General features: G+C 45.8%; 1 protein-coding gene across 2 annotated transcripts; it reads right to left on the bottom strand.

The window, feature by feature from the left end:
- Positions 1-52,293: 52,293 nt before the first annotated feature.
- On the bottom strand, positions 52,294-118,028 carry OCRL (OCRL inositol polyphosphate-5-phosphatase). Of its 2 annotated transcripts, XM_083160329.1 has the most exons (24): positions 117,874-118,028; positions 113,564-113,646; positions 109,559-109,638; positions 106,955-106,993; positions 99,541-99,654; positions 92,792-92,905; positions 91,580-91,712; positions 87,226-87,387; positions 86,391-86,492; positions 84,211-84,325; positions 82,804-82,920; positions 82,455-82,642; positions 82,028-82,139; positions 81,787-81,896; positions 69,041-69,176; positions 67,628-67,738; positions 67,066-67,231; positions 65,148-65,383; positions 61,217-61,240; positions 58,540-58,659; positions 58,269-58,353; positions 57,600-57,727; positions 56,948-57,059; positions 52,294-56,636 (listed from the first exon to the last, which is right to left on the bottom strand). In XM_083160329.1, the coding sequence occupies exons 1-24, from the start codon at positions 117,907-117,909 to the stop codon at positions 56,512-56,514; spliced, it is 2,748 nt and encodes a 915-aa protein (XP_083016455.1). In that variant the 5' UTR covers positions 117,910-118,028; the 3' UTR covers positions 52,294-56,511. The 2 variants fall into 2 exon arrangements, with proteins under 2 accessions (XP_083016455.1, XP_083016456.1); XM_083160330.1 differs by lacking the exon at positions 61,217-61,240.
- Between the last annotated feature and the right edge of the window lie 26,151 nt (positions 118,029-144,179).

Below are 144,179 nucleotides of genomic sequence, written 5' to 3'. Positions count from 1 at the left end.
AGCGTCACAAGCTACTGAACTGGCCAACACAACAACTTGTGCCATGGGATGGTAATATAACATCAGCATACATTTACCTTATTACAGGACTGTCGCCAATAAACCTCTAAAAAAGAACGAAAAGTATCTTGCTGCTAATTGATTCACATTTATGAGATATTTTTTTATTTTTTTATTTTTTATTTTTATTTTATATGTGTAATTGTATACATTGCATTTTGTTATATATATATTTTTATATTCTAATTAAATTTATACATTTTTTAAGAGAACCGTGTTAATAATTATTCAAACAGCAGGCGCTGACACAAACCCCTTTTCTCTTCATATTCAATTGTTTTGGGTCTGTGACTAAACCCTGTGTCAGCTGCCTTTAATTGCGCAACACACACCATATTAATTCACCCATTTCAATGATAGCTCTGCCCACTCCAAGGTCATTGAATGGGGTCTCCTTGCATAAACTATGACAGTTGGGAGGTATGCCCAGGGGCGTAGCTATATATATGCAGGCCCCATAGCAAAGGTTTTTAAGGGCCCCCTTATTTTGCAGTTGATGATGACGGATGTATGTGAAACATATTACTTATACAGTAAAGATGGGCCCCCTTCAGCTCTGGGCCCCATATCAGCTGCATCCCTGTTAGGAGCTGCACGGGCAGCGCCTCCGCTCGCCCGGCAGTCTCCTCTAATGCCGTCCCGGCGGTTGCCGGGTTACCTCGACGCCGTCGCGTCACCAGCCGGGAGCTTCCGGCGGACGCTGACGGACGTCAGGCTGCCTGCGTACAACCCCTTCCTCCCCTGCCGCAGCGGTTGCCAAGGCGACGGGGGACGCCTGGCGGCCGCAGGGAGGAAAGGGTGTACATGACGCCGCACGCAGCGTCGGGGCAGCGCTTGGCGCGCTATTTAAACTGAATGGCCGGGACACTCAGACGCCGGCTATAGCTCTTGATCTGGTGTCCAGAGTGTTCCCGGTTCCAGGCTCCTCTCAGCATTTGGCTCCTGTTTCCAGTGACCTGTTCCTGGCTGCCTCCAGGATCCTTGTCTGTTTCTGCCTGCTGATCCCTCTGTTGTCAGATAAGTTGGGAGATTCCCACTCTTTGTCTCCTTACTCATCAAGTTCTTATTGTGTCAGCACACTGTGTATTGTTACACCCGTCAGCAGTACTTATTGTGTCAGCATACTGTGTATTGTTACACCCGTCAGCAAGTTCTTATTGTGTCAGCATACTGTGTATTGTTACACCCGTCAGCAGTACTTATTGTGTCAGCATACTGTGTATTGTTACACCCGTCAGCAAGTTCTTAGTGTGTCAGCATATTGTGTATTGTTACACCTGTTAGCATTATCTTATTGGGTCTACCTTGTGTATTGTTACACCTGTCAGTTTGGCTACTGTGTATTGTCTTACCCGTTGCCAGCAGCATTGGCATAGCGGGTTCCAGCTTAGAGTGCTATCCGCTGGCACCCTCCTCCGTAGGGCAGGGTAGTTCTCGCCTCTTGGTTGTTAGGTAGCTTTCCCCTTGTTTACCTCTGGCCTTGGCGGCTGCGTTGTCACTAGTAAGACCAGGTGGCATCGGGGTGGGAGCCTGACTAACGGGCTCCCACGAACGCGGCTATTATTGGTGAAGGTAAGCTTAGCACGCATCCGCCAATTACAATAGGAGACAACGGAGTTAGGGTTGGCGAGATCTCCCGTGTCCCTAACAATCCCTTGCACCTACGGTAGTTTCGCCCATGCATATGACGTTATGACATCACCACATTCCACAAATTATTTAACTTTCACAGAAGTGACATCACTACCCTTCGGATATAAGTGATGCCATGTTCACCAAGTAACTATATTCATGTTGCTTGTGCAATATAATGGGAACAACGTGCCACTGGTGTAACACCGAAGGACATTAGAGAAGTACATGACTGTATACCACTCATGGTATAGCATTGTATATATACACCCGGGCCAGATGAAGGTAGTATGTAATCAGACAGATATACAAGGGATATGGGCTGACCCCTAACCCACCGTTTGGCTGTGGTCCATATCTCGCTGTTCTATACGCTTGGCCTCTCTCCCAGGATATCCCATGGGCTTCCGTCCATCACTCACATCTTCCAATACAAATGTCTGCAGTGAGGAGAAAGCACAAAAGGCCGAATAAATCAAATGATCTGGAATCTCCTCAGACCGATGTTGATCCTGATTTGGTGTCATGGAGCCTGCTCCGCACTTATCACAAGCAATGTGTATTTCCCAGGTGGCTTTGGGTCATTAGGTCGACAGTAAAAGATGGACAGTGTCCAGGGTGATCCCAAGAGGCAGGCTTTCATGAGGTCGATGAGAAAAATGTTGACAAAAACAAAAGATGGACAGGAAAATTGTCGGCATAGGAAAAGGTCGACTTAAGGTTTTTTTTTTTTTTTTTTTTTTGGGGTGTCAATTTTTACGTTTTAGCACATGGACCCCCCAATTATAGTACAGCTTCGCTCACCATGCTATGGGGGGAGATCACCGCTCCAAATTGTAGTCCACATGGAAGTATGAAATAGTTAATAGAAATAATAAAAATTGGTCGATCATATGCTGTGATGACTGCGGTCATGTCAACATTTTGACAATGCCGACTTAATGCCTGTTGCCCAATAGTGGTCAACCTATTGTCGGGATACCCCTCGGGTAACAGTCACCTCTATCAGCACACGTCCTATGTAATCTATGAAGAATGAATGCTTAGTAAAAGCGCGTATCTCACAAGGGACAGTGGTCCCAGGCACAGGATCCCGGTGGCCCTGATAGGTGGGGGCATGTTACCGGATAAGCCTATCGGTTGTAGAGATTGGCAGGTGGGTGATAGAATATGGAAATCAAAGTTGAGTGAGGGTGCATGGCCTGTGTAAACCTAGGGCCAATGGTAGTTGTAACCCAACAATGACATCATTGTGCCGACACAGGGCATGATTCAGAGATGGTTGCAAATGCTGACGCAGTTGCAATCCTGTATACAGTGGTTCAGGATATCTACTGAGACGTGCACTGGAGGCACCTCAGATCCGCCATTTTTGGATGCACATTGGTCGATAATTGACCAACTGAATGACCCTATGATCACGCAGCATTGTCGACCAAAGTAAAACGCCATTTACCTGTGTAAGGGATCGGGTCACAATTGCTGACACATCCCTGACATGGTCATAACACACCTGTGTTTGTCAATGTGCAGCTTAGACACATGTGCGGTGACAAAAAATGGGGTCACTGCGCACTACATCGGTCCCCGAAACAGATCCACCGCTTAACTCACACGATGATCCTTTCAAAGTATAGATATTTGGAAGACACCCCCTCCCCCGTTCCCCGTCCCCCGTGTGTGCCTGGAGCATAATGAAAGACAGACATGTTACCGTATTAAGCCTTAGAATATTATTCCACTTGCCAGATAAAACTTTCTCAGGGCTCAGTCGTTATGATGGATCGGTGAGATAACGATGGACAATAAGGAGCATATGGGATATTAATTGCATGTCATAACTGATTAGGTGCTCCTACAACTTCATGGATATGAAATGAGCCTACCTGGGTCGGGTACACGCAGAGCTGTATCTACCCAGCGACCCACAATGCATCTCCTCGCACAACAAAGAATCAGGAACCGAAGACATAAAAATGGAACAAAGTTATTTTTTTATTCAATCTTTTATTTTCAATCAAGGTTTTTTTTTTTTTTTTACCATGTTATTCCCCAAAGAAACGAGAAACATTTGTTCCTAGACATTTATTAGCTGCAGTTTTCTACTGATGCCATAAAAGTTTATGAGTTGATGTTTTATCAGAGGCTCGCAGAGCGACCTTGCCCAGGTCCCTTCCTAATTTATTATGTTTGCTGTTGTAGCCCTGGGGAGCCTTCTCTGCAGCGGTTCAGTAATTAAGCAGCACATAGCAGTCATTAGGCCACTGTACCTTGTAAACAGTATTGCTGCTAATCACACAAAATATAACACACATTGTCGTTAGCAGGTATATACACATAATGTCGACACCGCAATCTAGTTATGGTGTCGACGGTGAACATTTTGGCAGACTGACAATGGGAGGGTTCGGCTATGAGAGGGGAGGGATAGTCTGTGGGAGATGTTATGGCTAGGCAGGGGGCAGGAGGGTCAGGGATAGACATGGGTGAAGAGTTGGGGTTACCCTACCAGAGGGAAGGTTAGAATTAGACAATAGGGGGAGGGTTAGGAACTAGGGATAGGGTTAGGCACTAGGGGGAGGGTTAGGTACTTGGGGGGAGGGTTAGGCACTAGGGGGAGGGTTAGGTACTTGGGGGGAGGGTTAGGTACTAGGGGGGAGGGTTAGACACTAGGGGAGGGTTCAGCACTAGGGGCAGGGTTAGGTACTAGGGGGAGGGTTAGGCACTAGGGGGAGGGTTAGGCACTAGGGGGAGGGTAAGGCACTAGGGGGAGGGTTAGGCACTAGGGGGAGGGTAAGGCACTAGGGGCAGGGTTAGGCACTAGGGGGAGGTTTAGTGACTAGGGACAGGGTTAGGCACTAGGGGGAGGGTTAGGTACTTGGGGGAGGGTTAGGTACTTGGGGGAGGGTTAGGCACTATGGGAGGGTTCAGCACTAGGGGGAGGGTTAGGTACTAGAGGGTGGGTTAGGTACTAGGGGGAGGGTAAGGCACTAGGGGAGGGTAAGGCACTAGGGACAGGGTTAGGTACTAGGGGGAGGGTTAGGTACTAGGCGGAGGGTTAGGCATTAGGGGGAGGGTAAGGCACTAGGGGAGGGTTCAGCACTAGGGGCAGGGTTAGGTACTAGGGGCAGGGTTAAGTACTAGGGGGAGGGTTAGGTACTAGGGGGAGGGTAAGGCACTAGGGGGAAGGTAAGGTACGAGGGGGAGGGTAAGGAAATTGGGGGAGGGTTAGGTACTTGGGGGAGGGTTAGGCACTAGGGGAGGGTTCAGCACTAGGGGGAGGGTTAGATACTAGGGGGAGGTTTAGGTACTAGAGGGTGGGTTAAGTACTAGGGGGAGGGTTAGGCACTAGGGGGAGGGTAAGGCATTAGGGGAGGGTTCAGCACTAGGGGGTGGGTTAGGTACTAGGGGGAGGGTTAGGCACTAGGGGGAGGGTAAGGCACTAGGGGCAGGGTTAGGCACTAGGGGGAGGGTTAGGTACTAGGGAGTGGGTTAGGTACATGGGGCAGGGTTAGGCACTAGGGGGAGGGTAAGGCACTAGGGGGAGGGTTAGGCACTAGGGGGAGGGTTAGGCACAAGGGGGAGGGTTCAGCACTAGGGGGAGGGTTAGGTACTTTGGGGAGGGTTAGATACTAGAGGCTGGGTTAGGTACTAGGGGGAGGGTTAGGTACTAGGGGGTGGGTAAGGCACTAGGGGAGGGTTCAGCACTAGGGGCAGGGTTAGGAACTAGGGGCAGGGTGAATTACTAGGTGGAGGGTTAGGCACTAGGGGGAGGGTTAGGCACTAGGAGAGGGTTAGGTACTAGGGAGAGGGTTAGGCACTAGGGGGAGGGTTAGGCACTAGGGGAGGGTTAGGTACTAGGGGCAGGGTTAGGCACTAGGGGGAGGGTAAGGCACTAGGGGGAGGGTTAGGCACTAGGGGGAGGGTTCAGCACTAGGGGGAGGGTTAGGTACTTTGGGGAGGGTTAGGCACTAGGGGAGGGTTCAGCACTAGGGGGAGGGTTAGATACTAGGGGGGGGTTAGGTACTAGAGGCTGGGTTAGGTACTAGGGGGAGGGTTAGGTACTAGGGGGAGGGTAAGGCACTAGGGGAGGGTTCAGAACTAGGGGCAGGGTTAGGCACTAGGGGCAGGGTGAAGTACTAGGGGGAGGGTTAGGCACTAGGGGGAGGGTTAGGCACTATTGGAGGGTTAGGTACTAGGGAGAGGGTTAGGCACTGGGGGAGGGTAAGGCACTAGGGGGAGGTTTCAGCACTAGGGGGAGGGTTAGTTACTTCGGGGAGGGTTAGGTACTTGGGGGAGGGTTAGATACTAGGGGGAGGGTTAGGTACTAGAGGGTGGGTTAGGTACTAGGGGGAGGGTAAGGCACTGGGGGAGGGTAAGGCACTAGGGGAGGGTAAGGCACTAGGGGCAGGGTTAGGCACTAGGGGCAGGGTGAAGTACTAGGGGGAGGGTTAGGCACTAGGGGGAGGGTTAGGCACTAGGGGGAGGGTTAGGTACTTAGGGGAAGGTTAGGCACTAGAGGAGGTTTCAGCACTAGGGGGGGGGGTTAGGCTCTAGGGGAGGGTTCGGCACTAGGGGCAGGGTTAGGCACTAGGGGGAGGGTTCAGCACTAGGGGGAGGGTTCAGCACTAGGGGGAGGGTTAGGCACTAGTGGGAGGGTTAGGCACTAGGGGAGGGTAAGGCACTAGGGGGAGGGTTAGGCACTAGGGGAAAGGTTAGGCACTAGGGGGAGGGTTAGGCACTAGGGGGAGGTTTAGGCACTAGGGGAGGGTTAGGTACTAGGGGGAGGGTTAGGCACTAGGGGGAGGGTTAGGCACTAGGGGAGGGTTCAGCACTAGGGAGTGGGTTAGGTACTTGGGGGAGGGTTAGGCACTAGGGCAGGGTTAGGTACTAGGGGGAGGGTTAGGCACTAGGGGGAGGGTTAGGCACTAGGGGAGGGTTCAGCACTAGGGAGTGGGTTAGGTACTTGGGGGAGGGTTAGGCACTAGGGGAGGGTTCAGCACTAGGGGGAGGGTTAGGCTCTAGGGAAGGGTTCGGCACTAGGGGGAGGGTTAGGTACAAGGGGGAGGGTTCAGCACTAGGGGGAGGGTTAGGCACTACGGGAGGGTAAGGCACTAGGGGGAGGGTTCAGCACTAGGGGGAGGGTTAGGTACTTGGGGGAGGGTTAGGCACTAGGGGAGGGTTAGGTACTAAGGGGAGGGTTAGGTACTAGAGGGTGGGTTAGGTACTAGGGGGAGGGTAAGGCACTAGGGGAGGGTACGGCACTAAGGGCAGGGTTAGGCACTAGTGGCAGGGTGAAGTACTAGGGGGAGGGTTAGGCACTAGGGGGAGGGTTAGGCACTAGGGGGAGGGTTCAGCACCAGGGGGAGGGTTAGGTACTTGGGGGAGGGTTAGGCACTGAGGAGGGTTCAGCACTAGGGGGAGGGTTAGGCTCTAGGGGAGGGTTCGGCACTAGGGGGAGGGTTAGGCACTAGGGGGAGGGTTCAGCACTAGGGGGAGGGTTCAGCACTAGGGGGAGGGTTAGGCACTAGGGGGAGGGTTAGGCACTAGGGCAGGGTAAGGCACTAGGGGGAGGGTTAGGCACTAGGGGGAGGGTTAGGCACTAGGGAGAGGGTTCAGCACTAGGGGAGTGTTCAGCACTAGGGGGAGCGTTAGGCACTAAGGGAAATGTTAGGCACTAAGGGAAATGTTAGGCACTAGGGGCAGGGTTAGGCACTAGGGGGAGGGTTAGGCACTAGGGGAGGGTTAGGTACTAGGGGGAGGGTTAGGCACTAGGGGGAGGGTTAGGCACTAGGGGGAGGTTTCAGCACTAGGGGGAGGGTTAGGTACTTGGGGGAGGGTTAGGCACTAGGGGAGGGTTCAGCACTAGGGGGAGGGTTAGGCTCTAGGGGAGGGTTCGGCACTAGGGGTAGGGTTAGGTACTAGGGGGAGGGTTCAGCACTAGGGGGAGGGTTAGGCACTAGGGGGAGGGTTAGGCACTAGTGGGAGGGTTCAGCGCTAGGGGGAGGGTTAGGCACTAGGGGGAGGGTTAGGCACTAGGGGAGGGTAAGGCACTAGGGGGAGGGTTAGGCACTAGGGGGAGGGTTAGGCACTAGGGAGAGGGTTCAGCACTAGGGGAGTGTTCAGCACTAGGGGGAGTGTTAGGCACTAAGGGAAAGGTTAGGCACTAGGGGCAGGGTTAGGCACTAGGGGGAGGGTTAGGCACTAGGGGAGGGTTAGGTACTAGGGGGAGGGTTAGGCACTAGGGGGAGGGTTAGGCACTAGGGGGAGGTTTCAGCACTAGGGGGAGGGTTAGGTACTTGGGGGAGGGTTAGGCACTAGGGAAGGGTTCAGCACTAGGGGGAGGGTTAGGCTCTAGGGGAGGGTTCGGCACTAGGGGGAGGGTTAGGCACTAGGGGGAGGGTTCAGCACTAAGGGGAGGGTTAGGCACTAGGGGGAGGGTTAGGCACTAGGGGGAGGGTTAGGCACTAGGGGGAGGGTTAGGTACTTGGGGGAGGGTTAGGCACTAGGGGAGGGTTAGGTACTAGGGGGAGGGTAAGGCACTAGGGGAGGGTAAGGCACTAGGGGCAGGGTTAGGCACTAGGGGCAGGGTGAAGTACTAGGTGGAGGATTAGGCACTAGGGGGAGGGTTCAGCACCACAGGGAGGGTTAGGTACTTGGGGGAGGGTTAGGCACTAGGGGAGGGTTCAGCACTAGGGGGAGGGTTAGGCACTAGGGGAGGGTAAGGCACTAGGAGGAGGGTTAGGCACTAAGGGGAGGGTTAGGCACTAGGGGAAGGTTCAGCACTAGGGAAGGGTTCAGCACTAGGGGGAGGGTTCAGCACTAGGGGGAGGGTTCAGCACTAGGGGGAGGGTTAGGCACTAGGGGGAGGGTTAGGCACTAGGGGGAGGGTTAGGTTGTGCGGTAGGAGCATAGGGTAAGTATTAGTCATACTCACTGCTGGCAGAGCTGGAAGTAGTGCAGGATCTGGCAGAAGTCCTCTGGATGCTTTGTAGCAGATAAGTCATCTCAACGCCAACAGGGTAATTTTGTCGACATTCTTATCATGTGTCTCCATGAATGTAGACGAGGGTGGTATGACTTTCCGATTGTCAGGAATCTGGCAGTCATTAGACCGCTGTTGGAATTCCAACTGCGGGTACTCTGACACGGGCCGAGCGCTACGAAGCCCCTTGCGGGCTCAGTGGCACGCTGCGCTTGCCACAGGTTCTATTCTCCCTCTATGGAAATCGTGGACCCCCACAAGGGAGAAAAGCCTGACACTCGGGATCCACGACCCCCATAGAGGGAGTAAAGAACCTGTGGTGAGCGTAGTGAGCCACCGAGCCCGCAGCGTGGCGAGCCCGCAAGGGGCCTCTTTGTGCTCACCCCCCTGTCGGAGCACCGGCTGTCGGGATTCCGACATTGGGATACTGACCGTGGGGAACCCCCCTGTCAGAGCCCCATACAACACCCATGGGTACAGTCTGGATTCCGACTCCAGTTTACTCACCATCTGAATCCCTACTCTCGGGAGGCCATCCGGTACCCATGTAGACATGGCCAATGTCGACATCCTGCATGTCAACAAAATACATGGCAGTGGATTGCCACATGCTCCTCTGTAGTCATAAGCATAAGGAGTAGCCATGTTTTAATTTCTTCATTTTACATCCAGAAGTGCAAGAAATATATTTTATTTTCCATTTTTGCTACATAATAGAAACCTTGACATGTTGATATTGGCTTGAACGTGTTTCAGACAATAATTTGGGAATTCCAGAAACAATTAGTTTGATTTTGTTTGATTTCCCCCTGAACGACCTATAATATCTCACTTGATTAAATAATTGTCCCATCAGCTTCAAAAGATAATGTTCTGTATGTAAGCCGGCTGGCTCTGATGAGAACGGGGGGAAGAGAATGATTTTTGGGATCTGGCATCTGTCACGACCCATCCTCATGGGGCGGACGTTCCGGTCGGACGCCATAAAGCATCTGCAAATTACGGTTTGTCTTGATACAGGCGGCCATATTAGGGAGGTCCGGGAAGGTCTGTAAACGTGGGAACATTCGGACAGATGCTATTTTCTCTATCAGGTAAACACTTACAGACATGGAAGATAAAGCTGAATATAATCAATGTGCAGAAATTGCTTGCAGGCCGCGCAACATGAAATACAATGTCATTTTATAATAAAAATTGACTTTTGAGATTGGTCGGCGGAGGCTGCCTCTATCCAGGGCAGCCGAGAGGAATGCCGGGCCCAGGTAAAAATTTTGGGGGCGTGGCCTAAGTGTGGGAGGTGTGGGCACCTCCCGCACTTAGGCCACGCCCCCAAAATGTTTAAAGGAGGGTGAAAGAAAACTCTAAAAACTGTAATCTCAGCAGCACACACCTACAGCATGTGCTGTGCTGACAGCAGGCTCAGCATGACCTCTCACGCTGTCAGTGAGACACTCATGCTGAGCCTGCTGTCAGCACAGCACATGCTGTAGAAGTGTGTGCTACTGTTGCTACCCGGGAGGGATGGAGGGGGAAGGGAGGGGTCGGACCAGGGCCCCCCCCAGCAAGCCTGGGCCCGGGTAATTTGTACCCGCTCCCCCCCTCTCTCGGCTGCCCTGCCTCTATCTGTAGGGTGAACAAATCAGCGCCGCGGAAGTTATATATGCACAGATCTTATTGCCAATTAGGCTTACATTGGCATGCAAAATATTCAATCCATCATATACAACACAGATTGCCATCTGAAATGTTAGACGTGAATACAAAAAACATGAAAAACGCACTTCATCCTTGTATAACTCACCCTTTTTGAGGAATAGCATTTTTATTCCTCAGAAAGGGGCCTATTCAGACCTGCCTGTAGCAGGCCGAATTTGTATTACTAAATGTATTAGTCTACTTTTTTATAGCTATTGATTAGCGTGATTACTACAATGTCCATTTGCTGTAAAGGGCATTAGCAGTTCTTTTGCGGTCGATTTAATAATGACATTGACACGAATTGTGTTTTAGGTGGTAATTTATGGTGCAAGGAGACTGCTGGGCACCGATCCAGGTCCGACAATGAGCAGTGTAGTAATTAAGCCCACTGGACTTAGGGCCTTATTTTGGTTCATTCTTTCTGACAAAATCCTTCTTAGATGGGCAAAACCATGTGCACTGCAGGTGGGGCAGGTGTTACTTGTGCAGAGAGAATTAGATTTGGGTGGGGTTTTACTTCAAAGTGAGATCTATATTGCAGTGTAAAAATAAAGCAGTCAGTATTTTCCCTGCACAGAAAGATCATGGAGTGCACCTTGTGTGCATGAAGTGACATAAGTTTTATGACCTATGCATGAAATGTATTCCAGAAGCCCTCGGCAACAAGGGATGGGGTGTTTTGTTTTTCTGAAGGTCGGATTGGTTGTTATGTATCAAGCTGTTATTGGTCAGGAATTGTTATGGGTGTGGTTAAGGTTAGGATTAGGGGAGATTCTAGAATATTCTGCCTCTTTGATTTCAAACGTTGCCCGCCCGCCCGCCCTAAATGGTAGGTAGTAGTTCAGTTTCATTTTATTTGTCGTCTTTTATTGAGAGGCCGGTCTCAGAACGGTGGCTAGGTTAATTTGTACATTAACACCTTTTGAGATTTATTTCCCTTGAGGGGCAACTCCTTTGGAGAAAGTGACTTTAGCATGGCAACAGTTTTTCCTTCAGGGGCATCACCGATCCAGGTGGGCCCCTTATGTCGCTTTAGTTGAGTTGTGACCTGATGGGGAATATTTAGATCGTTCAGGTAGGTGGCCTGAACTTTATTTTAAGGACAGGGATGTGGCAGGAGGCCAGTTCTTGTTCTTTTGGGCAGTCGGCCCAAGAAATCTTTATTTAAAGCTGTTCTGACCTCGCCACCATAGATAGTTAAATTTAAATATTAAATTTAAATATTATAATTAGATCAAATAGGCCGCCCTCTTTCAGAAAAATAAAAAGACGACCCCATTCACCACATTTCAGTTGTCCGAGTCGTTATTTTAGATAAGAAGATTTGAATGGTGCATGAATGCAGTGGGTCATGAAAGACTTAACAAAATTACTCACCCAAATCTAATTCTCTCTGCACATGTTACATCTGCCCCCCCTGCAATGCACATGGTTTTGTCCATCTAAGAAGGATTTTGTCAGAAAGAATGAACCAAAATAAGGCCCTTAGAGACATGCAGCTATCATGGGTATTTGGTGGGAACAGAGCAAGTGTTTGGTTTGGCAAATATTCATAATGGGCCAGCAAAGACAGTGTATTGGTTAGCATTACTGCCTCACAGCGCTGAAGTCATGGGTCCGATTCCCACCATGGCTCTAACTGTGCGGAGTTTGTCTCCCCGTGCTTGCGTTGGTTTCCTCCGGGTACTCCGGTTTCCTTCCACATTCCAAAATTATACTGGTAGGTTAATTGGCTTCCAACTAAATTAACCCTAGAATGTCTGTGTGCGTGTACATGTGGTAGGGAATATAGATTGTAAGCTCCACTGGGGCAGGGACTGATGTGAGTGTTCAACTATTCTCTGTACAGCGCTGCGGAATATGTGTGCGCTATATAAGAAACTGTTAAAAAAAATGAATGTATGGAAAGATTTAATCCTGCAAATTGGTTCCAATCGATTGCACCTGTGAAATTCCCTTATAATCTGTTGTAATCCCTAATTGCATCTATGAATCTATGCAATTATCTCGATAACCCTGTATTCAGGGTCTAATTCAGACCTGATTGCAAATTTGTTTTCATAATGGGCAAAACCATGCTGCACTGCAAGTGGGGCAGAAGTAACAGGTGCAGAGAGAGTTAGATTTGGGGGAGTTATTTTGTTTCTGTGCAGGGTAAATACTGGCTGCATTATTCTTACACTGCAATTTAATTACAGTTTCAATACACCCTCTCTTTGAACATGTTACATCTGTCCCACCTGCAGTGCAAATAAGGGCCGATTCATCCCTGCTTGCACAGGTCTGAATTCGGCCCCTGTCCGATGGTGAGGCCACGTTCTAAACGTATTTTCCGTGTAGGGCCAGGCCTTCAGAAAACTTCTGTGTTGGCAAGACGCTCGCAGCCTGATTAAATGGCTGTGTGTGAGCTTGGTTGTACCCCAGGCGTTTTATGAGTTTGCCAACAAAAACGTTGGGCGTGCCCATAGAAACACTGGGAGCAGTGGCGTAACTACAGCACCGCAGCCCCGGCGGTCGCGGGGAGGCGCTGGGTAAGTGCGGGCGCCGGGGGGCTGCGGTGCTATCGTAATGCCCCATCCCCCGCAGCGTTACCTATATTCGCTGCGGCGGTCCCGGCTCCCCTGGCTTCATTCTGCTATTGCGACGGGCTACCATAAAATGTCCGCCCCCATATAGCAGCCAGTTCTTTGAAACTGTCTGCTGTATGGGGGCGGCCATTTTGTGATGGTCCGTGTTTCATATCAGAATGAAGCCAGGATGGGAGCCGGGACCAGCGCAGCGAATACAGGTAAGTATGGGAGGGGGATGGGGGGTTGGGGGGGCATCGGCGTCCGGAGTGGTGGTGGGAGGGGGGGGGGGGGGGGCGCGTGTTTTATTATCGGCGGGGGGGGCGCCAAAATTATAGTTACGCTGCTGACTGGGAGTGCCCGACATAACGGAGACATTCCTTCACCTACTAGGTTCGGACGCATGACATCAGAGCCTGCCCAGAAATAGCTAAAATCCATGCAGCCGCCGAGGGACTTCTGGATTTCATGGCGGCAGGGAGTAGAGGTGGGTCGTTCGCGAACTAACCGGATCTTTTTAACGGATCCCGTTCAAGAACGAATGAGCCGCCGATCCCAAAAAGGTGATCCGTTTCAGTTTACAATGCATTTTCCTGATCTCAGTGCTGCCACCTGTGGCAGCTGAGATGTACTACCTCTGTTGACTGAGTACAGTGCTGTGACTACAAGTGATAGAAAGATTAGCTGCTGCTGCCAGTGATGGCCATTGTTTTCCTGCTCGCTGGGCTTTATCAGGTTTGAATTAGGCCCATTGTATGTTAACATGAGGATCAGAGCATGCCGTTATTTTGGCACAGAAAATAAAATAGATTCCATAGCGGCTGTCACCAGGGAGGACATCTGGATGCTGAATGAGGCTCCGGCGTGTGTCTTATATCGTATTAAGGTTTCTGAGACGTCACAGCCAGTGCAGAAAATCCCATTTATCTGTGAGTAAGTGGTGTCCCCTGTCCTTACACAGCAAACCTGTCAGCGGAGCCAAGTTACAGTCATGATGGCAACAAGACCGCAAAGATCTCTGCAATGCATTAGGAACAGTGGTAATCTGACAATTCCCCTCCACCCCACCTCCCACCGTGTTACTAGCAATATCTTGGACAGTGACATAAACTGAGACCTACACATTACATGGAACCATCTGTGCAGCGAACCTGTTCTGTTACTAAACGGACAATTGCTGCTTTAGCTGGGGTAAGGGGTTAATGTCCTACAGACACATAGGGCCTTATTCTAGTTCACTCTTTCTGACAAAATCCTTCTTGGATGGATAAAACCATGTGCACTGCAGGTGGGGCAGATGTTACTTGTGCAGAGAGAATTAGATTTGGGTGAGTCATTTTGTTTCTGTGCAGGGTAAATACTGGCTGATTTATTTTTACACTGCAATATAGATCTCACTTTGAAGTAAAACCCCACCAAAATCTAACTCTCTCTGCACAAGTAACATCTACCCCACCTGCAGTGCACATGGTTTTGTCCATCTAAGAAGGATTTTGTCAAAAAGAGTGAACTAGAATAAGGCCCATTGGGCCCAGTGCGTTTAGTCTGCTGTACTCAGGGGATTTTCACTGTAGGAACATATTGGGTAGGGTAAGGCATTATATATTACCTTCTTATTAACAATTATCCTCCTCTTACCAAGGGGTGTATTTGTAAAAGCCGAGAGAGAGAGAGAGAGAGAGAGAGAGAGAGAGAGAGAGATAAAGCACTCACTGGTTCCACTTCAGACTTTGATAAATACTCCTACATACTTGAGAACAATAACAACTGGACTAAACAATGTAGAGACTAATTACTGTATGTCACCTTTCCGCATCTCCCTGCACCCATGCACAGTGAGGCTCAAAGCAATTAGCTTACTAGGACTTCTTGGTGGCTTGCAAGGGTGTAACTGCCATTCCTACAAGTGCAAGGGGTGCAGCTGCTGTGGGGCCCAGAGCTCAAGGGGGCCCATACTTACTGTGTAAATTATATGTGCTATATACATTTATAACCATAAATGTATATAGAGTAGCACATTTAGTACATAGGGGCCATTGCAATGTAGGCTATGTGGACTACGAACATCTAGTTACAGCCCTGGTGGCTGGTATAGGCCTGGGAGTCTTGCTCCAGCCTGTGATGACCGCTCCCCCCCCCCCCCCCCGCCATAAATTGCTAAGTTCCATGTCTGGTTCACACTGATAGAGGGTGCCGGACGGCTCCCCGACAGTCGGGATTCCGACAGTCATTACTCCGACGTCGGAATCCCAAGTGCTCCCTCGTGGGGGTCCACGATCCCCATAGAGGGAGAATAAAATAGGTGGCGAGCGCAGCTCGGCACCGTGCCCGCAGCGTGGCGAGCGCAGCGTGGCGAGCGCAGCGAGCCCGCAAGGGGCTTCATTGCGCTCCCCACTCTGTGCAGTCGGGATTCCGATGTCTGAGTAATGACTGTCGGAATCCCGACTGTCGGCCAAATATACCACACCCCTGATAGAAGGGTGCTCAGTCTTTCTGTCAGGCCAGAGGCCAGGTCTGGTCCATGCCACCTCCAAGATCTCCGGCTTACTCACCACCTCCTTACCTCTCCTATAGTGCCTCTCCTTGCCACACTCCCTCTTGCTTCTCCCACTCGCCACATGGATCATCCCGTACAGGGTGTTTAGCCAACGTCACAAAGAACACGATTAAGGCTAATAATTTATTGCCTTGACAAAAAGTAGACATATTTAGTTAAATGTTGGTGTTATTGATGTTGAGGTTGATTTGAAGGAAGGGAAGCCATATGGGTGTTATTGATGTAATGTGGAGGTTGGTTTAAGGGAAGGGAAGCCATATGGGTGTTATTAATGTAATGTGGAGGTTGGTTTAAGAGAAGGGAAGCCATGTGGGTGTTATTGATGTAATGTGGAGGTTGGTTTGAGGGAATGGAAGCCATGTGGGTGTTATTGATGTAATGTGGAGGTTGGTTTGAGGGAATGGAAGCCATATGGGTGTTATTGATGTAATGTTGATGTTGGTTTGAGGGGAGGGAAGCCATATGGGTGTTATTGATGTAATGTTGATGTTGGTTTGAGGGGAGGGAAGCCATGTGGGTGTTGATGCAATGTGGAGGTTGGTTTGAGGGAAGGGAAGCCATGTGGGTGTTATTGAGGCAATGTTGAGGTTGATTTGAGGGAAGGGAAGCCATGTGGCTGTTATTGATGTAATGTTGACGTTGGTTTGAGGGAAGGGAAGCCATGTGGGTGTTATTGATGTAATGTGGAGGTTGGTTTGAGGGAATGGAAGCCATATGGGTGTTATTGATGTAATGTTGATGTTGGTTTGAGGGGAGGGAAGCCATATGGGTGTTATTGATGTAATGTTGATGTTGGTTTGAGGGGAGGGAAGCCATGTGGGTGTTGATGCAATGTGGAGGTTGGTTTGAGGGAAGGGAAGCCATGTGGGTGTTATTGAGGCAATGTTGAGGTTGATTTGAGGGAAGGGAAGCCATGTGGCTGTTATTGATGTAATGTTGACGTTGGTTTGAGGGAAGGGAAGCCATGTCTTTGTTATTGATGTAATGTTGAGGTAGGTATGAGAATGGAGTTCTAGTTTGACCTTCCAGAAAGTGAATAGTAACTATCTCATTTCCAGACGAGATTCTAAAATTCCCAGGGCCTGCTGCAAGGAATCAGGGCTGCAGGAACATATGGGCGAGAGCAGACAGGTAAATGTAAGCATAGATTTCCTGGTTAACTCTTTTAGACAACATGCTAAACAGTTGCATCTCTAACAAGACACTAGATATTATTATGATTCATTTTGAATAATATGTCACCAGAGAAGACCAGGACATAAGACACGGTCAGTGCACGTGTACATAGCGTAGTCTGTAATTTACGGGAGATCCTGCAATAAATCACCATTGTCACAAGGCATGCTATAATTGGCTCACCAGGGATAGAATATCATTTTTAATGTTATCCAAATAAATAAATGACAGTCCGCGGTCTCGTTAGGTCACTGAGTACAGGGGAAGCTTTGTTGTGTAGATTTGTTCCCGACAAGCTGTCTCACAGATAATGCTTATTGTACGCATGTGCGCAATTTACTATAACTAAGGAGGGTGCAATGTCGTGTCAAAGGTGGCGATATGTTTTCCTATGCTTTGAGTAGAACCGTATGAGGGAAGTGTGACCGGGCAGGATGCTGGCGTCTCAGCGCAGCCCCTCTCTCAACTCACCAATATCAATATACAGTTGTGCTCATACGTTTACATACCCTAGCAGAATTGGTGACTTTCTGGCCATTTGTCAGAGAAAATGAATGATAACTCACAAATTTTTCTTTCACTCATGGGGCGGGATGTTATAACATCCACGGCCCCCCTTCGCCGGACATCGCATTTTTAATAACGGCATATGCTGTAACATATGCCGTTATTAACGCAAGGGACAGCTCTTGCGGTAAGAGCTGTCCCTTGCGATGCGGTGCCGGTGCTGGACTTCCGGGTCTGTGACCCGGGAGTCCATCTGCGCATGCGCAGACCCCGGCGCCGGCCGCAGGGCACGCTGGGAGGGATCCGTGACGGATCCCTCAAACAGCGCTGCGGTAAGAAGCCCATAGGCTTCTGCAGGGATTCGCCAGCTTTTGCTGGCGATTCCCTCCGCAGCGCTGACACTGCGGAGGCACAATATAGCATATAGAGATGCGGTAGAAACCCCGAAAACGGGGTTTTTACCGCATCTCTGCTATATAGAATCTCGCCCATGGTCAGTGGTTGGGTGAAGTAATTTATTGCCAAACAACTGTGCTTATTTTTTTTAAATCATAATGACAACAGAAAACTGCCCAAATGACCCTGATCAAAAGTTTACATACCCCAGTTTTTAATAACGTATATTGGCACCTTCAACATCAATGACCGCTTGAAGTCTTTTGTGGTAGTTGTGGATGAGGCTCTTTATTTTCTTGGATGGTAAAGCTGCCCATTCTTCTTGGCAAAAAGCCCCCAGTTCCTGTAAATTCTTGGGCTGTCTGGCATGAACTGCACGTTTGAGATCTCCTCAGAGTGGCTCAATGATATTGAGGTCAGGAGACTGAGATGGCCACTCCAGAACCTTCACTTTATTCTGCTGTAGCCAATGACAGGTCGACTTGGCCTTGTGTTTGGATCATTGTTATGTTGGAATGTCCATGTACGTCCCATGCGCAGCTTCCGGGCTGATGAGTGCAAATTTTCCTCCAGTATTTTCTGATAACATGCTGCATTCATCTTGCCATCAATGTTGACCAAGTATCCAGTGCCTTTGTAGCTCACACATCCCCAAAACATCAGCGATCCACCTCCATGTTTCACAGTAGGAATGGTGTCAATAGGCCTTGTTGACTCCTCTCCAAATGTAATGTTTATGGTTGTGGTCAAAAAGTAAAATTTTGTTGGTCTCCTGATAGATCTGTATCCACCTCTGATATATATCCTTGCTCCCGACCTTTACTTAATATCGATAATGGATCAGTGGTTCTTCTGAAGTGGTCAACAGTGGTTCTTCTGAAGTAGTCCCTGCATTATCCATGATATCGAAACTGAAATCTATACTAAAGGCATATCAAGCTTTAAACAAACAATTAGTCTCCATGCCTTACTTTGAGATACATCACAAAATATTACACAGATCCTATTTCACCCCAAAACTCAAATTCTTTATTGGAGAGGCTCCCACTTTGGATTGCTATAAGTGTGATGGAGGTGAGGCGCATGTTGTACATTGTCTATGGTCCTGCCCACATGTACACAAATTGTGGCTTAATCTCCAGGCCTACATTTCAAATCATTTAAAGTTTTACAATAGACAAAAAATGGGCATGTTGGGGTCTTCACTCCAAAGAAGACACTGTTAAGATACCTAAGGGCACCCGTACTTTGCTTATGAAGTTGGCAGCAGCCACAAAAAAGACAATACTGTCACAATGGGTAACCCCAGACCCAATCCCGTTGAACTTAGTACATCCTGGAATCACCTTCTTATTTTCTATGGACTGGGCAGAAGCTTCTATAACCCAAGAAACGCATACAGGGAATTTTTTGAGATCTGGCTACCATAATTGGCTCCCAACAAAATGAACCCTAGAATGTTTGTGTGTACATGTGGTAGGATATATTTTGGTTGCCTTGCAAGGCTGCGAATTTCCACCAAGGGCTGCCCCCCCCCAAACTCCCGCAGGCATGCCAATGTATCCGCTATGTCGACCTTTTTTTGCGGTATTAACAAATGACGTCAACATTTTGCTTGTGTCAACCTTTTGTCAATGTTGCACAGATGCAAAACAAAATGGTCCCGATTCAATATTCGCGCTGGGAACCGAATACGCATGCACATTCCCAAGAAAACGCTAGGCGTGCCTATGGTAAATCGCTGGGTGACGTGGGCATCACCGAATGTCAGCTGCCCGCCCATTTCAGCCTGAAAGTGCACGCATATATCATTTGGCAACTGTTGGCCCAAGAGAGGGACATCAGTACAGCAAGGGGACACATTGCCACCCGCTCCAGCAATAACCGCAAGCTATGAGCAGAAGCCGGAGAATCGGGTGACGTCACCCCAAGCCGCCCGCAGCACACGGAAGACGCTGAACAGCAGAACGCTGCCGTCTTCTTCTGTAAACAGGTTAGAAAGCTAGAGCAAGCTAGAGCCATCACAAACTGGACTCCCTCTAACACTGCAAAAAAGAGTGTAAACATTTTATGCACGATTTTATTTTATTTTCATTATTTATTTTATTTATTTTTATTTATATCCTTATTTTTATTCTTATTATTCATTCATCTCTAATCATTTTATTTATTTATTTATTATTCTTGTCAATTTTTTTTTCATTTTTTTTTCATTTTTTTTTCATCTTTATTTATTTAATTCCATTTCCACTCTCTTCTTTCTCTTTATTATTATCCTCACCCCTCCAACCCTATTCCCAACCCCCCCCCCCCCACACACACACACACACCCCGACAAGCGCCTGATAAACCTTTGCTTTCAGCAAAAAACACCCCGCAATATATGTAATTCATTGGGCTGCTCCAACACGAAGCGCAATATCGTTTGGGAAACCCCCAAAATCTCCACATTTGGCAACCATCGATGGCAATGACGATCATCCTACCTTCCACTAGGGTGTGGAGAGAGAATAGTGTGCCTGAAGCATAGAGAGCGCAGTGAACCATGCGAGGGGACGCGGTGCACTGATACGGACACCGTGTCGACCATGTTGACGTTCGGGACAAAAAAAGGTGAAAAACCCAGGTCGACCTTAAAACCATGTAGACATTAATCATGTCGACGCCACTGCAGTCAGCTGGTTAATATTGCTGGAACTCTGCACTATGCAACATTCAATTCAGTTCATCTCCACTATGCACCCTAGGGCTCTCCCGGGGGCTGTGGGACTACTAATCTCAGCATGCTTTGCCAGCCAGAGGTTGCTTCAGGCCACTTCAAGACATAATACATTTTCATAGCGGGAAATGTCAGACATTATCCACAATATACCTGCTGCCAATTTACAAGAGACCAAACAAAACAGGATGAAGTGTTACACGTTCCAAAGAGACACAATAGAATCAGACTCATTGGTCTTATAACAGGTTGGGAGCTGACTCATTAGGAAGTCATTAGGTAACTTAATATGAAAGCTAATTACTTTCTTCCCTTCTGAATACAATGTAGACAAAACTCCAAATGACTTGATTTTTCTCAGCTGTCTGACTACAGGTGCAGCGTGGTAATGCCAAACGCTGGAACGTAAACACATCTCCCATACCCCGAGGCTGACAAGGAGCCCCTCCCGGTGCCAGGAACAGGGAACAAATATGGGTATTCATGGAACATAGAACCTGCTGCAGTGAGGACAACTGTTTGTATTCTAAATGGAAATGACCTATGAATATTCCTCCCTAGTTAAACCAGGGACAGGGTCACTGGTATAGTGATGGAAGGCAGGTATATTTCCCCCAGGTTTCTGACATATGTGCTGGAGATGTGCTGGTTCGGTTATTTATAAGAACCGGTATAGGGTCCTGGGGTTGGATGGTTGAAGAGATGGAGGGTTCACCATATATTAGGCCCAGTTCGGTCTTTGGACTGTTAGCTTCACAGAAGACTAATCAGTACCTACAGCTGTGGGGTTTTGTGAAAAGACTGCCAGACTGGGGTTAGGGGTCTCTCTGCCTGGGGAAAGGTGAGACTTAAGCTGTGTACAAACGGTGCAATATATTGCTCAGTGTCCAGTTTTCATCAGCGACCAGAGATGGTCTCTGATGAACAGGAGAATCTACTGGAGGAGCCGCAGGGGGAAACAGCTTCTCCTGCGACAAGCAACCATTAGGAGGCCATATTGCCAGCGATATTGCACCGTGTGTACACAGCTTAAGTGGTTCTCTAAGAGGGTCCCGCTCATTAGATATGCAGGGGACAGGGACCCGCTCATTAAATATTCACTGCACTAGCTGGTCCCACTCATTAGATATGCACAGAGCGGGACCAGCTTGTGCTCACTATTGTCTGGGTCTTAAATACCGTTTCAGACCCGTTCAGACTGCAAAAAAGGGTCTGAAACGGGTTGGACCCTGCTTTTTTACCGTTTCCAAATACCATTTTTTTGGAAACGGTAAATTCACTGTGGACATTTCAGACCGCACATATTACCGCTTTGAAACTGTAAACAAAGACAGCAAAATACCCAGTAATATGTGCGGTCTGAAAGGGGCATAATTCTCACAGAAAAGCATTCTAGTTTGCAGGGTGGTGCCAAAAACCCTAACCTGTCTCTGCCTAATGGGGTAGAGTTGTTCTGCACCATCACACATATACTGTACATACATTGGGAACGCTCTGATGCTCCTCACAGACCTGTTGCTAAGTAGTAGGCTGTAAATCAGCTTTAACATTCCAAACTACAGTATATCAAACTGCAGGAGACAAAATGCGTTAATAAAATCTCTCCATTAGATCATTCACAGCAGAGGAAATGTACCTGCAATATAAATGAAGTGACGATTCCACAGCTGGGTTTCATGGTGTAACATTGTTTTTACAGCTGAAGATAATTTCATAATTGTAATCCGTTTAACACGGTTCAGTATCTGTATGTGAGTTATGTGCTCTGGTGCGGTGACCCGTCTCTAAATAGGAACAAGTGCAGACCCATTGGCATGTGCAACCGAGAAAAGGAAATTACATGTATTCTTAATATTCTTCTAATCAGATGTTTAGACCGGCCAGGAAAATACTAAATTGTGTTTGATTTTTTTTTTAATTGTGTACTTTGGCAGATTAATGGACATTTATGTAAATTATGGAATTATGTAAATTAATGATTATGGGTTGAGTATATTTGTCTACAGTCATAATGTTCAAAGTAATGCAATGTCAACCTGATTAGAATATCAACAACGTGTTCAAGGTTGTCTAGTGGTGGCCGCTCTGGTGTCTTCTGGGTCTGGCAGTGATGTGATCAGGGTGGGATGCGGTGATTCTGCTAGTGGTTAATGCCCCCCCGCCCCCCCCCCCCCCACACACACACAGCAAAATCCTACTACCCCACAGCTTAATTCTAACCCTCCCATCCCACAGCCTAACCATAACCCACCCCATAGTGCCTAACCCTCCCGTCCCGCATCATAGCCCACCCCATTGTGCCTAACCCTCCAGTCCTGCAGCCTAACCCACCCCATTGTGCCTAACCCTAACCCTCCAGTCCCCCAGCCTAATCATAACCAAACTCATATTGCCTAACTCTCCTGTTTCGCAGCCTAACCCTAACCCTCCCATCCCCCAGCCTAATCCTAACCCACCCCATAGTGCCTAACCCTCCCATTCCACAACCTAACCAACCCCATAGTGTCTAACCCCCCCATCCCACCCCATAGTGCCTAACCCTCCAGTCTCCCAGCCTAATACTAACCCACCCCATAGTGCCTAACCCATCCCTCCCATCCCACAGCCTAACCCACCCCATAATGTCTAACCCATGGGTCTTCAACCTGTTGTGAAACTACATGTCCCAGCATACATTGCCACATTTTTTCCTATAAGAGCATGCCAAAACTGTCAGGGCATGCTGGGACATGTAGTTCCACAACATCTGGAGGGCCACAGGTTGTAGACCTGTGGTCTAACCCTCCCGCCCCCCCCATCCCTAACCCACCCCATAATGCCTAACTATCCCATCCCCCAGCCTAACCCTCCCATCCCCCGGCCTAATCCTAACCCACCCCATAGTGCCTAACCCTAACCCTCCCATCCCCCAGCCTAATACTAACCCACCCCATAGTTCCTAACCCTCCCATCCCACAGCCTAGCCCTAACCCTCCCATCCTGCAGCCTAATCCACACTACATCCTAACCCTACCCCACTCTATAGTGCCTACCTTCCTGTCCCACAGCCTAATCCTAACCCTCGCTTCCCGCAGCCTAACCTTCGCATCCTGCATGCTAACCCTAACCTTCTTGTCTCACAGCCTAACCCTAACCCACCCAATAGTGCCTAAGCCTCCCGTTACACAGTTTAACCTAAAATCTCCCATCCCAAAGCGTAACCCACCCCATAGAATTTAACCCTCCTATCCCACAGCCTAACTCTAGCTCCCCATCCCACAGCCTACGTCTCCTGTGCAACAGCCTTACCCTCCTGTCCCACAGCTTAATAGTAGCCCTCCTTCAGCAAAATGAAGCAAATATTGAACCTACTCCCCCCTTAAGGAGTCAATATGATTTGCCCTCGTATGATGACATAAGGTACATTTCAAAAATTGTCAACCCACCCATCATCCAATACCAGTGGATAAATGTGATTAGGGTTTTATATAATGGAGAAATATCTGCAGATCTTATCCTGTGGTAGAGAACAGAAGTTTGGCATATAGATCATACTATTTATTCTGTAGAACGTGACATTGAAGAAATAAAGATGGTCTAAGGCCATGTATCTTTCTGTCTGGCTTTGGTTTATAAAAAGTCTATAATCTATGGTAAGTAATGGATGAAGGGACCATAGAGATTGATGCTACATAATCCTAGGAGTTACAGAATGTTAGAATCAGTAACTCTCTAAAGAGATAATTACTTTATTCATCCATCTTGTGCTCAATGTTATTTAAATGATTCAATCCAGAAATTCTTGTATTTGTACATCAGGAGAGAATAATGATGGCTTTTATCCAACAACCTAGCACTGTTATCAGTGATAGACATCTAATGCTTAATAAATCCTAGGAACGCCCAGATATTATACTGAAAGAACAAAATCCAACTTACAGTATGTGATCTTCTCCCTAATCTAATTTAGTAGATGCTGGTCCAAAAACAGTTGGATTCCAGTATTTCTTGTGTCTACTGATGTTCAAACTACCCCTGAACATGTGTGGTGTACCTAGCCAGCATGCTACGGATGGGACATTGTAGCCCAAATATTGACGTTACAATCAGTACCTGATGGGGAAACATCAACCCAAAAACATTAAGATTTTGCTGAACATCAAAATTCTATTCTAGCTGTCTTCGTGGAGCGACTGGCCAATCAGAATGCAGCAGGAACCAGGACATAGAATACATTTAGAAATAAATTAATAAATTAACAAAAGTCCAAGAGTATTGATGGTGGAAGAGCATTGATCTCTCACCACTGATGCGAAAACCATTAAACAGCAAACTCCAAACCTTGACGTTGGTGTCCCATCTCCACAGCATGCTGTCTACCAAGTACGCTGAAGGCTAGGAGAATTCAGGATCCATAGGAACAGCTACAGAATAGTTGTACAGAAGAAATTGTATAAATGTTCATAGAGCCTGTAGGCCAGATGTGAAGAGTAGCCCACCGGCAATTTGTTTTATTTTGAGAAAATGAGTCCCAAACAGAATTACCCATTTGGGTGGAATTATCCTTTAATAGCCATTTGTGAGTATTTCGGGGCAACTTTTTTCAGAACACAAAACTATGAAACCACTTTGGAGATCAGTTTTCTCTTTCTCCTGCAGGGAGAGTCCCCTGCTTCCCACGTGTTCTGTTCTCCTCCATCATTTAGAAGACCACACTTGAACTCAACTCTCTCTATGAGCCTATGCCTCCAAGCAAGGGTCATGGAGAGAGTTCAGTTGAGTGTCTATCTCCATCTTCCACACTTCTTCTCCTAGTCCTCATTTTTTGAGTATGGTTCCCATTCCATCCACTTCACAGAAACGTCCCTCACAAAGGTGGCCAATGACCTTTTCACTAACGCAATGGTCATTTTCCTTTTCATAGATCTGTCTGCTAAATTTTACATGTTAACCACCATCTGCAACATCCCAGCTCTCTTTTTTCCAGTTATCACTGAGCGTTGGTCTCTCCCCCCTACTACCTACTTTCAACCATCATAACTACCTATCCACCAGAGTCCTCCCTCTTGCATAAAAAGCTTTTCATACCTCCTCCTATATTACTACATATCTGACCTGATATCTGTCCACACACAATACCACTTCTACTGCTATCCCCTGATTGCTGCCTCTCCTTGACCCTAAAATGTATCTTGTTATTACGTAAGCAGCCCATACACGCTGCGATGTGGTTGTCCCGATGTGTGCTTTGAGGTGCGCGCTCTCGCGGCACCTCATCGCACAGTACAAAAAGTATGTGCTTGTACTTAGTTTTCATCACATTGCATCGCATTGCATGCACAACGTGTGCACAGGCAATGCAATGCAATGTGATCTGTGCTAATTAAGCACGGAAAGAACGCCCGTATCGCAGCGTGTATTGCCTAGTCCCTCAGTAAACTTTCTACACCTTATGGGTGAAATTTAATAGGATGAGAGATTAAGAAAGTGAGAGATTTGGTAAGAAATCTTCAGGTTTTTTTAAAGAGGCAATCATTTACACTGTAAAATCACACTGGTTTTGCAGTGTAACTGATTGCCACTTTAAAAAAACCTGAAGATTTCTTACCAAATCTCTCACTTTCTGAATCTCTCATCCTATTAAATCTCACCCTATGTATTTAACACATAAAGCCAGCCAGTCCTTCTTTTAAATCTCTACTTACCTCCCCACTTTTGACCTACTTTTCTTTCAAATTGACCCTCCAATTGTTCTCCTTTCCCCTTAGTATGTTAGTTTTCGCAGGCAGGGCCCTCCTTGCAAGCTGTTGTGGGTACTTTGAGGTGCCTTATAAATAAAAGCTGCAATAGAGTAGGTTTAATAACCAGGAGATAATTCATACCCCCTACTGCTGTATTGCCCTTGCTCCACCACACCAGCCTTAGCATATGGTGATGATGTGGTCACTGTGGAACAAGGTTCTTTTACCTTCTTGGATTTAGCCAGAATGCTCAACAAACCTCTTCTACACCTTACATATCTAATATATATGTGTATTGAAATATTCTTAAAAGCAAGCCCAGCATTTTCCATTGTTCTACAAACAAGATGCACCAGAGACTCTAGAGTCCCAACGTGGACATTGACCTCGTGGCATCTCCTAGGGATTGAGCATTATCTGTGGATCCACAAGTGTCATGGAACTTGGCCTTAGTATTCGCAGGCTGTTCTGCTGGTACGGTAAGAGCAATTTGACTCCTCACCTGACAATTCCCAACAGCTCAGCCTGAATGCCTCAATTATCTTCAGATAACGTAATAGACTCAATAAACTAATTCTTGTATTCAGAAAGTTGATTGTAGAAGGGTCCATAGGATGCGATGTACAGTATAATATCTACATTAGAGACTTATATAATGTGATAAGCTTGCCTTAGAGCTCAGCAGTGTAGTTACATAGTATAAAGTCACTGTTATGTGGAATAGAGAAAACCTATTTTATCTGTCGCTCCAACCATTCACTGGCGAAGGTCTATTCCAGGTCTTCTGCTTATGATCTCATAGTCCTAATTATTCAGTCTCCGTGTTGGAGAAGACCACATCTGCTGTCTTTGTCCTGCAATAAGTTTAGAAGCAAATTAATAGAATGTTACAAGATAGCAATATGAAGTATGAAATCATCAATATAAGTGTTATTCCGAAGTATGACATCATGGCTACATCTTACGTCACACACTTTTCTGCACAAGGAATAAGATAACATTTAATGTAAATTATGTATCAAGTAAAAAATCCGCTCACTTTTCATTTAAGCTGGGAACAAACAGGGCCTGCTTCTAAACCGGACAATATGACGACGTGCAACAATTGGTGTGTGTGTTTGTGTGCGCAAAGTCACAGTATCCATTGCGATGCACAGATACAAAAATGCATGGCAAATGTACTGGCTGGGTGTCTCTGGGCAGTGATGGGTGGTGGCCCAATGCTGCTTCCAGCGCTGGGCAAGCAGTGTAATCACAGAGCAACGCGGCCACTGTCTCAGACAGTGTTCCATGCGGTCTAACCAGGCATTTTTTGGTGTTCGCACTGGGAGTCAAATTGTCTAGAAAGAGCCCTGGATGGGCCATAATGTGGGCGTGCAATAGAAGTGTTAAATGATTGCCCCTGAAGATAGCTGTGTACAAAATCTCACACTGAAGGACGCACTCAGATGGCAAATTTACACCTAGCATTGGCTGGCTTCAGGTTTCAGTGGTGCGACCAATGGCGGCTAAGAGTCAGGAGCAATACTATGCCTTAATCGTCATTTGCCCATTCCTGGTCTCTCACTGAAGTCACTGCAGATGCATTGGAGCTATGATTGGTGATAGGAGCGTTATATACTGATGTGAATATACAAGGTTGCTGATTCTAGCTGTACTCCTGGCTGCCAACCTCAGTATTCACGGTTATTCTAATGTCCTGGGAGACTGGGACTGTTCATTATTATTCTGTCTTCCCCCACCGGATTATTTATGAACTACTCTATATTATTACCAGCCATTAACCTCCCTATTGCACTATTTTGACCTTTAACCGCTTGCCCTAAACCTTTGCTTCTGTCACCTTGCAGTTAGCCGACTGCAATGACCAAATGTTTATTTCACCTTAATGTTATCCACCTGCCCTGACCAATTGCTTTCATTACCTTGCTGTTAACCACCTGCTGTACTTGCTTATTACACTGTGCTGTTATCTGCCTGCTCTAACCATTTGCTTATTTCACCTTACTGTTATCTGCCTGCCCTGACCATTTAGCTTGTTGTTAGCTGCCTGCCTTGGCCATTTGCTTATTTCATCTTGCTGTTATTCACTTTTCCTGAACATTTGATTTCTTTACCTTGCTGTTATCCATGTGCTCTGATCATATGCTTATTTTAACTTGCTGTTATCATCCCGCATTAAACATATACTACCCATCTTAAGTCCTGGGAACATGAAATCGGATGAGCACAGCACAATGTACAGGAAAATAAATGCTATAGGCGAAAACAGAAAACTGGTTCTACAATATATGTTTACACTATCCATGATTGATAAAATGCCCCAACAGTTCCAAATTAAGGATATCCAAGCAGGCATAGACAGTATATGAGCAAAGAGACTGATTATGTCACCTGCACAGACCCCGAGAAGGCAGGGTGTGTACTTTTGCCAGAGACCTGTTCCCCCATCCCAGGCAGGCTGAAGCAGTCTCTTCATCCCTGCACGTGCTGCACAGTGCTGTGTGGGGGAGAGAGGCAGCGCCAGCCTGTCCTCTCCATCTCCCTGCATGTGGGACCATGTGCGCCTACTCTCACCAGCGTCTGTAAAGTAATTTTTTATTTTTGGTAGGAGCCCTGGCCATGCCTCCTCTGTTGGCCATGCCTCCTTCATTGGCCACGCCCCCATATTTTACCAGGGTCCGGCTGACCTGTCAGCATCCCTGGTGACCTGTTGTCAAACTACAAATCCCATCATGCCTTGCCACAATTTTGCTATAAGGGAGTGTTAAAACTCTGGCAAGGCATGCTGGGATTTGCAGTTTCACAACACCTGGAGAGCCACAGGTTGGCCTGTCCTGGTATAGACGATAGACAATGTCTAGGTCAGCAGTCACTAGGTTGACCAGTAATGGTCAGCAGTGATTAGGTCGACACCGAAAAGGGTCCAGATACTTTATGTCGACACTGACAAAAGGTTGACACAACTTAAGGTCGACATAGGCAAGGTCAACTGTCAAAAGGTCAAGTGGACGCCTCTGAATCAGGACATATTATGGGAGAACATCACTTTAGTTTGCTTTGTGTTGGCACTCTTTTGGGACATAAGGAATAAAAGAGCTTTACCTGGGCTTCACTGCCCAGACAACCCGTGTAGTGTTAGCTGGCTCTAGACTCCTACGAGACTTCGTGTCTATGTCCATTGTCAATAATACATCATCAATTACTGTGTAGTGTTACATCCTGTGGAGATTCCTCTGTGATAGCTGCAATTTGCACAGTGCACAGCATTTACTGTCTGAGCCATTAGCCAAGATAATGCTGATTATACCAATAACAGGCACTTTAGGCCGCAGTCAGGAGAAATATCTGGAATGCAAACGGCTTCCCAAATGGGAGGATGAACAGAGGACGGGATTGCTCAATCAGAAGAGATCACAGCACATGTACTTTGTACAGAGATCACGGGCATTGCTCCAGCCCAAGCAAAGAACAGCACCAAACTGTACTACACACTAATGCATACATAGAGAGAGAGAGAGAGAGAAATTAATTTGCTATTTAATTAAATAACGCCATATTTCTACTAATTAGGAGTTCCCCTTACAGTCGATTACACAGATGCCCAATCTGATACTGTGTGACGTGTGTAATAAAATATGCATTATTCATGAGTGGAACGTACGAGCCATCTGGGCCCTGCATAGGAGATGTGTACACTGAGTGAGTTTTACAGAAATAACATGGGGGTGGGGGTTTGGGGGGGGGGGGGCGGGGCGGGGGCAAGTGCCATGTGGTGTGTGATTTAGATAGCTGTAAGAAGAGCTGATTTCTGGAGCCCTGGACACTGTTCAACCCCCCTCACCTGCACCCAAGCGCAGTGTAAATGGGGCTGACTCAGGGATAACCAGAATGCATAGCAGTTGGAGATAAAGTGGCCACAAGTATGACTGCAGCAGGCAGATTTACAGTACTACCTTATACCAGTGCATGTATACTAATGCATGTGACCACAACGTTCTGGGTACAAATGATCCATCTGAAGCAGACGTCTCATCTCTGCCAACATGCCCAATATATGGGTCTTTCTATGTAACAATCCAGCTGACACCCAGAAAGGCAGATTTCATGGACAGAGGGAACCGCTTGCTCTACTATGTCCATGAAGGCAGGGGACGCACGGTGCAACACAGTGTAGTAGTAGTACGTTTATTTATAAGGCACCACAAAGTGTCCGCAGCGCCGTACATAGCAAACAAAAAACAAATTACAAGGTAACGTACAGGGTGTGTTGATAAAATACAGCATAAATAGGGGTATAGCTGGTAGAACTAGAATCAGCATCAGTTCCTAAGTAGGTGTCAAAATTGTCGAGGAGACTGAAGATGAAGTAGAGGAAGGGAAGAACAGGGCAGGAGCACTGGGGAGGTAAAGAGGTAGGGTGAGTACATGAGGAAGGAGGGCACTACTCATAAGAGTTAACATACTAAAAGGAGGTGGGTGGACGAACGAAAAACAATAGTATAAGTAGGAACAGATGGGAACAGATGGAGGGGTAGGGGAGGCAGGATAGGAGGAGCAAAAGAGGTTAGGAGGAGGAGGGATAGGCTAGTCAGAAGAAGTGGGTTTTGAGGGAGCGCTTGAAGGAGGTAAGGGAATCAGAAAGCCTGATGGGTGGCGGGAGGTTGTTCTAGTGCAGGGGGGCAGCGCGAGAGAAGTCTTGGACACGGGAGTGGGACGAGGTGATTAGGTGAGAGGTCAGTCGGAGGTCGGCGGTGGAGCGAAGAGGACGGGAGGGAGTGTGGATAGAGATCAGTGAAGAGAAGTGAGGGGTGGAGGAGGAGAGAGCCTTGTAGGTGGTGGTGAGGAGTTTAAAGAGAACTCGGAAAGGAATGGGGAGCCAGTGAAGAGATAGAGCAGCAACGTAAGATTGCTAGCAGCAGTGTAAGATTGCTTTCTTTAGAGCATGCCCAGTCTGCTGATATCTGTGGAATACAAGCGCTTCTGGAAACAAAGACAGGACATAGTATGGGTCAGTCACACAGTGTAATGTTACCAGGGCCGTAGGTGACCTGGTGTTTGGCTGCGGGATCCATCCGCCTGCTGCGAGGGTCTCGCAGACTACGAGCCTGGACTGAGATCATCTGCGCGGTTCTCATAGTCACTTCCGCAGTCTCCTGCTCCTCCTCTATGGACTGGACCTGAAAACAGGGAAAACATTTACTACATGGCAACAGCTGCAAGGGCAGAGGAGAACCTAATTCATCAGCATGTGGCAATCTCGGTAGGTGCTGGGGGGGGGGGATCTGATCAGATCCCTCTACAGCACAGATGCAGAGAGAAGCCCATAGGTTCCTATAGGGTATTGCCAGCTTCTGTAACTATACTTATACTTCATTTGAGCTCACAGATGAAGAAGTATCAAAAATTGTCTCATCCTCCTACTCTACTACCTCTCCTCTTGTACCCTCAAAAGTCAGTAAAATGCTTTCTCCTGTGCTCATCCCAACCTTAACTAAACTCTGCGATCTCTCTCTTGCTACTGGTACTTTTCCTTCTCTGTTCAAACATGCAGTGATTACTCCCATTTTGAAAAAAAAAAACACAATTTTGACCCTAACTCTCTCTCTAACTATCGTCCTATCTCTCAGCTCCCATGCCTCCCCAAGCTGCTGAGAGACTTGCTTACTCTCGCCTCACACACTTTCTTAACTCCCACAACTTATTGGACCCACTTCAGTCAGGTTTGCGTTCCTAACACTCCACTGAGACAGCACTGACTAAAGTGGTGAATGATCTGGTAACCACCAAGTCTAAAGGCCATTACACACTACTTATTCTTCTAGATCTTTCTGCTGCATTTGACACTGTTGACCACTCTCTCCTCATGCAAACATTACAATGCCTACGTCTAAATGATACAGTTTTTTCCTGGTTCTCATCCTACCTATCTGATCGCTCTTTCAGTGTTCACTTCTCTGATACCACCTCCTCTTCACTACCTCTGTCAGTCGGAGTACCGCAGGGCTCAGTTTTAGGTCCTCTGCTCTTCTCAATCTATACCTCATCTCTTGGCAAACTAATCAGTTCTTTCGGATTCCACTTTCACTTGTAGGCGGATGACACTCAAATCTATCTATCAAACCCAGAGTTGTCACCAGTGGATTTGGCTGTGTCTCTGAATGCCTTCATTGGTTACCTGTATTCTACTGTATTCTACTCACATACAAAGCTCTTAACCAAACCACACCAACCTATATCTCTTCACTTATCACAAAATATCTCTCAACTCACTCTCTCCACTCTGCACAAGATCCCATTCACTATTACTGGACTTTCATTGGGCTGCTCCCATCCTATGGAATGCCCTTTCGCTGCACAATAAGATTCTCTACTAGCCTCCAAACTTTCTAGCGTTCCCTGAAAACTCACCTCTTCAGGCAAGCCTATCATATTTAAGTTCCATACACATAACCCTCTGAGGCACAGATATTTGTCATAAGGTCAACAAGCTCATTGTGTCAGCATGTCAACATTTTACCTGTGTCCACCTTTTGAATAGTATTTATATGTCGATATGCTGACTTGTGACATGACTGTCTGCATTTTATCTCATCTACATTATTTGTGTACTGCTGACAGTATGAGTGTGACTGTCTACTATGTGTACTGCCGACAGTATGACTGTGACTGTCTACTTTGTGTACTGCTGACATTTGTTTCACCCCCTTGTTGATAAGCTTAACCATTTGACTGCCAAGAGAATTTGTCAAAATTGGTGTGAAAATTGCCAAGCAAATATTTTTATGACCTGTAATGTTACCTTACATAGGAAATATAATCTATTTTACACAACATCTGTTATTTGAATTTATATAACAAATGTGAGCGGCATTTTTAGTGGATATCTTGAACTTCTCTCCCAGAGACATTGGCACTCACATGGTTAAACATAATTTAATAGACATGTTTAGGTATTGCTTCCCATTATCTAATAAGTGCAGCGTAGAGTGGAGTAAATCACCTCAATAAACCAGATGGCGGGGGGCAAATTGGGAACTGAAAGTAGCCCTGGAAAGTTGTGTAGATGTTATATGACATTTTCCCTGTGAGCCCTGTGCTCAATCCACCCCATTACTGTTGTACAGAGAGTTAAACATCAGCAATATTCTCTTGGCGAGCCTAGCGCTGAATACGGGGAAGACAAACATCTGTGCAATAAATAAACATGGACCGCATGCCACCAATCTGCATTGGCAAAATAAGCTGTTTATTAACTTTCCAGTGGAGCATCTCTATCAATAAGTCTCCTGTCAGTGTGGGACCTTGGTATGCAAACGGAATATCTGCAATGCTGCAAGAGAGACCTTTACTGCTCCCCCAACTGCTGGGGCAGACGCAGGATTTGTAAGGGGGGATTTCCAGTTATGCAAAGTGCCGATTTGAACAACATATTTGTCGGACCTAGTGCCGGGTGTCTTGCTGATGAACTGGTTTCTTTGGACTGGCAGATCTGACCATCAAACAGTATGCATATATATATATATATATATATATATATATATATATATATATATATATATATATACATACATATGTGTGTGTATACACCGTGATGCCACTTACACGTTACGTCACACACCATAATGCCCATTACACATTATGACATGCACTGTGATGCCCATTACAGATTATGCCACATGCCGTGATGCCCATTATATATTATACCACACATTTTAATGGCTGTTACATATTATGCCCAATAAGTGCCGCTTACCCACATGTTAATTGCTTGGGGCTTCATGCTCGATTCCATGGGGGATTACATACTCTTAGCGGAGGGCTCATTGCCCAGGCAGGGACACTAGGACTGGGATCTGGTGTCAACCTGCCTTGTGGAGAACAGGCAGTAGGAGGGCCTTGCTAGGACAGGGACAGGGGCTCCTCAGCTGACAAAGCTGGAGCACTGCACTGGGGCAGCAGAGCCTAGGGCTCAGGACACTGGAACTAGGACACGCTGGCAGCCAGCCTGATGTGGTGTCAGAGGCAGCCAAGCCCAGAATGATCATACCATGGGGTGCCTCCCCCCCACTTCCAATACCTGGATCTAAGCTAAGCAGCAGCACCCAGAGGCAGCTCCAATGCAGCAGCTGCAAGACCTGCCTCCCCCCCGCATTATCTTTAGCAAACACTTCGCTAAAAACACTTGCTCCTTACCTCCCTTCTCCCTCCAAGCATTGGAGCGGCTGCCTGTCAATCACACGCTGCCCCCTGCCTGGCTCAGCAGCAGCACCACAGACACAGCGGCAGCGACAACAAGACCAGCAGCAGAGGAGGGAAGGGTAGCTAGTGAGAGATGGAGGAAGAAATGCAGCTACAAGCATAGAAGCCCCTATAATGTCTTAAAGGCCTTTTCCAGTCAGAGGTCCCTTGGCTGCGAGCAGGAGCCATGAGAGGCGCTGATTTGACATACCCACGCCCCGGCTTTCTCTCTCTGCATGGTCAGCGCTGCTGGGTGGTAACGTGCGCTCGGCAGAGGAGGATGACACTAGGTGAGCGCAGCTGATGTGCATTGTTCTTGGACATTTTATAGTCCACCTCCCGGGAATGCCACCTGTTGCTCCCGCTGCTGCTGAGCGCAGTTTAAGTGCCCGTCTCGTTTCTCCTGCCGCTGCTCCATTCCTGAGCCCCTGCATTGGAAATCAGAGCTTCGTCACTAGCAGAGGTCTGTACGGAACTGCTGTTGCCGCGAATGTACAGCAGCAGCTCTGATCGGGGCCGCAGCAAATACTGTAACCTAGAGGTATTGTCTCTGCAGGTAAATGGAACAGGAAACCTATCCACTGCAACAGAAGATAATGATGATCAAAACCAAATAGATATAGGCAGAAAGATTAACATAGCTAGCACCAGGAGAAGCACAAACACAACTTTAAGAGCTATGTGAGCAAATGCTAGGAGCTTAGGAAATAAAATCCCAGAACTATTTGCAATAATGACAAGGGATGAACTGGATATTGTGGCTATTACAGAGACATGGTGCAATGAAAATCATGACTGGGACATAGCTATACCAGGATATACTTTATTTAGGAAGGACAGAATGGGAAGAATCGGAGGAGTGGTTGCAATATATGTGAAAAAAGCATAAAGACTACCTTAATACAAAGTATTGAAGAAAAAACAGAGGCCCTTTGGGTGACCATAGAAACAGGGGAGAAGGCGATTCTTAGGGGTGATGTACAGACCACCAGGTCAGGAAGAGGAACTAGACAAGAGCCTATTGCAGGACATCAATAAAATGGCATTAAAACGAGAGGTGATAATCATGGGAGACTTTAATCTACCTGATGTAAACTGGGAGGTGTCTGTTTCAAGTTCCACCAGAAGTCGAGACATTCTGAATTCCTTGCAAGGAGCATCCCTCCAGCAATTAGTGAGGGAGCCCACTCGTAAGGACGCAATATTTGACTTAATACTTACAAATGGTGACACAAATACTTACACTGGGATCCAGTGACCACCAAGCAGTATGGTTCAGAAAAAAGACAGAGACCGACTCATTGCACACAAAAAAAAGTGTTACATTTTAGGAAGGCTGATTTTGTAGAGATGGGAAACTCTGTAAGGTATTCTTTGGCAGAGTGGAGGAACTTGGAAGCAGTGCAGGAGAAGTGGGAAAAATGAAAACGTGCAATACTAAAAGCAACAGAACTTTGTGTCAAAAGAGTTAGGAAAAACACAAGGAAAGGGAAGCCAGTGTGGTTTGCGAAAGAAGTAGCAAGTATTGTGAAAGCAAAAAAGTTGGCCTTTAAGAAATTTAAGCAGACGCAGAATAATGAGGACAAAGAGGTGTATCTTGTTAGACAGAAGGAGGATAAGAAGTTAATCAGATGTGCAAAACCTCAGGCTGAAGAGAAAATGGCCCAGTCAGTGGGTAAGGGGGGACAGGACTTTTTTTTTAGGTATATAAGTAAAAGGAGAAAAACAAAAATTGGAGTAATAAGACTAAAGACAGAGAGTGGTCTGAGTGGGACAATGTAATAGCAGATCATATTAATAATTATTTCTGCTGAGTATTCACTGCTGAAAGAGAGGGGAAGGGGCCACAGTTAAGTTGCAAGTATAGTCAGAAAAATGAGGGAGAAACAAGTACATGTACAGAGAAGAAAGTCCTCACAGAACTCTCAAAACTGTAAGTGGATAAATCAATGGGGCCAGATGGGATACATCCAAGGATACTAAAAGAGCTTAAAGGGGAGCTGGTGAACAGAATTATTTAACCAGTCACTAGCTACTGGAGTAATCACAGAGGACTGGAAAACAGTGAATGTAGTCCCACTGCACAAAAGTGGAAGCAAGGAAGAGGTAAGCAACTATTGACTAGTGAGCCTTACATCAGTAGTATGGAAATTTATGGAAACACTCTTAAAACAAAGAGTTGTAGAATATCTCAAAACCAGCAATTTACAGGATCCGAAACAGAATGGGTTTACTAGGGGAAGATCGTGTCAAACAAATCTTATTGACTTTTTTGACTGGGTGACTAAAGTAATAGATCAAGGTGGGGCTGTAGATGTAGCTTATCTAGACTTTAGTAAAGCTTTTGACACTGACCCACATTGCAGACTGTTAACTAACCTTGAAAGCTTGGGATTGGATTCTAAGATGGTTGAATGGATAAGATTCAGGTTGCAGGACAGAAAACAGAGAGTTGTAGTAAATGGAGTACAGTCAAAGGAGGGAAAGCGGAGTACCCCAGGGATCTGTACTTGGACCAGTGCGTTTTAATATCTTTATTGGTGATATTGCAAATGGAATTGAGGATAAAATGGTGTGTCTACCCTGTTGCATACAAAGGTATGCAACAGGGTAGACACACCAGGAGGGGTAAAACAAATGATTGAGGATCTAGGTAGATTAGAGGAATGGTCAAGAGAATGGCAACTACAGTTTAATGCCAAAAAATGCACTTGGGTCTCAAAAATCCAAAGACTAAATATAGTATAAATGGCACTATAATGGAAACTACTGAGGAAGAGAGGGATCTAGGTGTCACTATTTCAGGGGACTTAAAGGCAGGTAGGCAATGTAACAAAGCAATGAAGAAGGCAAGTCAGATGCTTGGTTGCATAGGGAGAGGTATCAGCAGTAGAAAGAAAGAAGTAATAATGCCACTGTATAGATCATTGGTACGACCCCATCTGGAATACTGGCTTCAGTTCTGAAGGCCATATCTCCAGAAGGAGATAAATACATTAGAGGCTGTACAAAGAAGGGTAACTAAAATGGTGCATGGCCTACATCACAAAACTTACCAGGAAAGACTAAAAGATCTTAATATGTATACTTTGGAGCAGAGAAGGGAAAGGGGGGACATGATAGAAACTTTCACATATATCAAGGGTTTCAACAAGGTACCGGTGGGAGACATTCTTCACAGGAAGAGGAGCAGCAGAACACGTGGACATGCACTGACACTAGAGGGAGGAAGATTCAGGGGAAATGTGAGGAAGAATTACTTCACAGAAAGAGTAGTAGATAAGTGGAATAGCCTCCCATCAGAGGTGGTAGAGGTAAATACAGTAGTACAAATTAAACATGCTTGGGATAGGCATATTGATATCCTTACACAAAAATAAATATCAAATATGGTTTGAGGTAACATGTTTAAAAAAGGGGCAGACTAGATGGGCCAAGTGGTTCTTGGTGTGTATGTTATTGTATGTACAATATATATATACAGGATACGGTCAGTTGGTCAACAGTCATTAGGTTGACATACTGAAAGGTCGACATGGGTCTAGGTCGACATGGAACAAGGTCAACAGGTCATGAGGTCGACATGGAGTTTTTCGCTTTTCTTGAGCCAACTTGTGCTGACAGGCGGTATTTCATGCCCTACCATCCACTAAGGTGTGGTGGGAGAATAAAATAGTGTGCCAAGCGCCGCGATGCACCGCGCCCAACATTCGGGTAAACATTTTAGTGTCCATGTCGACATTCGGGTAAAAAAATTGTGAAAAACCCCATGTCGACATTTTGACTGTCGACCTTGCCATATTGACCTAATGATTGTGTTGACCTAACGACATTGTTCCATGTCGACCTAGACCCATGTCGACCTTTCAGTATGTTGACCAACTTATGGTTGACAATATGATCCCTTATATACTGTATAATATCTATACTAAGGCGTCTCTGTAAGAGAGACAGCACTGTCCCCTACTGGGGAAAACGTTTTCTGTTTTCTAGTTTTCTGTTCAGACACTTCCTTTGCTTTACTCCAGTGAGGATGAATTCACAGATGGTACAGATTTAATTCTTGTATATGAAATGTATTTAAATGTAAAAATAACTGGATACAATTCAGCTGTGTCACACTGATACATTATTGCCCAGAGGGATGGTTCTTTTCCAAAGCAATCACTGTGAAGACCTAAAGCAAATACACGTTGTACAAATAGAAGATAACAAATTTGGTTTTCCAGAAACTCAACAACTTCTGCACTGAGAGATCTGGGGCAGCACGGACGGTGTAATGGTTAGCATTACTGCCTCACAGCGTTGAGGTCATGGGTTCTATCCCCACCATGTGTTATATATACGGGGCAGTACGGACGGTGTAATGGTTAGCATTACTGCCTCACAGCGTTGAGGTCATGGGTTCGATCCCCACCATGGCTCTAAATGTGCAGAGTTTGTATATTCTCCCCGTACTTGCGTGGGTTTTCTCTGGATACTCCCGTTTCCTCCCACAATCCAAAAATATAAATTAACCCTGTCTGTGTGTGCATGTACATGTGGTAGGGAATATAGATTGTAAGCTCTGGGGCAGGGACTGATGTGAGTGTTCAACTATTCTCTGTACAGCGCTGCAGAATATGTACTATATAAGAAACTGTTAATAAATAATAATAAATAAATAAATCTGGTCTTACGCTGGGCGTGAAAACTGCTGCTGGTTAGTGGTGTGGAAAATTTAGGGGATATGTCGCCCCCTAGGCACAACATGATTGAGCCTCCTCCGAATCACGTCAGTGTCCCCTTCATGTCAGGGCAGCTCCTGATGCCTTCTGTCTGCCATAGCAACACCAATCTCAACACCCCCTTCCATTACCCCAATTTACTGACCATTGCTGCACCCCATTACAAAATACGTTGTAATGACAAAAAACAAATAAATAAAAATCTGCCCAGCGGCCTGATAGGACTCTCATGCAATGGGGCATGCTGTATTGCCCCCCCTGTGGTTGGCATGTATTTATTTATTTTTTTTTAGCTGAAGGTTTTGTGCAGCACCATGACCACCTCCATTTTCATTATTTTGGGGATGTGAGCAAACTGGGCATCCCCAGGCTGCCTCCCCGCACAGAAGAGATCATTGACCAGTGAACAATGGCTCCCCCAACTGTGTCCTGTTGGAGTGACAGCGAGATAGTCTCTAATTAGTGGGACTGACCCACTGTAATTGGAACAGTTGGGAGGTATGACTGTCACACTCGCCACACTATATAAAATCAACTCCACGCCGACGTGGATAGTGGGGTAATGAAAAAGTCGGAGGACGCGTTCCGCCGCCGCTCGCCATGCTTCGGGGTGGCGTGGATAGTGGGGGGGGGGGTTGCGTTAAACCTATTTTTGGAACATACAATCATATTATTGTATACCTAATGTAATGGCATCGCACACCCTATAAAATCGCATTTTCGGGCCATGCCATGCCTTGCGATATACTGGGGTACAATGCCCATAGAAAAAAAACATCAAAAAAAAATCGCATGCGATGCGATTTCCCTACGATGCCATACGTAGAAAATGTGGGCGCCGTGCTAGGAAACAAGTACCAAATAATAAAACCTAATTGAAGAGCTACTACAATGATTATTGTTTAAGTACAAAATTAAATAAAAAATAATGTTTTAAAGAACAGGTTTGTTGTAGAGAGCAACACTGCCACCTGCTGCCAGTAACTGGTAATACTTGAAACCCACATGTGTGAGCTAATCAATGTAATAGGGCCACCTAGTGAATTTACACAGAAAAATAGAGCTTCCCAAGTAATGACATACATACTGCACACAGACTAGAGACATATATGATTCTACTAGTTAAAAGCCCATCAAAATGACGGCTTCTACAATGTACTTTCACCTTGAGCTGTGATAGTTTTTAGCCTACAAACTCTCCCCCCCCCCCAACCCCAATCTTTTCCTACCTCCAATTTCTGTCTTTACAGCTCCCTCTCTCTATATCCAGCAAGTTGGAAACAGATCAGTGTCCCTGCAAAAAATGCTTTCACTTTCGGTTATGACAAAGGAGTAATTTGGTCCATCGAGTGGCCTCTTGTGGTCACTGGCGGTACTATATATATGTATATGTATATATATATATATATATATATATATATATATATATATATATATATATATATATATATATAAAATACTGCGCAAGTCCTTATCTCCTTGTGTCAGGATCCAGCAAGTCCCAATTTCACTTTAAATGCACTTAGATCACCCTTCTGACCAGCAGCTCCAAAAATTCACCCGTCGGCCACCTGGATTCTTAGGTGAAACAATCTAGAAAGATATATGAATGGAGCGCTCCATAGTGCGTGTATCAGTTGATAATGTTTTATTTCTTTAAAAGTCCATTCAGGAAGAGACTTACAGTTCCGGTTGCATGACACTAGCAGCTTAACAAGCGCTGCTCTGTCCAGTGACCCAAACATCGCTGCCAGCAGCGGTAAATTGCCGATCCGCTCACCCGCTCACAGCCACCCACTACTGCCGTCCTGATGGACAAGTTTCTTTCAGCCGGAGGTCCTCAGCAGCCGCAGCCGCCCCGAGAAACGCCACTCTGAAACAAATATGGAGCCGGGACCAGGCTCTGCACCTCAATCCCCGGCCTCCAAGAAAGCAGCTGCAGCAGCCCAGGACACCTCGGAGAGACCTCAGGAACACCGCAGCCCCTACTCCCCTGTCACATATAGGCCCTTATTCTGATTGAGTTGGACAGCCGCGTGTTCGGTCAGACAGCCGATGTTTTGTGTTTGCGCATGTGCAGAGGCGTTTCTGCACATGTGTGAACGACGCGCATGTCCGAATACGGTCGGAACAATCTGAGCAGGGGGTGGAGAGGGGCGTGAAGGGCTGTTTGGGCTCATTACCATTACATGAAAACGCTGGGCTTACGTATGGTAATCCGGCCACGACGCACCTGTGGGGGCGGACTGCTGACATAGCCAGATGCCAGCTGCCCGCCCATATCCTTGCTTTCGCATGGAGAAATGTCCAAGTGGTCTGGAGCACTTGGAGCTGTCGGACCGCTCAGTCCATCATTCGATGGTTGGTGACCATCGGAGGATGGGGGAGGTTCCCACAGATGGGGGAGGTGTTCACATGAAACATCCACTCGCGGTCCATTCGTTTAGCTTCTAACCGCATTCGGACGGTGTGAGCGATCCGTATGGTAGGCAGGGCTAAGAACACTTGGTGGCCATCCCAAAATACGCATCCTTACGAGTCAACTAGAATAAGGGCCATAGAGACATAGTGGAGGCTATTACATCCATTATGCCCCCCATGCTTACTAAAGCTGTAGCTGACATAACACAGCAACTTGAACATCTCACAGTAAGGGTCACTGATAATGAACACAAGATTGGTGCTGTTCACCATTATGTGCATTTAGCACAAAGGGAAATTATTGAGCTCCAGAAAGAAAATCAACAATTATGGAACAAATTAGATGAAATGGAGAATCGTTCCAGAAGAAACAACATTAGGGTTGTAGGTCTTCCCGAATCAATTAAAGGGCCAGCGCTGGAAACCTTTGTAAATGTATCCTTCCCCCAGCTTTTAGGGATTCAGGAGGAATGCAAGGATATGATTATTTAAAGGGTCCATCGGGTGGGACCTCCCCCCAGACCAAATAACTCTCGCCCTCGTGTGGTTCTTTTCCGATGCTTAAATTACCTGCATAAATTTGCACTCTGGAAAGCCTCCCGTAAAATTCGGAATCTGCTATGGGAGGAGAAAAGTATCCATCTGTTTCAAGACTTTTCAGTAGAATTGTCCAGAGCCCGAACATCCTTTTCCCCAATCTGCACGCACTAGTCATGGAAAAGCAGAAATTTGCCCTTATATATCCGGCGAAATTGCGGATTTTCACTGCAGACACCCATTACGACTTTCACACTTCTGATGATGCCCGTGAGTTCCTCAAGGACAGACAAGCAGCAGCATCAGCCGACATTGCAGACCCCCCAGATTGAACATCCCTCCTACCCATGCCATAACGCATATAGGATGATTCTCTGAAATTCATGATGAAGCTCAGAGATAGTTATCTCTCATTTAATACCTTTTGACTGATTTAGATTAGTAGACATGTGACGTATTCTACTCAACCTCAGTGCCTCTGTTCTCTTTTTCTTCCCTCCTTTCCATTTTTCATCCTTTAATTTTTATAAACAGTTGGAAGTGGCTGGGTCCAATACAGTTGTTACAACAGGGTCCTCGGATATAGGTGATGCCCTGGTTATCTAGAAAATATTTTCTTACCACCTTGTGGTTGTTACAATTTATAGCTTCTTTAAATGTTTATTATACCCCTTTTAAACCACCTCAAAACCCCGGGTCTTCGGCGGGTCAGAGGCGGTGTAAATGTGTCAGGCTGTGTCCCTTTACAGGGGACTTCTACCCAGGTCCTGACCTGGGTAGAACACGGCTAGGACCTGGGTAGAGGGCAGAGTAAATGGGTACACCGAGTCGGATTTTAAAACTTAAAAATGCTTAAATGGCAGCTCTTAGCCTCAGCCCCTACAATAGTAAAGCTAGAGGTATAGTTATCCTAGCTTCTAAATCCCTCCCTCTGTGCAAGCTGATATCGAAGGTAGATACTTACTTATACACTTATTAATCTATAATGCCCCAAACGTACTATGATCAATATATGCTCCAAATGTATATTCAAAATCCTTTTTCAAAAATATTATCCATCTCCTCTTACCCTCATATTTCTACCCCTATAATAGTATGTGGAGACTTTAATTTGGCATCTCATCCCACTTTAGATCGATCCTCATCCCCTAAACACCCTCGTCATACCCTGAAATTAGGAATACAATTTCTCTGCGAATCACTTCAGCTAGTAGATGTGTGGAGAGCTCACAGGTACACAGGCCTCTCCGCTGCTCACCACACCTTCTCCCGCATCGACTATCTACGCGTATCCACTTCACTTTTCCCTGTAGTGAAGACAGACAATATTTCCCCAAATCTACTATGAGACCACGCACTAATCATGGTGATTGGTCTATTCAAACATCTACAGAAAAATCCACATACCGCTCTTGGCGTTTTCCTGCCCACCTGATCCACTCCTCTGCATTTCTGCAATATCTAGAGGAAACATGGGAAGACCACCATACCCATATGTCGACCAGTTTCTCCAACCGCTTGTTCAAGGTGTTAGCAGTTACCTGAAGGATACGGGTGACTTTCTTGCCAAAATTGGTGAGATTGATGTGCTTCCTGCCGGTGTGTGGTTGTGCACTATGGATGTACAATCACTATACACCATAATCCCACACCGACAGGGCATTGATTCCTTAAGGGATAGTCTTGTTAAGAGTGGCCACAAACAGCCACCAATTGAATTTTTACTTGATCTGGTAGATCTAATACTCACAAAAAATTACTTCATGTATGGGGCGGAGTTTTATGAGCAAAAAAATGGTACCGCCATGGGTTCAAATATAGCGCCATCATACGCTAACCTGTATTTGGCTACGTATGAACAAAATCATATTTACCCCATGTTTGGTCATCAGATACTCCGCTACTACCGTTATATTGACGATGTTTTTATTTTATGGTCTGGCACTGAGAACAACTTTAAATTGATGATTGAACATCTTAATTGTCTTGACGAGCCAGTTAAATTTACATCAAATATCCAGTTTGCTACAATTGAGTTTTTGGATGTGAGACTGTTCAAAGATGGGTCAGGTCTTGGGTCGACGCTATACAGAAAGGACACTGACCGTAATACGTTCTTACACCCTAGCAGTCAACATCCTACTTCATTGAAAGAGAGCCTGCCCATATCGCAATTTCTTAGGGTACTAAGAATTAATTCTAACACCGAAAATACGGAATTACAGCTTGATGAAATGCGGGCACGATTCCTGGACAGGGGGTACTCACCAGTGGTCATTAATCGATGTCTGAAAAAAGCGCGGACAAAGTTCCGTAATAATGTACAGACCAAGACGAATAAAGCCGCCAACAGATTGGTCCATGTTAGCACGTATGACCATGCTTCTGGGCAGAGTAAAGTTATCTACAAAAAGTTTTGGCCGATTGTAGGCACCGATCCTGCACTCAAGTTGGATACAAGGACACCACCGATGAGTGCCTACCGGTGAGGTCCCAATATTCGCCAACTACTGATGCGACCAACCATGCATCCCTCACCAAAAGCCACTACTTGGCTATCAGGTGGCAAACCTGGATGCTTCAGGTGCACGTCCTGTACCACTTGTCACTCAATGATCGCTGGGACAACTTTCTCTCACCCGCACAGCGGCGAAAAGATCAAGATAAAGAAAAAACTTCTATGTAGCATGGACTTCGTTATCTATATTTTGATGTGCCCATGTGGGCTGTACTACACGGGGTTAACAACCCGATGCTTCAAGGAACGTATGGCCAACCACCGTACATCTATACGTGCTGCCTATGCTACGGGTAGTTCTGATAAACCGGTGGCAAGGCACTTCTTAAAATTGGGCCATCAGATATCTACCCTACGGTGTATGCTCATCGACCACGTCCCAAAGGACCCACGTGGTGGGAATAGAGAATTAAAACTCAAGAAACTGGAAGCAAGGTGGATAGCCCGATTGAACACTATCGACCCGAAAGGGTTAAATGAATATAACCACCTTAGTATATTCCTACAATAGGCTCCTACCAGACACAGTGTTAAAAACTTTTTCTTTTTCTTTTTGACACATATACTGCCGGGATTTTTTTATTCATTTTTTCTATCGCCACTGGTGTTAGCAGTGACTATGGGACTTTGTCCCAATAGTCACCTTATTGCTGTCTTCTGTCTCAATCCATTACATGTTACTTGTGTGTTATTTGTCTTTTGTTTTTTTGATGTATGCGTCATCATTATATATGTTTTTATCTTAAAGTGCATCCTATAGACTCCTCCCTCCTGAATGCTGCAGGCAACTTTGCTTAAATTTATAACTGTTACTTCCATATAGCCCTTCTTTATTTGCTAGTATGGGCGTTAATGCACATAGCCTCTGTGCGTTCCATTTTCTATCTATTTGGAACGCACACGCACTTCCGCTATCGGAGGCGCACCCTGGTTACCAGTTGTCTTCCTGGTAACAGGCGCCTGCTTGTGACGCGCATCGGCGCGTCTTTCTGACGCTCACTCCACTTCGGGACCTCACCAGTAATGCTAGCCTGTATGCGTTTCACCGCTATGTTAGGTGACACGCACGCGCACTTCCGGCTTCGGAGGCGCACCGATGTGGCTACTTATCAGCTTTTTCTTTATAGCAGCGTTACTGCTACAACGTCCTTAGTAAGTATTAGCTTTACTGCCACCTTACTCAACTATAGTGTCTACCTTTTACTGCTTTTCTCATTGCCCAATAGCTTAATTAAGGGTTTACTTGGTACTTATGTAGTATCTGGGCGTCCGATTTAGAAATCGGATCGCATCGCATGCGACCAAATCATATGCGATGCAATGGTCAAGATTTTTCCATAGGATTCAATGTTAAAATGGTCTGAGTCCATTTTAACATAGAATTCAATGGGAAAAAGGGGTCCTTTTTCCTTTCCCCACTATCCAAGTGGGCATGGAGTTGGATATAAACCTGTGGCGAGCGTAGCGAGCCCCGCGAGGGGACACAGAATACTTTTTAAGAAATATGCGTCCGCTCGCCACGCTTCGGGCTCGGTGGCTCGCTGCGCTCGCCACGCTATATAAAATCAACTCTGTGCCCACTTGGATAGTGGGGAAATGAACAGGACCTTCTTAACATTGAATCCTATGCAAAATCGCATCGAATCGCATCGCATCTGATTGTATGCCTTAAGGTAAGGCATACAATCTCAAAATCGGACGCCCAGATACTACATAAGTACCGTTTACTTTTATTGACCTATCAGCACGTTTTCTGCACAGCTGATGTGCTGCAGCATTAATGATGGGAGGATGTGTGTATATATAGATGCTTTGCCATGTGTGTCAGTATTACTGCCTCTCTCTTGGTGTACCCATGGATCTTATGTTCTCTGTCTTGACAAAGGCCCTATATGGGTCGAAACGTCGACTTATGATATGACCACTGAATAAAAGTGACTGACTTTTCTGCAATTGGCGAGTGCCTCCGCTTTTCATTAAGCACCTACATTTATTATTTGGCCATCTGGCTTGGATGACCCTTGTTGTGCACCCCTATCTTCAATACATTTGGATGTGAGTGCTGAACTCCCTGGATATATATATATATATATATATATATATATATATATATATATATATATATATATATATATATTATGGGGGAAATTTACTAAAGGAAATTTGTAAAAAATAGGTGTATTTGTATCCAGAAATACACCTATTTTTGACATTTACTATCCCGAAAATACGGCAATTCATATTCGTATTGATAGCACATCAATTCGACTATGAATTGCCGTATTTTCGGGATAGCAAATGTCAAAAATAAGTGTATTTCTGGATACAAATACACCTATTTTTTTACAAATTTCCTTTAGTAAATTTCCCCCATAGTGTCTGTAACACTGCCATTGTTTGGCAGCGAGTGACACTACCTCTCCTCACACATGCACAAATTCAGAGGCAATCACAAGGTACATTGAAGCATTTGCCTTGTGCGGGATTACAGATAGATAGATAGATAGATAGATAGATAGATAGATAGATAGATAGATAGATAGATAGATAGATAGATAGTGAACACATTAAATAATCTACAGCAAAAAAAATATATATTTTTAAATTCTTCTGCTATATAATTATAAATCAGTCAGTATAAAATCTTCCTGTGTATCATTCGTAAAGAAACACAATTTACATCTGCACAGATTTTGAGGTTTGACGCACCGTAACCACATTTCCCAGATAAATACCAACTTTGTATCAGTCAGAGTCACATTGTTGCCCGGTGTCAGTGGATTACATGTTAACACAGTAAAATTTAATTGCAACACAAATATATTTATTCCCGTACTCGGAGACCCTCTATGTGTGATTAGGGAATGGATTTATTTAATATAAAAAAAAAAAATCAATAATAACTCTCTCACAGTGTCTATGATGTAGACGAAGGGCTGCCGACTCCACAGGACTGCTGGGCGTCCGACGCGCGCCTCCAGGTGACAGCGTAGATCTCGTCTGTAAAGCAAACACTCACTGACAACCAGGCGGTTCTGTCATCTCACAAATAACAGGACAAAAACACACAGGGACAAGAACTGGGCATCCGGATAATAGATGCACAGTGTCTAGATAGATGGTTAATAAGGGGCGATGATTGACCTTTGACTGTTTATCTAGACACTGTTGACCCTTTGACCCAGAACCCAATTACCGAGAATTCAGCGTATGGATTATTTGATAGCCTGCGTCTAAATAGGCAATCAATAGGTTGGCCACTATTGGTCGACAGTCAAAAAGGTCAACATAAGCAAAGGGTCCGCATGATTTTTCGTAACATAATTGTTGGCAATACCGACATCAGTCGACACAGACCCCAAATTAGTGTAACACCTAATTTCTTAAATCCACCAAGGTGATTTGCCTTTCCTAAAATTCTGCGTCTAAAATCCCTATGGATACAATACATTCTTCCCTCCAGTTCCCATTCCCAGGAGTCACACACACTGTACCTGTAAGATGAGGTGAGCGCATGATACAGGTGTCCCCTCTCTCGTGGCTGGAAGACCCGTTTATAGGAGGAGATCCTGCTGAGACTCATGCTTCCTGTGAGATGTGCCGGATACCGGTGACTTGTGCAGGGATAATACAGACTTCCATGGCAGGCGGAGAATGTAACGCACAGGTGAGACAATCCTCACCCTGGTAATGGGAGGCACGGACGGCTCCTCTGCACTGCACTGTCCCATGCTACAGACCAACTACATAAGTAAACAGTAATGTCAGCACCAGCGGCTGTGTGCGCCCGAACAGAGCAACACCTGAAATCTTCTATCAGGAGCCAGCTAGTGACTGCTGGAATGCACAACACTTTAATTCCCCCTGTAGAGGTGAGGAGCAATGACAGCCTTTTATTGTATAGAATGATGAATTATGGTTAATTGGCGACCGATTATTGCATCTGCCCATCTATCGGGCATTACCCTAACTATAGCAAGGGTTTGTTACCGTGATAATTGCATATTTGTGACATTTACAGGACGTTAGAAAACAAGTCTCTGTTGTGATTTGGAACTACAAGTGCCAGCAGGGTTTGCAAGCCTTAGTTATTACTATTATAAACCAGCCACTATACAGATAGAGCGACGCTCATCCATTGCGACAGCGCGCCTAGGCGAGGGTTCTGGCGAGCCACTTTTGAAGCGCACCACAGTGCGTTGAGGCACGCCATACAATATCCATACAATACACATCACCACAGCTGGGTGGATAATGCTCCACTAATGCAGCAGTGGATATACAGATGGAACTGCGCCATTCGCCGAGAATGGGACTCGCTTGCGTGTGAAACGCTCGTATGTCTCATTCTCGGCGAACATCGCTGCAGCTCCAACTGTACAGTACAGTACAAGCTCAGGCAAACGGGCCATGTAATGTCCGGGCCCCCTAGACCAGTGGTTCCCAACCATGGTCCTCAAGTACCCCCAACAGTGCACGTTTTCCAAGTCACCCGGCAGGTGCACTCTTTATTCAGTCACATTTTAAAAGATCCACAGGTGGAGCTAATTATGTCACTTGTGATTCTGTGAGGAGACCTGCAATACGTGCACTGTTGGGGTACTTGAGGACCAGGGTTGGGAACCACTGCCCTAGACAAATGATTCCATAAACATAGTGTCCTGCAATTCCTGTATCCGCTGCTGAATACTGTGGGCTGAATACTGTGAACACAAATCCAGAATTGGACGCTCTTGCATCTCATTGTCGGCGAATGGTGCAACAGCTTCAACTGCACGGGATCACTCTTTACATACACTCATAAGCACAGGTTGCGATCACCATGTATCATAGGCTGGTCGACTCCATGCTGGAGACCGGGGTTCGAGTCTTAGGGCTATTTCACACACTCTGGCTCCTGCCGGGCGGCAAAACCCCGCACGGCCAGGAAGCTGTGCCTCACACAGAAGTTAATAATGGACACAAATGTGTCCATTCACATGGGACAGCCACGGCCCGGCCACGAGGCATGCATGCTGCGGCGGATGACGTACTCAGTATGCTGGTGTCATGGCTTCCATTAGGGATCACCCGTACAGCTCCAGCGAGTTAAGAATCCTGGTTTGCCGGTGAGATAGAATTAACGCATACATGGTGTGCCAGCAGGGAGATCCAGCAGATGCTGGGGAGGACCCCCACTGTCCGGTCACTCCCGAGAAGGTGGAGTGACCTGATTTGGAGGAACCCCTGCACACACTTGACAAATGAAAAAGTAGAAGATACGGTCACCTCCAGTCAGCGTGATGGCATCCTCATCTGAAGAAGACTAATGGTGCCCATACACGTTACAATTATTGTATACAATATTGTATACAATATCGCATCTCATCCGATCTCGGTTTTGCGATAACATCAGATGAGATGAGATCTAGTACAAAAAGTATGTGCTGCACATACTTTTTGTACTAGATCTCATCTCATCTGATGTCATCGCAAAACCGAGATCGGATGAGATGCGATATTGTATACAATATTGTATACAATAATTGTAACGTGTATGGGCACCTTTAGACGCAGAAAAATGTTATGAGGATGGCATCATGCTGACGGGTGATACAATCTACTTTTTCATTTATCAAGCCTGTGTGGTGGTACTCGAGATTTACCATGAGCACCAAGCCGACCGCACCTCCCTAATATGGTAACAGACACCCCCGTTTTGTGAACCACCTTGTTCATTGCTTGTTTTAAACTGCACTTGTACTTTTCATGTGTGTGTTTAATGTTTTCATCTGGTTCATTTTCCCCTAATTCCAAAGGGTCCAGATTATTATTTGCATACATTTGTCTATCATATCACCTGTGAATTATAGCACCACTGTGCTGGATCAATTAAGGTAGTGCTACTATTAACTGAGAGTGGACAAATTTTGTCATAACTCTTATACAACAAAATATATTTAATTACAAGTTCAGACACAAGTAGTCAAAGGTCTTAGCTACAAAACATAATTCTCCATTGCCTTCTTTACTCCTTTGTTGGCCACAGCCCTGACTTTTATTCTTAACCCCTCCATAAAGCGTTTTTCCATGAGAAGCCGCAACTTCAAAACTCATTTTTTTCACAATTCTCTCGAATCCAATCCAACTTTTGGGTTTTCTGGGATGTCTGAATATCTTTTTTTACATAGAGCCCAAAATCGTTCAATAGGTCTACACGGGGGCAAATTTGAAGCGTTTGCTTCTCGACGTACAAATTCAAGCTGAATGTCCTGAAGATGGTTAACGACAGCATTTGCAAAATGGCATGTTGCCATGTCTGGCCAGAAGAGTACCGATTCTAGAGAATGATGTTGGTGGATGAAGGGTACTAATATACCTTTAATACAATTTTCAAGGTGCACCCGTTGGTCCATGGAGGTGTTACTAACAAAGGGTTTTGAAACATTTCCATCAGAGTCAAGAGCTTGCCAAACAAGGAATTTCTTAGGAAATTTACTTTTGGTCTTAAATTTGTGTTGATATTCAACTTCCGCACCCTTTTCTGAATGATAAAATGCCCTTTTTGGGATCTCTGATGGGTCCACAGGGACGTACTGTATGTCTCACCATCAATGATGAGGATTTTTCGTTGGATTTTTCGTTGCATTTTTCAATAAAGTGTTTTGCATGCTGCTTGGATGCGTGGTTCTTGAAATTGGGTGTATTTGGGAAAGGAGGTTTTTTTGTTATGGCCTTAATGCCCAACTTCTCAAACTTTAATTCTTCCTACCCAAGATCTTTTCATTTTAATTTTTCTTTGCCGCTGCAGCCACAGTACTGGAGGGGTACTTCCTGTAAAGCTTCTTGATCTCCTCCATGTTTCTTTGGGTCGCTAGCTTCGGTGTACGACCTGGATTCTTTTTAAAACTTATTTCATTGGAAAGCTGGATCTTTTTGATATACCTGTGGATAGTTGCTTTTTTGAAATTCTGCCAGGTCACATTCGAGTCTTTGTTTGCCACGGTATAATAAAACTGTAAAACACATTCCGCAAGTCCTTCACTTTGACGTTGGTTCATTTGAGAAAGCTGCATTCTCAGAATAAAATATAAATAATAAATACTAAGTAGATAGTGGAGAATTCAATTAATGAAAACACATTTGTTTAAACGTACACTGGAAACGTGATATATGACATTTTACACCAGTCCCACTTAATAGTAGCACTACCTTATCTATTTTAAATGGAGAAAAATTTCTACTAGTGCATTTCAATGGCCACTTCACAAACGCACAATGCGGATTCTTTCATAGCTGTGCATTAGAAATCCAACGCAGTGGTTATTTTAAAAAGACATCTGGTGGATGATCACTGGTATTGCAGTCATTCGGAAACGCCATTCGCCACACTGAGCAACTTATTTACTGAGGCGACAAGCCAAACGCCATAGGCAGGCTAGACAAGCATGGCTCAAATCTGCATGCCGGCCATGGCCCAGCTCATAGGACACCCTGTAGGTGGTATGGATACATCGGTTGGGTAAGGCTTATAGTACACTCTGTAGGTGGTATGGTTACATCAGTGTGGTAAGGCTCAGGGGACATACTGCAGGTGGTATGGATACATCAGTTGGGTAAGGCTGACAGGACATCCTGTAGGTGGTATGGGTACATTGGTTGGGTAAGGCTCAGCAGACATCCTGCAGGTGGTATGGACACATCAGTTGGGTAAGGCTCACAGTACACACAGCCCACATACACAAATTGCCGGCTGTATGCTACTTATCAAGTTTAGACACACACACACACAGGCAACATTCCAAGTGAAGCGCCACGCAATGCCCTAAGGAATAAATTACCTACAGCAATGACATAAAAGTACTTTATTCGTTACACAAGACTATTCATTTTGTCCATACATTTTATGTACCAAATAAATTAACTACATATAAAAATAAATTGGTGACCAAAAGATACACAAAGTTCCACTAGCCTGTACAGTGGAGGAGACAGGCATAAATATCAGGTACTGGGGAACCTCGTGTCCAGGGTGATGCAGGGAAACCTCACATATAGAAACAGTACAAATCGCCCTACGCAGCGTTGGAAACGTAGTACCAAACACGTGCTAATAACATCACACCGACACGGAGTACAGGACGCCAAGGGTGACATGAGATAAGCCCCACATAGGAGTAATAGAACACTTAGGATACAACTCAGAGAGGCTATTACTGTGACGCTGCAGCTGTTTGTACTGTAGGTGCCCGTATTCCGTAACACACGGTGACAAAAAAACCTGGTAGTTGTACTAACACTAAGTAACATTTGTCTATAACCATGGCAACCACAGTCAGGTTAACTCAGTGGTAGCCAACCCTAGCCCTCGAAAGCTACCAACAGTTCACATTTTCCAGATAACCTAGCTGCTGCACAGCTGCACTCATTAATCACTGACACATTTTAACAGATACACAGATGGAGCTAATTAGCTCACTTGTGATTCTGTGGGGAGACCTGCAAAACATGCACTGTTGGTAGCTCTCGAGGACTAGGGTTGGCTACCCCAGGGTTAACTGAATGGAGGAAGAGATATCTGCTGTGTGACATAAGGGTCTTCAAGATATACTATATACTGCTCTATACCAATAACACAGAAAGCCAAAAACATCCCCGTTTAAGTGTACTGCCTTGATAGCCATGCTTTCTACAGCCTTTGGTTTGGCTAGCTTTAAAAGGAACATTCCACATGTAGCAGTACCTTGAGAGGAGGGGAAACGTACATAGACTATGACAATGGTTCCCAACCCTGGTCCTCAAGTACCCCCAACAGTGTACGTTTTCCAAGTCACCCAGCAGGTGCACTCATTATTCAGTCACATTTTAAAAGATCCACAGGTGGAGCTAATTATTTTGCCTGTGATTCTGTGTGGAGACCTGGAAAATATGCACTGTTGGGGGTATTTGAGGACCAGGGTTGGGAACCATTGATGTAGACTATGTAAATGGACTATAACGCCTATCCCCCACCTCCCCAGCTGTGTTTCTCCTCCTATATCAGTGGAAGACACATCTGTATGTGGAGTGCTTGTTTGCCTTCCACCCTGACGACGGAGAAGTTCACAAACCAGATACGGTTAGATACAGCTTTCCAAAGATCAGACGGAGGAAAAAGGTTCCATTTGGAAGAGGTTTATATATGAAGTTATTTTAGTAACTCAATAGGAAGGCTTCCCACCCCTATAACATAACTAATATGGGTATTCGGGTTCTGCATTACTGAGGCTTCGCAAATCTCTGCAAGAGAACGCAGGACTTAAGTTTCCCATTGTGATTATTTAGGCGGGTGACACTGTAACTAACGTATAGAGATGAAGACTGAAAGCAGCCTGTGTCACTCACTGCCAGAACCGACACAGTACTAATAATCTATGGATACAGGTAGCTCTGACATTCTCCATGTGTATGGCACATGTATCATTGTGTAAATTGTATACTTGAGCATTAGGACAATTGTTGTGCTTTGTGGAATATTGGTTAGACCACAAAAACATGGCTGTCCCATACCTACTTAGCGTAGCCTATATACGGACCATCATAGAAAATTGCTCCATTCCACAGGGTCACCATATACAGGGGGAACATTTATAAACACTTGGAAAGAAATACAATGGAGAGAGGCAAAGTACAGTACCAACCAATCACCATCTCTTAAATGTACCATGGCTGAAATTCCTGCCATTACTACTGTCTGACTCTGCGGAAGCCATCTCCACTGGTAGGGCTGGGGGTGTACTTGGTGGCAATGGCAGGGAGTGCAATAGGACATCATGAGTTCCGATCAGGATAGTACTAATGATGCAGCTGGCCGGACAGTCACTGCTGCATATGGCGTATTGCACTGGAACCCATATGGTCTTATGGGACGAGCAGCGTTCCCTTACCCAAAGCTCAGTTCCTGGGCATTAATGCTTGGTGTGCCCTAATCCCAATCTCCTATCATCTTATCCTTATAGAGACCATGGGGAAGAGATTTCAAACCTTCTGAAGAAAGTAGTAAGTATTGCTCATAGCAACCAGATTCTAATTATAACGTTACATAATGTGCTAGAAGCCCATTGGTTGATTTGGGCAGCACCTACACTTGTTGGCTAATTATAACGTTACACAATGTGCTAGAAGCCCATTGGTTGATTTGGGCAGCACCTACACTTGTCGGCTAATTATAACGTTCCAGAATGTGCCAGAAGCCCATTGGTTGATTTGGGCAGCGCCTATACTTGTCTTCTTTAGAAGGATTGATACGTCATCGCACCAGTTAGTCATAAAACGCGTGGTTGCGTACAAGTAACTGAACCCTCTGCAATCATCCGGGTAGCATGATTAATGGGAAATGAAAAATCCCAGTAACAAGTAAGGGATCTATCCGGGCTGGGGCCCACCGTTGTACATACACATTAACTTTGCGGACGTGAGATTAACTATAATGAAGATCAGCCAGTAAACATCATAATATACATTTAAACAGTGACCATATCTAGGCATCTGCAGGTAAAAGGATAGCGGAATATGGCTGCAGGGTATATACCCGGCTCTGCCCTTTATTGATTAGTAACAAGCACATAAGTTGGATGCAAATTTCCCTTAAAGCGTAAGCAAATTTTTCAATTGGAAGTATTAAATAACATTATTTGCATTTCTCATTCCATATGAAATTACGGAGAAACGCGTTGAAATGTTTTTTTTTTTTAATTCTTTAACCTACAAAAATAAATAACCTAAATAAAACACCTTTAAAAAGCATCAGGCGTGTGACCGGCAAAAGTACTGCTACAAGCACCATTCCTTCGCTACAGTGACAACGCATTCTGCTTCCACCAAATTAGCCAGAATGACTCGTTACTAGAAGTTATGTGAGATTTTGCCAACACACAGTGGGAAGCAGACCTATAGTATGCTGAACCGAAAACACCTGATAAATAAGGTTAACCAGCTCACTAGAAACGGCTGCCATCACTGAGGTATGAGGCACTTTGGTGCCTCAGTGAGGTCACTGAATTCGAGCGCAAGGACAGACTGCATCGTAGGAAAAGCCAGTTTAGCCCACTACGAGGCTTCTCCCACTGAGAGTAGTTTGCAGATCCACTGGAAAAGGATACAAATAAAATAAAATATAACCATACAACATCCATTTGATACACTGTATATATACTGTATTCTCCCATGTAGCTTTAGAAGTAAGGTCTTGTAGTGTTTTTAACACCGCCCGATTTTTTTTCAGAGATAAAAGAAATAAGATGCCACAAATAATAGATTTTTTGTACATAAATCAGCAGTACAGACAAATTAGACATTACTGGAGTTAATGTTGCCCATAATGATAAAAGTGAAATGTATTTAACTATATTCTAGTCCCATGGTATAAGCAGCACATTATGACGTATGGGGCAATCACATCATTGCTGGGGTCCAATAGTTACAGTACATCCAATCGAGACCGGCTGACAGTGATTCTGCATCCCGCTTCCACAACAAAGGCTGTCCTAACGCGCACGGAGCATGGAAGGGGCGTTGAGAAGATTGCTAGTGTTCTAAGTGGACGTGTCCACCCGTACAGCTGAAAGGGAAGGACTGTGTGTACAATGTGAACAGACATCCAACAATTATATATAGTCTTCATCAGGTCTCCAAACCAGAAACAAACGCAGAATCAATGAAACGCGTCGGGTCACAGAGTGACTTCAAATGTCTGCAGAATGGAGCAAAGGGCACTTAAATAGAACTGGGTCGCACACAAAATGAACAAGACTATGGCACCAGTGTTAAGGGCGAACAAAGGGCGAGGACCATAATGTTCAAGGTATAGAAAGAGGCGCCCCTTTTTTCCCCCATGGACCGGAGAAGGCCGTGCCCCCGTTTACAGTTAAAGTTTCCCATGGAGAGGTCCTTGTGTGGCGGCTGCTCCTACGGCGCAAGCAGGAAACGGTACCATGAGCGTCTTCTTCCAACTCGTCCTCTCTGCAGCAGACAGGTCACACCCTTATACAGAGCTCAGTCTTGTGCAGCACGCGTTACTGTTACCGTCCTCATTCCTCGTCCCCCGCCAGCAGGAACCCCAGGATAAAGGTGCTCCCCCGCTGCCTTTCGCTCGCAGTCTGTTTCCCCACGAGATTTGGTGGCGGACGGAGGAGGAGACTGGTGAAAACCGTCGCTGTGTACAAACAAAATATACTTATTAAATGGGAATAAAACCCAGACAAATGCAGTGATGGAAAGCAACTTGCTGATGTGAATCTATACGTCCCAGCATGCCCTGGCAGAGCATGCTGGGACTTGTAGTTTTAGGACAGCTGGGGTTTGTCAGCTGCTAATACACACATTGGTAATGATTACATAAAGGAACCGGAGACACCAGGAGAAAATAACATTTTCCCTGTCCGCCTTGTACTAAGCATGAGGACAGGGCTCTTGGGGGTAACTTGGGGCCAGTAATGGGTACATCATAATTTGGGCAGTCCTTACCAATCAGACTGGCGCTCAGGTTGTTGTCGCTCGTGTACTTCAGCAGCTCTCGCAGAAACGCCATCAGATAGCGGAACACGTTCCGGTGACATCGCGGAAGCTGGGAAATCACCTGGATATAGAGAGAACACACACAGCTATTCCATGCACACGGGCAATAGGGGGGGGTGGGGGCACATAACAGACTCACATAACTGCAACAAGTGAACCGTTTCCTCGGCAACCTAGCGCAAGCGGAACATTGGCTGGGAAAAGCTGTAACCGTTGAAATATTTAAGTTGTGAGATATTGTATAGAAGAAAAGGCTAACGCTGCTCCTCACCCCCTTTGCATCTTTCCGGGTAAGTTCCATAGGACAGGCACCATTTAGTTGCCCTTCTTTGCACCGTCTCTAATGTATTCATATATATATCTCGGGATATGGCCCAGTATTCTAGAGGAAGTCATACCAATGACCAGAGGGAGAGGGGGGGTATAATGTCATATTAGGGAGGCCACCCTTGTCCAATTCAAAACCCAATTTTAATTAACACTACTACTCTCCCCTACCCTCCTCAGGGTCATGTATCACATCTGCATAACCCTAATAGTAATGGTCATCTCTCCGTAACAAGAGCAGCAACAGAAGCTTTGTGGTGGCTGGGATACAAACCTGCCGGCAGAGCCGCGTGTCGTGCGAGCAGTCGATGCACCGCTGGTACAACTCGTAGCAGATGACTGGCTCAGGCAGTGCTTCCAGGAAGATCAGTAATGCTTCCGCCACAGAATGGTTACTGCCAGCTGGGGGAGGGCGTTAGGGAAATGTGTAACGGTCCGGTATAAGGCAAGCGGTTTGTATATAATAATAATAATGGTGGCTTCAGAAGCTTAAACACTGATACCCTGGCAACTATGAAGGGTCGCACGTAATGCGCTAGGCTTGGCTATTTCACACACATCCGCGCCCATTAACGACTATAAAACTGGCCTCTTACCTTTTGTCACTGGCAGGATATGGGTAGGGGGCAGTCCAATATCATGTAATAAAAACTTTGTAATGGGAAGGGAGATTCAACCTTAAACAGAACTAAGAAGAGTAAAGTATATTTTTCAGGATGCATAAAATGTAGTCAACTCTCAAACCTCTTTCTTATAATGTTCTAGTTTGAGCCCAAGAAATGACAAGAGACTGGGCCTGGGAAACACTTACAATATGCACCTTTAATTCCCTAAATGCTGTAACACATTATCTTCTGCTTACGCGCTTAGATAACCAATCAGGGTGCTAGTGTATTGTCATTGCTGCGTTAAAGCTCAGCGCAGCCAGTAGAACGAAGGATACGGATGGTGTCCGGAATGCTGGTGTCTAAGCAGTCAATGATCTGCTGCAGCTCTTCCTGCTTCCCAGGTGTTTGGAAAAGATCCTCCTGTAAGAGAGGTCAAACACTTTTACAAGATGCAGTATAGGCGGTCAGACAGATGTACTGCACACTGCCATATATGTGACAGAGGTCAGTGTGTTACGTGCCCATGTGCTCAGTGTACAGTCACAATTTAAACGTGAATAACGTGTTGTGAAACAAGACATGAACAGAGCGTGACCACGCACAGACCTGGTGGCAGGCGTTCTTATACAGGTGATCCACTAACAACCAGATCTCTTTAGGGATCTTCAGAGGTTTGTCATTGGTCCCGTCAACATCTTCCGGCAACATCTGCATAACCGCTTTCTCCTGGGGAAGAAATCAACCGAAAAACCTGTAGTGAGGACAACGTGGAGCTTCTGCGATAACATTAACATGGTGGAGAGGACGATATCAGCCATAGAACAATCACATCAACACAGGTAATAAAGCACAAACTGTATGTATTGGAAATAGATTCGCAAACCTCAGTTACACCGAAAGGGAGTCTAGAAGAATTTAGATATCTGATTACGAGGATGCGACTAGTTTTTATTAGCTCGCCTGCGGATGGACACGTGCACAGTCGCACTTGCGGTCTGTAGCAAAAGCATTGGATGCAATTATTCGCACCCGACCACGGAACTTTGTGGCCGTGACGCTTGGGACCGCATTGCGGCAAAGATAACCGAGGATTCATCTGTTCTGTACGTGTGTGTTTTTACTTATACAAATGTGATTGACAAGAAGTTAAATGGAGAGTTGCTAAAAAATGTTGAGAGGTAATTAAAGCTGCCCTGAATTATGGGCGATGTATCCAAAGAAGCCTGATATAAATATTCAGGGACTGATCAATCCGTGCTCTGGTACCACAGAACAGTCAACACTGTCCAGCAGCGCACAAACCTGCATGTGGCGCTGGTCTCAGGGATGTGATGAAGTGGCAGCCATGTTTCTGGCAGTACCGGATGGCAGGTCGCGGCCAAGCTATAGAGGAGACCTTTACCATCTTTTTTTTTGTTTTGGGGGGGGGGGGGGGGGGGGGTGCATATGTTCACACCTCATGAACCATAAGCATAGTATAGTAAAACTGAGGGTAGAAATGTGCGCAGCCTAGCATTACCATGGTGTGTGCGCCCGTGCATACACACTGCAGCAAAGAGGGACACATATGTACTAATTTAATTGCCCCTCGAGAGTCAAAATGGCTTGTTACAGATGGGTGGATCTACGTCCACCCATCTTTAATTTCCAAGGTGAATCTCGTACACCCAACTACATCCGAAAAGTCATAGTCCACTATCAAGCGCCAAGCTAGAGACAGAACAACAGAGTAAGAGAAACATAACCCACCACTGCTACATAGCCCTAGTATGTTAGATACAGACAAAGCATACGGTAAAAGCACCAGTGCTGGCATACAAGTCTCATGGCAGCGAGCCGGGGGCATCACATGACTAGCGTGGATTTTGCTGTTCCATCCGTTTATATAAGACCAGTATCACCTAGATTTGGAGTATGCAGACAGCCCCCCACACGTGGTTCAAATCACGTCTTATGCCGGTAATTCACCGGGACTTTAATGCCAGATGGCAGCAAGCACTCACTAGAGGGCAGATGCATTGTGGAGCGTAGCCTTGCACATGTGTACACAAGTTGTAAGCGTGCATAGTTAGGTATTGTGCCTCTGGCACAGGGCTGACACCAGTGTGCACGAATAAGGACCCTTAGCAGACCTGGCGTACGGACAGCGCCAGCACCGCTGCAGAGACCGATACAGATCGGCACACGGGTGAATACCAATAATCACGTCTCACTCGCCTTCTACTGCACACCAGGTGCTTTGTGCATCCCGTCCCCTAAGCCCTTTGCACATATACTTTAATATGACACAAAACAACTTTTATATGAACGTATCGGAGCTTACAAAAATAACATTAAAATACAACAGAAAAAGCTTTTCTTAATGCAGCAGTGACATAAAATACAAGCAACACGCACCAAGTGAATCGCTGAAGGGCACTGGTGTGTCGTGCAGTGACAGGGATGGCTGAATACCCTTCTGTTACTCTGGGGTTTATGGAACAGAATGTTACGGAGGGTATGCTGTCAAAATTAAAGCGCCAATCAGTTTACAGCTTGCTGCTTTTAGATTTGAATGCAAAATCCAGATGATTGTGTAATCCCCCTTTTCGGTGCGTCAGACATGTTTTCTATCAGTATTTTACATCATTGGCATTACACGCAGTACATTTAACTGCCTTTGACTGAAGGACTTTAACGTCCCATTCCTTTCCTGAAAGATGTCACCGCCATATAAAAAGCAGTACATGGTCGGAATTATACTGACAGAAGAGTTTGCAGCCTCCTATAGCAATCATTCTAGCACCCTGCATCTTTTAAAACCTGTGTAATCCCCAAACCCCCCCCCCCCCCCAAGTTCTCTCCTCAGGTCCAACACCCCCCCCCAGGGTGTCGCTCTCTGCTGTGTTTCTAGCACAGTCTAGTCTATATATTAGCTGAAATACAGACTACACTGTGCTAGAAGCGTAACAGCAGAGACCGACACCCCAGGTAAGGAAAATGAACTGTTCTGACATACAGAATGCAGGGTGTTAGAGTGAACACTTTTTATCTTCCATGTTAGAGACTTCTTAGCCATTAATACAGAGACGAAGGGCGTATTGTTTTCCCAGACTGATACACAGTTGTGTATGTTACATACAATAATGCGGTCACTTCAGTCAAAGCGGCTTATGAAATGTAGACAAGCAGCATTGAGAGATACTGAATTAGCCAAGAAGGAATTATGGCAGCCGGGCGATAGAGAACATTATCCCAATGCTGCAACGGGAGAGACTGATCCCAAGTCTGCAGGCTGGGTTACCTTCTCTGAGAAGCTGTCTTCTCCCTAGGAGCAGAGCGGATGCAGGGGAGGAAAGGGGAAAAAAACAGATGAATGAGATGTTAGCAGACAGAGAGCAGAAGACCAAGCAGTTCCCTCATCTCTACCTAAGGTTAATGGACAGTTCAACAAATGTAGCTGTTCTGTAACAATTTGCAGAACTTTGTTTGACTAATGGTGTGTACACACGGTCAGATGTGCCTTAAGATCCTATCCACGATCCGATCAGCACATCCGATTTTCATCCAATCTTGACTATATAGTGCAGATCTGCACTATATAGACAAGGCAGCCAAGACTTTCTGGCTTCCGATACGTGAACGCGCATCGGGATCGCAAGGGTTAAAACCCTTGCGATCTGCATCTGATTCCGATCCGATATTGACTATATCGTCAACATCTGAAAGGAAATCGGACCGTGTGTACACACTATAAGGCAATAGTGACATCTTGGCAGACACTACCTGGTGGTGTAGACACTTGCTGATGCTGACAGTGACAGAGCGCCGGCGGCAGCAATGCTGCATACTGCGGCATAGCCCTTGCTAGCGATGTCACCCATAGACCCTGCAGGATGTCACTGGCGAAGCGGGCATTGTCAGCGACATCGCAGGTACAGAGTAGATGACATGGCCCATATCTTGGTCCAATCCCCCAGATCAGACAACATATAATCTAGTGTGTACCCAGCCTTACATTTTACTCAACTTCAACTCTATAAAATGATCTGAAAATTGTATAAGATTATTTACGATTAAGAAGAAAATGGCCAGGCAATTACAGAGCTGACACAAAGGGGCAGAATTCATTTTGATAATGTACAGGAGGATATATTAATGTGAACATTTGTCATCATATTCAGAATGGTTATTTCAGCAGCACCTGGAAAATGCCCAGCTTCAACCAAGGAGACATACAATGGTCAGGATCCCGGCATTCGATATACCGATGCCGGCGTTCCAGACTAGCGCAGAGAGGTCGACACCGGAATCCAACAGCAATTGCGATGCCGTAATCCGGACTGCCAGGATGCTGAATGGTGAGTAACTGGGGTAGGTAACGGTATGCTGGGATATTGGGAGGGGTTACATTTAAGCACTAGCGGGGGAAACTTCAGGTTAGGCTATGGGTAGGGAAGATGAGGCGGTGGGTAGGCTAATGGCAGGGTAGGTTGGGTGGGCAGAGGGGGTATGGGTCATTGGATCGACAGTAAGGAGGTCCACAGTCAATAGGTTGAACACTATCGGTCAACACATGAAAGGTTGAAATTGTGAATGTGAAAACTCATGTCTACCTTTCCCATATCGACCTATTGTATGTGCTGACTTTTTGACCACATCAACTTAAGATGTGTCGACCCATGGCCTGTCAACTGTATCTTGCAGGGGGAGGGTAAGCATACTTATCAGGGCAGTCGGGATTCCCTCCTATGGGATTTGCCAGCATTGGTATTCCGACGCCAGTCATGTGTACGTACCCCCATACAACATACACTGTAATAAGGGGGTGGGATTAATAATAAAACCTTTGGGAGTGACCTCTGCAGACTTTCTGTACCATACAGAGGAGAGTAGACTTTCTCCGGTACAGCTGAGATGTTCATAAATGATTACATTTTACATATAAATGGTTGCGGACTGACGCTATAACGGCCGACACTGCTGGCGCAAATCTAGCGCTGACAGCAATAATGTCAGACAATGACCGCATATCACCATGTTCTCTACATCCAAAATGCTGAATAACGGGACACAGATCTGCCAGCAACATATCTTGTTCTGCTATATAAATACCCAAAGCATTATATACGGCCCAATTCAGCTTTGCAAAAGCAAAAAAAAAAAGCACACAATTTGGCCATAAACATGCTGCACTGCATATGGGGCAAATGTAACACGTGCAGAGATTTAGATGTGGGAGCATGGGACAGAGACATAATCTACAGTACAATGTGTACAATGCCAACTCGTGACGTAATGCCTGGTATAGGACACAGTACAAACTACAATTTGAGAATGTCTTAAAAACAAATTTCGGTACTTATCACGGCGCCCACGATATTAAGTCGTATGATATATAATCGCATCGCATGCCATACACCCGATGCGATTTTAAATTGTATAAGCCCTTCTATATGATTTTTGGTACTTGTTTCCTAGCACGGCCACAACGATTTAGATCGTTGTGGTCGTAAGATAAAAAATCGGATCGATCGCATCGCATGCGATTTGGTCGCATACGATGCGACCGATCCGACCGACCGATTTTTCACCCGATTTTTTTTTTTTTTTCACCAGATTTGTTTCAATTGCCCCCCCAAATGTTACTAAGTGGGCTAGACCCCACGATAGACGTCAACCCGAAGCGTGGCGAGCGCAGCGAGCCCGCGAGGGGCGGCGGTACGCGTCCTCCGACCTTTTCATTCCCCTACTATCCACGTCGGCGTGGAGTTGAGAATATATAGTGTGGCGAGCGCAGCGAGCCACCGAGCCCGAAGCGTGGCGAGCGCAGCGAGCCCCGCGAGGGGACGCGTATAACTTCACAGGTATACGCGTCCCCTCGCGGGGCTCGCTGCGCTCGCCACGCTTCGGGCTCGGTGGCTCGCTGCGCTCGCCACACTATATATTCTCAACTCCACGCCGACGTGGATAGTAGGGGAATGAAAAGGTCGGAGGACGCGTACCGCCGCCCCTCGCGGGCTCGCTGCGCTCGCCACGCTTCGGGTTGACGTCTATCGTGGGGTCATGGCGGGCACATAAAAAATGTGAAATGGGTCATATTGGCCCATTTCACCTTTTTTATCATTTTTCCCTATGTGAGATGGACTTAATGAAGTCCATCTAATCTTGTGCCATTATAATGGCACAAGACCGACGCGATCCTCCCGATTTCAATGTTAAAAGATTTTTTAACATTGAAGTCTATGGAAAAATCGGGTGAATCGGTCGGTCGCATCGCGGCCGATTTTAATTGGTCGCGACCGACCGATTGACCCGATTTCTGTCATTCAAAGGGAAAAAAATTGTAAAAAATCGGCCACATCGTGAGGATCGTGTCCCTTAATTAAGAGCCACGATCACTCACGATTGTGGCCGTTCTAGGAAACAAGTACCTGATTTTTAATTGTATAAGCACCCTAATGGGGGCTTACAATGTTAAATGCACCCCCACTATCAACGCCAACCCGAAGCGTGGCGGGCGCAGCGAGCCCGCGAGGGGCGGCGGTACGCGTCCTCCGACCTTTTCATACCCCACTATCCACGTCGGCGTGGAGTTGATTTTATATAGTGTGGCAAGCATAACGAGCCACCGAGACCGAAGCGTGGCGAGCGCACGCGCAATACATGTAAAGTAATACGCGTCCCCTCGCGGTGCTCGCCACGCTTCGGGCTCGGTGGCTTGCTGCGCTCGACACACTATATAAAATCAACTCCACGCCGGCGTGTATAGTGGGGGTATGAAAAGGTCGGAGGATGCGTACCGCCGCCCCTCGCGGGCTCGCCACGCTTCGTGTTGCCGTTGGGGGTGCTTTTAACATACTAAGCAACCATCACGGTTAATTATCTTATAGGGGGCACTTTTAACATTGAAAAATCCATTAGGGTGCTTATACAATTTTAAATCGCATACCATTGTATCATACAATGCGATGGTATACAATTTAAAATTGTATAACATCGCATGCCATCGCATCACATACCATCGTATGCTTATGGTCTGCGATGGGCGCCGTGCTAGTACTCAAGTACCCAAATTTCTGATATTAAACCAGTTTAGTTATGCAGATCTAGCTTATTACTAAAGTAATGGGATAGTTTAATTGGTTTCACATAATTTACTAAGCTCATATGTAAGGAAGGGGGGGTTGTTTAATCTGTCCGACCCTTTACCGTAAGCGGCCCACAATTCTCACCAGGTCAATGAGTTTGGTAACGGGGATTTCCCGGATTGGCCTCTTCATTCGGCACAAGGCTTCCAGCGAGGTGCCAAAAGAACTAGCCAGGTAGCTCCCACTGATGGTTAGGAAGTAGTCCTTGCCACGGTCCAGGTGCAGAACTAATATATCTTCAATGCTGTCCTGGCCGGAGTTGAGCAGGGTAACGGAGTCCTTACTGACGTACACATCCAGGCTGATCTCCACACATTCGTCTGGGAGGGGAAGAAAAGTACCAGGCATGAAGAGTCAACGTTTTTGCTAAATAAGTTTTTCCCCTTGACACCATGTACAGGGACAGAGTTATGTTGGGGTGCCTTAACGGAAGCGGGCATCAGAAAGCGTTCTACTAGTTTTAATGGTGTTATTTTTAACTGTTTCATTTAATGGAGATACTATTGGCTGATTAGTTTCGGTTGGATGTAGAGTTTATTACAAAAACATTTATGCACCTCAAGATAGCAGTGTGTTCCCAGCAATGTTGAAAAAGAAACAATTTGAATACACTTTAGGGATATTCTAAAGCTGTACACCCACCTATACATACACTGAAATGGTAAACCTGATGATGACTAGGTTGTGCCCCTCAGACGGCTGAGGAAGCAGCAGACACGAAGTACTGGATTCAGTATGAAATTCCAACATTTAAAATCCCGACATGGTCAAAGTCCCGACATGGTCAAAATGCAGACATATAGAATGTAGAGAGGTGAAAAAGTCAACATGACTTTTGGTCGACATGGGTTTTTTCACTATTTTTGGACCCGACATGTGCCGAAACAGTCGACATGGACACAGTTGGAAGTCAACTCGCTGCGCTCGGCACACTATTTTATTCTCCCACCTCGCCCTAGTGGATGGTAGGGCATGAAATACCGCCTGTCGGTCAAAAAAAACCAGTGAAAACACCCATGTCGACCATGCGACCTGTCGAACGAAAGTCATGTTGACTTTCACCTGTCTACATTCTATATGTCGGCATTTTTACCTTGTCTGGATTTTAAATGTCGGTATTTTGACCGTTGATCAATGGTTGGCAGTATTTTGACTGCATCCCGAAGTACTGGGGTCTTACTAATTAGCTGTGCAGGAGAGAAGTAATGTAACACTTAAAACAAGATAGGGACACCAGAGGGGAACTCAATTGAGGATATAGGATGTGAATTGCCATTGCTGCATCTATTAAATGCCCGACTCGCACTCCTCGCCAAGACAATTTGCACCTAATTCTCTCAAAAGTGCCTGTTATACAATGGGGTAGAGAACACTTAAAGTAGATTTCGCTGCTGCAAAACGCAGACCCTGCCAGGCATATTCGTCCAGGCGAATCCGTTCACCCTCAATTGAATTCCCCCCAACGTAACTCTAGCTAATAACACTCACACTTTCTGCACCCATGTATATATATGGCTGAGGAACCCATAACAGGCAGTGTACTCCAAGCTGGTGTCACACAGGCAGTATGGTGGGGAAGCACCCAGGCACCTTACTGCATGTTTGAGTAGAAAGCTGCTGCTTGCAATTAGCCTCAATGATTTATAACCAGAAAATCTCTTAGATAAAATCATTACGCTTACAAGAGAACACAATCCAATGGTCCCCATTAATAGAACTGCATTGATATGAACCAATTGAAAAGCACTCAAAAGGCCCCCATACACTTGTGCAATTTTTACCCGATTCCGACGGATCGGGCTGAGAAATTGGATAAAATTGGGCCAAATTGCATTTGTTTGACATCCAAACCGACCAGATGCGTGGTCCCGTGCGCATTAAGTCGGAGGTCAGACATGCTGCATAGAAGATAAATCATGCAGCTGCCAGTGAGGTTAGTGTGATTCTGTACAGCACCCAACCTTCTATAACCAGAACAATAAACCGTTCACAGGACACGTACTTGGCTCCAGGAATCCTTCGCACGGCTCAGCGCGCAGCCAGGTCTTGCAGTACTGCGTGTCATTCAGCTTGGGAATGAAGGAGAAGTGACACGGGACCTGTCCATCGTTCTGAATGACAAATTTCTCTTTATGTAGCTGACGGAATCTCACCCGCTCAAACTTGAACTGTGGCGCAAGACAGAATGCAGCGGTGATCAGGGCAATGATACATATGGGAGAGACGTTACCGTTACACAGTACTTTATCAGGTGCTTCTTCATAATCCACCCAACATTACTAAATGTAGCAACAAAGAGGGTGACCAAAATATACAAAATACATAGGACTAGGACAGAGGGCCCTACTTCTCACAGCTTACAGTCTTCCTTAACCAGCTATTACTATGCTGTGGGAACCTGCTGTGGAAGGGTTACGATTGTCTAGTAAAACACTCTTATATAAATGACTTGTCACTATGAGTACAGTACTGTGACAGCAGGTGTAGGAACACCAGCAAATATAATACACTTAACGCATCATTACAATCTCTGCATTTGTAGAATGAATCAGTCTGAAACTCACATCTCTCCTGCTGAGGTTTAAGGAAGGAAGGAAATCATTCTCCATTCTGTCCATCATCCTCACAATGTCTTCAAAGGCTTTTCTGTACCTGCGCTCCACCACTACTTTCACCTGGGAAGGCAACAGTCTGGTTACGTAGGAAATTAGATAGATAGATAGATAAATCTGCAAGGTGAAGATCACTGTGTGACACTTTAAACGCACCTTATTAGAAATACATAGATTGATAATTATGAAGATCGCTACGTCTAATGGTCCATACACACTGGGCGACTATGGCCAGCAAGTATGGACAGCGATGATATCGTTCATCGCTGCGGGAAAAGCCGCTCAGTGCATACACACTGAGCGGCTTTCCCCCTGCCCGGCGCTGACAGAGGACGGCATTGCATAGCAGAGTGCTATGCAAAACCGCCCTGAAAGCTGCTCATCTGCTGGTATAACCAGCAGGTGAACGTCTTTCCCGGTGATGTTGCGGGAGCGCGCAGCAGCGCTCACTGCCGGGCCACACACACTGCTGTTTTGAGCGACTTTCAGCTCAAAGTCACCCAGATGCCTTTGCATCACTTTCAAAATGAGTTGTGTGAATTCTCAATAAAATAAAAAAAAGTGTTTAGAAATATCTAGTGTATTAAGGTCACCCGAGGGTATTATTACTTGTTTTATTGTGAGTGCAACACAATAAATATTTGTTTGACAAAATACAATTGCACCATATGTCTGTTTCCTGTTTAAGTTGCTGAGTCAAACAAGACCTATGTATAGAGGACTCTGATCTGTGAAGATTGTCCGAAGTAAGAGGGAGAGGAATGTCTGCTGCACCACTGTCTAGTGACGTCACCAGGGGTAACAAATAAATAAATAATAATCTATATGCTTGTTGCACCATTTAAAAAATGTAGTTTTTATGAGAATGTACACAATTAATACTAAAAGCGATAGATGTAACATATGCACAGAGTTAGATTTGGGTGAGTTATTGTTTCTGTGTAGGGTAAATACTGGCTGCTTTATTATTACACTGCAATATAGATCTCACTTTGAAGTACACACCCCACCCAAATCTAACTTTTCTGCACATGTTACATCTGCCCCACCTGCAGTGCACATGGTTTTGTCCATTAGAGAGAGAATTTGCTTTTGCAGGTGAACCAGAATCGGGCAGTAAGCTTGCTTTTTTCGGTCATCTGCCAGGTAAGCTATTTACCTGTATATCAGCATTTGTTGAAGGAGACGAGAGCATTCATTTACTTGAAAAAAAATAATTATCCCTCGTCTGTACTGGGGGGTGGGGGGTTCATTCAGTCGGCCCTATTTAAGTCGACATGCATTGGCTTGACCACTGAAGGTCGACAGGGTTGGAAGGTGGACACAAGCATAAATAGAAGCAAGGTGAATGCACAGGAAGGTTACCCCGATGCTGAACAGCGAGCTGACGGGCTTGTGGTCGCTGGTTTTAAGCTCCATGTGGCTGCGGTATTTCAGTTGCTTTATATTGGTTCCCCTCCAAAGTACACGGTCACACCAGGCCGGCACCCGACACTTCCCACTGGGTGGACAGAAGAGAAACATCTGTAGACACTTTGCTATTACTAAATAAGCAAGAAAAGAATAAGAATTAGCAGATGGAGTAGGATTTGTTGCACTGGTCAGTGCGGTGACTGAGACTAAGGGGGTGATTCAGGCCCGTCCCGATGTTTGTGGGACTGCGCATGGTCTATTATGCGCATGTCAAGCTTCCCTTTGCGGCAACTTGAATTCAAGCCTTACGCAAGGATCGGGGTGAGCCAGGGGCGGACGGCGGTGGCGACCATCAAAAGATTTCTCCTGCAGCGGAGGCATGCAAGGGGATGTGTCCACATCTCCTCACATATTACCGAGGGGAATCGGTGGCAGGGAGGGGGCGACTTATATTTTGAGGGGCCGCATCGCAGACGCTCGGTAAGTCGGGATCCTTGCTGCTTACCGAGCCAACCAGAATGAGACCCTAAGCCACTGTATGCTTTGCTTTATCCCACTGGGGCAGGGCACTGTAACATGGTCCAAACACGTGGTAACCTCTGTGCACACACTGTATGGGAAGCTTTTCCGTCAGTCTCCTCTCTGTATCACTGTGTGACAGGAGAACGGGAGAGAGACTGAGACCGGCATAAAGAAACCTTCAGCATGGAGCCACAAATGGTTAGCGGTGCTGCACTGGGGGCCCCATCACCTGGATTAAATACATCTAGCGCCCGTCAGTGTGGAGTTTGTATGTCCTCACTGTACGTGTGTGGGGTTTCTCAAACTCCAGAAATACACTGGTATGTTAAATGGCAGGAAAAAAAAAAAAAAACATTAACCCTAGTGTGCCTCTACTTGGATATACTGTATATAGATAGTGAGCTCCACTGGGCCGGGACCGAAGGACCTATATATACTTTATAAAGGGTGTACGGTGCTTTTTATAACAACAAAATAATTACGGATACATGTATAAATAAAATACATTGTGTAGCCAGTAGGTGTCACTATAAACAGTGTAATCCGATCCTGAATGGGGGTTACTAAAGTGCAAGTTTTAGAAGGGAAAGTTGTTGCCCCTAGCAACCAATTAGATTCTAATTACTCTCTAGAAGGTGCTACACAATTAATTAGAATCTGATTGGTTGCTAGGGGCAACATCTCATTTCTAAAAACTCACACTAGTAAATTTACCCCTTAATCCAGGGGTGGGGAACCTTTTTGGGGCCAAGGGCCGTATGTAATGGGGGAAAATGCTATGGGGGACATATATATAAAAAATCCACTTACAAATTGTACTGCAGCAGCAGTCACACGCTCCGACGGCTGCCGCAGAATAGCACTCCCAACGTCCAGCTGCTGCAGATTAAGAGTCATCTCACGAGAACTCCCCCGTACTCGACTCCCGGCCAAGCCGCCAGGCGGGTGAGCCACTCAGCCTGTCTATGGCCCGCGGGCCGGAGGTTCCCCACCCCTGCCTTAATCTAACGCTTTATATGGATGACTATTGCATTATTTATTTAAGTGTCTTATATAGCGCAGCAGATTCCGTTACAGTGTCTTATATAGCGCAGCAGATTCCGTTACAGTGTCTTATATAGCGCAGCAGATTCCGTTACAGTGTCTTATATAGCGCAGCAGATTCCATTACATTGTCTTATATAGCGCAGCAGATTCCGTTACAGCGTCTTATATAGCGCAGCAGATTCCGTTACAGCGTCTTATATAGCGCAGCAGATTCCGTTACAGCGTCTTATATAGCGCAGCAGATTCCGTTACAGCGTCTTATATAGCGCAGCAGATTCCGTTACAGTGTCTTATATAGCGCAGCAGATTCCGTTACAGTGTCTTATACAGCGCAGCAGATTCTGGTACAGTGTCTTACATAGCGCAGCAGATTCCGTTACAGTGTCTTATATAGCGCAGCAGATTCCGTTACAGTGTCTTATATAGTGCAGCAGATTCCATTACATTGTCTTATATAGCGCAGCAGATTCCGTTACAGCGTCTTATATAGCGCAGCAGATTCCGTTACAGCGTCTTATATAGCGCAGCAGATTCCGTTACAGCGTCTTATATAGCGCAGCAGATTCCGTTACATTGTCTTATATAGCGCAGCAGATTCCGTTACAGCGTCTTATATAGCGCAGCAGATTCCGTTACAGCGTCTTATATAGCGCAGCAGATTCCGTTACATTGTCTTATATAGCGCAGCAGATTCCGTTACAGCGTCTTATATAGCGCAGCAGATTCCGTTACAGTGTCTTATATAGCGCAGCAGATTCCGTTACAGTGTCTTATATAGCGCAGCAGATTCCGTTACAGTGTCTTATATAGCGCAGCAGATTCCGGTACACTGTCTTATATAGCGCAGCAGATTCCGTTACAGTGTCTTATATAGCGCAGCAGATCCCGTTACAGTGTCTTATATAGCACAGCAGATTCCGTTACAGTGTCTTATATAGCGCAGCAGATTCCGTTACAGTGTCTTATATAGCGCAGCAGATTCCGTTACAGCGTCTTATATAGCGCAGCAGATTCCGTTACAGCGTCTTATATAGCGCAGCAGATTCCGTTACAGTGTCTTATATAGCGCAGCAGATTCCGTTACAGTGTCTTATATAGCACAGCAGATTCCGTTACAGTGTCTTATATAGCGCAGCAGATTCCGTTACAGCATCTTATATAGCGCAGCAGATTTCGTTACAGCATCTTATATAGCGCAGCAGATTCAATTGGAAACAACAGTGATTAATCAAACTGGGTACAAACAAACCGACATAGAGGTAGGAGGGCCCTGCTGCAAGCTTACAATCTATAGGGATAAAGCATCCTTATTTGCAAATAACCAGTCAATGATCATAGATATACTGTATAAAGCATTCTATATTACATCTAGGATCTGACTGCTCTGGTAACTGAGATAACAACAGTAAGGTCAGGGCTGACCGCTTGACTTGTTCTGTCGGGCACCATCTAGTGGTTGCCTGCGCGCAAAACACTTGAATTCCCCTCATAGAGGTGAGGAGCAGTGTTGGTCTTTTATAATATAGGCTGACAATTTCCAGAGAAAATATTGGGACCGGTGTTAAACATAGTTATGTTGTAATATATTTAAACCTATCCTTAAAGCTACAATATAATACCTGATTATAAGGTCTCCGTTTATAAGCCAAAGTGAAGCTTTAACGTATATATTTGTTATGGACATAAAGTAAAGAGACCGGTCTGATCACTGGCACTAGGATTATAGCACCTGGCAAGTTTCTCAGTGTTAATGATATCACTGAGAAGATCATCATAGTGCAGTTTAGGTAGAAAGCGCATTATTTGTAGGCGGCCATCAAGTTACACCAGTGTTTTTCAACCACTGTGCCATGGTACACTAGTGTGCCTTGAGCTGTTCTCAAGTGTGCCCCCAGATCTAGAGATGCCCACACAGCCACTACCACTATTATATTATTTTTGTTAACTGTGGGGACCAGTGTGATTGATTTTTTCATATTGGGACCAATGGCATTGTTTTTTTCCCTATGAGGGCCAATCTGTTTTTTCCTATGGGGGTCTTATAGTGTGCCCTGGCAATTTTAAAATCTTGTTTGGTGTGCCGCGATTTGAAAAAGGTTGAAAATCACTGAGTTACACAATGAGTCTGATACAAGTAACTTTATGTCTGGGACAAACCATATTGCCATTTCTATTGTTTTCTGTGCAGGGTAAATACTGGCTGCTTTACCATGTATCCCACACATTTAAGACCGCTTTAATTTTACACTGCAATTTAATTTGATTTTGAACACCCCCCACCTAAATTTAACTCTGTGCACATGATACATCTGCCCCCTGCAGCGCAGCATGGTTTTGCTCAGTGGTGTTTTTGCTTTACGACAGACATGATTCAGGCCCCTGGTGCGTCTGAATAAAACACTACATAGCTTTGGTTTTGCACTATGTAGTATTGCTGAGCGTTCATATCCTACAATGGTGGCTGTAAAGTGCAGTATGGAGAACTCAGCGTTCCTAGCCTCGGGATCTTTCCACACACAGCAGCATAAACTCAGCATGGCTTCCTGACAGCAGTATGAGCACACACAGCAGCACACACACACCGCCTCAGCTCTGCATGGCTTCCTGACAGCAGTATGAGCACACACAGCAGCCTACACACCGCCTCAGCTCTGCATGGCTTCCTGATAGCAGTATGAGCACACACAGCAGCCTACACACCGCCTCAGCTCTGCATGGCTTCCTGATAGCAGTATGAGCACACACAGCAGCACACACACACCGCCTCAGCTCTGCATGGCTTCCTGACAGCAGTATGAGCACACACAGCAGCATACACACCGCCTCAGCTCTGCATGGCTTCCTGATAGCAGTATGAGCACACACAGCAGCATACACACCGCCTCAGCTCTGCATGGCTTCCTGATAGCAGTATGAGCACACACAGCAGCCTACACACCGCCTCAGCTCTGCATGGCTTCCTGATAGCAGTATGAGCACACACAGCAGCATACACACCGCCTCAGCTCTGCATGGCTTCCTGATAGCAATATGAGCACACACAGCAGCACACACACCGCCTCAGCTCTGCATGGCTTCCTGATAGCAGTATGAGCACACACAGCAGCACACACACCGCCTCAGCTCTGCATGGCTTCCTGATAGCAGTATGAGCACACACAGCAGCACACACACCGCCTCAGCTCTGCATGGCTTCCTGATAGCAGTATGAGCACACACAGCAGCATACACACCGCCTCAGCTCTGCATGGCTTCCTGATAGCAGTATGAGAACACACAGCAGCATACACACCGCCTCAGCTCTGCATGGCTTCCTGATAGCAGTATGAGAACACACAGCAGCCTACACACCGCCTCAGCTCTGCATGGCTTCCTGATAGCAGTATGAGCACACACAGCAGCACACACACCGCCTTAGCTCTGCATGGCTTCCTGATAGCAGTATGAGCACACACAGCAGCACACACACCGCCTCAGCTCTGCATGGCTTCCTGATAGCAGTATGAGCACACACAGCAGCATACACACCGCCTCAGCTCTGCATGGCTTCCTGACAGCAGTATGAGCACACACAGCAGCATACACACCGCCTCAGCTCTGCATGGCTTCCTGATAGCAGTATGAGCACACACAGCAGCATACACACCGCCTCAGCTCTGCATGGCTTCCTGATAGCAGTATGAGCACACACAGCAGCCTACACACCGCCTCAGCTCTGCATGGCTTCCTGATAGCAGTATGAGCACACACAGCAGCATACACACCGCCTCAGCTCTGCATGGCTTCCTGATAGCAATATGAGCACACACAGCAGCACACACACCGCCTCAGCTCTGCATGGCTTCCTGATAGCAGTATGAGCACACACAGCAGCACACACACCGCCTCAGCTCTGCATGGCTTCCTGATAGCAGTATGAGCACACACAGCAGCACACACACCGCCTCAGCTCTGCATGGCTTCCTGATAGCAGTATGAGCACACACAGCAGCATACACACCGCCTCAGCTCTGCATGGCTTCCTGATAGCAGTATGAGAACACACAGCAGCATACACACCGCCTCAGCTCTGCATGGCTTCCTGATAGCAGTATGAGAACACACAGCAGCCTACACACCGCCTCAGCTCTGCATGGCTTCCTGATAGCAGTATGAGCACACACAGCAGCACACACACCGCCTTAGCTCTGCATGGCTTCCTGATAGCAGTATGAGCACACACAGCAGCACACACACCGCCTCAGCTCTGCATGGCTTCCTGATAGCAGTATGAGCACACACAGCAGCATACACACCGCCTCAGCTCTGCATGGCTTCCTGACAGCAGTATGAGCACACACAGCAGCCTACACACCGCCTCAGCTCTGCATGGCTTCCTGATAGCAGTATGAGCACACACAGCAGCATACACACCGCCTCAGCTCTGCATGGCTTCCTGATAGCAGTATGAGCACACACAGCAGCACACACACACCGCCTCAGCTCTGCATGGCTTCCTGGTAGCAGTATGAGCACACACAGCAGCCTACACACCGACTCAGCTCTGCATGGCTTCCTGATAGCAGTATGAGCACACACAGCAGCACACACACCGCCTCAGCTCTGCATGGCTTCCTGATAGCAGTATGAGCACACACAGCAGCATACACACCGCCTCAGCTCTGCATGGCTTCCTGATAGCAGTATGAGCACACACAGCAGCCTACACACCGCCTCAGCTCTGCATGGCTTCCTGATAGCAGTATGAGCACACACACTGCAGAATACACACCGCCTCAGCTCTGCATGGCTTCCTGATAGCAGTATGAGCACACACAGCAGCATACACACCGCCTCAGCTCTGCATGGCTTCCTGACAGCAGTATGAGCACACACAGCAGCATACACACCGCCTCAGCTCTGCATGGCTTCCTGACAGCAGTATGAGCACACACAGCAGCCTACACACCGCCTCAGCTCTGCATGGCTTCCTGATAGCAGTATGAGCACACACAGCAGCATACACACCGCCTCAGCTCTGCATGGCTTCCTGATAGCAGTATGAGCACACACAGCAGCACACACACACCGCCTCAGCTCTGCATGGCTTCCTGGTAGCAGTATGAGCACACACAGCAGCCTACACACCGACTCAGCTCTGCATGGCTTCCTGATAGCAGTATGAGCACACACAGCAGCACACACACCGCCTCAGCTCTGCATGGCTTCCTGATAGCAGTATGAGCACACACAGCAGCCTACACACCGCCTCAGCTCTGCATGGCTTCCTGATAGCAGTATGAGCACACACACTGCAGAATACACACCGCCTCAGCTCTGCATGGCTTCCTGATAGCATTATGAGCACACACAGCAGCACACACACACCGCCTCAGCTCTGCATGGCTTCCTGATAGCAGTATGAGCACACACAGCAGCACACACACCGCCTCAGCTCTGCATGGCTTCCTGATAGCAGTATAAGCACACACAGCAGCCTACACACCGCCTCAGCTCTGCATGGCTTCCTGATAGCAGTATGAGCACACACAGCAGCACACACACCGCCTCAGCTCTGCATGGGCTCCTGATAGCAGTATGAGCACACACAGCAGCACACACACCGCCTCAGCTCTGCATGGCTTCCTGATAGCAGTATGAGCACACACAGCAGAATACACACAGCTTCAGCTCTGCATGGCTTCCTGACAGCAGTATGAGCACACACAGCAGAATACACACAGCTTCAGCTCTGCATGGCTTCCTGATAGCAGTATGAGCACACACAGCAGCATACACACACCGCCTCAGCTCTGCATGGCTTCCTGATAGCAATATGAGCACACACAGCAGCCTACACACAGCCTCAGCTCTGCATGGCTTCCTGATAGCAGTATGAGCACACACAGCAGCCTACACACAGCCTCAGCTCTTCATGGCTTCCTGATAGTAGTATGAGCACACACAGCAGCACACACACCGCCTCAGCTCTGCATGGCTTCCTGATAGCAGTATGAGCACACACAGCAGCATACACACCGCCTCAGCTCTGCATGGCTTCCTGATAGCAGTATGAGCACACACAGCAGCATACACACCGCCTCAGCTCTGCATGGCTTCCTGATAGCAGTATGAGCACACACAGCAGCACACACACACACACACCGCCTCAGCTCTGCATGGCTTCCTGATAGCAGTATGAGCACACACAGCAGCACACACACCGCCTCAGCTCTGCATGGCTTCCTGATAGCAGTATGAGCACACACACAGCAGCATACACACCGCCTCAGCTCTGCATGGCTTCCTGATAGCAGTATGAGCACACACAGCAGCATACACACCGCCTCAGCTCTGCATGGCTTCCTGATAGCAGTATGAGCACACACAGCAGCACACACACACACCGCCTCAGCTCTGCATGGCTTCCTGATAGCAGTATGAGCACACACGGCAGCCTACACACCGCCTCAGCTCTGCATGGCTTCCTGACAGCAGTATGAGCACACACAGCAGCACACACACCGCCTCAGCTCTGCATGGCTTCCTGATAGCAGTGTGAGCACACACACCGCCTCAGCTCTGCATGGCTTCCTGATAGCAGTATGAGCACACACAGCAGCATACACACACCCTCAGCTCTGCATGGCTTCCTGATAGCAGTATGAGCACACACAGCAGCATACACACAGCCTCAGCTCTGCATGGCTTCCTGATAGCAGTATGAGCACACACAGCAGCCTACACACAGCCTCAGCTCTGCATGGCTTCCTGATAGCAGTATGAGCACACACAGCAGCATACACACACCGCCTCAGCTCTGCATGGCTTCCTGATAGCAGTATGAGCACACACAGCAGCACACACACCGCCTCAGCTCTGCATGGCTTCCTGATAGCAGTATGAGCACACACAGCAGCATACACACCACCTCAGCTCTGCATGGCTTCCTGATAGCAGTATGAGCACACACAGCAGCATACACACCGCCTCAGCTCTGCATGGTTTCCTGATAGCAGTATGAGCACACACAGCAGCATACACACCGCCTCAGCTCTGCATGGCTTCCTGATAGCAGTATGAGCACACACAGCAGCCTACACACCGCCTCAGCTCTGCATGGCTTCCTGATAGCAGTATGAGCACACACAGCAGCCTACACACCGCCTCAGCTCTGCATGGCTTCCTGATAGCAGTATGAGCAAACACAGCAGCACACACACCGCCTCAGCTCTGCATGGCTTCCTGATAGCAGTATGAGCACACACAGCAGCATACACACCGCCTCAGCTCTGCATGGCTTCCTGATAGCAGTATGAGCACACACAGCAGCATACACACCGCCTCAGCTCTGCATGGTTTCCTGATAGCAGTATGAGCACACACACTGCAGAATACACACCGCCTCAGCTCTGCATGGCTTCCTGATAGCAGTATGAGCAAACACAGCAGCATACACACCGCCTCAGCTCTGCATGGCTTCCTGATAGCAGTATGAGCACACACAGCAGCATACACACCGCCTCAGCTCTGCATGGCTTCCTGACAGCAGTATGAGCACACACAGCAGCATACACACCGCCTCAGCTCTGCATGGCTTCCTGATAGCAGTATGAGCACACACAGCAGCATACACACCGCCTCAGCTCTGCATGGCTTCCTGATAGCATTATGAGCACACACAGCAGCACACACACACCGCCTCAGCTCTGCATGGCTTCCTGATAGCAGTATGAGCACACACAGCAGCATACACACCGCCTCAGCTCTGCATGGCTTCCTGATAGCAGTATGAGAACACACAGCAGCATACACACCGCCTCAGCTCTGCATGGCTTCCTGACAGCAGTATGAGAACACAGCAGCACACACACACCGCCTCAGCTCTGCATGGCTTCCTGATAGCAGTATGAGCACACAGCAGCACACACACACCGCCTCAGCTCTGCATGGCTTCCTGATAGCAGTATGAGCACACACAGCAGCCTACACACCGCCTCAGCTCTGCATGGCTTCCTGACAGCAGTATGAGCACACACACAGCAGCATACACACCGCCTCAGCTCTGCATGGCTTCCTGATAGCAGTATGAGCACACACAGCAGCACACACACCGCCTTAGCTCTGCATGGCTTCCTGACAGCAGTATGAGCACACACAGCAGCCTACACACCGCCTCAGCTCTGCATGGCTTCCTGACAGCAGTATGAGCACACAAAGCAGCACACACACCGCCTCAGCTCTGCATGGCTTCCTGACAGCAGTATGAGCACACACAGCAGCATACACACCGCCTCAGCTCTGCATGGCTTCCTGATAGCAGTATGAGCACACACAGCAGCACACACACACCGCCTCAGCTCTGCATGGCTTCCTGATAGCAATATGAGCACACACAGCAGCACACACACCGCCTCAGCTCTGCATGGCTTCCTGACAGCAGTATGAGCACGCACAGCAGCCTACACACACCGCCTCAGCTCTGCATGGCTTCCTGATAGCAGTATGAGCACACACAGCAGCACACACACCGCCTCAGCTCTGCATGGCTTCCTGATAGCAGTATGAGCACAGTATGAGCACACAATGCAGTTTATTCTATTACAAGGATTGCTGTCACATAGAGCACGTGAGCGGGGCCCGTATACTGAATGCACATGGGCTGATGTATCGCTGTACTGACGGAACCTGTACACACTTCATTAAAGGTTCTATTTCTTTAGAACCCTCTCTGCGTATCACACAGCCCCACCGCGCCTGCTGCAAGAACCTGTCTGTATGCAAATAATTACCACCTTATTATGTAATGACAAAAAGTAAAAAAAAGTTTGTGATGGAATAAAAAACCTAACAAGCAGGGAGATGAATGCAGCAAGATGAACAGTGCAGGAGCAGAGATGTACTACAGTATACGAGACTGGGGGTATACTCTGGTCGCTGTGATAAGCCCGCCCACTGCAGCCTGCTAGGGAATGAAGGTGACTGCACCCACACAACACGTACATTCGCCCCCCATATATTTAACACTATCCAATATACTAAGCTTGTTATTGGGCATTGAGTCATTATCAGGCTCCGCGTGTGTTTGGGATATCGGGCATTTACCTGGTTGCGGTAACGCATAGCGAGGCCAGCTCTAGATGTAAAACATCCCCCCTGCCCAAATACAAATATGCCCTGTTACTTGAATACTGCATTCACGCCAAATAGTCCATCTTGGCGCACCAGGGGCCTAATTCAGCATAAAAGTTGTAATTTTGCGAAGTGTGCATAATTAAAACTCCCGGCAGCAGGCTGTGGGAGGGCTACCCAGCACAGGGTTAGGACGCTCGGCACACTGGGTCCCTCCCTAAAATCTACACTATACAGCAAAGCACTCAAACATCAACAACAGCCCCCTGTCGTTGCACAGCATTACCAGGTGCAGGATGGCCATGTGTGACATCAGCTGCTTCACTGCCTCTCCCATTCCCCCCCCCCCCTAAAATGTCCAGACACATGTGTGTCGTCCAGACCGCTCTCCCCCGCAACACTACGTCGCCGCCCCTGCAACGGTCCGTGCACTGGCGCGTTTGCAGATCTGCGTGGCCATGCTGAAACTGTCCCCAGGTCCCATCCAATTCCGCTTGTGCAGAGTTTAATTTTAGCAAATGCATGTGACATCTGACATTTGTTTAACGGTTGCATACATTTGCAACAAAGTCTTTTTCGGGTGAAAAAGGACACGCAGGCCGAATCATGCAGGAAGTAGCACATCGATTTTCAACCTTTTTTAACTTGTGGCACACCAAACAAGGTTTTACAATGGTCAAGGCACACCATCAGACCCCAAAGGATAAACACACATTGGCCCCCACAGGGAAAAAATACCATTAGCCCCCATATGAAAAAAAAAAAAAAAAATCACACTGGTCCCCACTGGTAACAAAAATTAAAACACATTGGCCCTCACATGAAAACAAGGGTACTTGTTTCCTAGCACGGCCACAATCGCGGGCATCGGGTGTAATTTTTAGTGGTCTGCGACGCGACCGACGCGATGTCCCCGATTTTCGCATTGAAAAACCTCAAAATCGTGTCTGTCGCGTCGTACACGGCTAAAAAAGGCTTAAATGGTCCAGACGCGATGCCCCCGATTTCCGATAGGAAACAATGTTAAATGCCTCAAATTACCCGCGATGCCCCCGATTTCCCATAGGAAACAATGTTAAATGGCTCAATTTCACCAAATCATCATAGGGAACAATGGTAAATGGGCCAGAAACCCCCAAAAACACCCCTGAACAGTGAAATGTCCCCCCAAAAGTAGTTTACGCCACCCCACGATCAACGCGAACCCGAAGCGTGGCGAGCGCAGCGAGCCCGCGAGGGGCGGAGGTACGCGTCCCTTTGCGGGCTTCACAAGTATCCGCGGGCTTCACAGGTATCCGCGTGCGCTCGCCACGCTTCGGGCTCGGTGGCTCGCCACACTATTCTATTCTCAACTCCACGCCGACGTGGATAGTGGGGGTATGAAAAGGTCGGAGGACGCGTACCGCTGCGCTCGCCACGCTTCGGGTTCGCGTTGATCGTGGGGTGGCGTAAACTACTTTTGGGGGGACATTTCACTGTTCAGGGGTGTTTTGGGGGGTTTCTGGCCCATTTACCATTGTTTCCTATGATGATTTGGGTAATTTGAGCCATTTACCATTGTTTCCTATGGGAAATCGGGGCCATCGCGGGTAAATTGAGGCATTTAACATTGTTCCCTATGGGAAATCGCGGCCATCGCGTCGGTACAATGGCCGCGATGCCCCCGATTTTTACTCACGATGCCCACGATCATGATCGTTGTGGCCGTGCTAGGAAACAAGTACCAAAACAAGATACCAGTGAATAACAGTTGAACTGGTGGTGGTGTCTTCAAACTGGTGTGGGTATCCCTAGCTCAGGTGGCCCACTTGAGAACAGCTCAAGGCACCCTAGCGGCTGACCTAGCGGCTCTCACAATGTGGCTGGGTGCAGGAGGGAAACTACTGTAGTTCTAACAGAAATACTGAGGACACCACCAAGTTTGTCAAACATGTGAGCGCAGCTCCTGCAGATACAACAGACAGGAAATCACACATGTATGACCTTCCTGTTCGCTACAGATCAGCCACTGTACTTACCTTGAATCCCAGCGATCCGTCTTGGGGTCAAACTTGTACGTGGGGATGAAACTGATGGTGCCCTCCGTGAAATCAGAGAAGACATTTTTTAGATCCCTCTGGATATTTAGCTATAAGGGAACAGACAATGGTGTGATTAGTAGTCGGACATTAATCAGTGGCGTACCAGCAATGGGAAGGGTGTATGGTGTTGTGTCGGCAAATTTTGAAATGTTAATTATGTAGAAAATATTCTGCGTACCTGATCAAACTTCAGCAAGGTGCTAATGTCATTTTTTGCAATCATGTTTTTGACTTCGGTGGCGTCGTATTTGCAGAGTCTGTAGTTCAGGTCTCCCAGCCATATGACAACGCTGCAGAAGAACATTACAAACTATGAATGATAAATAAATTATGTACCCAGCAATCGTACTGAAAAAATCCTGAAACTTGTTTTATTGCTCAGAGTTACTCCTTCCGTTAGTAATTCAGGTTTCTCAGCATAAACAGCAGAAATACTGTACCTAAATCTAATGGGAAATCCTACAGCGTACTTGATCAGAGCTAACATCTGCAGGGTCACCTACCTGTGGCAATACAGGAGGGGAACCAAGCCCTGCTGGACCACAACAGCTGGAAAGACACCGGCTGTGTAACATTGCTCAGCATGCAACTGAACATGGACTTACTCGTGCTTCATGATGTTTAAGGTAGGTACATTTCGTTCCGGGAGGAAGAAGTTCAGGCGGGCACAAATATCCTTGTAGTCCTGATTCCGCCTCTCAAAATCTTCCACGTGAGCAGCCAAGTGTGAGTTAACGAAGCAGAAGGACGTGTTGTGAAAGACGAACCGGACGGCCACCCCTCCCTTGTTACCCTGCAGGAGACCACAGCAGTATACAGTCATGTAATTGTACAAGTCAGTGACCGGATCCAGGCTTGGTAATACATTATGATTACAGCTCTGTGCCGGTATGTCATGTAACAGGTAGGGATAGGGTTATACCGCGAGCATTAGGAATGCAGAGAACTATTTACCATTTTCCCCATGATGCCAGTTCCCACAGAATCCGCCACAACCTCCTGGATATGTTTGAAATGTTCCTTCTTGGCAAATACCACCAGCATCATGCCCACAAGTCTGATCAAGCGGATCTAGGGGGAGGAATGTACAGACAAACAGTTTCATTACAAAAAGAGACAGATGGTGGGAAATACTAAGGAATGGCATAAAACTTAAGGTAACCTATGGTAACGACCGGCACTGCATAATGGACAGTGTCAGGGAAATCACTCCAAACTCTTTATGTATTAAATGACTTGTAAACTTGTTTGATCCTGTAGATTGGCCGACTGTACCTCTACAGCAGGGGTGGCCAAACCGGTCCTCAAGGTCTACCAACAGTCCACGTATATCAGGCCACCTGTGGATCTATAGTAGGAATGACAGCAGCATGTGTGACAACGTGACAGTAATGACTACAGCTGTGCACCAGCTAGGGGATTTGGAAAACATGGACCTTTGTCAGATCTCTAGGACCAGTTATGCCACCCCTGGTCTACAGGGATCCTGCAAAGCAGTAAGTCAGTAATGTATTTACACAAAATGTCGTAACACATACTTATACCAGCGGGTTAGGCTGCGAAGGGAGGTTAGGGTTAGGCAGTGGGGGGGAAGGGTTAGGCACTTAAGGTGCCCATACACTGCTGCAACGTCTCGCAGCAGTGTTCGGACACCCGATACCCTGCAAGCCGCCGGGACGTTGTGATTGGATCGCATGCGTCCCTGCTTCCCGCCCGCCACGCCGCCTGGAGGGAGGCCCCAGAATGGGTGGTCGGACGGGCAGCCGGTCTGACCACCTGGTCAGGTCCGATGCACACGGGACCGCGCATCGGACCCCTGCATTTCAGGGAGAGGCTATTTAACGGCCCGATTGGTCGCAATCGTCCGAAATCGGACCAAATTGCCTCAGTGTATGGGCACCTTTAGAAGTGGGGGCTATAGTTAGGCAGTGATGGGGGGGGGGGTCGTGTCATCCCGTCATCCATACGAATACCATCTGACCTGCTCTGCCTTCACATCCTGCCCACATTCTTTGCTCCACAAAGGAACGCCGCCTCTCCTCCCAACTGATTACATCTTCCCACTCCTACTTCCAAGATTTTGCCCATGCTGCGCCCTACCTCTGGATTACTCTCCGGCAAAGACTCTCCACAAAACATCAAACGTTCTCTCAAGACCCACTTCTTCGTTGAAGCCATCTACTCTCCCCCTAAACCACCGCTTCTTATTGGAGTATTATGACCAATGATGGAGCAATGTTTATAAAACATGCTCTCTGTTAATGTACTTTGTTGGGTGCTACAGACCTAGATAGGTCTCTGATTTACCAGACTTCTGTTCGATGATCCCATCAGTCAGTATGAAAGGTTCCGGTTACTCACTTTCTTATACTTGGCCTTCAGATGGAGACTCTTTTCCACGGCCTCCAGCCACTCCTGCTCCTTTCCTGAATCAAAGTAGAAGAAAGCTTCTGTGCTGAGGTCCAGCTCCTGGAACCTGGAAAAGAAGGACAATAGAGCAGGTTGTCCTGTACCTGATCGGAGAATGTATCACCACACTCCCTCAGTGCATCACAACATGGCACCCACCTCCATTCTGTGGCCCCTATATTATACAGTAAATGGCCCATAAAACTTAAAGGGAGAGGATTGTGTACATCGCTGCAGAGAATCCGTCAGATTGTTCCACCTGAATAACGTCATCAGGACTGTGGGGTGAATTTATGAAGCTTGGAGAAGTGTTATCTATCCCCATAAAGAACGTTATGAGCAAGGTGATAATGGTTCAGCCAATCAGCTCTTACCTGTCAATTTACATATTGTAGCTGATTGGCTGAACCATTATCACCTTGCTCATAACGTTCTTTATGGGGATAGATAACACTTCTCCAAGCTTCATAAATTCACCCCTGCAAGAGCCCGGCAGATTCGCAGCCCCGTGACGATCCCACAGGAGGATTCCAGAGCTGAAACCATCTCCTCTCCAAAGTAAATATTGTTGAAGCCTGTAGTCACAGTACGTAAGCGTGGACTAATGAGGAAGTGCGATGTGTTATCCATGCTAACTGGAGGATATACTTGGAATCTGGCGTGTGTACATGTTTAAGGTCATGGGACAGAAAGTCAAAGACTCTTTTGTGTACAAACAGAAAGAGAAGGGCGGGGGAAGCTGTCAGATAACCAGTGTGGTTATAAGTCCTGCACAGAGCATGGTGGAGATGATTACCCTGGCTTTGTAGGAACCATGGTAAGAAACCTTAAATGACATTTTTATTAAAATGTGTGACCGCTAAATTATCCTACCCTCTGGCCACCATAACTGTCCTCCACCTCCTCTGACAACTGCCTGCACTAATGATCTCAATAGGCCTCTCATGGGAAGGTTCCTCTACCCGAAGGGCCTTATTCTGGTTCACTTGCTCCCCCACGCGACCAATACTCGCTGTAATCTGAACGTCCCCACCGGCAGTGTGGTCTGTAGCCCATGGAAGCCCATCTAAGAATGGCGGTAGCCCCGGGACCCACTGCAATGCTGCCCAATGTTAATACATTGGGTAGAATCGCATCCTCCATAGAAACGGATGGGGGATGCGGTGAACAGCGGAGCAGGAGGGATCCTCCTACACACATTACATTTGGAGGATACTTGTGGCTACACCCCGAAAATGCCCGTATTATGATAAATGGGCCCTTAGTCAGTACTGTGTGTCCTTCTTTTTCTGTTTGTTACCAAATGGTGTGTTAAATGCCGCTGTTTACAGCACTGCTGACAGCTTGAGGCGCATTAGAGATAAGGTAAAATAAAAAGTAAGGGAGCGCGGGAAAAGCCACAGTACAGCCTGGATGAGGATAAGAAATGACTCCGCTGGAGGACAGGCTTTTACACCAGCAGAGAAAACATAAAATGACGGCTCTGCATTGTGCACACACAACTTTCATTATTTTGTATATGGCCTCCAACAAGGTTTGCTAATTACAATACTTAATACAATGGGTTTATTGTAGATTATAATGCCAAGGGCTTAATATATCCCAGTACAATATTTTATAGCCCTTAGATACAGCACAAGATGCTTCGTTAAAATAATTAGTTTCTGATGTACTAATAGATGAAAAAGTCAAAAGAAATTCCATATACTTTATATATTAAAAATAATTAGCAATTTTCAAAATATCTTTATTGCATTCATAAGAGGACACCATGGTTATTTGAATCTCAACGGTTTATCCTATTAAATGTATATTGAGACTCCCTTACACAAATCAGCTTTATCACCTATAACCTACGTATTACATACAGCCTAAAAGCGGACTCCAGTCATTTCAGCTACTGTGACATCACTGGCCCCTGTTTATATCTACCACTCCAGGGAGTGCATTTGTGCAAGGCAAGGTTGTCCGTCACTCTAGCACACCACCTGCTGCAGAGGAGGATGAGAAAGCCTGGCTGATCTGCTCAGTTACAGGTGAGCCCTCTGTACAGCATCCTGCTCCATAGGATAACACACATCCATTGGTAATCATGGCTTTCCTTGGACTTCTCAATGTGTGCATACACTCACCCAATGGCGTACACATCAGGAGGGTCAGAATCTGCGTGTAGCCACGCCTCTAACCCACCATCTGGAGACTGGCCGTTCACATTCCAGGTTCCGATGAAAAACCTATAAAACAGAAGCAGGAATTCTTCAGTTCCCTTTTTCAGGGCAGCGGTGACACAAAGTGGTTCTACCCGGCAACAGGCTGTAGTCACGATACATAAACCCATCTGAATGTTAAACATCGCGAAAAAGAAGTGTCCTAGAAATTGCAAAGGGACGTATATGTGCAAGCTGGCTACGAACCAACCATCCGCGTTAGGACCATCTATTCTGTACCCCCTACACTGGCTGCTTGTAAGATGGCTAATCATTTTCAAGACTGGCTTGACGACATTAACGGCTCTACGTGACCAGAGCTTCTGATTCCCTATCGTCCCGCTTGCTTACGGTGAGTTGTACATGCAGTTTTAGCAGTGCCTAACCTGCCAGAATTTTAGGAGGGGTGGAGCTTTTGGCTACGTGGTTCCGACTCTATGATACGCTCTTCCCCGCACAGTTCCGGCAGCCCCCACTCTAGAATCCTTCACAAGCAAACTCAAGATTTTCCTTAATGCCCCACTAGCACAATAGCATTTTATGAACAGCTTTTGTAGACTGCTTTCTATTATGTTCAATCTATCCATGCCATGAGTCCCTTTGCAGAAAGAGCACCATAGAAATCAAAATGTTAAGTGTTGGAAGTGGGAGGGGCTAGAAACATTCTGCCAATCAGAGCACTGCACAGTTGACTACAGACAAATCAACCAAAAGTCCATGCTTAATTCGATACGGAAGCAGTGCTGCGGACGCCACACACCTGTAGTTTTCGATATTCACATATTCGCTCTCTTTCTTCGCCAGGATGTGTTTGATCAGCCCTTCCCTTTGCCCAGACTGGCTGGTTGGCACAAACAGCTTCCGCATGCTGTTGGTCATCCTGGGCTTTTCCCATCCGGCAGGATCGCGTTCCCGAGACAGCCTGTGGGAAGAGGAGGACTGTGAGACTGCAAGGGCACAGAATAGGCACTCTGTACCCATACCAGGAAGGATACAATGGGGTACATTTATTAAGCCTGGTGAAGTGATAAAGTGGAAGGTGATCGCAATCAACTCCTGGCTGTCATTTTTCAAACCCAGCCTGTAATGTGACAGTTAGGAGCTGATTGGTTGATGCATTACTTTTCACTTTATTACTTCAAAAGTAGCATCTCCGGTCCCAGTGGTACATTGCGTAAGTGCGCAGGTGATGTCACCAGCTCGCCCGTGCACTGGCACTATGCACCCCTGGGACCAGATAAGTGGACATTGGGGCACCACCAGGGGACCAGATAAGTATAGGGGAAAAAAATACTCCAAAAAATCCCTTATCCAAAATGCTCCTGGTCCCGAGCATTGAGGGATACTCAACCTGTATTGTTTTATGTCAGAGATGAATGGCTGATTATCGCGGAATTTATTTTTAAAGAACAAACACACAAAGCCATATAAGGTAATTGAGCGAGATATAAAGCATTGCGAGTGTGCACCACGAAAGGGGCATTTTTGTTGCCTAGTTATAAGAATCACACACGTTTGTGTAACTTTATTATGTATAGAAGGGTGATTGTGGCAGTAAAGCAGTACACAGGGAAGGGGAAGCATCAGCCACACTCAGTATCTGTGGGTATTAGGACACAGATATATCACACAGATATATCACAAAACCACATTCCCTATCAGCAGAATAACACGCTCGGTTTCTGAGGAATCACACGGGCAGATTATAATCAGATAGCTGTATATGTAATGTCTTGTTGCTACACTGCATTCTGTATGTCCCCTGAGGTATGCATCTCCTGGAGTTATTCATTCTAAAAGGGCCTCACATACTTGTGTTATAGTAATACTACAGGATTTACAGCATGAGAATAACAGGATCCAAGCGCTGATTAGAAGGCTCAGAGACTGTGGTGTCCCGGCAGAACAAGCTCGCTGTACCAGACAGCAGGACACAGGACCTCAGTGTAGTTATAGTTAGGGGACAGACACTGTGGTGTCCGGTCAATACAAGCTCGCTGTACCAGACAGCAGGACACAGGTCCTTAGTGTAGTTATAGTTAGAGGACAGATACTGTGGTGTCCCGGTCAATACAAGCTCGCTGTACCAGACAGCAGGACACAGGACCTTAGTGCAGTTATAGTTAGGGGACAGTTACTGTGGTGTCCCAGTCAGAACTAGCTCGCTGTACCAGACAGCAGGACACAGGACCTCAGTGTAGTTATAGGTAGGGGACAGATACTGTGGTGTACCGGTCAGTATTATTATTATTATTATGATTTTATTTATAAGGCGCCACAAGTGTTTCGCAGCGCCGTACAAAGGAACAATACAGGGAGACAAAAACTTGGCATAACATTGAATAAATAACAAAAATACAGTACAAATAAAGAGCACCACAGTTCAATACACATTACAGCTTAAATGTAAGTAGTGAGGACCCAATCAACATACAACTAGAGGCTTGAGGCCAATGATGGAGATGAGTATGAAGATGGTCACTGAGTGTTGGAGTAAAGGAGAGCTGTGATTGAAATGTGAAGAGAAGTGGGCTTTGACAACAGGAGGGAAGAGGGCCCTACTCGGAGGAGCTTACAATCTAGTACCAATCGCTGTACCAGACAGCAGGACACAGGACCTTAGTGCAGTTATAGTTAGGGGACAGATACTGTGGTGTCCCGGTCAGTACAAGCTCGCTGTACCAGACAGCAGGACACAGGACCTTAGTGCAGTTATAGTTAGGGGACAGTTACTGTGGTGTCCCAGTCAGAACTAGCTCGCTGTACCAGACAGCAGGACACAGGACCTCAGTGTAGTTATAGGTAGGGGACAGATACTGTGGTGTACCGGTCAGTACAAGCTCGCTGTACCAGACAGCAGGACACAGGACCTTAGTGTAGTTATAGTTAGGGGACAGATACTGTGGTGTCCCGGTCAGTACAAGCTCGCTGTACCAGACAGCAGGACACAGGACCTTAGTGTAGTTATAGGTAGGGGACAGATACTGTCGTGTCCCGGTCAGAACTACTGTAGCTTGCTGTACCAGACAGCAGGACACAGGACCTTAGTGTAGTTATAGTTAGAGGACAGATACTGTGGTGTCCCAGTCAGAACTAGCTCGCTGTACCAGACAGCAGGACACAGGACCTCAGTGTAGTTATAGGTAGGGGACAGATACTGTGGTGTCCCGGTCAGTACAAGCTCGCTGTACCAGACAGCAGGACACAGGACCTTAGTGTAGTTATAGTTAGAGGACAGATACTGTGGTGTCCCGGTCAGTACAAGCTCGCTGTACCAGACAGCAGGACACAGGACCTTAGTGTAGTTATAGTTAGGGGACAGATACTGTGGTGTCCCGGTCAGAACTAGCTCGCTGTACCAGACAGCAGGACACAGGACCTCAGTGTAGTTATAGGTAGGGGACAGATACTGTGGTGTACCGGTCAGTACAAGCTCGCTGTACCAGACAGCAGGACACAGGACCTTAGTGTAGTTATAGTTAGAGGACAGATGATACTGTGGTGTCCCGGTCAGAACAAGCTCGCTGTACCAGACAGCAGGACACAGGACCTTAGTGTAGTTATAGTTAGAGGACAGATACTGTGGTGTCCCGGTCAGTACAAGCTCGCTGTACCAGACAGCAGGACACAGGACCTTAGTGTAGTTATAGTTAGGGGACAGATACTGTGGTGTCCCGGTCAGAACTAGCTCGCTGTACCAGACAGCAGGACACAGGACCTCAGTGTAGTTATAGTTAGGGGACAGATACTGTGGTGTCCCGGTCAGAACTAGCTCGCTGTACCAGACAGCAGGACACAGGACCTCAGTGTAGTTATAGGTAGGGGACAGATACTGTGGTGTACCGGTCAGTACAAGCTCGCTGTACCAGACAGCAGGACACAGGACCTTAGTGTAGTTATAGTTAGAGGACAGATGATACTGTGGTGTCCCGGTCAGAACAAGCTCGCTGTACCAGACAGCAGGACACAGGACCTTAGTGTAGTTATAGTTAGGGGACAGATACTGTGGTGTCCCGGTCAGTACAAGCTCGCTGTACCAGACAGCAGGACACAGGACCTTAGTGTAGTTATAGTTAGAGGACAGATGATACTGTGGTGTCCCGGTCAGAACAAGCTCGCTGTACCAGACAGCAGGACACAGGACCTTAGTGTAGTTATAGGTAGGGGACAGATACTGTGGTGTCCCAGTCAGAACTAGCTCGCTGTACCAGACAGCAGGACACAGGACCTCAGTGTAGTTATAGGTAGGGGACAGATACTGTGGTGTCCCGGTCAGTACAAGCTCGCTGTACCAGACAGCAGGACACAGGACCTTAGTGTAGTTCTAGTCACCAGCAGCTGTAGATCCTCAGTAACTGGCCAGCTGAGGATCCTGGGAATTGTATCCTAGCTGCTGGACAGCTGAGGATCAATTGGTCGAAATATCGGCCAGTGTGTACCCATCTTAAAGGCCCATACACACAACAATATTATCTTTCCAATCTTGCTGTTTGGAATGAGAATCTGGAATTTTTTGGGAACAAATGACAGTTGTCCATTTGCTCCTAAACATTGAGAACAGGCACAAATTGGTCCTACAGAACGAGAGTGATGCCCTTATCTTCTAGTGTGTATGGGCCTTTATGCAGAGGACGGCTTTTGTCCATTTTCCAGCGTTTGGGAGAAAACGGTTGATTGTAATTTGTTCGCAGAAATTTCCAGATTTTCATTCTAACTAGCCAGATTGGAAAGAATCTTCTAGTGAATGGGCCTTTAAGCTGGCCATACATCTACAGATCGATTGTCAGATTGGGCTGGTTGGAACAAAGACCTGGTAATGGATGAGAGTAAATGACAGTTGACCATTTGCTTTGAAATGCTGAAAAACTGCCAAAAACTGTCACTCGTCCATCACCAGGTTTTTGTTCCAACCAGCCAGATCTGACAATTGATCTGTAGGCCACTTTCACAGTTTGGCTTCAGCACAGATGCTTAAATCAAATTAATTGAAGTACTCATTAAGTCACCTGTGCTCAAGCATGAATATCACTAAAACCTGGACGAGGTTAGAGATACCTGAACTAAACAACAAAAACATTATAACAGACAGACAATGACATCCTGTCCCAACTTACTGCCTATCCAGCGGGACTGGGGGTGGGGGCGGAGGAGGAGGAGGTTCTCTGCGGACGCCCTGCTGTTGGTTTTGAAGGTTTCTCCTTTTTTCCAGATTCATGGAGCTAAAATTATCCTCAAACCCCATATTCCCTGAGATGACAAAGAATGAGAGATTGGTTAATAAGGAGACTTGTCATAGTACAGTGGGGTACAGGTACAGGGTGACCGGCGGTGACACTTGGGGGTGAGCATTAAGTACAGGGAACCCATAAACAGCAAACACTAAAATTCTGCCGTTTCCTCTGACATTTATAATAAATTAAATTTACCACCATTTACAGATCCTACCTATTCTGCTTTCTCCGTTTTTAAACAATTCTCCCTATGGGCAGCTGCAGTTAGAGAGATCATTGCTGTCAATGGGATCGGAGCTTTGCTGTCAGACGGTTGGTTTCCTTAGTGTATGACACACATACACACACACTACCACCATTGGTTTTTGCGTACCTTTTGACAACAGGGGATTCCAACTCCAATCCCCCAAACAGGTCATGTTTTATGGATGCCTTCAATCACAGGTGAGTTCATCTATTTGCTAGTTCAATAATTATCCCCCTGCTGGTACTTGAGGGGTGAGGTTGAGAATCAAATGGTATAGAGCATGGGTCCGTAAACTGCGGCCCTCCAGATGTTGTGAAACTACAAATCCCAGCATGCCTTGCCACAGTTTTAACACTCCCTTATAGCAAAACTGTGGCAAGGCATGCTGGGATTTGTAGTTTCACAACATCTGGAGGGCCGCAGTTTGAGGACCCATGGTATAGAGAATAAAAACACTCAAGCATGTGTGTACTTGTCCAAGTTCAACTGTCCCCCAGTACGGAACAGACCTACAAATTACAGGTTAGCCTTTTAAAAAAGTGACAAAAGGGGTTAAAGTATTGCATATAGTGTCTCAGAACTATATGACATGGTACTATATTTACCATCCAATAAAAGCATCCCACAGATCCATCTGCCCATGTTTTACAGTATTACATAACAAATGACAGCACAAACCTGATTTTATCACCTTACACATAACATTAGCCGAAGGCTGGCTGCTGTAAATGTGGAAAGGATAAGCTGACTTCAAACAAACTGTAACTAACATTGAAAAACCTGGACTTCAAACCCGTGAGATTTACATCTGACTGTACTGGGGGGGGGGGGGATCTGGTGAGACTTACCTGAGACTGCAGAGTTTGAGGACGTCACCGGAATGCTCTGTACCTTCTCTGCAGGTTGGTACCAGTTTGAGGACTCCTTCCGATCTGGATAAATGGGCTTCCCCCGAACCGCACCTTACATAAATGGACAAAATAGTTACAATGGAAAATCTGACAGATTGGGCCACGGACATGGCAGAACGTGTATAAACATCTCTCGTGTCTCTCTTTCAACTTTAAATCTTATATGCTTTGAATATGCAGCTTACAATGCACAAGATCTATCATCTATATATATGTCTAGTGTCTGTCTCCGAAACACTGCCATCTGTGGGCAGCAAGTGAAACTACATCTACTAGCTTTGGAAGCATTTGCTTCCAGTGGGCTTACACTGCCATCTGTGGGCAGCAAGTGAAACATCTACTTGCTTCCGAAGCATTAGCTTTGAGCTGGCTTACTAGTGTGTCTATATATAAATAAAAGACTAACCACTCCTCACCTCTATGAGGCGAAGTACCACCACTGACCACTCAAAGCCACTCGGTGGTCCAAATTACTCATTTATAAAGTGAATGCAATTTTTGCAGGGACACTGATCTGTTTCAAACTTACTGGATATGGAGAGAGGGAGCTGTAAAGACAGAGATTGGAGGTAGGAGCAGATAGGTACTGGGGGTGGGATGGAGAGTTTGTCTGCTAAAAACTGTCACAGCTCAAAGTGAAAGCACACTGCGGAAAAAGTCATTTTGATGGGCTTTTAACTAGTGGATGTACTAATGTCGCACATCAAACCAATCAGTGCAATCTTGCAGAGTTTTGTAACTATTTATACAAACAAGAAGCACATTTTGAATGAGGAAGAGGTTTTGGAGAGGATGCTGTAGTTTAGCATATCCCATCAGTAATCCATTACATCAAATCTCTAAATTGACTCCAATTTGCTAAAGGACTACAGGTTGAATATCATCCAAATTGCTCGGGATCAGAAGAATTTTGGATAACGGATTATTCTGTATTTCAGATTATTTTTATAATTCAATGATGTATCTCAAGGTATCTTGCATTTACGTTGTACAAACACTTCAAACACATGAAATACATACAAATATATTTTATGTGTGCATAAAACAAGGTTTCTAAATGTGAAACAAAGTTTGTGCATTATCTCAGGTACTGAATGTGAATGCCAAGCAATCATTTTCTTGCACATACAGTATTTAGTGCCAGTTACATATCATTTCCCCAGGTAGTGCTGTTACAGATGTCCCCAGTAGTGCCAGTTACATATCATGTCCCCAGTAGTGCCAGTTACACATCATGTCCTGAGTGATGCCAGTTACATATAATGTCCCCAGTAGTGCCAGTTACACATCATGTCCTGAGTGGTGCCAGTTACACATCATGTCCCCAGTAGTGCCAGTTACATATCATGTCCCCAGTAATGCCAGTTACATATCATGTCCCCAGTAATGCCAGTTACATATCATGTCCCCAGTAGTGCTGTTACAGATGTCCCCAGTAGTGCTGTTACACATGTCCCCAGTAATGCCAGTTACATATCATGTCCCCAGTAATGCCAGTTACATATCATGTCCCCAGTAATGCCAGTTACATATCATGTCCCCAGTAATGCCAGTTACAGATGTCCCCAGTAGTGCTGTTACACATGTCCCCAGTAATGCCAGTTACATATCATGTCCCCAGTAGTGCTGTTATAGATGTCCCCAGTAATGCCAGTTACATATCATGTCCCCAGTAGTGCTGTTATAGATGTCCCCAGTAGCGCTTGTAGCAAAAAAAAAACAACTTTCTGGAATGTTTGGTTTTCGGAATAATTTGGATAATGGATACTCAACCTGCATCCTTAAAGGAGGACAAGTCCATAAGCTCCAGTGAAGCGGAGGGGTGGGAGTGATTAGTACGTCCCCTGTATTGCGCTGTGTACTATGTTAGTGCCGTATAACCAGGGCTACTTTTCAGCAGGCTCCAGCAGGAACTGAGGCCCTTATTCTAGTTCACTCTTTCTGACAAAATCTTTCTTAGATGGACAAAACCATGTGCACTGCAGGTGGGGCAGATGTTACGTGTGCAGAGAGAATTAGATTTGGGTGGGGTTTTACTTCAAAGTGAGATCTATATTGCAGTGTAAAAATAAAGCAGCCAGTATTTACCCTGCACAGAAACAAAATGACCCACCCAAATCTAATTCTCTCTGCACATTTTAAATCTGCCCCCCTGCAGTGCACATGGTTTTGTCCATCTAAGAAATATTTTGTCAGAAAGAGTGAACTAGAATAAGGGCCTCAGTTCCTGCTGAAAAATAGCCCTGCGTATAACCAATAACAGGTCATCGGAATGACAGGTATGTGAATGCTGGGAAACATCAGCTGGAAGTCTAGTGACTTTTTCCATCGATGGATCCTGGAATTCCCATAAACCTCTTATGTTTAAACCCAGAGCAGATGATTACATTAAAGCAGCAGAACTCACAGGGAGAAATAAGCTACTCTAGCAACGGGCACTCAATCATGTCCGAGTGTAAGGCGTGCCAATAAGGAACGGAAACCGTGATACTAGACTTAGATCTGAAGCAGCCAACACTACGGATATTAAGGTGTTATCCAGCAAAGAGATGCACCGTACTGCCTCGAATGCCCGGGGTTTATTGGCAGAGGCTACATCTGCAGGGTTAAGTGCCGGAAGCAACGCTGTTACCACACGCGACAAATCCATGACTAGTACCGAATGATCAGTTTGCAGACATTTCTGATGGCTTCCTAAGGAGGGTGCGGGGGTGTGGTATAGGGTTCCCACAGTCGGGATCTCGACAGTCATTAGCCCGACGTAGGGATCCCGACTGGCCGGACTCAGACAGCATGGCGAGCGCAACAAAGCCCCTCGCTACGCTCGTCACCTATTCTATTCTCCTTCTATGGGGGTCATGGACCCCCACGAGGGAGAATAGCCGGTGGCCGTGGGGAACCATCTGTCGGTGTTTTAACAGTCGGGATCCCGTCCGGCACCCGGGTGCGGAACCCGCTAGCCATGAGCTTACAATGCAACAGAACAGCTTTGCTATTTAAAATCATCCCCTTAGTACATTATACATTCTGTATAAGAAAAGTCGAATCACCACCAGGTGATAAAGGCGCTAGGTGGATGGGTTGTGTTGTTTAGGCAGCTCACACGTAGGGGAGGTTCAATCCCCTGATGGGTGGGTACAGGAAAAAAAACAAGGATTTGTGTGGAGCGCCAACAAAATTAATTGAGGTAACAATTAGTTACACTAAAAATTAAATAAATAAATTTGATCAATTGGGTATCACAAAATAAAAATACATTTAATTATCACATCAATGAAAAACATATTCAGTATAGATGCACATAAATTTATGCTTAAAACATAGTTGAATTGCACTTATGAGAGATATAATAAGGCATACAGTATACCACTTGTCAATGAATGAAAAGTTAGTAATGGATACTTAAGTGAGTCCCGCTTGTTCCAAGACACTGCTACCTTCTTATTGGGGTTTGTGGTCCCCACGTAGGGGAAGGGCGGAGGGGGGAAGAGGGGGTTCCGGATTCAGCTTGTACTTGTGGGGGTCCAGTTAGTCCTGCTGGAGGCCTTGGTCTCTGTTTCCACTGGTGGGCAAGATGTAAATACCTCACTTCACGGATAAGAGGCTCCAGAAATTAGCAGGTGTTGGTTACCCGATTTGTACATCCAATTTGGGGGTGCCGGCAAGGGAAATGCTGAGTACGTAGGGGGGCAAACAAGTAGCTGGTTCAAGGGGGGGTAGGTGTAGTATCCAAGGTGGTATCCAAAGTGCAGACAAGGGTTAACCTGACGCGTTTCAATGCGCTCTGGCAACTTTCTCATACCTTTGAGAAAGTTGCCAGAGTGCAACGAAACAGAAACCAAGGCCAGAAACCAAGTGGAAACAGAGACCAAGGCCTCCAGCAGGACTAACTGGACCCCCACAAGTACAAGCTGAATCCGGAACCCCCTCTTCCCCTCTCCACCCTTCCCCTACGTGGGGACCACAAACCCCAATAAGAAGGTAGCAGTGTCTTGGAACAAGCGGGACTCACTTAAGTATCCATTACTAACTTTTCATTCATTGACAAGTGGTATACTGTATGCCTTATTATATCTCTCATAAGTGCAATTTAACTATGTTTTAAGCATAAATGTATGTGCATCTATACTGAATATGTTTTTAATTGATGTGATAATTAAATGTATTTTTATTTTGTGATACCCAATTGATCAAATTTATTTATTTAATTTTTAGTGTAACTAATTGTTACCTCAATTAATTTTGTTGGCGCTCCACACAAATCCTTGTTTTATTCTGTATAAGAGCATAACTGAGCGTAAATAAGTATACTTAATAATCAACCCATAGGATAAAGGATACACAAAACATACTATTATAAATTAAAAAAAAAGTATATTTATGAGACCTGGTGCTGTAGCCGGTTATGCCCTCAGAGGATAAGCTGGGTACATAGTTTTCATTCGAGCTAAATTAAGAAAGCAGTCCTGAGGTAAAGAGGCCACTAGATCTATAGGTGGTTGCTGGCACCATATGCATGGCATGATGCTGCGCCATCTAATTGGACAATATTTGGGGGAAAAAAAAGTCACAAATCACTACGGTAGGCATGTCCAAACTGTTGCCCTACAGCTAAAACTACACTTCCCAGCATGCCTTGCCATAGTTTTAGCATTCCCTAATAGCAAAACTGTGGCAAAGCATGATGGGATTTGTAGTTTCAACAGCTGGAGGGCCACAGTTTGGACATGTCTGATCTAGTGTATTATTAAAATAATCAATCTTTGGTTGAAATTTTGGGATTATTTATTGCTAATCCTGTTTTATGCAGTAAAATCAAGTGGGGGGAAAAAAACAACTGTAAATAAATCTAAAATTAAACGGATATTTCTAAATATGCAGCACCCATAGCTCCACACTACAAAATACGTGGGCATAGTTACAAAGTAAAACAACATTACGTCCTTTTAGATGCAAAAATAAAAAAATCACATAGAAGCGGAATAATCCCACAACGAGAACGGATGCTGAAGTCAACTAGGAACCTTGCAAGGTCCAACCTGAGGAGTAAAAGGTGGCCATACATCTACAGTTCGATTGTCAGATTGGGCTGGTTGAAACAAAAACCTGGTAATATCTGAATGACAGTTTTGGCAGTTTTCCAGCATTTCAAAACAAATGGTCAACTGTCATTTGCTCTCATCCATTCCATATCCTTGAAAAAGCGTCCTAGTGACGTGAAACGCGTTGGACCGCTGCAAAAGATCCCCCAGAGAAGGAGAAAACCTGTCAGACGCTGTCTCGCTATCTATACAAAGCCGCCGGAGTGACGGTGACGTCACCCGCCGAAGTCCGGACACGCTGAAAACTACAAACAGCGCATTGCCGCTGCTACATTCTACTGTCTACGAGAGCTCCAATAACGGACTCTAGGTACTATAGATAAGAGTTAGCACAGTACAGGTTAACCACTGGGACTTTTCCAATATCTCAAAGGGGCTGTAAAACATTATCGCCAATTTTTATTTTGATTTTTATTTATTTTTATTTTGATTTTTATTATTATTTTTTTATTATTTATTTATTTCAATTTTTATTATTTTGATTTGATTTCGTTTGTATTCATCTTTCTTCTTTCTTTTCTCCTCTCTTTCTCTTTTCTCTTTTAACCTCCATCCCTCCCCCCTTTTTTCCCCCAAGCAAGCGCCGGTCTATTCTCTGCCTCTCCACAAGCAAATACCCACAATACGTTTAACCGCAAGACCTGGCGGCCCAAACATAAGCGCAAGTGCTGTTTTGTAGGAGTAATTCCTACATACTCTTTGCTCTCATCCATTACCAGGATTTTGCCAACCAATCGATCTGTAGATGCATGGCTGGCTGAAGCCCTGAAATCCTGGGTCCCAGTGTAATCCTATATGAACTAGCGCAGGTGTTACAGGCAGCAAAGATCCCAGGCTCCCCATATGCACAAAGCCCGGTACACTCGCCTCTGGCTTAGTAAATATTAGCAGCAGAAGTTCAGAAATAGTAACATTATACATAGTGCATCCTCCCAGTGATTAGACACGTTCCTCTGCTAACAAGCAACTGCTTCAGATAGATGTAACCACAGGCTCTAGTCACGGTGCTTAGAACTAATGTGGGCTCCGTGACCGGCTCCCGCTTGTAGTGTACTTGTGTCAGTAGAACACGATATAACGGATGTACGGGGAATACAGAGAAGATAAAACATTACAGATGCAGGGAACAGATTATCTTCACCTCCAGAGGGTGGGGGATGGAATTACTGAGACAATATTCCAAGGAATAATCTGTACTCTTATTTACTAAGCAGTCTGTATGGAATACATTGTAGGACAACGGGCTGGGAACAATTCTAACGCTGGACAGATCGGATGCGCTTTCCTGGGCGCATCAGATCGGAGCCTGAAGATTGGAAGGGATGCCCTATAGATATGCTGGGTCAGGTTGCCTCCGGCAGGCTTGGCTGGAATCGCCAAAACTTCTCTTGGCGTTCTTACATTCTGGATGCACAACAAGAAGATAATGACATTAGATCTGACCCGGGCCTGTCAATGTCCAGGTGTGAATCGGAATCGTGGCAGCGCACAAGCTAATACCACAGCTCTGGAAACCTTTTGCCACCTGGATATATACTGTAGCACGGCTCTCACGGTGTACATGACTGATATACGGCGTATTACCTTCCTGTATCAGCCGCATCTCGGAGAGTAGCTCTATACACTTTTCCTCATCGGAGACCTTAAAGAGGCGCTCCGCCGACCAGGGGTCCGCCTGCAGCCTCACCCGGCAGCCACCTGAAAACAAACAGAAAAGCAATGAGGGGAATCTGCCAACCAACTGTCCTAGTACAGATGTGTCCTCTTACACTGTGGCTTCAGTCACACCGAACGGCCCATCTCAGCACACCAGGGACCAGACAAGGGCAGAGCGTCTTACTCGCACACATAAAACACCTGGAGGTAATAGCACAGCCCAGTGTCTGTAGTAAGCTGCGAGCATCTATATGCTGAGGAGTATAATGAGTATCTGCTATAGGAATAACTACAGCTGTAGGTACAGGTTCTAGCTGCTACGTCATCAGTGACAGCCTTTAACTATGTGTACTTTGGGATCTGGATGATAGGTCGACACCAAAAGGTCAACACAGACTCCATCAACACACTCATTTTTCATACTTTAACACCTACATGGACCTGGTACAAAGCATGGCTGGTCAGGGTACTCATTACACTAACTGGGGGGGGGGGGGGGCAATATAGTCAGGTGTCGACAGACACAAAAAAAGGGGAAAACTCATGTCAAACTTTACATGCGTCAAACTTTTCCATGTCAGCATTTTGCTAATGTCGACATACTGTATTGATGGGGAATACATTGAAGATTGTCTACACCAGCGGTTTTCAACCTCGGGACCCCCAACAGTTAACGTTTTCCAGGTCACCCTGCAGGTACACAGGTGCACTCATTATTCACGGATACATTTTAAAAGATCACAGGTGGAGCGAATTATTTAACCTGTGATTCTGTGTGGAGATCTGGAAAACGTGCACCGTGTGGGGTCCTGAGGACCGAGGTTAAGAAGCACTGTTCTACACGGTCTGTCGCTGGAATTCCTGTGCCACGCCCACTAATCAGAGGTCAGTGCCTTTACCCCTACGGGAAAGAACAGTCCCGTGTATTACACCGCGCTGTTATACCCACTAAGCTGTCCTGTCCATGACCGCATTACACTGACAGCACACACACACACACAATACACAGGGGATAGAAGTGAATCATCAATTTCTGGAGAAACAACACAATCACAAAGTACAACCTTAACTTTGTCAGCTTCAAAAGAGGGTAACTAAACTTATTCAGGGATAAAGAATGGTCGTACTCTTATAGAATGCAGCAAGAATATTCCAGGAACAACCCTAATAATTGCTTTATTGTTCTGTTCCCTGACGGATCTGTCTTTATTTTGTTCTAAATTGCCTTGTACTGTAATTAGTTATTTCATTGATTTTTTTGTTCATTTATGTATTGTTAGGCGCTGCAGAAACCTTGTGGCATCATAAAAATAAATAATAACAACAACAACAACAACAACTACTGTATAATCAAAAAGCATCCAAGCTGCATTGTGCACCACCTTATAAACACCAGCAGTGGCTGACCAATTACAGCCCTGTGCGAAGGAACAAAACATTGCAAGTCAAGTTACGTAAAACCTGCCTGCTATTAGGCAATGTTCAAGGCATGATCGGGTGTAGGACAAGTGAACGGATATATCTCGCATGTGCAGTGTCACATATACTGCCGCTAAGAAAAATTACAGTAGTGCAAAGATATGTACCCTAGTACCCCAGTCGTGCACATGTGCCCATCAAGCTGGTCTTGAAGGAGAACCGGTCTAGCTGGTGTAATAAATCTGGTGTGAAACCGCCGTGCATATGCGGATTCGGTGATTCTGCCACTAACTGATGCCCTGGGAGGGTAAGGATGTTATAATGTAGGGTAAGTACAGCAGGGTTGTGTCCACACAACTGTGTACACATGGAGACCGAGACCGGCTGAGAAAGGGTTTTCAGTTTTATGAAAGGGGAACTCTTTCTGCTGTATTGGTGTCTATTTTCTTTTTTTGTACCCAGAAAATGACCATACTGTAGGTATAGTCTGTTAAAAAAAACATCAAAAGTAAACACCAGACAATTTGAGACATAAGGCTACGTGGTTGTCAGTTCCTGTGATAACCCAGCGAAAACAGGACAGACTGGCAAACGTGAGTCATAGCTGCAATTATCCGGCAGCTTATGTCACACAAATTTCCTCTGAAAAGGTTTCATCCATCAGAAGCAGAAATTACAAAGGAATAAACAGAAAGCAATTAAAGCAAACCATGCAAAAAGTTTTGTCACCCCGCTGGATCAGCACCAGACTTATTATGAATATCTTATAATTATTGGAGTGCGGCACCTGCTGTGTAACAGGCGGCAGAAATGATCAGCAATCAGATGCTACAATATAAGAGCTAGAATGGAATCCGCGCCCTGAGGTGCTTGCATTATAAAATTACCTACTCAACGATAGTGTCCAACAGCTTCCGCTGTCTAACAAGTCTGCGTCACACACCAGCACGTGCTTTCAATGCACAAGTCTGCGTCACACACCAGCGCGTGCTGGCAATGCACAAGTCTGCGTCACACACCAGCGCGTGCTGGCAATGCACAAGTCTGCGTCACACACCAGCGCGTGCTGGCAATGCACAAGTCTGCGTCACACACCAGCGCGTGCTGGCAATGCACAAGTCTGCGTCACACACCAGCATCAGCTGGCAATGCACAAGTCTGCGTCACACACCAGCATCAGCTGGCAATGCACAAGTCTGCGTCACACACCAGCATCAGCTGGCAATGCACAAGTCTGCGTCACACACCAGCATCAGCTGGCAATGCACAAGTCTGCGTCACACACCAGCTGGCAATGCACAAGTCTGCATCACACACCAGCGCGTGCTGGCAATGCACAAGTCTGCGTCACACACCAGCATCAGCTGGCAATGCACAAGTCTGCGTCACACACCAGCATCAGCTGGCAATGCACAAGTCTGCGTCACACACCAGCATCAGCTGGCAATGCACAAGTCTGCGTCACACACCAGCATCAGCTGGCAATGCACAAGTCTGCGTCACACACCAGCATCAGCTGGCAATGCACAAGTCTGCGTCACACACCAGCATCAGCTGGCAATGCACAAGTCTGCGTCACACACCAGCATCAGCTGGCAATGCACGAGTCTGCGTCACACACCAGCTGGCAATGCTCAAGTCTGCGTCACACACCAGCATCAGCTGGCAATGCACAAGTCTGCGTCACATACCAGCTGGCAATGCACAAGTCTGCGTCACACACCAGCACCAGCTGGCAATGCACAAGTCTGCGTCACACACCAGCATCAGCTGGCAATGCACAAGTCTGCGTCACACACCAGCATCAGCTGGCAATGCACAAGACTGTGTCACACACCTGCGTGCGCTGCCAATGCACAAGTCTGCAGCACACACCTGCATCAGCTGGCAATGCACAAGTCTGCGTCACACACCAGTGCGCACTGGCAATGCACAAGTCTGCGTCACACACCAGCATCAGCTGGCAATGCACGAGTCTGCGTCACACACCTGCATGCACTGGCAATACACGAGTCTGTTACACACCTGCACGTTCTAGCAATGCACGAGACTGCGTTACACACCTGCGCGTGCTGGCAATGCACGAGTTTGCGTCACACACCTGCGCGTGCTGGTAATGCACAAGTCTGCGTTACACACCTGCGTGCGCTACCAATGCACAAGTCTGCGTCACACACCTGCGTGCGCTGCCAATGCACAAGTCTGCGTCACACACCTGCGTGCGCTGGCAATGCACAAGTCTGCGTCACACACCTGCGTGCGCTGGCAATTCCCAAGTCTGCGTCACACACCTGCGTGCGCTGGCAATGCACAAGTCTGCGTCACACACCTGCGTGCGCTGGCAATTCCCAAGTCTGCGTCACTCACCTGCGTGCGCTGGCAATGCACGAGTCTGATGTCTCCCTCCACATAAGTACAATATTCCTAATGCAAAGGTTGCTATATATTACAGACATGCAGTCACTAATACGCCTGCTCCTTTTTGCCGCCACCTACATAAAAGATTAGGGGTAGCGGTTGGACGTCGGTGACATTATGCAAATGCAGACAAAGCTCTATGATGGTGAACATCAGTCATGTGACATACCACGGGCAGAGACTCCCTCTTTTAGCATCCATAAGTGTCTCGTGCGAATGCTGGACAAGCACGGTCACACTCACAGACGTCATCTGACAATGCATCCCACACTGTATGGCCACCATTTCTGCATTCCCCCCCCTAGGGAAATGTTTGTCAGTGGCAGAGCATACACTGCCAGATTCGTCCAACTAATTATGGTATCCTTCGGACACAATAGGCTCTATCCCATATCCGACAGAGCGGTAATGTGTGGTCGGTTGCTACAATACACTGCACAATAATCTTTGAAGTCTCCCCAGTATTATCCCCAATGCGACTGCTCGTCAGCACAAAAGTAAATGAACACGAGCCTAAAACAATTCTTTCAACAGCTAAAATGCATAAATGCTATGTACTACCAAGCTGAGCATCATACATAAATAATGTAAACCACAATTTCACAATGAGGCAGATGAAGATATAAAGTGGAAGGTGATAATGCACCAGTTAATTGACTCCTAAATGTCATTTTTCAAACAAAGCTGATTGGCTTGTGCGTCCGTTGAGCCAAGGTCATTAGATACTTGAAATGACCTACGCGGGTGAATGGTTTTATTGTAATTAGTATTTAATGGCAGACACGCATAGAAGAGCTTTGATGTCACTGGGACTGAGCGGTGATTGGACCAAATGCTTTATATACAAGATGATAAAGATTTAAGAACTGGAAGTTTAAAAAGTTTCTTCACTGTCCTCCCACAAAAAATCAACCCAAGTGACCAGGTAACACTGGGGACACTCTAGAGCAGGGGTGTCCGAACCGGTCCTCGAGATCTACCAACGGTCCACATTTTCCAGAGCACCTATCTGGTGCACAGCTGTAGTCATTACTAACTGTCACATTTTCCAGATCACCTAGCTGGTGCACAGCTGTAGTCATTACTAACTGTCACATTTTCCAGATCACCTAGCTGGTGCACAGGTGCAGTCATTACTAACTGCCACATTCCCCAGATCACCTAGCTGGTGCACAGCTGTAGTCATTACTAACTGTCACATTTTCCAGATCACCTAGCTGGTGCACAGCTGTAGTCATTACTAACTGTCACATTTTCCAGATCACCTAGCTCAGGGCTGGGCAACACCGGCCCTCCAGATGTTGATGAACTACACATCCCAGCATGCCTTGAATCAGTTTCAGCATGACCACATAGCAAAACTAATGCAAAGCATCCTGGGATGTGTAGTTCATTAACATCTGGAGGGCCGGTGTTGCCCAGCCCTGACCTAGCTGGTGCACAGCTGTAGTCATTACTAACTGTCACATTTTCCAGATCACCTAGCTGGTGCACAGCTGTAGTCATTACTAACTGTCACATTTTCCAGATCACCTAGCTGGTGCACAGCTGTAGTCATTACTAACTGTCACATTTTCCAGATCACCTAGCTGGTGCACAGCTGTAGTCATTACTAACTGTCACATTTTCCAGATCACCTAGCTGGTGCACAGCTGTAGTCATTACTAACTGTCACATTTTCCAGATCACCTAGCTGGTGCACAGCTGTAGTCATTACTAACTGTCACATTTTCCATATCACCTAGCTGGTGCACAGCTGTAGTCATTACTAACTGTCACATTTTTCAGATCACCTAGCTGGTGCACAGGTGTAGTCATTACTAACTGTCACATTTTCCAGATTACCTAGCTGGTGCACAGGTGCAGTCATTACTAACTGTCACATTTTCAAACCTGCTGCATTCATTCCTACTATAGATTCACAGGCTGCCTGAAAAACATGAACTGTTGGTAGATCTTGAGGACAGGTTTGGCCACCCCTGCTCTATAGCGATGGGCATTCACATAGGCCTTTGAGTGAAGATTCTGTGTACACATTAGAACAAGGTCGCCAATCAGCTCCTATTGGTCATGTAACAGGCTGGTACCTCTGTGTGGCATTGCAATAGAGCAATGAAAATAACGGTTGATTGCTCCACGATAAGGCAAGGCTGCTTCTCTATATAATAAAGCTGTGTGACCGTGGTTTATTACCGCGGAAGAATCTGCGGAATGCGCTTAACTATATCCTATCAATTGCCCTATAAGGAAGGGGGACATATATGGGTTTGTAGATCATGTTACACTTGGAATTTTTAACAGGAACCAATCCTTTTCTGCACACTATAGGGCCTAACATTTCTCTAAGAATACGGCATAAAGCACCTTTCTCCCACTAGGACTCAAAGCACTTACACATCTTGAAGAGGGTGAGGGTGTGCTCAGTACTACTCTAGGTTATGTAAGTTACTTCAATTCAGTCCTTGGAACATTGCAGCCAACCATGTAAATTCCCTAACATATATAAATACGCAGGACACATTTTGATTAAAAAAGCTTATTTTTCTCCTGAATGTGTTGGAGGAAACCCATGTAAATGCGGGAAAAGCATACAAGACCTATACAATCAATGCTCTATGACCGTTTATTTATATGGCGCCACAAGGGTCCTGCAGCGCCTACTGACACATAAACGAGCAAGAAGAGTAAAACAATGAGTTACAGTACAAGGCAATGTAGGACAAGTCCATGGTTAATACAGACAGTGGCATCAGGGGAGAGGACATTGAAACAATTATTGTGGTGGCAGAGAGAGATATATATTCTAAGAAAAGCACAGGGTCCTGCTCGTGAGAACTTACATACTAAACTAATAGCATTGTACTAGAAGAAACCAGGCCAGCTACAGATGGAGTGTCAGCTACAGTGTCATCTATCCCTATAATAGGATTACTCTGCTAATCCCCTACTCTATTGTTCTATGTATTGTATTGCAGCTGAGAACAATAGGATACACATGGCTAACCATGCCTAAGGAAGATAGATGAGATGGGCTCCTACTGTATATCAGTGTTCCGTCACCATGACACAGCCCATACAGCAGCCGCGGCGGTGTGCCCTCATTCTGCCAGAGGCTGCTAATCTTTCCTTACAAACATTTCCTCCCTGCCACCACATGACTCAGGGAAGCCTGACCAACATTTCAGTTCTATGCAGGGAGACTTTGTTCTACCGGAGAGAGCTTCCCTAAAGCCCTATACAGAAAAAGTAATGCACAAAGTGTTACATACGGGATCAGTAGCTCATGATGCTACAAACAAAGTTGCACCATTTACAGTGACAACAAATCCGTGATGTAAAACGTGATGGTTTCTCTGAAGAAGCCTTGTAGTGTTCTGCCCGAAGTACTACAGGGCGGGAGATTACGCTTGCAAATAAGTACATGTAAAACTGGGGTTTTCCCACCAATGGAAGCTGCCATGTTGCAGGAGGAATCCACAGCAACAGGAAGGAGGTCAGTACTTACTGTTAGTAGGAATGTCAATGAGTAGAGTCTCCTCTGCTTCTGCAAGACAGAAAACAAAACGCACTATCAGAAGAAGGGATCGGCTTTGGGGAATGACGTTGGTGCACGCACATATGTGTGTGTGGTAACTGTCAGTCTCGCAGGACAGTATGTTCCCAGAGAGGAACTGGTTACATCACTAGGAAGTAGTTACATCACTGTACTACGGTACTGCCTGACAGCTACATCAAAAAGCCACAAATGGCTTCATCCAAAGAGTTTAAGCGACAGGTACCAATGAAATGTGAATAGAAAAAAAAAATCCTAAGGACAGTCGTTAAAGACTGAGGGGGGTATTCAATCCCACCAGTGACAGTCCGAATTGTCGAGCATTTGTTTTTCTCGTTTTGCTCGACATGAATATTTAGCTCGACAAGTCGAGTTCTCGCCTATTCAAACTGTAATTTCAATCCCACCAGTAACAGTCCGAATTGTCGAGCATTTGCATTTGTTTTTCTCATTTTGCTAACTGAAAATTTAGCTCGACAAGTCGAGTTCTCATCTGCTCGACAAGTCGAGTTCACCCCTAGAGAAGAAAGTGGCAATTGTCAGAGATAGGCTTCATTTTTATAGTCAATTATATAAAAGTAGATATCTTGTTAAAAATGAAAATTCTCCTATAAAAACCATTTCCAAATCAGCAGACTGCACAATGCTGGTATCTCCCTGAAGTCTCAGTACAGGAATGAGAGCTCTGAGGTAAATTGCAATGCATTGCATTGTAGAAATAAACAAAAGAATGGCAACAAACAAACATTGTATCCTGAGTAATTCTGCCCCAGCATGGATACAAGGGACCTAAACATAGGTGTTTGATCAAACCAGAAGTAGACATAAATAGACATGTATACAGAAGACTTTCAATGGGCAAAATGCAGCACAGTGAACATAAAAGGTGAGCAGAAAAAAAGATAATACTTCTTATATGCCAAATGGAATAATTTAAACAAATGCGTAATAATACAAGCTGAAAACTGATGCTGACAATGGAATAATGGGTTAAAGCATACCATATAAACATGCAGCAATTGTAAAGTTAATCAAAAGAGGAATATTTAGCAAAATATCACAAAGACAGAAGTCAAGATAAGCACTACAAACATTAGTACAATCCTGCATATACATTTAACACAATTTATGAACATGCAACAAGAGAAACTCCCTTGTCACGACAGAAATAATTGTCGAGTTAAATTTGAGGGAAGAGTGATTTCAAACAGTCGAGGTCAGGTGAATTCTTTGACATTGAATAGGCTGCAGGAATTATCTCGACAGATTTTACCCAAAATAACTCGACAAGTCGAGTTATGTTCAACTCGACAGTCGAGCAAACCGAAAACCAAATCAGGTGAGCTCTGCTCGACAAGTCGAGAAAACTAGACAATGAATAGGCGACCTCATAAATAACCAACCTCTCGTCGAGAAAACAACAAAGCTCGACAAAAATAGGGAGCTCGACAGACATTGAATACCCCCCTGAAACGTTGATGAGTGCCGTCCACCCTTTCCCTTGCTAGATACTGTGACACTTACGAGGGAAGGCACATATATATATATATATATATATATATATATATATATATATATATAAAATCAGCATATAACACGCATAAATATATATATTTATTCCAAACACAACAGCATTGGGTCGACAACTGAAGGTCGACATGGCGTAGATTGACACAAGCATTAAGTCAACAGTGAAGAGTCTTGACAGGAGGTATTTCATGCCCTACCACCCACTAGGGCATGGAGGGAGAATAGAATAATGTGCTTAGCGCAGTGAGGGGACGCAGTACACTGTGACCGTGCCCACGCTCGCCATGTTTCAGGCTTGGCACACTATTCTATTTTTCTACCATACCCTAATGAATGGTAGGGCATGAAATACCGCCAGACTGCACTGTCGACCTAGAAATTGCCATGTCAACCCAATGCATGTCGTATGTGTTGACCTTCTGTATACCATAAGAAGCTGTAAATAGATAATGTCACTGTTCTAATTTGCCCTCCTCATCCCGTAGCCGAGCACAGGTGTCCTGCTAGTCTGCTACAAATCGGAGCCACATCTAGATTAAATCTTATACAAACCCGAACTGTATTCCACACACTAGGTACATTATGTAACTGTACTAACGTTTTTATTAACCTTAAAAATCTGGGAGTTATTTTTTGCTGCACCCCGTGTAAGCAAATATAACAAACACACAAGGTAACCACCAGGACAATGTTTTACAGTTCTATTCACAGAAATGTTTTACATTCTCCAACATTTTTGCAACACAATAAAACTTTTGAAGTAAAAAAAAAAAAAAGGAAATGTTTTAATTTAGTTTCATATAAAACCGTGGACACACTCATATCTGTGCACAGGGCTCTTTATGATCCTCCGCAGACATGGACCCCCAGCGACCACACCACAAGCTGACCCTGCAGAAAAGACTCTGTGGGAGCATGTGGGAATGCAGCACTTCTGCCGCAGCTGGCAGCAGTCACCTCTGGGCTTTGCAGCAATCAGTAACAGCATCACGCAAGAACTGCAATTCCACAATTCACAACCCATACCTTGAACGCATTTGAAGGTATTTGTTATAGGCAGAACTTCTTCATTGGCGGATGCTCTACCTGGTGTACGGATGACCAGCCTAACACAGGAAGATAATATTATGGTTACCATCACTGTCCTGTCAGTATGAGCAGGCTAACATTACACACCATAGAACATTGTTGTCAGAAAAACACCAGCTTAAAAAAAATAAAATAAATTGTTATACAAGTAGGATAACAAAAAAAAAAAAAGTTTTAATGAAAGAAAAAAATGCAATCGCCTTTGTTAGAATAATACTGTGCAACATTTCTATGTTTTAGAGACCATGTTGTAATGCTTTCTAACATTAAGGGGAAAATTTACTTTAGATAGAAGCAACCATATACTATCCATTATCTTCTAGAAGGTGCTAAATAAATAAGTACAATCTGATTGGTTGCTATGGGAAACATCCCTTCTGCAATAGAACGCCCATCTTAGTAAATGTACCCCTAACAATCCAAAGTTATTAGGCTTTGATATGATTTGATGTCTTTCAATAAAACCAATTTTACACTAAACACAACTGAAATATGCAAAAGTAATTTTCAAAGAAACGCACAAACAATGAAGGAGTTCAGCATTAGCGCTGGATAGGTCACTGGTACTAAACAGTTGGAATAAAAACACTATTTTAGAACTTGTCAGTTCCCTGTCTGTTTTGAGGCTTCGAATGAACTAATCCAAAAGAGGAAAAAATTATTTCTACACTAGCTGAAAGTGATTCAGAATTCAGAAATTGTTCAATAATGGAATATACATTAAGATTAAAGAATGTTGGGGGAGAAGCTTGATGCTAGGCAGACTTAGCACCTCTCTTATCTAAATCACCTTCCTCAGCTTAAAGACCACAAGCTGTATTTGCTAAGCCTTGGTGAGAGATACACTGGACAGAGATAGAAGTACTGTACTAGCCATACAGTCTTTTATCAAACTTGGCAGTAAGGAGCTGATTGGCTTCTACTTTATCTCCGTCCTCCTTAAAGACCCCCATACATTACTCAGACTTGTTATAAGAACAAGTCAGACCAGATTCCCCTTGCACTCCCCCGGCAGGACATGCTTACGATTTGGCACTTTGCATGCCATTTAGAACATGTACAAACGATCAGAGCGCTGCAGCAGCGGCGGGGTGCAGGAGAATTTAGAAAAAAAACTGTCAAAACAATGGTCACTGATTGGCCGGCCAGTCTTTTGAAAGTGTTTTTCTTTTCTTTTTTTCCATTCTGCCACTCACCGCTGCCCACCCCGTCGCTCACCACTACCCTTTGCAGAAAGCTTTTTAACACTGTTGCATCTGCCCGCCTCATCGCACCCTGCACATAGGTGTGTGCCAGCGGTGCTTCACTGCTAGTACACACCTACAGTGATTACATGTGCAGGAGGTTCAGTCTCTAGGGTCCAACCCGATGCGCACAGGACAGCGCATCGTGTCAGATGGGATGTCAAACACATGCGATTAGGTTCAATTTATCACCCCGAAACATCGGAATCTGGTCAAATCTCAGTTTATGGGGGCCCTTACTCTCTCTTCAAGGTTTAGTACATAGGCCCCATAATCCACAGCTTAAATCTCTTATTTGCAATAAAGGGAGGGGTGTGTGTGTGTTGGGTGGGGGGGGGGGGGGGGGGGATATATGAGGTCCCCGGCATACACCACTGTTCATTTACTAAGATGGGAGTTCCAGATGGGACATTGCTACGGGCAACCAATCAGATTCTATCTACTGTCTTCTGGAAAGCACTAAATAAATAGTAGCTAGTAGTTCTATAGTAACTAGAACCTGATTGGGGGGGCGTGGCCTGAATAGCTAGCGGCCGGACGTGTCTTTCGGCTCTCCCTCACAAATCCTGCAAAAGATCCTGTTCTAAGCTAAGATTTCGGCACAGGACCACACGTTAATGTGGGCTACTGTCACCTGTGGAGAGGGTAGCCCACATTAACTGTGTACCTCCTGTGGGACGGACGACACCTTGCAATCCGGAGCGGGTTGCGGCCTGCTTGCTCTGGGTGAGGCTCCGGACCCTGCATGCTGCCCCCCTGTTGAGCTATTCAGCGGCTACCCTACAGTGCACTTGGAGCCTGCAGCTGCCCCCTGAAAATATATCTGCAACACTTTAAAGCTGTAGCTGGGATCGCGGCCATTTTGGGTCTCTCCGGAGTTGGCTTGCTGGACTACCCCTGCTGCCGCTGATCGGGTGGTGTGCTAGCCACCACCGGGTCGGCTGGAAGGTTCCCTCTGTCAGGCAAGTGACTTGTGCATCCTGTGTAAAATCCGGCTACACATAGCCCTGCTAAAATGGCGGATCCTCTCCACAGTATACTGCATGCTATACATGCTTCTGCTAATAGGCTCTGTCACAAACTCACTGCAGTAAAAGACTTTGCTCTCTCTATCTCCACCGCAAGTGCTAATCCTGCTGTAGTATTTACTGTTTCTACACCCCAAGATTTTGCCTGTGCAATTTCTCCAGATGAGGATGCGATCTCCTATATCATGGAGGAGTGCTCCGCAAGAGAAGATTTGATGACTCAGCCGGGTATGGCCCCTATTGATCCTATGTCTGAACATATTATGGGGGAAGGATGTGTGGACGATATCTTCCCTCCCTATTCACTATGCTGTTACACCTCATGCAGATCCTGCGATTGTCCATATCACTGAGAAGTGCTGCTCGCTGGTTCCATCTGAATCTGCAAGTGTGATATGTCTTAGCCACCTAAGTTCAGATGCTGATGTGGTATATTCAGCTGTATATTGGATGCTCCTGCTGGTAGCTTTGAGATTCTGGACAGTACTTTGTGATCGTTCCAGTCCTGCCCCAGTGGGTACGAGGATACCTGAAGCCCTTCTACGTGCTAACTATAGATCCTTTTTGGGACTGAAGAACTGGCCAGATTAACTCTGCACAGTATATATAGGCTTAAGATGGTTTCTCATTTTCCTTGGTCCGGCTTTCTATTTGTTCTCTTACTTGATTTTCTGATGTATACTGATGTATCCTTACGAATATTGTGTCATTTTTGACTATGCTAATGCTAGCTTAATATATGATATACTTTTATATGTCACACTTGCTACATGTTTATATTTGCTGGGGGTGAGCTGGGACATGCTCCGCCTAGCTTAAGGCCATTTGTATTTTGTCCCCCTGTTAATGAGTTGGGGGGTGGGTGGGGGTATTAGACAACATAGTTATGATATAGAATAGATATTGGGGTAAGGGTTGGTTATGGGCTCCAGGTATACCTAATGTAGGTTATACAGGGTGGGGGGGTTTGGGGGTAGGGTTGCTTTGGGAGTTATTGTATTAGTTATTGTATTTTGGGTAAATGGGCATAGCCTTGGTCTTATTCCATAGATAAATACAGTTACTGCAAGATATATTCAGTAATTTATACAACAAGAGAAGATGCTGGCTACTATGGTTTACATTTATCATGTCAATACATACTTTATATCATGTTTGGTAGGCTGTGCCCGAATGGCGCCTTCGGTGCATGCATTACCATGCTGGATCTTTTAGAAACAATATGCATACCTGTGTCATGTAAACCCTGTTTTACTTTATACGTTTGTGTTGCTACAGTATGTGCTGCAGCTTCTCTGGGTTTTTCTGCAGTTTATATGGATGCTCGAATCGCCCACTAGTTGCACGGGATGTTTGTTCAAGCAAAAACTTTAATAAAAATTATTGAATTTAAAAAACTAGAACCTGATTGGTTGCTATAGCAACATCCCATCTTCAATAGAATCCTCATCTTAGTAAATAAACACCCACATGTCCATTTTTCAATAGACAACAGCGTTATAAAACTTTACTTCATTATTTTGCTGAATGAGACATGTAGCCGTCCAGAAATATACAATGCTATAGGTAGGGGTTAGATAAGATGTATGTATGCCCAATAAGACAAAAAAAGGAAGTAACCACTGGCCACTATCGTTACCATCGGACAGCTTATGTCACAACATACGTACGTGTACTGGCCATCGCGCTGCTGGGTTAGGATCAGCACACACGGCACCTCGTTCCCCAAAGTCACTTCCGTCCCCTCCACAGTCTGTGCACAGAGTCAAGGAAAGCATATTACATTTCGGGTCATACAGGAGAAGGAACGGAACCAGAGTTTATGCAGCGTCAGGACACGTGACGGCCGGCGGTAGCTTTCATACAGTATTATTCATTTACTAGCCTCGGCAAAGGCCACAAGTAGCCTAAATATAAAGGGTGCCCATACACTAGGGTGATTCCACTGTGATTTGGGCTCTTTTTATCCGAATCTGTGGAGAAATCGGATGAAAAGTGTCAAAATCCCGTTTGATATCAGGTCCGATGCAATGTGCGGCCCCATTAGCACAGTATATCACAATGAGCACACCACAACTCCCTACAAAAAAAACATAACACACAACAAAACTAAACATGTGTTAAATAGGCGGCGTCAACACAAACACGTTTCATAATTAATGTAGACGAGTCAGTCGCTGATCTCGAGTTCCTGTAGAAGTGTGGAGGACCGACTGTGCAGGGCTTCACGTTGTGTCCTTACGATCTAAAGTGTCGCACAGTGTATACACTGGAACTTCACACTGCATGCCGGGTCTACCGATGTGGAGGACCTACAGTGCGCCGGCGGAGGGAGCCTCACCAGTAAGGGCAATGGTAAACTAATGTAAATATCATTTTCATTGGATAACGACAAAAACTAAAACAAACTACAATAAAAATTAGCAAATCTCAGTCACATGATGGGAAAAAAGAAACATTTACTTGTTTTACTATTAAGATGTTTGCAAAATTATAATTTCATGATTGAATCCAGCAACCGTCTGATTAGCATCAGCAAAAGGCCCGTACACAAATGATGAAATCAGGCAATCGGAAGCAATAAATAAAGGCGCACATAGGAAGCCGAACACAACACAGAATATGGGCAGTGCCCTCCTCAGACGTCGCCTGCAGCACAATGGTCCGGTACAGTAAACAGGAGCTGCCACTAAGTACACAATGCAGAGGAGGGAGGAGGTGTATTTGGAAACCTGTTCTGAATCCTCCGTTAATGCTAGGTACCTGTAACAGGTGTTAGACCACAAAGCTTCTGCGCCATTCATCCAGTTATAATGCGCAATCATTTCTCGTAAACGGCATAAATGCATCCTAATAATGTCAGATTTTGTGCCATTAGATTGAAGCAAATAAGACACAGCCACAAACGTGATTAGTAGCACAATTCTGTCACTGTGCAATGCGATGCTTTACTGAACACCCTTTGATGACGGTGGCGGCCCGGGCACCCTCTTTCATGACGTCTGGCGGGCCCGGTCCACCCCCCCGGCGCCCTGCCCGCTGTCAATCCTAGAGTGAACTGTAATAATATAGAGTACTAGAATTATGGTTTTGTTTAGTGCACTGTACGCTTTGTGCTCTATACTTTATATAGAGGCCAAGTCTCCCATTACCCGAAATACTGAGTTTTGTGACCACCACCGAGATAGTAACATCTCTGCTCTCTGATAGGTCAGTGTGCACAATGTTTGTAGGACTCATGAAATGATTAGACACATTGCATAGTGTTACCTTCAGTCTATGTGTATAAGGTGTATATGACACAAATGCATTCTGTGCTATGGGGCTCATACATGGGGAGATATCAGGGCATTTTCTAAGCGATCTGACTTAATTTGATGAGATACTGTAGCTTAGAAAATGCCCCTACATCGCTCCGTGTGTAGGGGCCACAGCGATGCACGGCGATATATCTAGGCGATTAAGATCCAACATGCTCGATAAATCAACGAACAGTGGCCCTGACAGATCGCTGGCACATCTCTGCGCTCAGATCACTCATCAAAATCTCCCCATGTGTAGGCCCCATCCCCAAGATTTCATTAAGACATGCAAATATTCTGATTATGGAAACTCTGATATCCCTAATACTTCTGGTCCCAAGCAGTGGATATTGGAGACTGTATAACAGGGGCAGATGTATTAAGCCTGGTAAAGTCATACATTGGAAGGTGATTATGCACCAGCCAATCAACTCCTGTCATTTTTTCAAACACAGCTGATTGGATAGTGTGTTATCACCTTACACACATAATAAATATTTAACTACAAGCACTTGTATCCAGCCTCTTTATTATTATAGCCTACGTGTGCAGTCGATATAGACAGAGAATACACACACACACACACACACACACAAAATAGAATTCACATTAATACCCCTTTCACACTTGCAAAAATATCCTGGGTTTTTGCACATGAACGCGCATCAACCCGGGATTTAGCTCAGTGTGAAAGGGTCTTGAAAGAATATCCCGGGATTAACATTCCAGAATCAACCCGAGATGCGGTCAGTGTGAATGGTCCTGTACCCGGGATTGGGTAGACAGGACTTTAAAGAAGCTGCTGATTGGAGCTTTCTTGGACTCACAAATGCTGATGTCATCTTTCAGAGCCCTGGAGTCCATTTCTAATGACATACATATTTATATGCAGGGATTTCCTGGGATCAGTGTGAATGGGGCTGTCCCGGGTCGATCCCAGGTCTGAGTGCAGTGTGAAAGGGTGCATTCCCGGTTAGAGTCCCGGGAAGCATCCGGGAACACATTCCCGGGTATGACCCGGCTCTGCGAGTGTGAAAGGGGTATTACACAGTACCATAACACCACAAATATAAAACAAAATCTGATGTTAGGACAGAACAGTGGCAAAATGGATAGCATGACTGAAACCATGGGATTTTTCAATAGCTCTCCCTAATGCTGCCCATACATATGTGAGATATCACATATTTCTCGAATTGTACGTGGGGTCGAATGCGGTTTTGTGCGCATGCGATTTTTCTAAATGGCGACGTGCTATTCTTGTAGAGTTCTGGTCATTCCTGGCCCCTCCTCTTTTTTTAATCGAACGGTGCATTCGATAAATCACATGATCGAAAGCAAAATCGAAGGCACTAAAATGCAAATTTCATGCGATTTATCGAATGGTGAGCTTCAAGGGAAATCGAACCCGAGATCGAATTGAATGCAGTCACATATATATATGGGCAGCATAAGAAACATCCATTCGTTAGTGAAAACACACAGATAAACCACAGCTTGCACCAGATTTTTGGGGTCAATAAGATACAATGACCCTCCCATAGGGGGTTATTCTAGGTCACATGCAAAGGCACAATCACTCTCTTATGGACAAAACCATGTGCACTGCAGGTGGGGCAGATGTAACTTGTGCAGAGAGAATTAGATTTGGGTGAGGTTTGTACTTTAAACTGATATCTATATTGCAGTGTAAAATGTGTGTAACATATATACAATATACTGCGCTGTGTGACAGATATACAGTCATATACACATGCTGTGTGACATACTGTATATATATACACACACACACAACATAATGCACTGTGTGACATATATCCAGTATAATATACACATATACTGCGCTGTGTGACAGATATACAGTAATATACACATGCTGTGTGACATATATACAATATAATGCACTGTGTGACATATATCCAGTATAATATACACATATACTGCACTGTGTGACAGATATACACATGCTGTGTGACATATATACAATATAATGCACTGTGTGACATATATCCAGTATAATATACACATATACTGCACTGTGTGACAGATATACAGTCATATACACATGCTGTGTGACATATATACAATATAATGCACTGTGTGACATATATCCAGTATAATATACACATATACTGCACTGTGTGACAGATATACAGTCATATACACATGCTGTGTGACATATATACAATATAATGCACTGTGTGACATATACCCAGTATAATATACACATATACTGCGCTGTGTGACAGATATACAGTAATATACACATGCTCTGTGACATATATACAATATACTGTGCTGTGTGACAGATATACAGTAATATACACATATACTGCGCTGTGTGACAGATACAGTAATATACACATGCTGTGTGACATATATACAATATATACACATACAGTATAATATACATATACTGTCTACAGCAGATAACACACAGTACAGTATAATATACACATACAGTGCACTGTGTGACACCTATACTGTATAACACACACATATACTGTACTGCAACACACATACGGCACATAATACACAGTACAGTAAGATATACACACACAGTATAGTGCACTGTACATAACACACACAGTATAGTGCACTGTACATAACACACACACACTTGTATACACCGTAACACAGCGAGACCACAATACCGGACACATAACAGGGAAGGATACCGGGATCTCCCCGGGGCGGTGCCGTGGCCTCTCCATCGCTCCCGGGCCCGGTGTGTGGGTGACTCCGCCGCTCCCTGTCAGCTCTCCCCCGGTCGCCGCTCAGCAGCCACCCGGCGACGTGCCCACCTTGACGTCATTACGTACTGCTGCTGCTGCCCCTGCCGGCCGGAGGAGGAAACTGCAGCCTCAGCATCAACTTGAACTTAACTTTATCTTTCATCATCCCGTCACAGGCACAGCAGCTCCTGCCCTGCAGCATGTGTTGTACATAGTAACTGCCCCCATGGTTATACATAACTGCCCCTGTCACAGCATGGGTTATACATAACTGCCACGGTGTGCCCATAACTGCCCCTGTTACAGCATGGGTTATACATAACTGCTAATGTGTGTACATAACTACCCCTGTTACAGCATGGGTTATACATAACTGCTAATGTGTGTACATAACTACCCCTGTTACAGCATGAGTTATACATAACTGCCACTGTGTGTACATAACTGCCCTTGTCACAGCATGGGTTATACATAACTGCCACTCTGTACATAACTGCCCCTGTTACAGCATGGGTTATTATAATTATTATTATTATAATTTTATTTATAAGGCGCCACAAGTGTTTCGCAGCGCCATACAAAGGAACAATACAGGGAAACAAAACTTGGCATAACATTGAATAAATAACAAAAATACAGTACAAATAAAGAGCGCCACAGATCAATACACATTACAGCTTGGATATAAGTAGTGAGGACTCAATCAACATACAACTAGAGGCTAGAGGCCAATGATGGAGAGGAGTATGAAGATGGTCACTGAGTGTTGGAGTATAGGAGAGCTGTGAGTGACATGTGAAGAGAAGTGGGCTTTGACAACAGGAGGGAAGAGGGCCCTACTCGGAGGAGCTTACAATCTAGTAGGAAGGGGAGACAGACAGATTACAAGAGGTGCAAGCGAGGGGGTGGTGGTTAGATAGCAGGATGTAAACAGGAAACAGGCAAGGGGTCGGAGAACCGGCTTGTTTATGCAGTGGAAGGGTACGCTTTGATGAATAGGTGAGTTTTCAGTGCCCGTTTGAAGCTTTGCAAGGTCGGGGAGAGTCTAATGGAGCGAGGGAGTGCGTTCCACTGAAGGGGTGCAGCACGGGCAAAGTCCTGTACTCTAGCATGGGAAGCAGTGATCAGGGTGGAGGAGAGACGACAGTCGTCAGCTGACCGTAGAGGGCGGGAGGGATGGGTTATACATAACTGCTAATGCGTGTCCATAACTGCCCCTGTTACAGCATGGGTTATACATAACTGCTAATGCGTGTCCATAACTGCCCCTGTTACAGCATGGGTTATACATAACTGCCACTGTGTGTACATAACTACCCCTGTTACAGCATGGGTTATACATAACTGCCCTTGTCACAGCATGGGTTATATATAACTGCTCCTGTGTGTCCATAACTGCCCCTATTACAGCATGGGTTATACATAACTGTCACAGCATGGGTTATACATAACTACCCCTGTTACAGCATGGGTTATACATAACTGCCCTTGTCACAGCATGGGTTATACATAACTGCCACTGTGTGTACATAACTGCCCCTGTTACAGCATGGGTTATACATAACTGCTCCTGTGTGTCCATAACTGCCCCTCCTACAGCATGGGTTATACATAACTGCCACTGTGTGTACATAACTACCCCTGTTACAGCATGGGTTATACATAACTGCCACTGTGTGTACATAACTGCCCCTGTTACAGCATGGGTTATACATAACTGTCACAGCATGGGTTATACATAACTACCCCTGTTACAGCATGGGTTATACATAACTGCCCCTGTCACAGCATGGGTTATACATAACTGCCACGGTGTGCCCATAACTGCCCCTCCTACAGCATGGGTTATACATAACTGCCACTGTGTGCCCATAACTCCCCCTCCTACAGCATGGGTTATACATAACTGCCACTGTGTGTACATAACTACCCCTGTTACAGCATGGGTTATACATAACTGCCACTGTCACAGCATGGGTTATATATAACTGCCACTGTGTGTACATAACTGCCCCTGTTACAGCATGGGTTATACATAACTGCCACTGTCACAGCATGGGTTATATATAACTGCCACTGTGTGTACATAACTGCCCCTGTTACAGCATGGGTTATACATAACTGCCACTGTGTGTACATAACTACCCCTGTTACAGCATGGGTTATACATAACTGCCACTGTCACAGCATGGGTTATATATAACTGCCACTGTGTGTACACAACTGCCCCTGTTACAGCATGGGTTATACAGAGCCAGATTAAGGTCTAAATGGGCCTGGAGCTTAAAATGATCAAGGGCCTATTATGCGCAATAATAGGGGTGGTGGCCAGCACCTAATAATGTGGGGGGCGTGACCAGTGTTCTGTTTGGGTGGTCTGCTCATGGGTGTGTCTGTATTTGTGTAAATACTTTCAAATAATTATATATGCCTGGAAAAGGCAGGGGGCTGGCATAGGAAAAATGCAGGAAGATATATTGGCGGGTGCCCTCCAAAGGTGCCCCCGCAGGATGCCGATGTCCTAAGTTACTTGTGGGGTGAGTCCGCACTGCAGTCATAAAATAAAATTTTGATTTACATCGTAGGGAAGTTTTGTTGGTGGTCTCATTTTCCTCTGAGGGTGTGGGCTCCAATTCTTCTTCACCTTCTTTGGATAGAAAAAAACTTTTTGATGCTTACTTTCCTCACAAATTTTTGGAGGTCAACAAAAAGAGAGTTGGCTTTAGCTGTGGGGGCGAATTTGAGGCCCTTTTCCCCAATTTTTTCTTCCTCCTGTGTTAATAGTGTATCACTCAAGTTGAAAATCTTACCCTTTTTGTTGGTGGTTTCTATGTTATTTGCATTAGAAGATCTCTGTACTGAACTATTTTTTGAGTGGCTTTTGGGAAGAGTTATGCCTCCTCTTTTTCCCCTATGTTTTTTTTTGCTTTTTATTCGTTTCTGGGAGGCATTCTGTCCCTCCCCAAAAAAGGCTATTAGTAAACCTATTCCATCTCTTTGGGGTGATCTGATTTGTTGCCTTGATCTTAGTAAATTTTCCCCCTAAGCATTTTTTTTCCATGTTAAATATTTAAATAGATCATAAAAAAAAAAATATTTTTTTTTCTAAATTTTATTAAATGATTTGAGTGTTTTCTTTCTTATTTAAAAAAAAATAGTTAATGGGTTAAGTGAATTAGTGACAATTACTACTGCATGTTCATCGTTCCCCTGTATTATGTTCTGGGTGGACTGCATGCGTGTCTGAGCAACCTGGAAGTTAAAGCCAGTATCTGGAAAATGATTGCCAATTTTGCCCATGTGGACCCCACTCAGCGCGCCAGGCAAGGGGACACTGTACACTTGCTGGCCATGTTGCTCTCAGTCGACATAGACACCTGAAAAAAGTTAAAGACTCATGTCTACCTTTTCTCATGTCCACTTTTTTCATGTCGACCTTTTGCTAATGTGGACCTTTTGACCATGCCGAGCTATTGCATGTTGACCTTTTTGATGTGTCGACTATCAACCTATAGTGGCCGACCTTTTGACTGTTGACTAAGACACTGCCGGCTTAACAAACGGTAGCCTTCATAACGTCCATGCTGCAGTATTTCCAACAATAATACAGTATATGCAGCAGGAACATCCATTGTGATTTATATTATTGCCGTTAGTGCGGTGTCACCAAGAAACATTTTACCTTCTTGTTAAAATTTTCGTACATCTGATATAATGTTTCCAAAAACAGAGTCACCGATTCTAATTAATTCTGTAGATCCAATGAAGCAACTAATTACAGGTACAGAGTGCGGACGACGCGTCTCTGCGCCGGGTCCTGGTTGATGGAATAACTCATCAGTGACTGAAACCTAACAGATGGTTTGGTTAGCATAGCACATAATAATTACATTATACAATTGGGCTGCAGACCAAGTGATTGTAGAGGGCAGATAAAGTACTTTATTGTGGATGATCTGAGGACTGTCTCTGGCAGGAACATTGTGAGGAGCCAGCTGGAGGAGACGCGATCCGGTGCTGTGAATCTATAGGAAAATGATTGTAGTATTGATGGCTTTGCAGAGAGGAACCCTTCTGCGTGTCATAAAAAAGACCAGAAAATACATTTAATGTAGGAATCGGGAAATAGAGAGAAATATAAGGCACAGTTTCCATTGGAAACATAAAAGAAGAAATGCTCAAACCAAACATTCAACCTTTGAATGATTTTTTTCCCCTTTGGAAGTCAGTCTGAACTTACTTGTATTTCAGCTGCAGAGCGTTGAAAAAGGGGGCGGGTGCTGACATCATGTGATGTTTGCCTGCCCCCCCCCCCACAACAGGCATTGTCCCGCCTGCATTCCCAGGGGAACGCCCAGCATTTTTATTGGGGACCCCTATAAAACTCTGGGCATTCCCCTGCTCAGGCCCTACTCACCCCTATCCTCCCACTATGGAGTGACACTACAGTTTGGCATACATGTATAAGGAGTACTACTGTGCAGCATAATATGAAGAAGGGGCACTTTTGAGTGTTGTAATGTGAGTAAGGGGCACTACTTTATGTCATTACGTGAACAAGGGGCACCACTATGTGTTGAAATATGAATCAGGGGCACTACATCCGGTATAATGTGAATATGATTGTGCTACTGTGTGGCGTAATGTTAACAAATTTGGTTTCAAAGTTTTATTGGGTATTACATAATATAGAAGATAGAAGCGATAGAAATAATTTTGAAATGAGTTCTGGAGACTGATTGACATCTGTAGATCCCAGATTCAAGGCCTGAACAGGGATATAGTCATCTATGAAAAATACTGTGTACGTAGACTATCCTAAAAATCTGTAAAGAAATTTCAAGACTGTTTTGTCGGGTAGAGTTTGGATTGAGAGTGTCGCGCAAAGGCAGGAATCCCCTATACATCCAGACCCACTCACGAGCTGACTGTCGAGAGGTCATTTAAAAATGGGGATTGGGATATTGGCTGACTTAGTTTTGGGTCTAACAATTTTATGAACAAGTCTCATTTTTGGTGAAATTTGTTTTGCGGAGATGAAATATTAAATTTCAGGGATCTGATGTTGAATAGTAGAAGTTGAAGGAGTCTGTGCTTCAGTTCACATATAGAAGGCGCTGACGGTTTGATCCAGTGGATCAGTACTAATTTCTTTGATAGAGTAAGTATAACCGTTAGGAGAGGGATGTTACTATTAGGGTGGGAAAGGGAGGACCAGTTTCGAAAATTGAGACACAGGCAAGCCAGGGGATCAATGGTAACTGATGTAGAGAATAGTACATTAATATATTGCACAACCTTTCTCCGGAACTTCAAGATTTTCCTACATGACCAAAAGCAATGAAAATATTTTGCATTCGTCATCCCACGTTTGACACACTCCCCAGTGGCCTCAGGAGACGTGTTTACTCTGGGCTGGTGCTATATATAGTCTATGTATTGTCTTGAAGTGAACTTCTTGGAGATAAGCTGACTGAAGTATCTTCATTGAGGTGGAATAATGACCAATTAGAGATTTCATGTCTACTTCAATTGATAGGTCAGTACTCCAATGTGTAGTGAGAGAGGTTGTTGAGTGTGGGGTTTTGTGTTCTAATAGAATGTTAATGAGGAATGCTGTTTTATATTTAGTGGTTGTTAGGGTATTGAAGAGGGGCATTAGTGGATCTGGTTCCAAGGAGGATATAATATCAGATATAAGAGGTGTTATGAAGTGTCTGACCTGGAGATACATACAGAAGTTAGAGTTCGGGAGGTCGTATCTCTGTTTTAAGGTATCAAAGGTATACATTGTGGCTACTAACCGGTTCCCCTGGGCTGTGCCTAGCCCTAAGACCTATATCAGCGTGTCTCCTGCCCTGGCACTCACCTCCGCTGCTGTTCCCCATGCTGGTAGTGTGCATGCTCTCGTGCTGTCACCGCCAGGTGACAGTGGTGGTGTGTACTCTTGTGCCATGCGGGGTCTGGGTGGCGTGAGACATGAGCCGCCATGATGGGTCTGTGTCTGGTCAGGCCTCTGTCTGGAAACGCCGGCAACAGCGCATCCGCGCACAATCGCCGCCGGCTGGTTTCTGTCGCCTCCCCTGTCGGCGGCCATCTTTTGGGATCCATCAGCCTATGCTGCGCAGCTCCATTCAGTGCTGTCAAGCAGCAAGCCAATCACGGCGCAGCTTCCCCTTCAAATACTGACTTGCCGGGCAAGACCAGCAGTCAGTACAATGATGTCTATCTGCACGCATCATTGAACTCTCCTGGCTGTCTGTAGCGTTCACTACAGTTCCTGCACCTCCGGTGAAGTCATTCTCAACTCCTGCTGATCGTCTCACTGCTATACCTTATCATCACGGAACCTGCTGCCGTCTATACGGACTGGACAAGGTTAGCCCCCCAAAGGGGTATTATCTTTCTCCTCATTCCTTATGGTTAATCTCCGTGGTCACTACTGGTTCTGCAGCCACGATCCTACTCAGCAAGATCATTCGGACTTCATCATCCAATCTTCATCCAGCCATCCATGATTCTTTCAATCATTCAATCCTCATCCAATCATCCAATTCTCCATCCAATCATCCAACCCTCATCCAATCATCCATACTTCTTTCAACTACCCAATTACCAAGCATCTTCAATCTCTCCAATATAGTATTGTATATTATTGACTTTATCATATCAGAAACTACAGTTTTACTATTGTGCCATTATTCATATCCTGTATCGCAGTATCTTCATTAAATAAGGTTTTACTTTATCTCATTGCTTCACGCCCTTCTGTCGTTGATGCAACAACCTTATATCAAAACACCCAGCCTCCGTTACACTCCAGCTGGTGCTTCACGAAACGTGACATTGTGCCTCCTGGATCAAATAATTTGGTTGCATTTCCATGACAGGAATGTGTTATTAGTCATCGATGGGGGGAAAAGAGGATTGAGCCAGATAGGAATGTATTGTGAGATGTTTGATTTCCTGTTTAAAGTTTTGTTAAGCCGAGTCCAAGCGTCACAGGTGCCCCGAAATAAGATATGATTAAGTGTGTCAGAGGGAATCAGTTTTATATGTGAATGTAGAAGAGCGCTGGGAGAATGGGGGTAGAATATTTCTCCTTCCAAATCAGGGTTGGTATACGTGGAATTGTCCATTAGCCATTTAGATATAATCAGGGCCGGTGCAAGATTTCTTGGCACCCTAGGCAAATTGTCGGCGCAACCCCCCCCCCCCCACCTCCTGCCAAAATACCGGGGGGGCTTTTGCAAACATGGCATCTTATAAATCTTATATTCTGAGGACAGATGACAGGTGGGCAGGGACAGCAACAGAACTATTGGGGCTCGGTACACTAATATCTGTAGCCCCCACCCCTATCCTTGACATACATATACACAACACACACACATATAAATATTTAGATGGATATATACCTGGACATATAGATATCTATCTATATGTCTAAGTCAGCCAGCACTCACAATAATGAATTAACTGGCTCCGGTGCCCAAACAAAATAAATACCAATCCAGAAATGATGGCCCTCCATAAGCAGGTTATAATATAATCAATCAGATTACTGAATACACCTGAATGACTATATTATTATAACCTGCTTCTGAAGTGCCATCATTGGTATATATATATATATATATATATATATATATATAATATATATATATATATATATACACACACTCGTATACATATTATGTGCACATTATCACATATGATTTTCACAGTGGGTGCCTGGAAGGAGGGGACTCACCACAGCCGGGATATATATGCTGGCTGGAGGGTCCGCGGCCGGGCTGCGGGCGGGTTCGCTGCGAATAGGAAAAACCTCAGCCCAGCGCTGACGGGAGACTGTACTCTCACAGCCACCTTGCTGGGCGCCGGGCAGGCTCAGCACTACTGCTCCTCGGCGCCGGCGGCATCAGCAGCAGCAGGAGACAGAAAAAAAGTCAGCGTCAGCGGTAACACCGGCGCGACACCTCCAGCCGCTGCGCCAGTTAAAGTGAGAGGGTATGGGGCGGGGGGGGGGAGCGGGTATGTGGTCACATGGTTGGTGCAGCCGGCATGTGAATACCAGCAAATCGAAGGACTATTCTGGTGCCGGGAGGGGGGATAATCAGAGGGGCGGATATGTGGGAGAGGAAGGGCTGAGCTGTACTGATAGTACATAGCAAAGGAACTATTCCTCGGCAGCGTGTGGTGCCGCCCTACAGTGTGCAGCGCCCTAGGCAAATGCCTAAAGCTGCCTAATGGTAGCTCCGGCCCTGGATATAATCCTAAAGTGGGATGGCCAAGAATAGATTTGATAATCTGGTAAATCCAAACCACCTTCCATTTTAGGCCTCATTAATTTGGAAATGGACATCCTGGATCGTTTTCCGTTCCACAGGAATTTAGTCGTGAGTTTATTGACATAGAGGATATCTTGTTTGGGCATAATGGCAGGAATTAGTTGGATCATATAGAACATTTTGGGGAACATTTTACAACGCAGCAGATCTACCTAATAGTGACAACGGGAGCTTCACCCAGCTCTCCAGCTGGGATTCTATTTTGGAGAGTAAGGGGGGTGGGTTAGATTTGTATAGTTTATGAGGGTCTCTGGTGACTAAGATCCCTAAATATTTAATGTGAGTTGTCTGGATTTAAAATTTGGATATTACCTGATGGGTGGAGAATAGATTTGAAGGGGGGGGGGTGGAAGTCTTGACTAAGTTGATTTTGTACCCCGATATCGTGCCGTATGAATCAATGATTCCTAAAATGTTTGGGATAGAGGAGAGGGGATTAGAGACAAACTTGCGGCATTTCATTGGTGAGTGGAATCCGCCCACACAGAGGAGGTTATTCTGATCGGAGCGGCCAAACGTGCGTACGTTCACTATTAGCGTACGCTCTCCGCACGCGGCCGTTGGGGTTAAGTCCACCCACAACTCAGCCGCAATCGTACGGCCAGAAACATCGGCAAAGGGGAGTGGCGTACAATTGAGCGTACGCCAACGTACACGGACGGGCCAGCCCTTACACTCCGACAACTGGCGTACAATTGAGCGTACAGCACCGTTTACGGACGTCTCTCGGCCGTCTTCCCACCGCCTTCTTGCGGCTATATGACCGTACGCCAGCTTGCACGGACGGGTCCCTATTGTTTCCAATAGAAAAGTCAGCTTATGTCACCGCTCGTGAGAGTGAGCGTACGTCCGTGTACGCTGACATACCCTTCACATATATGGACCTGCAAATCTTGCCTTTCAACTCTAATTATGAAAATTAATTAATTGATTGAATTAATTAATGTGCAAAATAGTGGCCATGGGCTTAAAACATTGCTGAAACATCCTTTGTAGGTGTTAGATGTGGTTTATGTTATTGTATCATAAATACAAAACCTATGTTTGTATTAGAGTGAACACGTTGACACATGTCGACTTGTGTAGATTGAGTGTGCTACTGTGTAAAGTCTATGAAAGCACGTAGTGAATGTGTATAACTGTTTAGCAAATACCTACCTTAGCATATATAAGCAGGTCTTACAAAGATTCTTACCTTAAATTAAACAAACCTTTAAATGTAGAGAAGTATAGAAAGATAAGCTTCCAATGTGTTTGAGTGCTGTGTGTGGCTTGCAGGTAGTGAAATCATGGTTTGGACTTAATAGACTGCAGCATTACTTATTACATTCTGGTGTATGTGTTTGGTAGTAATCAGCGTAAATTAGCAAACTCAGGCGCACGCTGGCATGCGGTATCTGTAGGGGTGGTTTGAGATGGCGGTTGGCGGCCGCCTGTTTTGTGTCCGAAATGAACGGTGCTTTAGTCGATCGTGCGGTAGTAGCACCGCTCATTTTTGGTGCACACCCCCGTGTACGCCCATATTTACGCCCATTTTCCCTCATTATTTCGGCCGCTCCCCTTATCACGCCCCTATGCCGCCCCCAATGCCCGTACACTCGCGTACAGGTTTTTTCGCACGTAGAGACCCGTCCGTAAGCGTTGTGGAGTGTTCGCGCCTGCGCATTAGCGAATGTACGCATGCGCAGATCATTAAAAACCCCGGGACGTACGCGTACGGCCCGGCCGCTCCAACCAGAATAAGGCCCAGAGTCTGGATGGATTTGCGTAGGTCTACGAGGAATAAGGTTCAGTCTGTCAGGGTGTACTGATGGGAAAATGGGTAAGGGAAGACAAACATTGACTAGACAATGGGGGGGGGCAAAAAATACAGAAAGAATGTATGCTAAACATACTAAATATTGAAATAGAAAGAACGACATTCCGCACAATACTGATAAAAAACTGGAATCATTGATGGGCAATTTAAAGTTGCACAACATATTGTAACTAAACCGGTACATAATCGTTGACCCGTAACCCTTTGGAGGTAATAAATAATGACTTTTAAATTGCTATATAAGCTCTCTGAACAGAATTAGGGAAAGTTCTTAAGAGTGGACATAAAAATATGAATTAAAATAATAATAAGAAAAATAGGAAGTAGAAACATAGAAACCCAGAAATACCCAGATTGGCATTCAGATTTGAGCATTAAAAAGGAGAGATTATGACAGTCTCAACATAAAATATATAGATGAGATGCTTCATCATGATGAACTAGTGGATAACGATTCTTGGTTCTTTGAATAACTTGGTGCTTAGAACAAAAGTCATGTTAAACTTGGTGAGAGGGAAATTTAGGCGAACCTATCGCCCTTTAAATGAAAATAATAAAACTCATGCCGGAGGATCTGTGATGTCTGCCGATATTCCAGCATTTACTTCTTTCAGGAATTCTTCTGCATCCTTTGGTGTAGAAAAGTCATAACGGGAGTCATCGGGGGGGAAGATGCAAAGGCGTGCGGGGTAAAGCAGTGCGAACTTGCGTTTGTCTGCAACTAATCTGGTACAGATAGGGGAAAATGCCCTTCTCGTGCGTGACAGTTCAACCGAGAAATCTTGGAACAATCGTAGGGTTTTACCCTCCCATGTGAGAGTGGTAATTTTGTGGGATGCCTTCCAAATTGCCATCTTATGTAGGTAGTTCATACAGCGGAAAAGGACTACCCTGGGGCGGGTATCATTGGGTTTGGGAGGGGGTCCTACTCTGTGGGCACGAGACCCTTGCATTCTGACTGAACATTCAATATCTGTGGTGAAGTTGTTGACACAAACGTAGAGAGTGCTGGGCCTTTAATGGACTCTGGGAGACCCACAATCCTGGTTATCATCAAGCTTATCCCAAAGCTGGTCATTTTCTTTTTGAAGCTTAATTATGTCTTTCTGAGCCACGTACATATTGTGGTTCAATGCTCCAACTATTCTCCGTGTCAGTTACTCAGACAGTGAGCAGGGAGGGAGGTGCCGAGTCCTGCTCCGGCGCCAAGTTGGTGTCTGCCCGGCACTTCTCTAAGAGCTGCTGCTGCGGCTTCTGCGCCGTCCCGGGGCCAGAAATTTGTCCATTTGTCTTCCTAATGGCGTTGACTGTCGCCTGGTGTGTGGGAGGCTGGATGCCTGCCCCGTTCCGCGGATATGTGGGTCCGGTGTCGGAGCAGTGCCGCTCAGGCTGCTCTCAGCATGAACTGGAAACAGAAGTCTGTAATGTAAATAAATGTATAGTTTGCAAGGGGTGCCCAAAACCCTGGCACTGGCCTAGACTCTTCCTAATGGGGGAGGGGGGTCGGTGGCAGGAGAAATGAGTTCCCTCATTTCTCTGGGATCACTTTAAGCCCTGCCCAAAAGCCACTGACAACTCTGTGGCCTTCTACTGAGTACAGGTCCTAAGGATTCATACAGGCTGCAGAGTTGCGAAGCTCCTCCCCAATGCAATGTGACATTCACTGGGGGCGGGGACCGACAACACTGCTAAACTTTGGTAGTATAACAGAAACGTCCCTTGTGACACGGGTTCTACGGCTTACTTGACACGCGGCTTCCAGTTTATAAAATGTTAGACACAAATATGCCTCCAACTTCAGGGTCAGACATATCGTTGTAGTGTATGGGCCCTAAAGACCATCCGTCTTTACTTGTGTTGCAATTTTGATACATTTGAAACCTTCTTGTCACAAAACGGGGTATGGCAGCGCTGTCCTGAGAAGCATTCTCCTACTGTACTAGTGCATTGTGCAGGTTCCCAGTCCCCACTGGCACTGCGGTCATCATTGCTTGCACGTGGCTTCTCCACGCTGGAGTTTTCCTACAAGCCCAGTACTTGGCTCCACCATGATAATTCTTGTCAGCTGACAGTCCTGGACCCAATCGGCAGACACACTGCCATCAGATGATCGCCATAGCCAATCACCATCCAGCCAGGGGTATAAAGCCAGTCTGAGTAATCACCAGTGCTTTGTTGTACATACCCTGTATGCAGTCTGCAGACCTGCTCCTGGTTGTCTGAAGACTCTTGTGCTTTATTTAATCCATAACACTGATTGGATCCAACAGCTACCCTGAATAGCTGTCCTGCTATAATCAGACAATCCCGTTGGCCTGTGTTTCTGCCCTGCTATTCATCGGTCAATACCAGCATCCTGAATAGCTGTCCTGCTATCATTGGTCAATCCTGGAGTCCTGGTTTGCTGCTCTTTAATCCTCAATCACTCTCAATTACCTGAAGAGCTTGCCTACATTCTTCCAGTTCTCCAATGCATTCAAGCACAAGGTAACTCCAGGGAGTCTGAGAGACTGGCCGCCGGACGCTGGTGCCCAGGGCTCCAGGCACGCTATCCGCGCTGGAGTCTCAGCAGTTGGGTCCTTCGAAGGCCATCATCTTTCGACGGCTGGCAGGGTGGAAGGCAGGAGTCAAACAAGGAAAGAGAAAGTACTCTCTTTGTTTGGGGGCACACTTTGATTAAAACTTAGCGTTTAATTAATAATCATTAAAAGGTGATTTTAACATGACATAGGACATACATGACACACGTAACATATACACATGAAAAGAATCCTTATATATCCAGAGTCCCCGCCTTATGTAGGCAGTCTTATCTTCCTTCTCAGGGTTTGACTTGCGGTATAAGTCACGTTCCCTGATCGATTAGTATCAATGAAATAAGACTACCAATTTTGCGTCGATAATAAGGAAATTACTAGAGGACACCTCTATGTTGTCGGTGAGTTGCGAATATACTCAATTATGTTGTCAATGTCTAATCCCAGAAGCTGTATTTCAATCTATGATATTGACAAGAAAACACAGAGTACCCCTGGTGTAATTGGAAATAGGGGGAGATTTCAGCAAATGCACAGTATAAAATTGTATCTGGTTATTGTAGCAACACCTAGTGGTCTCAAGGTTGCACTAAAATAGCCTCTATAAATGCAACGATCTGGTCTTCATATATTGTTCTGAGAACAAATAACAAGTGGTAGTAGAAATTGGAGTAAGTTTAGAATTTGAGGGTTAAGTAGGTTTATGTAGATTTATTTATTTATTTATTATTTATTTATTTGCAGTTTCTTATATAGCGCAGCAGATTCCGTTGCGCTTTACAATAGTAAACAGTGATAAAACAAACTGGGTAACAACAGACAGACATGGAGGTAGGAGATGTGCTAGTATATCCCTGCAGTATGATTGTTTGCACGGCTTTGAACTGCTGCTGATTGTCGTTTAGTGGATTGACTTTATCAATCCCCACAATTGAGCGGGTTGGATCCGTGCGACAGTTGCAGATATGGATATGAAACAGTGGGTTGCTCCTGTTCACGTTAGAGAAGAGACCTCCCTGGTTGGCTGCCACCCTTGCAGGGAATTGTCACTTCAACCATGAATGGGTGTGCCCAGAAAGTGGTGATAGAGCAGAGACTAGATTGGTTACACCTACAGACTCCTCATCATGCTGCTTTCTCCCATGTGCTGTGAGCATTGGTGGGCGATGAGCGATGCGTCTCGTCTCCAGTGTACCAGAAACATAGAATTAATTAGAAGAGACAGTGCCAGAAAATATGATCTTTTAAGAAAGAAAGTATCATGCAATAGATTTTCTAATAAATAAACAGGAGCTTTACATCTGTCACTGTTTAGCCATTTATACAATCTGTAGTCTCCCAATTTGGCTTTCTATAGATACATGGGACACTTCCCATATGATGTTCTGTTACCAGATAGTGCAATTATGTTTATGAAAAACACAAAAATATGTTTATTCCCCTCTAGGGGGATCTTACCACCTCCCAACAGGATAGATAGGTGCTATCATGTACTCCTTGTTCGTTTGGAAGTGCTAAAGGCTGAACGCTCCCTCAGGGGTCTCTGAGGCCAGATGGGACTGGTATCTCCTGTCTGGCTTGTAGATAATTAGATGGACAAACGTCCGTTTTGCGGTACTCCCGCTTCCTCAAATGGTGATCAAATGGAGAGTGATAAACAGCCAGCCAATCATCTCCTAGCTTCCATGTCACAGGCTGTGTTTGTAAAATGTCAGGCAGAAGCTTATTGGTTGGTTGTTTATCACTCTCCATTGTATCACTTTTGAAGCTTAGTGCATCTGGCCCTTTATATTTTGTTGTTTAGTGTAACATCTTTCTGCATTGTTGCTGTCCCATCTTTGGGAACTAGATTTTATGTGTATTTGGAACCACCTTATGCCTTGTTGCATCTCTTGTGTTTTTTGGGGATTGACAGTCCTAGGTATTACCTTGTGCAGTGTTGTGGGCCTTGTCCCCACGCACAGAGGGGTCAGCGTGTGGGCCATTCCTTGCAGCGCTCAATCCTCCTGTAGCAGCCTTGTCCCTCGTAAGACCTGGTGGCACCGGAGTTGGGGCTGACCTAATTTGCCCCCACAAACACTGTTACAGGTGTTACAAGCCTTAACATGCAGGAGGCAAACAGAACCATTGGGCACTCGCAACAGGGTCTCCACACCCTGATCCCTAATCGTGTGTACACATGGGTACAATCAGTATGAGATTTTGACTATATAGTAAAAATCGCATCGGGATCGTATGTAGATCGTATGCAGATCACACAGGTTTTTTACCTTGCAATCCCAATGCGCGTTCCTGTGAAGCACAAACTGAAACCCACATAGACAGGGCAGTAATTACTATATATAGTGCAAATCTAATGCAGATAGTATTAATTGTATGCAAATAGTACAGAGATAGCAAAGATTACATAGCACTCGAATCTTAAGTCGAATAGCAAGGGAATCTCACTGTGTGTACACAGCATAACAATTGCATTCTTCCAGTACTGCACAAGGTAATCCCAGTGCATCTGCATCGCTGGCCTGCATTCTCCCAGCTCACCACTTCATTCAAGCACAAAGTAACTCCAGAGTACCTAAGTCACTGGTGGGCAGCACTCTTTTTTGATTGAAAAAGCAGGTCTTTATTGTACATAAAGAATGCAAAAAACAGACAATAACAATTATAACATATATACAGTACCGTGTCACAGCATAGCCAAAACACAGTACATATGGAAACAGTATACAGATGGAGCCCCTCTTGTCCTTGCAGGGGCTGGCGATTCTATCCTGAATATTGGTCTTTATATACACTGGATACTGTATGGAATACAGCAATAATATTTTAAAGTACAGATTTGATAGTATAGGCTGTTTCAAACAATGAAATAAGATAAGTGGGCAGGAAAAGGTTAAACATATCATAATCATAATAAATAAATACACAAACATAATAGAACAGTACTGCACTTTCTAAACACTCACAATCTCCCACTATATGGTAAGGCTCCTGTCTCTTCCTCCTGGCAGCTGCCCTCTGGTCCATTGCAATGTTTGAGGGCTCAGATCCACACATACACTGCATGGTGTGGTGGCAACTCTATTGATCATATTACATACCAGTGCTATTGTCATGATGTAAGACACTTGCCAAGAGGTGGGTTTCTGGGCAACCAGAAACCCCCCCCCCCAGAAACCCCCCCCCCCCTGCATTTGCCTATGCAGAGGATGACAGGCGCCACTTTTCAAAGAGCCTAGCCTCTGACTTCCCAAGGTTGACCTTTGCTCCTGAAGCACGGCCAAAGTCTTCACTGGTCTAGACATGGGCCATCACCGATCTCTGGTCTGCACAGAACACCGTGACGTCAACCATGTACAGCGAACACTTGGCCTCTGAGTGGTCTGGACGCAGTGCGGTGATCCCTATGATCTCTGGATTTTGCCTGATGGATACAGCGAAAAGCTATATAACACACAGGAAAAGAAGAGGCGAAAGAGGGCAGCCTTGTCTGACCCCAGACAATACTGGGAAGGGGTCAGTCTTTCAGCCATTCTCCAACATCAAGCTGTGAAGGTCAAGGTAACATCAGGTTAACATGTGAACAGAACAATTCACCAAGACCAAATTTATGCAGTACCTTGCCCATCAGCTCATGGGAGACACGGTCAAAGGCATTTTCCTGATCAAGACTGAAGTGCGCACATTGCGAGCTTTAACGTAATGGACCATGGGGGAGATTCTCTAAGCAAGAAATGCGGTAAAAACCCCGTTATTGGAGTTTTTACAGCATTTTGGGATGCTGTAAGCATCCCCCGCCGGGTTAATGCGGCGGGGGGCATCGCCAGAAAAATCTGGCGATGCCCCATAGAAGCCAATGGGCTTCTACCGCATCCCACCGCCGCCCCGCGCCGACCCCCGCCGCCCCGCACGGACCCCCGCCACCCGCATCGCCCCCTCACCTGTGTCCGGGCAGCACAGCTCTGTGCTGCCCGGACCTGTGACCTCCTCCCTGCACTGATCCTCTTCCGGGCGCAGGGAGTAGGAGAGCCCGGCGCAGCAGCAGCAGCGCCAGGTGTGGGAGGGAGGGGGGAGCCGCCGGGACCTGCTGGGACCCGGCGACTCTCACCGCAAAGGACAGCTCTTAACGCAAGAGCTGTCCTTTGCTATAATTATCGCATATGTTACAACATATGCGATAATTATAAATGCGAAGGGGGGCGGAGATTCTTAGAGAATCTCCCCCCATGTCTCTAAGGAGGGCAATGCTGTCTGTGATTCTGCGGCCAGGAATGCCGCCGGTTTGGTCTGGATGAACGATCTGCCCAATGACAGCCTTCAGCTGATTGGCAAGTACCTTGGCGAGGATCTTGTAGTTCACATTCAGGAGAGAGATGGGGTGCCAATTTTTCAGGTCACATCTCTCCCCCTTCCGCTTATACAAGATCGTGATCATTCCTTCCCTCAGTGAAGGGGGCATTTCAGTGTAGTTAATAGGCTTAAGTTGTTTTGGGATCCAAGTACACCTAGGTTTAGGATAGGTCATACAGGGGATTCAGTACGAAATCCCGGCGGTCGGAATCGCGGCTGTCGAAATACCAGACCGCCGAAATACCGACAAGGGGGGGGGGGGGGGCGCGTGGATCGCTACGCTCAGCACAATATTATATTCTCCCTCTAGAGGGAGAAATTGCCGGCATTGCGGCGGTCGGGATTCCGGCATCGGTATTTCAACCGCCAGGATTCCGACCGGGTTCCAACCGGGTTATGCAGAGGTTTGCTTTGGGTAGTTTTGTTTTATGTATTTTCCACTTTTTAGTTAGGTAGTTATTGCAATCTTGTTTTGATATTGGATTCTGATACAATATGGAAATATTCTGTTTTCTACAGCCCAGTCCTGGTTCCCAACCATCCACGCCATCCACATGACACTTTTCAACCAATTGCCACTAACGTCTTATACCTGCGCTGTATTTTATTTTTCTGTTATACCAAGAAAAGTTATTTTCATTTATTCTCATGAATGGTTATGTAGGGGTTTCGCCCAGTGCTATTAAGACGGTCCTGCCCTGGGGCTCTAAGTAATGGCAGCCCCTGCTCCCACCATCACTAAGCCTTTGCTAAGTTCTATTTGGGTAACATGACCGATGTTCCCATTTCTGATATTAGAGAATAATGGATCCAGCGCTCACACAAGTGCAGGTTCTTGCATTCTAATGCAATTTTCCATCTTGGCTGTTTTTGGGCACGGGGCCAGCAAAAAGTAATGTTTGTCTGAGCGTTGTCTTCAAACTCCATTATTTTTCCTATAGTCATCACAGCCGATGTAACTTTAAAAGTGCTGAATTTGCTGACGGGCTGCGAGGCACAGGATTCTGTACAACACTCGGGGGTGCTGTAAAATAATGCATCTTTTTGTTTTCAAAAGACAAGGCAGCGATGACTTTTCCCACAAGGAGCCTGGCAAAGATGCTTTTAACATTTGAAAGTGGTAACCTTTACCTCCTCCACAAAATGCATAATGCGATGTGCAGCGTATCGGAGCCTGGGAGGGTGTTCATCATTCCAGGGTAGTGTGTGTGCTAATATCGCAGTCAGCGTGACGTCTGCACACCCCAGACTGATCTGCAACATTATATACAGCTGTTTGTTGTGTCTAATTTAAAGGGACAGTTCCAGGTTCTTAATATTTATCAATGGAGGAGAGTTAATACCCCACTAATGCCCCTTTCAGACCGCACTTTTAAAACGGTAAATTGCCGTTTTTTTACCGTTTTAAAACGGTAATGTGTGCGGTCTGAAAGGTCCAGTCCCACTTAACCGGTTAGAAAATGCCGTTTTTTCTAACCGGTTAAAATGCAGGGTCCTACCCGTTTCTGAACCGGTATTTTAGCGCAAAAATCGGCTCAGAAACGGTATTTAGGACCCAGCCAATGAGCTGGGTCCTAAATTCAGCACAGTGAATACTTAATGAGCGCTCATTAAGTATTCACAGCACTGGAGCCCCCCCGCGCGCGTGTCGACACCCCCCGCGCGCGTGTCGACACCCCCCGCGCGCGTGTCGACGCCCCCCGCGCGTGTCGACGGCCCCCCCGCGTGTCGACCCCCCCCCCGCGCGTGTCGGCGCCCCCCCCCGTGTCGACTTACCCCGTGCAGGTATCTCCGTTGTGGTTCCCGGCACTGCAGCTCAGTATGCTCGGAAAGCACTTATGAAAAAAGTGTCTTTCAGAAAATGGCTGCCCCCCATACGGAAGACAGTTTTTTTAAACAGGGTTTCCTATGGGGCAGCCATTTTCTGGAAGACACTTTTTTCATAAGTGCTTTCCGAGCATACTGAGCTGCAGTCCACAACGGAGGTACCGGCACGGGGTAAGTCAACACGGGGGGGGGGGCGCCGACACGCGGGGTGGGGTGGGGGGGGGGGGGGCGTCAACACGCGCGGGGGGCGTCGACATGCGCGGGGGGCGTCGACATGCGCGGGGGGGCGTCGACATGCTCTCGGTCGACACGCGAGGTGGGGGGGAGCTGCACGGAGGGGAGGGCTGAAGGCTGCACTGGCTTTGACCCTGTATTTGGAAAGTTTCCAAAAACGGGTCTGCCAGTGTCAAAAAATCGGCACTTAAACGGTAATATACCGTTTAAGTGCTGCGGTGTGAAAGGGGTTTTATCTGGCAGACCCGTTTTTGGAAACGTTTCCAAATACAGGGTCAAAGCCAGTTATGCGGTCTGAAAGCAGCATAAGATTATTAATTCATTAAGTTTCTTATATAATGCAGAAAATTCCGTTGCCATTTACAATTGGAAACAGTGATCATGTAAAACAAAAGTATTGGAAACAGTGAAAAAACAACGCTTGGGGATAACGGACAGTCATAGAGGGAGAAAGGCCCTGCTCGAAAGTTTATCATCTATAGGGAGTTAAGCATTGATACGCAGGGATAATTAATATTTGTTATGCAATGTAATAAATATCCGCTGTATTACTGCAGCACAGTGGAGCATAATAGCACTGTGATATTACATTTACATTGCACAGTGATTATTCTATTATCTGTGGTTATTGTGGTGGGGGATGTTTATGGGTGTGGTATAGGGTTCCGACATTCGGGATCCCAACAGTCATTAGCCCGACTGGCCGGACTCAGACAGCATGGCGAGCGCAACTAAGCCCCTTGCGGGCTCGCTGCGCTCGCCACGCTGCGGGCACAGGGGCTCGCTACGCTCACCACCTATTTTATTCTCCCTCTATGGGGGTCGTGGATCCCCATGCGGGAGAATAGCCGTTGGACGTTGGGAACCTGTCTGTTGGTGTTTTAACAGTCGGGATTCCGACGTCGGGTAAATGTTGTCGGGATCCCGGCTGTCAGGACCCCGTCCGGCACCCATGTTTATAATTGAGTTTGACCAAACTTCCACACTGTCCCATTGCACATCCCTGGTGCTATACTGCCTCCAGTCCACGCTACCTGCGTTTCTCCTGCAGTTATGCTCCGCCTAGGTTGATAGACTGTCACCACAGCATGGACAGAACAGAGAATAGCAGGTGGGAGGGCAGCACATTTTATGTTGCATGATCATGATGTCATTAAATCATTAGTACGGGTAGCCGACAATTGTCCAGACTACCCCTACTAATGAGAGTAGCCTGGGCTACCATACCATAGTGGGGTGGTCTGAATAAGTTCCCTTCAGGAATTCAGGTGGGTGGGTGGCCAACATCTTTATGAACTATTGCTAGGCCCTGCACTGCCGTAACCTGGCTTATAGCCACTCATAACTTTGAGGCCCTCACAAGGTCAGGGAGGTATTTGGTTGGGAAAGGTTTATGAAGGTTATGTGGGCAGTTCCAGGATTTGAAGATGGGAGTAAGAACACTGATGAAGTCCCGATAATAACACACTAACTATAGCAAGTAACTGATGCAGTGTATGAACACTGATGAAGCCCCGATAATAACACACTAACTATAGCAAGTAACTGATGCAGTGTAGGAACACTGAGGAAGACCTGATAATAACACACTAACTATAGCAAGTAACTGATGCAGTGTATGAACACTGATGAAGTCCCGATAATAACACACTAACTATAGCAAGTAACTGATGCAGTGTAGGAACACTGATGAAGTCCCGATAATAACACACTAACTATAGCAAGTAACTGATGCAGTGTAGGAACACTGATGAAGTCCCGATAATAACACACTAACTATAGCAAGTAACTGATGCAGTGTATGAACACTGATGAAGTCCCGATAATAACACACTAACTATAGCAAGTAACTGATGCAGTGTAGGAACACTGATGAAGTCCCGATAATAACACACTAACAATAGCAAGTAACTGATGCAGTGTAGGAACACTGATGAAGTCCCGATAATAACACACTAACTATAGCAAGTACTGTAACTGATGCAGTGTAGGAACACTGATGAAGTCCCGATAATAACACACTAAGTATAACAAGTAACTGATGCAGTGTATGAACACTGATGAAGTCCCGAAAATAACACACTAACTATAGCAAGTAACTGATGCAGTGTAGGAACACTGATGAAGTCCCGATCATAACACACTAACTATAGCAAGTAACTGATGCAGTGTATGAACACTGATGAAGCCCCGATAATAACACACTAACTATAGCAAGTAACTGATGCAGTGTAGGAACACTGAGGAAGACCTGATAATAACACACTAACTATAGCAAGTAACTGATGCAGTGTATGAACACTGATGAAGTCCCGATAATAACACACTAACTATAGCAAGTAACTGATGCAGTGTAGGAACACTGATGAAGTCCCGATAATAACACACTAACTATAGCAAGTAACTGATGCAGTGTAGGAACACTGATGAAGTCCCGATAATAACACACTAACTATAGCAAGTAACTGATGCAGTGTATGAACACTGATGAAGTCCCGATAATAACACACTAACTATAGCAAGTAACTGATGCAGTGTAGGAACACTGATGAAGTCCCGATAATAACACACTAACAATAGCAAGTAACTGATGCAGTGTAGGAACACTGAGGAAGTCCCGATAATAACACACTAACTATAGCAAGTAACTGATGCAGTGTAGGAACACTGATGAAGTCCCGATAATAACACACTAAGTATAACAAGTAACTGATGCAGTGTATGAACACTGATGAAGTCCCGAAAATAACACACTAACTATAGCAAGTAACTGATGCAGTGTAGGAACACTGATGAAGTCCCGATCATAACACACTAACTATAACAAGTAACTGATGCAGTGTATGAACACTGATGAAGTCCCGATAATAACACACTAACTATAGCAAGTAACTGATGCAGTGTAGGAACACTGATGAAGTCCCGAAAATAACACACTAACTATAACAAGTAACTGATGCAGTGTAGGAACACTGAGGAATACCCGATAATAACACACTAAGTATAACAAGTAACTGATGCAGTGTAGGAACACTGAGGAAGACCGATAATAACACACTAAGTATAACTAGTAACTGATGTAGTGTAGGAACACTGAGGAAGTCCCGATAATAACACACTAAGCATAACAAGTAACTGATGCAGTGTATGAACACTGATAAAGACCCAATAATAACACACTAACTATAGCAAGAAACTGATGCAGTTTAGGAACACTGAGGAAGCCCTGATAATAACACACTAAGTATAACAAGTAACTGATGCAGTGTAGGAACACTGGTGAAGTCCCGATAATAACACACTAACTATAGCAAGTAACTGATGCAGTGTAGGAACACTGAGGAATACCCGATAATAACACACTAAGTATAACAAGTAACTGATGCAGTGTATGAACACTGGTGAAGTCCCGATAATAACACACTAACTATAGCAAGTAACTGATGCAGTGTAGGAACACTGAGGAAGTCCCGATAATAACACACTAAGTATAACAAGTAACTGATGCAGTGTAGGAACACTGATGAAGTCCCGATAATAACACACTAATTATAGCAAGTAACTGATGCAGTGTAGGAACACTGAGGAATACCCGATAATAACACACTAAGTATAACAAGTAACTGATGCAGTGTAGGAACACTGAGGAAGGCCCGATAATAACACACTAAGTATAACAAGTAACTGATGCAGTGTAGGAACACTGAGGAAGACCCGATAATAACACACTAAGTATAACTAGTAACTGATGCAGTGTAGGAACACTGAGGAAGACCGATAATAACACACTAACTATAGCAAGTAACTGATGCAGTGTAGGAACACTGAGGAAGGCCCGATAATAACACACTAAGTATAACAAGTAACTGATGCAGTGTAGGAACACTGAGGAAGGCCCGATAATAACACAATAACTATAGCAAGTAACTGATGCAGTGTAGGAACACTGAGGAATACCCGATAATAACACACTAAGTATAACAAGTAACTGATGCAGTGTAGGAACACTGAGGAAGTCCCAATAATAACACACTAACTATAGCAAGTAACTGATGCAGTGTAGGAACACTGATGAAGTCCCGATAATAACACACTAACTATAGCAAGTAAACGATGCAGTGTATGAACACTGATGAAGACCTGATAATAACACACTAACTATAGCAAGTAACTGATGCAGTGTAGGAACACTGAGGAAGTCCCGATAATAACACACTAACTATAGCAAGTAAACGATGCAGTGTATGAACACTGATGAAGACCTGATAATAACACACTAACTATAGCAAGTAACTGATGCAGTGTAGGAACACTGAGGAAGTCCCGATAATAACACACTAAGTATAACAAGTAACTGATGCAGTGTAGGAACACTGAGGAATACCCGATAATAACACACTAAGTATAACAAGTAACTGATGCAGTGTAGGAACACTGAGGAAGACCCGATAATAACACACTAAGTATAACAAGTAACTGATGCAGTGTAGGAACACTGAGGAAGACCGATAATAACACACTAACTATAGCAAGTAACTGATGCAGTGTAGGAACACTGAGGAAGGCCCGATAATAACACACTAAGTATAACAAGTAACTGATGCAGTGTAGGAACACTGAGGAAGGCCCGATAATAACACAATAAGTATAACAAGTAACTGATGCAGTGTAGGAACACTGAGGAAGTCCCGATAATAACACACTAACTATAGCAAGTAACTGATGCAGTGTAGGAACACTGATGAAGTCCCGATAATAACACACTAACTATAGCAAGTAAACGATGCAGTGTATGAACACTGATGAAGACCTGATAATAACACACTAACTATAGCAAGTAACTGATGCAGTGTAGGAACACTGAGGAAGTCCCGATAATAACACACTAACTATAGCAAGTAAACGATGCAGTGTATGAACACTGATGAAGACCTGATAATAACACACTAACTATAGCAAGTAACTGATGCAGTGTAGGAACACTGAGGAAGTCCCGATAATAACACACTAAGTATAACAAGTAACTGATGCAGTGTAGGAACACTGAGGAATACCCGATAATAACACACTAAGTATAACAAGTAACTGATGCAGTGTAGGAACACTGAGGAAGACCCGATAATAACACACTAAGTATAACAAGTAACTGATGCAGTGTAGGAACACTGGTGAAGTCCAGAATAATATATGCAAAGTCAGAAACTGTAACAGGATGAGAATGACCCTTGTGAACTTGGAAGATGCCGTTGGTATTGGGTCCAGATGATGGAAAACCAATGGTGAATATCGGTGATGGATATCGATGGCGGAACACAGATGGAAGAAAAGGAAGATGGTAGCAGCGCTCAAAATTTAAGATTGACAAATTGGATGATCTTTACACAAATTACTTTACTAGAATAAAAACAATAATAAGGACAAATGTATACATAGTAAAATCAATAGCATAAAATTTGCATTCAATTGATGCCCTGATTCCACAATGTGGTGGTTTGGGAGAGTCCGTTCCTATTGTGACCAGATGGAAGCAATGAAGATTGTATATTTACCGCTCCACACGCTGTAATGTGAATGTCCTGGTGTCCAATCTGGGCCGACCACGTGGACACCAGGACATTCACATTACAGCGTGTGGAGCGGTAAATATACAATCTTCATTGCTTCCATCTGGGCACAATAGGAACGGACTCTCCCAAACCACCACATTGTGGAATCAGGGCATCAATTTAATGCAAATTTTATGCTATTGATTTTACTATGTATACATTTGTCCTTATTATTGTTTTTATTCTAGTAAAGTAATTTGTGTAAAGATCATCCAATTTGTCAATCTTAAATTTTGAGCGCTGCTACCATCTTCCTTTTCTTCCTTTTTTGTACACTTATACAGGCCTAACTAACCTGTTTTTTGAGCAGCTGCTGAGAAGCCACTTCTACCAAGTGCCCCCCAGATCCCTTCCCCATCACTGGGGCGGGTTCACCCCATTTTTTCTTCGGTTGTGCGGAACACAGATGGAGCTGGATACCGATGGCAAGGAACTAATGGCGGAGTATCGATGGCACCGATGATGGAGCACCAATGAAACTAGCTATCGATGGTGGAACACCGATTGTGAGTATCGATGGTGGAACACCAAAAGAGCTGGATATCGATGGCGGAACACCAATGGTGAGTATTGATGGTGGAACACCAATGGAGCCAGGCAAGCTGCACGCTGGAACACCCAGGTCCTGGAGCAGGATGGGAAGCCCCAGATATCGGCACCTGGAAGCAGCTTAGAGACACAGCGAGAGAGAACCATACAGGCAGCACAATCTGATCAGTAGCACTGGCAACTGGCCTAACGTACCCAGCCAGGGCCGGTGCAAGGCATCTAGGTGCCCTAGGCAACTCTGGGGATAGCAGGAATAGTCTTGTCAGACACTTAGATCGTAAATATACCTGTCTTAGTACTCGGGCCATGACAATTAGCTCCACAGCTGCATTCATGATGGACTGTAGTGGTGAGAGTCTGTACTGGGGAAGATCAGTAAGGAGACTATACCAATAATCAATGCGGGAGATGATGAGAGCAGGGATTAGAGTGTTGGCAGTGTCCCGTGTAAGGTATGGGAGTATTCTAGATATGTTTGTTAGATTTATGTAACATGACTTTGAGACTCATGTGGGGAACAGGCAGTGGCGGATTTAAGACTCAGACCGCCTCTAGGCACCACATTACTTGTGCCCCCCACCCCCCCACCTATTAAAGGGAGGGAGATAAAGGGGAGGGAGGGAGATAAAGGGGAGGGGGGGGGGTAGAAAATGAAAGTGTGAGCCTTGTCCAAAGCAGCGCATGTACCTTCAGGCAGAAGCGCAGGTAACTTTAACTGCATGGAGCTGCAGGACTTCAGCGCCCTCTCCCCACCATTGCAGGGATGCATCATCTCTGTAGCTCAGCAGCAGTCCCTAACGCCGACACGCATCACAGGGGCTGCCTCTGTCACCAGCATCACAGGGTATTCTCTCTCTGGTGCCGGGGATCGAGTGCTGAACCCGGAGAGAGGCCGCCCTGTAATGTCAGTGAAAGCAGTTAGTGCTTTCTGCACAGGGGAACAAGTGCTGCTGAAGACCCAGAGTTAGAAGTAAAA

The sequence above is a fragment of the Crinia signifera genome, chromosome 9, assembly GCF_055691185.1.
Source record: "Crinia signifera chromosome 9, ASM5569118v1, whole genome shotgun sequence".
Taxonomy (NCBI): Eukaryota; Metazoa; Chordata; class Amphibia; order Anura; family Myobatrachidae; genus Crinia; species Crinia signifera.
The sequence above is the reverse complement of the archived record's forward strand: the minus strand, read 5'-3'. Positions and strand labels throughout refer to the sequence as shown.

Coding starts and splice junctions, on each gene's coding strand:
- OCRL (XM_083160329.1), bottom strand. CDS start 117,909: ATGGAGAGGCCACGGCACCGCCCCGGGGAGATCCCG. Junction 109,639..113,563: donor CAGCGCGATGGCCAGTACAC/GTACGTATGTTG, acceptor TTCCTGTGTTAG/GCTGGTCATCCGTACACCAG. Junction 67,232..67,627: donor TAAACCTCAGCAGGAGAGAT/GTGAGTTTCAGA, acceptor CTTGCGCCACAG/TTCAAGTTTGAGCGGGTGAG.